Raw genomic sequence first — 144,179 nt, 5'->3', positions numbered from 1 at the left:
TTAAAGCAATCATCAGTAAACCCCCAGGCTTATTAAAAATAAGCTTATCCTATGCTTATCCTCCCAAGTGCCTAGGAGTCTTAATCTCAGAGGAGAGTCCTAACCTGGTGCCAGAATGATGTTGGTGCCAGACAGGCCTCGCTGGGGAGAGCTCCATAGTTGCGAGGCGACCATTGAGAAGGCCCCGTCCTTGCTGCCACCTTCCAAGCCTCCCTCAGAGGAACACCTGGGGGAAGGCCTCAGGTGATGTGGATGGCATACCGGTAGGTTCATTCAGGGAGAGGTGCTACATCAGGTAAAAATGGTGAGAGTGCCTGGGCATTTTCTTTCACTCTCACTTTAGAGTTGATGCACGATGCCCTTTGAGGGGAAGATGAGGAGTCAGGACTGTCCAGGCTGACTGGTCCATGACTCTCTTCTGCCATGATTAGGTGATGTCTGGGGTGGGGCCAAAACCCAATCGTGAAATGCATGCTTTGCACGAGAAAGATGGCAGCTGTGATCTCTGGGCTGGCATCTTCAGGAAGGGCTGGGAAAGGCTTCTGTCTGGAGCCCCGGAAGCTGCAGTCAGTTGTGTGTAGACCAGCTTTTCCCAATCTGGTACCCTTCAGATGAATTGGGCTACAGCTCCATTATCTCCAGTCAACATAGCTAGAAACGTTGGGGCTATAACCCAATATCTGGAGGGCACTGGCTTGGGAAAGGCTGGCCTAAATTCTTAAACCAGTTCTGGAATACTGGTTAAAAACACCCTTATGGAATGAAATTGTTGATCAGCACTCTGTTAGCTGGATGAGTTTCTCCATTCCTAACTCCCGGGTTGTCCATATTTCTTTAAAATAACCTTTTGCCATCTAAGTAAAGCTGCCAACAGTAAGTAGCATTGGACCTTTGGTTCTGAGGGTACAAGTACTGAGTAAACCCACTTAGGATTGCACTGTGAGCGTGCAATCCAATGGGACGACTGCAGCCCTCCTAACCCGGAGGATTGCAGGGTTAGGGTGGGCAGGAGCGCAGAGGTGAAGGGCACCTCCTGGCTGCTTTGCAAGGCACTTAGACTGCCACTTTGGGCAAAGAGGAGAGGGAAGGGGGCTCAAGAGCTGCCAGGATGCCTTACACTTTCTGAGTTTGCTGTTGTAGCCCCCAAGAAACACCTCACATGGTTCTTTCCCTTCCAGCTGCAAGGTGGGAGGCAGATCTGAGCACAGACCTCAGCTCCAATTACAGGGTCCGACCTTTTTTCCAATCTTGGCTCAGGAATCTGAAAAATCCTGTGGCTCTCCCAATGCATTCTAGGGGCCGCAGGATTGCTCTGTCCATCACTAATGCTGCATCAGCAGCTGATTAAGGACTCCCTGAGGCAAGAAGACCTGACCCGTAGTCATACCTTGCTAGCTATGGATCAGCAGTTGTGGACGCCTGCGCACTCACTTGCCTGCCTACATTTCTCTGGGTACGTCCCTCTCGGTTTCTTGAAGCTCACTTGAAAACTGATAGCATCTAAAAGTGTCTTGGTGAGGCTACTATTTTTAACAACTTTCCCCTCTAGTCCCTCCCCACCTAGACCAGTTTTCATAACAACCCATGTAAACAAGATGGAACTACAGGACATGTGGGGGGGGGCAGGGAGTCTTCCGGGGTGTGTTTGGAGCGGGGCGGGTGGCAGCTTCTCCTGCTACAGACCACAGAATGCAAAGCAACTCCTGTGAAGGCGCAAAGACATGCGATTCTGCAAGTGAGCTGAAATTTAAAACTAGCAGGCTTAAAAAAATGACGCCCTGAAATAATGCACAGTTCCATAGCAGCTGCAGGGTTTTGTTACTGACGCTTGCAAGATTTTGCAACTGTTTTGGGGCTGTGCTGACGAAGATTTGATCCCTTACAGGACCTTGCACAGGACCATTTAAGAAACATTTCGCCTACCAGCCTCACCTTCTGAACCGGGCTCCTTTCTGGCTGCAATCTTGAGGTAATGGCTTGAAATCTTTGAAGAACACAATACATTTTGCATGAGTATGGTTGAAATTATCTTTCAGTTATGTTTTTTGTGCTTATGTGTTGTGATTAGTGTGTGAGTGGGTTGGTGGGTGCACACATAGACACAAACTCTCACAAAATTAGTAATAATGGAACAATTATTACTAATTGTATGTGCCCCTTTTAACCAAAGGAAATGTAAATGAGCAAGCATTATTATTTTTATTATTACATTGAATTTATACCCCCTTCTTTTTTCCTCTTGCAAGGAATCCAAGGTGGTTTAGATCATTCCACTTTATCTGCACGACACCGGTGCTTTGAGGTAGGTAAGACTGAGCATGAATGACTGGCCCAGAGGCACCCAGTGAGCTTCATGGCCGAGCGGGGACTAGAACCCAGATCCTCCAGATCCCAGTTCAGCACTCGAACCGCTACACAGCCCTGGCTCTCAGGAACTACTTGATCAAGGAAGTTATCTTGTGGAAATGATACATATTTTTCCTGGTTCTAAATATAACAGACCACTCAGAGTACAACTCAAGTGTTTCCTTGCATGCAGAAATAGAGCAGATTCTAGAATTTGGTGTCTTTAGGAAGGTCCTTTTTGTGAAATCCTGCTATTCTTTGAACACACAAGGTGCCTAATAGGACTACAAGAAGAACTAGAATCAGCACAGCTATTACATATTACCATCCATGGCCTCTCTGTACACTAACATGTGTTCCATGGAGGGTGGATAAACATCAAATTTTTAAAAATAAATTTTAAAATTAGATTTTGTTATTTAAATAGATTTTTTAAATAAAAGGTTTTTGAGAACATAGTGTTCTATTTTGATATATTATCATCCAAAGTTATTCATCATGAAATAAGGATTCATTTTTAATTATGTAGCATGAGGCTGTATATTCATGCAATTTTTAAATTTTTTGGAAAATTTTTTTGGTAAATGAATTCCATTAATCCATTCACACTGTCGTGCTCTTCTAGTAGTTTTTGTAAGATTATTGGGTAGTTTTCTACCTAGAAGATATTGTCCCAGATACTTGGTTTTACAGTGAATGTGTGTCTACAGAGATCACATACGTCATCTTCACAGCAAAAATATAAAATAAACATAAAGAGTTCAGAAAAAGACACTCTCATTGTTCCAGAAGATTTAAGTTGACAGAATCAACCCCTTACCTCTTTTTCGTTAACCGTCGCTTCTTTGTTTTTTGTTTTTTTATATATAATTTTATGGATTTTTGTTATTTTTTTATTGTTTTTAATTGTACATTGTGAGTCGTCCTGAGAAGCCAAGGCGTGTGGTGACGGCACATAAAAGTTTTAAATAAATAAAATAAATAAACGCTAAGTTTCAAAAAATTCGATGAATAGAAGAAGATTGTTGGGAGTGGAATAGATCTGCACAAGAAGCTAAGTGTAAGGAGGGAGGGACAAGCAGTAAAAATGAAAGTGAAACCTTATGAGCCAAATACTGCACAAGTCTTTGGCTGGGCTTGTTTATAGCCTGACATTTCTATTATTCTTTCCTGAAGGAGAAAACCTATAATGGCAGGAGGCTATAAAAGATCTCCAGTTTGGGAATATTTTAAGGAAGTTCTTCTACCATCAAGTAAAGCAGGCATGCAAGCAGAAACCCATGATTTAAATCTAGTCTTACTGAAGGTGATTTAAATAAAATCTACCCTGGTTCCATGACAGAAAAAGGGTTAGAGATCAATGAACTTGTAAAAATCTAGTGTAACACTAACATATGCATTCAACAAATGTATTTATATTGTTTGTATAAGTTTGGTCAGTTCAGCATGGGCTATTTTGTTTTCCTGATTTTCTAACACACATAATTGTGGGACCCAGAGCTGTGTTTCTGTGATGGCGGGGGGAATAATTGTGGGTTCGTATCCCTAACCCCAGTTTTTACCAAATAATGCCCTGCTCCATTCTGAAAAAAAATAGTTCACAAAAATTAAAGGGCAGCATCAACTTCTGGTTCCCCTGTAATTTAGGCACTGACTCAGAGTACTCTGCTGGATAAGTAAGCAAGAATTGGGAGCATATATAAGGAACAGGGAGACGTAACTGGCGGATGTGAAACATAGAAACAGAGTGAGTCAGAAGGGGCCTCCCGGGCCATCTAGTCTGACCTCCGGCACCAGCCGGCTCCGCTCATGACATGCCCACCATGTGCACGTCCAGTCTATCCCTGGACACCCGCACCGATGTGAGTAACCAGTAAGGCTATAGATGCAATTTCCACAGAATAAAATATATTCTGCAGAGACACTGACTCAAGCTGCACCCACAAGGCCATTCAATGTAAAACATCTGAGCAATCCCTACTTATGCGAGAAAGCATGCCTTGAAGCTGCTGGATCTAGGCAAAAGCCTCAATTTCCCCTATTCTTCTTATGTCAGTTGTATCTTATGCTGTACCAACCACAGCAAACACCCTGGGGAAATACAGAATAGTAACACACTATGTGTGTGTGCAGGAGTGTGACATTTCCCTTTCAGGTTGGAGACGTCTGATTTTCAATTTTCCCTTGTTTTCTTGCAAATGGGTGCAATCCTGCAACATCCTTTCTTTTTAATGTTGCACATTTCAGCAGTGCAAACGGTGCATTACTCTGCTGGCAGCTTTCCTCATCCCTAGCACTATTGCACAGGTATCATGCAAACCTCCTTTGATCCAGATTGTAGCAGACTGGGAGTGACTGGGCTACTTATAGGCCATCGCAGTTATAGTTATACACACAGTCAGGGCCAGCCCAAGACATCTTGCTGCCGGAGAGGAAGGACCACCTGACTCACCTGTTGTGTGAGGGGAGATCCAGAACTCTTAGAAACAAGAATCCAGATGCAGGCTACACTTAAGAGATGTGGAATTCTATTCAGTTGTCCTTCCTTGCATACAGATACAAGCAGGCTTCTGTTTGTCCTCCCAGCCCTGACAGTTTAGCAAAAGTCCTCTGGGATTAACCTGGGGCATTCTGGAATCCTGGCATGGATCAAGGAATGGATTTGCCACAAACATCAAGGCCTGGATGCCACAGATACTCTCATCCAGTCTACAGAAGCCAGCCAGACTGGTGGTTAAATTTTGCTGCAAGGCCTGACATGAGACATTATCTTACCAGCATCTGAGGGTGGCAGGACAGCCAAGGGGCACACCCATGTCTGTCATCCAAGTCTTCACCATCATTCACCCGTCACGCTGCCTGCGCGTTGCCGATGCAGATATGCTATTATTACAGTCATTCTCTCTTTCCACTTCTTGCAAGGAGCTCAAAGTGGCTTACAAGGTTTTCTTTGTCTCTGTTTTATCCTCACAACAACCCTGTGAGGTAGGTTTGGCTGAGAGTCTCCTGACTGGTCTGAAGTCACAGCAGAGCAGTGAATGAGCACATGCTGTGTCCACTCAAGTGCATGTTCTGAGCCATCCTTCCCCAACCCGATGTCCTCCCGATGCATTTTCCCGCAACATTCAGCATGCTGGAAGTCGTAACGCAACACATCTGGAGGGGATCAGGGTGGGCTGGGCTGGGTGCCCTTCTGCCTGCTTGCTCATGAGGCCTCTCCTAATGGCACTGCCCATGATGCACTGGGAGGAGTCTAGGCAAGCCAGCATGCCAGCCCAGGCCAGTAATCATGGCTACCAGCGGCTCAGAAAGAAAACATAGTCAGGTGTTCGGGGGAATTGGAAGGCTGCTGCCACCACCCCTCCGCATCCTCCGCCTAAAGCTGCTCTCTCACCCTGCCTCTTCCAATAGGGGTGTTGCAATGGAGAGAGGTGGTGGTCCAGGAGGCCCCAGCAGTGCTGCTGACAGGGTTTCCGTCTAATGCGCATACAGATGGCCAGCTTAGCAGTCAGCTGATGGCCACAGGCCACGGACCAGCAGGAAAAGGGAACAGTGTGCTCTCTGAAGAAGGGCAAGGTAAAACTGCAATTAATAAATAACAAGCTTGGATGCTTACCTATGTTTAGCAGAGATCTAGAGATAGGATGTGGCAGCTGTAAGAAAACACACGTAAGATAAGGAAGCAATATTCATAAAGTACGCTTCATATGGGACAATCATTTAGGAATCTTTATGCTTCTAGTACCCTCACGTCAGCACACGTTGCAGATGAGGAAGAATTGCCAGGTCAGCACCTGGCACACCAAGATGAATGTAGCACACCAGCCCATCTGCAGTGGCTTGCCAGGGGGCCACATGCTGCTGGAAGGCTTATTTATTTATTTTATTTATTAAAACATTTTTATGCCGCCCCATTCGCCGAAGCCTCGGGGCGGCTTACATGTTGGGACGGCCCAGTGAGCCCTCTCAAGCAGCTCCCAAGATGCCAGAATCCTAGGATGGGTCAGTGGTGCTGACACCTATCCTGGATCTCCAAGGGTTCGGCCACGGTGGTCGTTGCCGCTGCAGGGAAACTGCTATGAACTGCTATTTAAATTTCCTCCAGCGAGCTCCAGGGCACTGTAGAAAATTTAGAGTCTTGTTTGTAGCTGTCTACCCCTGCTGTCAGGCTGAGTGGCCTCCATTGGAGAAGGGGGGTCCCAGCTATGAGTTTGCTCAATTGCCCCTCTGAGCAAGAACCTGCCCTGTTTAAATGGCTGATTTGGTAAAGCATCTTGAATGGATAGCTGCCAGTGTTGTTTTTACAATTAAAATCCTTTTTACAAAAACAGCAGCAGAAGAGGGTGACTTAACATTTACATAAACTGTGCACAGGACTTTCTAACCACTGAATTTTGACTGATCCCCTGGCTTGAAGGCATGACTTACAGCCAGTTAAAGATTCATGGAGAAAACTAATGTAGAAAAGAAATGGACCATCAGGCATCCCCAGTATTTATAATGGCTTGTTAAGTAAGAGCTCAAGAACAGAAGTTATTAATGAAGTGGGAGTTAAGTCTGTAATCAAATCCTCTTTTTACAAAAATATAGGCATCCTTTTTGACTTTCCCTTCTGTGTTTTTTAAAAATTTGGCCTCTAAATTCTGGGCTAGCATGGATGGAACATAATGCTAATAATTCCGAAGAGATTATGTTTCAGTCTTTAAAATCTATTACTGTTCTGTTTATTAATCCCATACGGTTCACAATACAGGATTTATTTGGAAATTCCACTCCTCCCCAATCTTAAGCCAAAAGCATCGGGAAATAAATACGTAAAATAAAAAACAAAAGGTTATTATTTCAAGAAAGATAGACCACAAGTCAGGATTTCTTTTTGCAGGTCAATAAAGTCTGTATTTGGCAGATCCTTCAGAACTGGCCCTCAACCAATATTTCAAGCATTATAAATATAGCTCCCAAATATGTGCTGTGCAGCTGAGCAGAGACACCGAAATAAAGAATGTTTGCCCACAAGTGTCAGTAATGCTATTATCTCTGCCTTCCCAACCTGGTGCCCTCCATAGGTTCTCAGAACAAGTTCCAGCATTCCTAACCATAGAATGTGCTGGCTGGGGCTGATGGGAGTTAAAGTCTAAAACCTCTGGAGGCCAGCATGGTGGGAAAGACTTCTCTGTCTAAAGAAACAATGGAGGTTTTGAGCTATTCTGTGAACTGAGACAATGTGGCTTAGACCTATGGGAAGGAAGGACCTATGTGCAGAGCCCCACCTTTCTGAGCAACCAGTGCTCCTTACATTACCTCCTTACATTAATGTATATATTTCAGCTTACTTATATTAATGTGTATATTTGAAATGTACGTCTTAAATCCTCCCCCACCACCTGTCTTCATATACGTGTTATTTTCTTCAAAAATCAAGGCAGATGTTAAGAATAACTGTTTCCTGGTATGTTGTACGATATGATCTTCCTTTGCTTTTAGTTGCTGTTGTTATTGTTGTATTGCAGATAAAGTATTTAAAATATAAATTGGTGCTCTCCAGATGCGTTGAGACTACAACTCCCATAATTCCCAGGGACCTGCAGCCTTCCCCCGCCTGGTGCGTTGGCTATGCTGGTTTGGATTTTGGGAACTGAAGTCCAACACATCTGCAGAAAAGCTACCCCAAGACCTCCCCGGCTTAGGACTGAGGAAAAGCTCCCCGGAACGGATCGGAGCCTTTCTGGAAAGTTTTTTGTTTTCGTTTTAATCACCAAGCAGCGCCGCGTTAGCATCCGCTGTAGGAAGGCGGCCGCTCGCTCTTTGTGACACGCGCCACCCCGGCCGCGGGGTCAGCCCAGCCGGCGCCCGGGAGGCGGGGCCCTCCGTCCGCGCGTCTTCTCTGCGCGGGCTTCCCCGGCGCTGCGAGACGCCTCCTTTTCCGCTTGCGCGGGCCACGGAGGCCGCCGCGCAAACCGCGCTGAGTGGCTCCCCTCCCTCCACAACAGCCCACGGAAGCGGCACCCCGCGCCTCCCGCGCTCGGGAAAAAGCAGGCCGTTCCAGATGTGGACAAGACCGCGCCCCCTTCATTTGCATGCCGCTCGCCCTCATTTGCATGCGTCCCAGATGTGCACGGTGCCCCCGATGGGTCCCAGGGAACGATAAAGCCTGGCAAGGAAGGCGACTGTGGGCGCCGGGTAAGTGCAAGGGTGTGCCTCGACTTAAGCTCCCAGTTTTGGACGGGAGACGGAGGAGCCCTCTAAAATCGAAGCTTGAGTATCTATTGTTTCTAACCGAGCTTTTTCATGCCGTCGTGCGCGCTCTTTCTCCATTTTCCATGCTCTTCTCGTCACCTGGATGAATGCATTTATTATTTGGAGATACAAGCTTTTGCAAAATTACAGAGGAATTAGGATAGCTGTTGTTCTTTTCATTTTAATATTTATAAATAACTTTCCATTCTGGAAGCTTTTATTATCGGGAACTGAGGCTAAGAGATAATGCCTCAACATGATCTCCTCCAGACAACCATGGGGGATGCTGGGAGTTGTAGTCCCAACAGTTCTGGAAGAGCATCAGGTTGGGAAAGGCTGTGCTTTAATGATGGGAAATACTCATTCCCATGCAGTCTTCAGGCCACTGGTTCTCAGCCTTTCATATTTTGTATCCCACCGATAACTCTACCAAAGAACTTGGGTCCCAGTATGATAGAAAGAAAAGAAACCCTCTTTTTTCTCCAAGAAAGACATGTATAAGTTTGCAGGCATTCAGTTAGTTGTATTCTGTCATTACAATAAGCTTTAAGGGCATAACATTTACAGCAGTATTGCTAAGAATAAATATTATTGATATGCCTTTAAAAACAAAATTAGTAATTCCATTAGTAGTTAAAAAGGTTACTACTAAGATGTCCATAGGTCACAAACAGTTACTCTAAGGCAGCTGGGGTCATTAGGGGACAGTATGTCACACTTGCAGGTAGATATGGGAATTGGGGAAGAGTGAATTCTTAGTTACTGTTGTTAAGAAAATCCAGTGTCCAACCTGGATTTTGCTTCCACAGGAAGCAGTGGAAAAACACAGGATAGATAGTTACAAATGGAAGACATTGCTTGGACTGAACGCTTTGTAAATTTCAAAAGAGTGGTTGCACACTCTTTCAAGCCTTGTCTGAAAGAAGTGAACCCCACTCTTTACCATAGTAAGAAATGAATCAGCCCTGTGAATCTGCAGTGGTCTTGAACCCAGGTCAAAGTTCAGTCCTGCCCATGGTTCCCTCTTGTGCTCATGCACACAACCACTACTGGCACTGAGGGAATGACAGCAGCTGCTCTGCATATAGAAGGCCCCAAGTTCAGTGCCCAGCATCTCCAGAGGGGGCTGAAAAGACTCCTGCTTGAAATCCTTGAGAGACACTGCCAGTTAGAGTCAACATTATTGGGCTAGATGGACCCTGGTATGACTCAGTGGAAGGCAGCTTCCTATGTTTTGGTCAGAAGAAACACTTGCATCAAATATTTGAATGTCAGACATCTGTCATTTAAGGAACATTGACATTTCAGAACACAGAGTCAAGTTCAAAACAGAATTCTACAGCATATAATGGGTTTCCCATCCCATTTCGAAACACTACAGTTCTCTTTAGAACTTCACCACACAGATACTCAGTGTAAGTACTGCAAAGGCAAATAAAGCATCCACCATCTTGAAGCCACCTTGAATTCTGCAATGAGAGAAAGGCAGGATAGAAATATTCATTTATATACTGCCTTTCTCTCATTGTAAAATTAAATGTCCTGTGCAGTTTTTAATAGGAGAAGGAAGCATGAAAGTACAGTAAAGGTAAAGGTTTTCCCTTGACGGTAAGTCCAGTCTCCGTTTCCTAGCTGAGGAAGCCAGCGTTTGTCCGCAGACAGTCTCCGTGGTCATGTGGCCGGCATGATTAAACACCGAAGTACATGGAACGCTGTTACCTGCCCACCAACGGGGTACCTTTTTATCTACTTGCATTTGCATGCTTTCGAACTGCAAGGTTGGCAGGAGCTGGGACGGAGCAACGGGAGCTCACCCCGTTGTGCAGATTCAAACCAGCGACCTTTTGATCAACCAGCCCAGCAGCACAGCGGTTTAAACCACTGCGCCACCTGCAGTCTGAAAGTACAGTACAGTAGAACACAGCTACAAGACATAACATTAGCATACTTTTAATTGGGTGGTCACCTGAATTAATTAAAACTTGTCATCAGGTAAGGGGTGCATGTCTTACCTGTCCTGCCTCATATTTACCACTTTTGAATTTAATATCAGCAATCTAAAAGAAAGGAATGAGCATCTGCCTGAAATCTGGATTTTTCTCATTGCTGAGGATAAGAGGAAGTCGGATTAAGGGTATCTGGAAATGGTGAAGCCGCAAGCAGTGTGACTTAACCAGAGGGTAGGCGCACAACTATTGAGATATATTTTCAAGGCCGAGAGAAGTGTTCTTTATGAATAAAGGTTCATTTCTATGCATGTTTTGATAGAAAAATGTTTTACAGCTAGCATTCTCTGGCCAGCCCTAGGGGGAATACTGGGAGTTGCAGGCCTTTTTTTGCCTCCAAAATATATAGGATTGCACAGTAAATGAATAAAAGAAAATTGCGATCTGACATTTGCACATCCAGAATGGCTTTGATTCCCACAGATGCGCACACTTAACTGAAGGCACAATTTTCTTATGCAAGTTTAGACAGCAAAGAGGCCTGCAACTTATAATAGGCCTGCTCTCAGTAGAAACTTGCATTCTTGGATATCTGTGGGCTGCACAGAAGTACCCTTGGATTTATTGTATTGGTTCACTTGTATGTCACTTATCCTATGGGGAACTCAGGCCAGCTTTAAGCTGTTGACAGCAACATGTTTCCTGAGACTGGACTTCTGAAGATGATCTGTGTACATGTTGTACGAATGGCCATCTCTGGGGAAATGTGTGCGAATGGGAATCACTCCCAGGGCCAGCATGGTAAACTAAGCACCGGATTAGGAATTAGCATTATGCAGGAGAAGGAAAAGAATGTCAGGCTGCTTTACTTCTCAAAGGCACCACAGAAGACTCTCTCTTATCAGCTCCCCTCTCTTTTCCTCTCTTCCCCACGCTGCATGGTGCAATCTGGTCCTCAACTTGGTGCTGCCCCAAAGGGTCTCCTGAACCATAGGAGCCATCATGAAAGGTGAAGAAACTCGGCAGAGACGGAAGGAAGGCAGAGCTAGAAATGGAGAGCGATCGAGGCACAAGGCAAAGAGCAAGAGTAAACATAAAGAGGGCAGACTTGGCAGCCAGGGGACAGAGGATGGTCCTTTGCTCCTGCCTCGGAAGCAGCCCGCTGAAGCAAAAGTGGCAATGGCAAAGCTTCAGGAGGAATCTGCCCTTGCCATTGGCCTACAGGTGCTCCTGCCGTACATGCTGGCCGGCATGGGAATGGTCCTTGCAGGGATGGTCTTGGATTACGTTCAGGTAAGAAGAACAGGACATTCAGTGTCTTTGCTTGAGTGGGTTGAGCTGTAGGCTAAGGGAGTCTCTGTCATGTTGCTCTTTTTGGTATCTATTAGGGCAGGTAAACAGCAAGAATTCATTTTACTTTTGACTGGTTAAAAGTTGCCCCCTCCCCACATAGGATGAGCTTCAGAAAGGTCTGTAGCACAAAATGCTTTTACCTGCATTTCCATCAAGACTAAAGCTCCAATTTTATGCATAATTGTTGAGGAGTGAAATTTAGCTAAGTGAATAGCTAAATTGTGAGTAGACATCCATAGGGTCAGGCTGCAAGGCTGCAATCCTGTGCACACTATTGAGGATAAGCCCCATTGAACTTAGTAAATTTGCATAGGGTTGGAAATCTAAGCATTTTTCTTGAGTTTCCAAGCATCTCACCAAGATGGGATTAGAATATTCTTGTGTTAAAACCTCGTGTGACTTTGTGTGATACAGATTGACCATAATGCCCCTTTCTAAGCTAGGGCCATTTACTGATACCTTTTAGAGGGTGATTTTGCTCTGCTCTGTATTTAACTCTGCTAGTATCTGGTACTTCGTTCTGTTTTGTTTTTATTGCTTGACTCTTACTTTGTGAGCTGTCTCAAATGCACAAGCTGCAGAAAGTGGAATGGAAATACATGCAGGAATGTGCGCATCAAATTATACCCTCAGATAAACAAGATTTAAGAAGTGCATAGGCAAAGTGTGAAATCAACAAAATATTTGGTGAACCCTTTTCCAGATTGTTATATTCTGATAGAAGCTGTCTGCCTGTTTGGTAACTTAAGCATTTTCTGATAGGCTGCTTTTTCATCCCCACTCTCCCATCCCCACCATTGGATTTATTTAACTAGTAAGGTAACGGGTCAGGTTGCCCCTTATCTGTATGACAGGCCCTGTCTCTAGTTCTGACAGCTTTCACAGAGCTGGAGTTAATATTTCTCCCTGGCATTGACCTTATGCTCTTCCGCATTAAGGAAATCAATTAAGTTCCCTCAGATTAGGGGTCCCACCTATTTCAGATGGACACTCTGTTCTATAACTCACTTTATTGTACTAGAGAATGAAGGACATGCTGTCCATGCTGTTAGAAATGCCTGTATGAGTTCACATGTTATGCTGCAGTCCGATTCCCCGACCTGTTGTTTCTCAGATGAGTTGAACTACAACTCCTGTCCTTAGCAAGCACATCTGGGAAGTATGAGTGTTGCAGTCTAACATCTGCCTGGACCAGGTTGGTGAAGGCTGCTATGTTGCCTACTAATAAGCAGGCACAATGCTTTTAATCATTAAATTAGTATTATTGAGTTGATGTATTACTTCGGCCAATGACTGGTCATAAGAGTAGTAAGATGTTTTCTGCCTTTTTGTAATCCTTGTTGCTTTGTTAACAGTCCATTGTACTTCTTTTTCTTTTTCCATTTTATCTAGATGGTGGAATGTTGTTGTTATTTATATAGGGCTTTTAGTGTATGAGGTACTGTACAAAAGACAGGTCCTTGCCCCCAGGAGCTTACAATTTAAAGTTTGCCATAGGGGAAACAAGTGAGGAAGCACAGGAGGCATGGTGGACTGGGAGACTAGAGGACTAGTTCCAAGATTAGTAACAAAAAGTAATTGTAACTAGCAGGTGGTGCTAAAGGTGTCCTGGATAATAAAGTGGGATATGAGGAGGGGTTTGAAGAAAGATAGAGCAGATGCAAAGGGAAAGTTCCAAGCATCTGTGTCAGAATTGGGTACGTATTTTGCCAGTGCTAAAGTAGCTCCATTGGCTCCTGGTTGATTTCAAAGCACACTTAAAAATGGCTATAAGGACTTGAATCAGAGAATGTTAGCTTCCCCAAATCTTTGGAGATCTTTGGATAACATGTTGGTGTTATTTAGCTTTTCAGTTTTGTTCAGTAAGTGTACATTATGTTACTTCTGTGAGCTAAATAAACAGCCAGAAATAGCTGAATGGAAATATTTGATTAGGGCAAAAACTCAGTAAAAGTAAACTTAAGGGGCAGGGAATCTTTTCCCCCTAGAAGGATATGTATGAGTGATGAATGGGGTCAAAATAAAAGTGAAGGGAGTAGAACACCTGTATACTACACACACATAAATAGTCTCTTTCTCTTTCACACACCTCATATTCGGTATCTTTCTGTTGCACACACATGAAGGAGCGCTTACATCCATATATGCCCGACCGCCCCTTGAGATCTGCGGGAGAGGCCCTTCTCCGGGAACCCTCCGTGAAAGAAATTAGGGGGGTAGGTACTCGGAAGAGGGCTTTCTCTGCAGTGGCGCCCAATCTATGGAATGTGCTCCCCAGAGAGGTCTGCCTGGCGCCGTCGTTATTTGTTTTTCGGCGCCAGGTGAAGACCTTTTTATTATTTAAACGTCATTTTAATTGTTAACAATATTTACTTATTTATCTGGCCAGGGCGATTTCTTTTCTTTCATAACTTTTCTTTTATAACTTCTTTTATATCTTTTATATTTTTTATTTATTTTATATTGTTAACTTTAATTTTATATTGTTATTTTTGTATTGTATTGTATTTTATTGTGTTGTAAGCCGCCCCGAGGCTTCGGCAAGGGGCGGCATAGAAATGTTCTAATAAATAAATAAATAAATAAATAAATAAATAAAATGCACAAAACTTGGTTTTGTGTGCTGGACTGGGAACCTGGGAGATCTGGGTTCTAGTCCCTACTTGGCCATGAAGCTAGTTGGGTGACTTGGGGTCCGTTACTTACACTCAGCCTAACCCACCTCACAGGGTAGTTGTTGTGAGGATAAAATGGAGCAGAGGAGGATTATATAGGCCACCTTGGGCTTCTCAGAAGAGGAGAAAAGGTGGGATATCAATGCAATGTAAGAATTTACCTGAAGAGCAGTGTGCATAGATACTTTTGTTTCCTAGGAATACCAGAAACAAAATAAATTCTAAGGTTGATTTTAGATTTGTCTAGGATTTTATCAGTTCCTGCTACCCAATTTATGTTACATTTTGTTCTGTCTTTATTTTTCTAATTAATTTCATAGAAATGCAGCCCCAAAAGCAGAAAGTTTCCCTCAGAAAGGTAGAGCAATGGAAAATCACTGCTTCAAAGGTTTGTTTTTAATTTTAAAGCCAAACACAGCTTGAGACTCAGATCCTTTAGAGAACGTCTCCCACATCATCACCACATCAACTGGTGCTACAACTCCCACAGTCCCCAATAATTCCAGCCCTTGGACATGTTGGCTGGGGAATGATGGGCATTGTAGTCCAGCATAACTGGTAGCAGGTTTAAGAAGGCTGTCCTATATCAGCCTGCCCAGATGCTATCTACTTAGGCTAGAGGATGATCTAGAAATAAAATTATTATTAATAATAAAACTGAGATAGAGGGCCTTCTCCATTAATGACTAGTCTAGCCCTCTAAGTGCAGCTTAAGGCAAGTTACTTTATTTATATTTTATCAGATTTATATCCTGCCTTTTTGTTAATGTGAACCTAAAGCAGCTTACACAATTCTCCCCCTGCTTTTCTCAATCTTATCCCCACAACAGCCCTGTGAGGTGGGTTGGGCTGAGGGTCTGTGACTGGCCCAAAGTCACCCATTGGCTCCATGGCTGAGCCCAGATCTCCTGAGTCCCAGACCCATGCTCTTAACTACTGCAACACACTGGTTTTCATGGCAAATATAGGCAAGATAAATTCTTCTCTCTTTTCTCTCTCTCGGAGTTGCCTATTTGTAAAATGGATTATTAATGCTTACTGCACAATGGTTATAAAGTGTTTTGGATCAGTAGAACATATGACAGAAATGACAAGGAAATAATGCATACATTGGTATGGGTTGTTCTATAGAGACTGAAATTCTATATACTGTAGGGATTTGGAAACATGTACTTCTTCATTAAGTATTACCTGGGTTTTTATTTTGTTTTCAGTAGCAGTATTTATTTGTCCTGTGTAGGTGTCTTGTTTACCTTTTTTGTTGTGCAGGGTGCTGGGTACTGTAGATGGCTGCTATAATTAGAAGAAACTTCCTGTTCCAGAGTATTTACAGATGCGTACTCTTCTTTTCCCCATGTTGGTGTATTTCTGTAGCATTACCAAAAACACCTTAACTGGATGATAATAATAATAAAAGAATCATACGCTCTTATGACTCCTGACTTAACTGCTGTTTTCTGAATGCTAATCCATTGGCAGCACACCAATGTTTTATGGTGTTTACTGAATTATGGTGGGAGGCAGAGAGCAATGAACTCATTCACCCCAGGCCTCTGAACCTTAAGAGAGGCCATGCTTGCTGCTGCATCCCTTCATGGCAACCAGCTTTAACAGCCTCCTGCGCTACCGAAACTCCGGGAGAGGGAAAGAGCAGAGATCAAACTGATCAGATAGCCGAATGTCATGTCTGCCCTTCCTAAGAGCTGGGTTGCAAGGAAACCTTGTAATGTCAGCTGACAGGGAGGCAGTATTCAGAACACGGGTCTGGGGCCTTGGGCTGATAAAGTTGAAGAGCAGCAGAAACATTTGGGAGCTGGAGTTGTAACCTGCCTGAGATGCTTTTGTAACATGTCTCCCCCCTGATATGTTTTCACATACATGTTTATATATGTGCAACCTGAAGGGAAGCACACTGTGGCCCGGTCCACCTGCCAGTGTCTAAGGCCCCCTCAGCCTCCCAGGCAGGACAGCGCCACAAGGAGCACCCCGTCTGGCCCGTTCCTCCCTCCCTCCCTGGCAGAAAGAACCCTCGGCTCCAACAGCCGGCCGCCATTTGAAGGGACACACGCCGTGGCCCATCCCACGGCTGGAGGAATAAGGGGCGTGTGTGCCCTGGGGGGGGTGAAGTGAGGAGGGATCCCACCTGCCCCTTCATCCCACCACTTGTGAAAGGGCATCAGAGATGTGAGCACGGCTTATTTGGGCACTGTAATGTGATGTTTCATGGGAACAGGAAGTCTGGGGGGGGGTACTTCCTGTCCCTGGGCAGCAGGGTAATCTGGTGCCTAGCACTGGATTTCTGTCTCGGCTGATAAAGTGTCACAGGTTTGGGCCCACCACTCTTCTAAGGGTGTTCTCTTTGGGGAAGAAAACTGTGTGAAAGAATTTATGCTCTCATTAATCTTGAGACAGATACTATCACAGAAAGCTGTCATTAGACCATGCAGCCTGCATTTGGAAGATAGCGGTTAGTATCTGACCATATTATGACTGGCCTGTTTTTAATAATCATCAATCAAATTGATTGGTGAAGTGGGGATTAACTTGTCATACTGTTTCAATTGTTGCACTTAGACAATGTAGACCTGGTTCAAATTGCTTCTCAGCTTTCATCATCATCATCATCAACATCTCTGTCTCTGTCTATACCACCCAATAACTAAAATTCTGTAGGGGGTTTACAGAGGTTCCTGATACAACTCTGTAAACATTTTCCATAAGTAAAAACAAACAAACAAAACAAAACAAATTTAAAACCGCTAAAACAATATATGACATAGGGTAGGCATGTTGAACACCTGAGATGGGTGGTCACCTTAAGCCCCTAAGTACATTTTTTAATTCTTTAGCATGGGCTGCTGTCTACATCTGGTGTCTAGAGGATGATAAGGTTGGCACCTGGTGGACCTTAGTGTGGAGGTAAATACATAATTGGGGGCCACCAATGACAAGTCCTCCCCCCCCCCCCCCCGTTGCTGCCCTCCAAGCCTCCCTTGGAGCCAGCACTCAAAGGAAGGCCTTGGATGTTGACTGCAGTGCCCAAGCAAAGTGTGGGTGGGAGATGCACTCGATCAACTATTGTTATCCCAAGCAGCGTAAGGCTTTATATGTTAAAACCAGCACCCTGAATGGGGCTTGGAAGTGTTTAGGTAGCCAATGCAAGTGGGCCAGAACTGGCCTTAAATGTTCAGATTTACTGATCCGGTTGTTAGTCTGACTGCTGCATTTTGCGCAAGCTGCAGTTTCTGAACAGTATACAAATGTGTCGTAATCTAATTTAGAGATTGCAAAAGTGCTGACTCCTGAAGCACTCTGTGTGGCCTGTACTAGGAACAGTCTACCTCACAATACTGTGAGGATAAAAGGATGGGATCATGTGTGGATAGGATAGGAAACCGCCACCCCCTTGCCAACCTAGTGCTCTCTAAATTTTTTGAGCTAGAACTCCCTTCAGCCCCAGGGTCAATGAAGGTCATAGTCTAAAATGTATCAAGGGGTTGGGGAAGCTGATATTTTCCAGTCTAAACTATTTTTTAAAGGAAGTACAGATAGTGAAAAAGGAATTAATTTGAGTCCTCTAAATGCTAATACAACCTTTGTATGTCTCTGTATCAATGAAAAAGTTCCATTAAAGGGAAAGTTGGCTGACACCATCTTTAATTTGTAGCCCTATTGTCAATTACCTTTATATTTTTTTAATCCAAAAAATAGGCTGTCGAAATGGCTTCCTGCCCTTGAAAGGGAAACTGCACCATCCAAGATTTGCCATGCAGTTTAATGACAGTCCCTTTCCATGTCACCAAGCTCCTCACCCATCATAAAGGGTATGCAGAGAGATGTTGCTCTTAAAGTAGTAAAGAAATATCTCAGGTGGAAAAGTCCTGCATCTAAACTCTCACACACCTGACTTATGTTTGAACTGTTTGGGCCAGAACTGTCTCTTCCAATTTCATCGAAGGCTTAGCCTAATATCGTTACACTGACCATTTTTAAGCTCACATTCGCAATGCCCAAACCCATGGATTATTAATTCACCACAGTATTGCCATTTTTGTGTGTTTTTGAATAACAGTGCCTTGCAGGCTTTTGCAACAGGAAGTAAAAAAAAACCACACACACAGAAGCCACTGGAAACTTTTCCATTGCTGATAGAACTACCTTAAAAAAAACTCACAGAGAGACTCTTATCAAAGCCTTTGCCTAGTAGCTGAAAGCTGAAGTGATGACAGCAGATAAGGGTGTTAGCCTTTGAAGCTCATTGGCTTTGATTGTGGTTTTTTTCCTTCTGCAAGTCAGTCATTTGGAGATAGAGACCACATATTTCTTGAACTCGGACACCCTTAGTGAGGCTGGGGAAACAGAAGAAAAGGATTTAGAGGGCTAAAAAATGTCCTTCCGGCCGAAACATCTTCCAGGCTATTCCTGTTGACCTCTTCTATCGTATCCGTACCATTGTAGGATTAGGCTCATATTCCTGGCGACCTTTCTTCACCTTGAGGAAAAGCGAGGCAAAACAAAAGAAAACTTGAAGCATTAACTTGCCCCTGCCCCCTCGACGCGTTGGGATGGCAAGAAAAATGCACCGTCACGCATGGTGAGCTTCAAGCAGTTATGGCTGATTCGGCAGTGCAGGATTATATTGTAAACCATTGTATTTGTAACTTGAGGAGAAAGGACATCTGTGGCTGAAGGAGGGATTCCTGTTCAAGCTGCCACTCATCGTGCTGGTACACCTTAATGCCATAGCTTAGGCAGATCTTTCTTGTTTCCAGCCAGGTGGGAATAGCTGAAGAAGTGAGTGTGTGTGTATTTTTCCACAACACCTTAGGCAGCAGATCTCTGGATTCCGTTTCCTCTCTGGGGTACATTGTGAAGAAGGAGCTGCCTTGAAGCTTAGTGCACGCTGAGCTCAACTGAGCCAAATGCAATTTGGAAAGCAGCCGTTTTGCACTTCAGAAGAAGAGAAGGACCTGAAACTTAATAAATGTGATAACATAGCTGTAATTTAGAAGCACTTTCAACTCTGGAATTTGCAGCGAAGAGTAGCGAGGACCATCTCCAGTTTTTTATTTCCTCTTGCCCTCTGGCTTCTTGAATATGGGTTAATGACAGTCAGTCATGGTGGTCACCCAGCTGAAATTGAAGTTGCGCTTCCAGGGAAAGAAACTGAGAGGTTTCACCTGTAAGTTCATCAGATCAGCCAGCGGATTCCCTCCAGAATCATCTTTCTCCATTGCATCAGAAATTGTTGGGCCGTTTGCCATGGCAGGTACAGGCCTGGTGGCTGCTGGCATGTTGATGAATATTGTTCAAGTATGTATGTTCTTTCAAGTAGCTTGGTAACAAGAGGGGTAGATGGCTAGTCTGCCAGGGTGCCTTTGAGTGTCCTTTTTTAAAATGGCCATCCCCTAGCTGGGAGTAGGATGTTTCCTGCCCGTGGGGAAGATGTCTTCTGTGAGTTGGGCCAAGCCATGCAGAGGGTCCACTGGACAGACTGTCCTAGAGAAAAGAGTTCACATTCTTTTTCAAGGCATGCTGTTGTGTCTAACTGCCCTGAAGCCCAGACACCGCATAGGAGAGCACCCTAAGGATTTGTAGAAGAGTAGCTGGCTGGGGCCCACAGGAATCTGTGGGAGAAGGAGATCAAGTTTTTGGGGAAATGTCACAGTAACCTAAGACTACTGCACGCTGAGATGACCAAGAGGCTACACAGCTGACCGTAAACCTGAGAGTTGTTTTTACTTCTCCCCTTCACTGTGTTTGGGAGACTTGGGGAAGCATCCAAACCCTGTCCCTCTTTCCTTCCATCCTTCTTTTAGGGGCACAAGCTGGCTAATAGTCCACTTTTGTTTCTGTTTTATGTTTTTCCAACTGACATTCAAATGACCTTAAACCTTTCATGATTCCTACACAGTATTGAACTTCACTGTCCTCCCTCCCTCCCTCATTTTCTCTGTCTCTCTCTCACACACACACTAATGTAGTAATATTTCCCCCAGTGTGTCTGGGGAGTCTCCTGAGTAGGGAGAAGTTCATGTGTTCACTGCTCTATCATGTCCCATGGCAATCCTTCCCATGTATATAGCTGTATTCACACCAGGCAAGATCACTCCCTTTCCACCCAGCCTCATGCTTAAGCACCTGGGAGTAAGTCCCGCTGATCACAAAGGGACTTTCTTCATAGGTTTGTACTGTTGAACTTGAAAATCACTCTTTTCCTTGCAGCACCAGACTAGAAAGTGGGACTAATTCCAGTAATTTCAACTCCTCATATATATATGTATTCATTTGGGATGCACATTTTTCCCTCTCTCTGTCATTATCTGATCCTGATAGGAATGGATCCAAGTGGAGTTTTCAGTTGTGGCATAATACTAATGAAAATCCTGAAGAAAATCTCGGTTAACTAAGAATACTCAAATAAGGAATGGAAAGAAAGTGTGCCCCATTTATCTCTGGCAGCTGGGTCCTCACCACTTTTCCTGCCATGCTTTCCCTCTTCTCCCTTGGATGTTTCAAACTGTATGCCACAAAAACTACATCACACTTCTGTGCTCCATGTTAATTAATCTAGAATAATCATGTCCTGCATGAAAAAAATCCCAAGATTGTCATAACTGACCAGAAGGCAGTGCAAGCAAAATCTGTGACAATGCAAGGTGTGTGTCATGTCCATTCAACAAAAGTGCAGCCTGTGTGTGTCACCACTTTTATGACAAAAACAGTGTCACGAGGAAAGCAAAATTATGAGGTGCAGACAAAGAAGGAATGAGTAACTCTTGGCTCGAGGTTGAAATGAAAGCAGAGGTCACTGAGCTGACTTGTGCAAGTTGGTAACGCTATTGTAAATTCAGAATTCATTTTTAAAATTTGTGCTATCAACTTTATGGCTGAATTTTATTCAATAAAAAAAACCTGGAGGATGGTTACATTACCTGTTGTGTTGTCCCTACAACCCTTTCTAATCTAGTTTATGCAGTTAGCAACATGATTTTCAAAGCACCATTTCTCAGCCTCAGTTGCAAGCCATCCAGCTCATTCTGAACATCTGCAGTAAGAATAAGCCACTGCAAGAGGTCTGGGGGTCATTTTCACCACCATCTCCTTGCACATTGCACTGGGAAGGAAAACAAAACAAAAATTAGAATAAAAATTGCTGATTTGCTGCAAAGAATATTGCACTATAAAAATTAAATTTAGCTTGTCTGCAGACTCAACATTGGAGCACTTTTAGTGTGGCACAGCTGCTATAAAGATGTTTTCCTTCTTTAAAAGTTTTTTTCTAAAAGGAATTGTGATAGCAGAGACCACAGGTGGCTGCAGGCCATGGGTGGCTCACCCACGATCCAGAAAGTTGGAGCTGAGCTTTGACTACCACTGCAAATATCCATTCACTCAGAGTATGTTGTATCTTTACTATGTCCCTTTCTTTCACATTCTACTACTTTGTAGTAATGTATCATTCTTCAATTCTTCCACTTGTTTCTTTCAGCATATCTCTTGCCCTTTTAGATTATAAATAGCTTAATGTTCAGAAGCTGTAGTAGTCAATAGATCTTAATGATTCATGGCAAAATTTGGGCAAATGTTGGTCATGTGGATGCCAGGCAGAAACTCAACATGGTTGAATCAGGTTGGAGAAAAAGACCTAGGTCACCATAAACATGCTCTTTCTTTTGCAGCAGAGCTTGGCTTCTTTCTGAATTTTGTGAACATGTTTTGTTTTAATCAGATTGTGCTTTCTCATTTCTTTTCAGGATATACTAAAACATACCTTGTTTAATATTATGAAGTATCATTCCTCTCTTGCTCATGTTAATTTCTTTAGGGTACAATCTTAGACATATTGAGACTAGGAAAAGAGCCTACCCCCCCCCAAAAAAAACAGGGATTGAGGCAGGGCAATCAGGATAATTTGGACAGAAAAGTATACATATGCAATCTATATACTTGTCTCTCCAAACTTTTTTTACCCTTCCTAAATCCCTGTTTTCAAGAAAAGACCAACTTCTGACAGTTGTCAAAGACTTTTCCACTTTCCTGAGCACCTACAGTCTTAGCAGTGAGTAGAAAAGTTTGGGTCTCTAGGAGCTATGGGGGTGAGAAGCATTCAGAACCCTGAGGATCTCACTGTGAGGAGGAGGGGGAGTGCCTGACTCCTTTCATGAGTAAAGATCACTAGCATCTTTGCTCTGAAGACAGATCACTCTTTTACAGCTGTCAAGACAAAGCTGTTTGGCCCCTCCTTGGATCAATGTCCAGGATTGTCATGTGGGTTTGCCAGAAAAAGTAGAACTGGAAAAATTTCCAATGCTCTAAATAATTTTAGCTGATTTTACATGTTTTTTTGACTCTTTTTACTCCCCAGTACCCATTCTCCCATTCTCCCACAATGACTACACAGAATATCTCATATTTAGTAAACAGGACTAAACATGGTAGGCATGTCATAAGCGGAGCCGGCTGGAGCCAGGGGTCAGACTAGATTGTCCAGGAGACCCCTTCTGATTCGTTCTGTTTCTATGTCAATTTTGTGTGCACTATAAATATATCAGACTTTTCCCAATAGTGGCAAAATAGTTAAACTGAAGTATTACTTAAGGGGAAATTAAATTATTTATACAGTATAGTTTAAATGTTCTATTCAATCACATGTTAAGCTTTATGCAGAAATTATTTTACTGGAATACATGAAGAAATGTTATGACAAAAGTATACGCTTCCTTATGGTGTTTGATGATATTTAACAAAAAAAGTGTATACCGGAAAGGACACCCCATTTTTACTCAAAGAGAGCTCATATATCCTGATTTTCTTTTGCTGTAGCACCTCCAACTTCCCTCACTCTCTGTGCTGCTTATCAGTCCCATTTCAAGTTTATTATTCATTCATTCATTATATTTATATTCCACCTTTTGTCCTAAGCAACTCAAGGTGGCGTACATAGTTCTCCTTCTCCTTGACTTATCCTCACAACAACAACAACACTTTGAGGTAGGTTGAGCTGGGAGTCTGTGCCTGGCACAAAGTGAGCTCCATGGCTGAGTGAGGATAGAACCCAGACTGCCTGAGTTCCAGTGCTGTGCTCTGAACCACTGCACCACGCTGGCTCTCAGTTGAGAAAATCTGTGTCCGAACTACTAGCTGAATGTCCTGTTTCACCAAAGGATGGATGTGGGGGTGTGAGCACAGGCTGGGGGAGTTGGACCGGGGATGCTGTTGCACCCTTGTCCCACTTGTGGGATCCTGTGGACAACTGGAACAACTTGCTGGACTGGGTCTGGCACGGCTCTGACATTCTCCAGTGAAACACGCAGTAGTCCGTTTCCGTTTGTAATGGGAGAACGTGCGCAACGGAGGGCAAATACTCCGTGCGTAAGTCTCGCCCAGAGCCAGCCAGGAGCCAGCTGCATTGTGCCCAGGAAGGGGTGGCCTTACCTGGTTTGCCAGTTCCCTCCTGGGCAGCCAGGCACTGGGGTTTGCCCGCACTTGCCTTGGAAGAATAACTTACAGAAGTCCGTATGCTAAATTTAGCCCATGGAATGCATTTGATTACTGTGCAACAGCCCAGCAACTATGGATAACTGCAGACATATATGGTGTGGAAATTTTTGCGTGGAAAATATAACATAAGAAAAGTTTCCACTTTGGAAGTTTTTCTTCTGCCTCGCGTCAGTGTTGCTACCTGCTGCACTTTGAGAGCAAGTTCTTCCAAGGACTTTGCCCAGGTGAAGTTTCCATTTTGGGTCTATGGAAGTGTGTACCTCCATACTTGTGAAAGCCTGACTAGATTATTTTTTAATGTGCACATTTTGAATACTTTTTTTAAAAGGCAGGTGGCCAGCAGTGTGCTGCCTGGGCACTTTGGAGGGGCTGAATCTGGCCATGGTGCAGGTGAGATCGCCAGGTGTGGAAAGGAGATTTTTGACACTCTTGCCAAGCGCCTCATTTGCAGCTTCCCTTTATTCACTTACAGGGTTAGTTAGTCAGGTTCAGACAACACAACAACCCATCAAGGGCAAAGCGACCCCTAGAACAGCCCATAGACTCCCAGAGTGCCTTGCTGCAGGGTGGGAAGGGGCAGGCTATGGAAAGCAGGCTGGGTGTGGCCACCATGGTTAGTCTCCCATGATGGGTCGGTCAGTCATGTGAATGTCACTGAAGTCTGGGGCTGGTTCTGCGCTGCGGGGTAGGAGCCCCATGCAGGAGCCCCCCCTTCTCAACGGAAGGGACTGGGGGTGGCATCACATGCCTGCTTCTGCGGAATCCTCCGAGTGTATCAGCAGGCTGATCTCTTCCACAGCAGAACACCAGCATATGTTGTGGCAGCCTGGTCACGTTGCGCGTTCCCAAGAGCGACCAGCCAGACCTCCCGGAGGCGTCTGCTGTGCTCTTGCTTGCTGGCAGCCTGCGGGAGCCAGGCTGGTCTTCCCCTTAAGTCCCTACAGAGAGAAGGGGGAAAGTCCGTGTGTGTGTCTGCGGGATGGGGGTAGGTGGAAAATTGCCCTCAGACCTTTAGGTGAACTAGAAATAAGAAGAACTGGAGAAGAGAAATAGGGAGAAGGAAGATGGATGAGCATGGGATGGGGAGGGGAAGGAAGAGAAGGAAGAAAGGTAAGTGTGGGGTACTTGGAGGGAGAATGGTTAGCAGAGGGATAAATTGAAGGGAGGAAAGTAGACAAATGGGAGGGGATAGATAAATTAGCAAGAAGAAACCCAGTGACCGAAGACGAACATTAGGGAGGAAGGCAAGTACAAATCACAAGAGGATGAGTGCAGGAGACCAGAAATGAGCGTGGGGTTATAAGTATAAGAAAGGAAAAGGCTTTTCTTCCTCTGCTCTTGCTGCAGGCACTCGCAAATGTACATATTTGTAAACCTCTAATTCTAAATTTGCTTCGCTTTATATTGTCATCTGATATATTTCCAAGGGCCATTCTCTAGAACCAGGAGAAGGCAACCCAGATATTTTAGACTAGAACTCCCTTCATCCCTGGTCATTGGCCTTGTTGAGGCTGATGGGAGTTGAGGTCCAAAATATTGGAGGGCATCAGGTTACGTTGAGTGGAGCTAGAGCAGCCTTCCCCCACCTGGTGCCTCTCAGATGTTTTGGACTACAGCTCCCAGCATTCCTGACCATTGTTCATGTTTCCTAGAGCTGATGGGAGCTGAAATCCAGAATACCTGATGGGTTGGAGTTGCAGAAGGCATATGCAGACTGGCATATTTCAGTGCTGTTAGCAATGTGCAAAATTTTCATCATTCCATTTCTGTTCCAAACTGCAAGTCCACTGCCCAAGTGACCTCCAGTATAACTCCCAGGTACCTTTTGAAACTTAGGACTACTTCTTCAATAAGTTTGGGCAGCTGGTTTTAAATGCAGACATGAACCTTGGTCTAGTAGTCATTCTCACCTGAAATATGTCCCCCTAGAACAATTTCTTAAGTTGGGTGGGAATATGTGAACAGTAAGGGATGTCTTTCATGGGAGCATATGAAAGTAAAGGTTATATTATAAAAGAAAGGATAGAATAAATTATATTTGAAATACCTTTAGTTCATTACTATCACTTTCTTCAAAGTTGAATACCAAGGACCTTCACAATCCTTCTCCTTTAATTCCTGAAAACTTCTGAAGAACTTTCTGCATAAAAACACACTTATATGGACTCAGATGAACCCTTTCTGTTTGGACTGGCAAAGGATCTCATGGGTCCAAGGAGAAAATCTTTGACTCTTACTTTCTTTAGTCAAACAGAGATTGTTCTCACTCCTTTAAGGTGCACAATGAAGGAGCATTAGGAACTTCTAATTACTTTTGTTTCCCACGACAATTTTTCCAAAGGGTTACTAAATAGTAAACGGGAAGGTGGAGTGCATAATGTTGTTGGCACTATCCAGTAGGTTCCCATGGCCCAAATACAACTTCATGCCATAATGGAGAATTCTGTGCTAACAGGTAAATCTGTGTGCCTCTGAACCAAGAAGCGGCAGCAGGTTCTGGTCAGTTAGACCATGGATTGACATTCTCTCTCATTTCCTCTCAGCACTGGAAAGTGTTTCAGACAATCACAGAAATATTCATCTTGATTCCAGCCCTGGTTGGCTTGAAGGGCAATCTGGAAATGACCTTGGCATCCAGACTTTCGACTGCTGTAAGTCTCATCCTTGTGTTTTTAGTATGTTGTGATGTTTTGCAGCTTGTATTCAGCAAGGAAAGTTCTGAGATTTAATCAAGAGTCTTCTCAATTGCCCATGAAAATAGATTGCATTTACTTGTTATTTATATCAAGTAAACAAATTACTTGATATAAATTTTGTTAGATCATATCAACATAATGAGTAGAATAGTGCTTATCTCCATGTTTACACAGGTGGATATGAGCCCTTGCTACAAAGAGGGTTTATCCCCTGTTAGTCTAGTCAGCTGTTTATTTATATTTACAGGGTGTTGGACTCAATAGATCTTTTGATCCGGTCCAGCAGAGCTGGTGTTTCATTTTTCTCAAATACCTGCTATTGCAAGCGCTTTTTTAGGCCTACCAAAACACCCAAATACTGCATATTTCTGGATACTCCAGTGTTGTTGATATATAAAAGAAAGATGGTTTTCTTCTAGGAGCAGCTCAGATGTCCTGACAGCAAATAGATCCATGTTTTGAAGGCAAGAGTGTGGAATTTGCACAGGCTGCGGTTTGTAGCTGCAGTTTGTCTATGCCAGGGTGTACATGGTCTGGGCCATGGTCCTCGGCAGTCTGGCTCCATTTATCTATTTGTATCCTGTCCATGAATCTGACAAGAGGAAAAGAAGAACTATACCCTGCAGGGATGAATACAGGAAATCCCAGTGAATCAGAAGGGTTGGGAACAGTGAGCAGCACCCACCGTATCGCTGGCAAAGTGCAGGTGTATCCCTGCTGTGGCAGGTGCTTTTTCTTCCCATACCTGTCACTTAAGTTTAAACGTCGTGTAAATTTAAATCTTCTGCCTTCTAGGCTAATACTGGACGGATGGATGATACGCAGGAACAGTGGAAAATGGTTACCTGTAATTTGGCCTTGATTCAGGTGAGCAAACCTAGACTTTTGCTTGAGGATTCTTGAGATGATTAATGAGATTATCCCCAAAGTAATTCCCATGGATGGTTTAGCCAGAGTAACCTCAAGGCTAAGAGTACTTACTAATTGTTTCCTTTTAGAAGTATATTTTATATTCATTGCTTGAAGCCTCATTTTTCCTGCATAAAAGTTCTTCAACAAAATTCAAGAACTACAGGAAGAAGTCTTTATAGCTAGGCTTGTGTCAGGGTTTCCCTCTAACTATGCATCTCACAGTTTACTGAGAACTAATTCCCAGCAAACTGAATAGGCCTTACCCCTAAAATGAATGCCTCTGATGGCTCAAATACCATCACATTTTGTTTAGTTTGGAATTTCAGCATTTGTTGGATGTTTTCCGTATTATCTGAGATTTTTGAAATGTCTTCGATAGCTGGCTATGCCCCTGTAGGAACTCATTGGCATCCCTATTCTGTATGCTACAGGCAGTCAGCATGTATCTAGAAAGAGAGTTTGGATTTTACCTCTCCAAAAAGCAAATGCCCATTTAATTAGGTTGTTGACTACAAGGGTTTACCAATTACAATGTTAACTGTCCTTGTTCAGTTATGTCTGCCGATTTTCATATGCACAGTTGTAAAACAGTTAAGATTCCAGTCCTAAACATATTGCAAGATGTCCTGTTGGATTTTGGAAGCATCCTTGCACAAACCATGCTCGGCACTGATTTGGTCATGTTCCTATCGCTTAAAGAAATGTCTTTACGGTGCTTGTTTAAAGGACAAATTGTTCTGAGTTTTTTCCCTCAAGAAAAGCTGTCACCTGTACTTAACTGTTTTAAAATCGGCTGAACAGAGCTATTAGTTAGTCAGGAAATGGGGTGAGCTGTTTAAAGAAGGCAAGTCATTACCTCAAATAAAGTTAGAATGCGACTAATTTTATAGGAGCAATCTCTACTGGTAAAGAAAAATCCAAACATTTGTTACTCAAAACTTTTAATCGGACAGAGTTGTACCCTACCTGTGTAAGCAGCTGGTTTGGGGTGTTTCTTTAACAAAGAAATGCCTGTACTAAGACATTCCAAGCCCCTTAAACAGCCCCAATAAAACGGGCATATCTTCAGTGCAAGTTTAAGCTAGTTCAACAGTTATCTTCTCGTCTCATGAAAACGTGAGCGTTGTAGTTCTGTGAAGAGGGACAGAAATCTCCAACAGAGAAAGCACCTTACCCAGTTGCAGTTCCCCAGATTCTTTCTTGGGGAGGGGAGGGGTCACAACACTTAATGCGCTATAAAATGGAAGTGTTTGTTCAGCAGATAAATCACATAGTGCAGCTCATGTCGTACAATAACGTGGAGTGTCTGTTTCCAACCAGCAGAGGGCAGCAGTGTGCTTTTGTGGACAACCGCATGGAACCTGACTTTTAATAGCACCCTGAATGCTACTGAGGCGACGTATTATAGTCTGGGAGTTTTCATGGCTCAGTCCTTGCTCATTGTTTGAAACCCCGCAAGGAGAAAAGTAGCTTTGTGTATGTCAGGGACAAAGAGATTGAGTCGGAGTGGGAAAACAGTTCTCGGTCTGGGTTGCGCACACAGCTGCACAGACACTGCTGCTCCTGTACTCAGCAGGCCTCATTTTACTTGAAACTGCCTTTTTTTTTCTTTTAAAAGCCCCCCTGGGGCATCCTGACATTCTGTGGAAAGCGTTGCTTATCTCTGTGCGCCTACCTAGACCAGGATTGCTTGCAGGCTGATGCCAGCCTATGATCCCCTGCAGCTTTCTGACCTCCTCCCCTGTTCTTGCTCCACAGGCACAGGCCACGGTGATGGGGCTCCTGGCGGCAGTAGTGGCAATCCTTCTAGGCGCCTTGTCCAAGGGCTACGTGGAGCTGAACGAAGCGGCCGTCTTGTGTGCCAGCAGCTTGACAACGGCGTTCGTCGCTGCTCTCTCACTTGGTGAGTCTTTCCAAGCTCCCTTCACTTCCCAGACCCAGCTGGGCCCAGTCTGTCAGTGCTTCCGAAAGTGCGCTTCTCTTCCTTTATGCAAACACCTCTCTCCTTCCCTCTGGTAGTTATGCGGCCACGAATGTCAAAATCCACCTGCAGGTCCTTTGGCTGCTCTAAGAAGGAAGGGTCCTGGAACTTGGATCGCATCTTCAGCTACCAGAAGGCACCACAACACACCCCTGTGCACACATATGTACTGAAACACCCCCAGTTGTGTCAGACCATCTAGCCCGTGGGCGCAGAACCTCAGACCTGGAGCCAGATGTGGCCCTCTGTAGGTCCACAAATGGCCACGCTCCCTTTCACTGAATTTCCTGTTCTGCCCATTGTTTGGTGCTTTCCTGGCTTCTGGGCAGTTTGTCTCCCATTCTGAAAGCTGGAAATGCCATGAAGTGCTGCTTAGTTACTAGGAGAAAGAGCTTTAAGCTGAAATATGCTGGCATTTCCCCCCACACCTCTTCCCTTTGGGCTCATCCATCACTGGAATGCAGCCCTTGTAAGCTTTGCTGAAACTGAATTTGGCCCTCGGGTTTAGCTCAATATTGTCTTCATGGACCATCAGTGGCTCCCTAGGGTTTTAGGCAGGGGTCTTTCCCAGTTCTGCCTGGAGATGCTGGGTGTTGTACTTGCAATCTTTTCCATGCCAACAGGTCCTCTCAGCTGCAGCCCTTTCCCTTGGTGTGAATGTTAACTGTACACCACTTTGGGAAGCAGTTTTGGCTGAAAAATGGGATATCAATCAATCCATCAATTGATCAATCAATTGTTCGATGGAATATCTTGGAAGCTTTGGGCTGTGACTTTAAGTTCCCCAGGCCAGGGTCTCTCTAAAAGAGACACAGCTGTGTTTGGTGGTGCTGGAACATCCATTTCAACTTTGGCTGTGAGAAACAAAGTACAACCTCTGAAAGCATATGCAGGTATTTTTAGAATGCCTGTTACTGTTCTGGTATTGTTAATGCAACTATATAGGTTAAAATGGTCACAAAATAATAGGAAAGAAGACACAAGTTGAAGAGGCAAATTCTAAAAGAATGCTGGGTTTCTGTGGGAGACTGTCTATAATGGCACTCGACTCCGATGAGCTTTTGCTCTCTTTGCAAAACCAGTGAGCTCAGATGTTGCTTTAACCACATGTTTTAAGACATTTGTAGACCTCTATGGTTAAAAACAATAAACACAGAGACACAAACTTTTGCTTCAAGTCCCTTAGGTTTAAGGCTCCTAGCTTTGGGTGAGAACTCTCTTTTGTAGTTCCATCCCCTCAAAGGCTTACAATCCCCTTCATCCCCTTACAATCCCTTTGAGAGATTTGTGAGTGCCCAGGGAGACAAGAACCTGCACCGGCATCAACCTTGCAGCTCCACTTGCGCTTCACTTTCTACTTCATAGAGTCCTTTCCTGGTATTCTCCAGATTACAGTCTCCACCATCTCCAGTCAGCGTGGCCACTGAGAGTTGTAGTCCAACAAAGCTGGTGGTCACCAGGTTATCAGGACAACTAATGTCAAGCAAAGGCCCATTCAGATAAAATTACAAATTCCTCTCTTAGGCCAAGTGGGCTGATTCCCATGCTCAGGTAGTTGCTAGTAGCTTCCTTATGGCTGCCTACCTGCCCACCTGGAGTTAGAGCCAGATTTATGAACTTTTAGAAAAGCAAGAGCATCTTGTTTTTCCTGGACTTCATCCAGACTTCATGACCCACCTTCTACTGATCCTCCTGGGATCCACCTGTCCCACTTGGAGAACATTCCGTCATAACTACTGCATTCATCTTTCAGTCCTGAAATAGCTTCACTAGCTTCTTTTGAAAACAAGATGTTCTTCTTCTCTATGCAACGTGGATTGTAATTTTATTCCTGAAAGACTCGTTCATAGTGCAGTCACAAACCAAGCATCTCTGCTGTTTCAAGCAGAAGTTTCCAGATTTTCCACAAGGGAGCACTGTAAGTTCTCCGAAAAGAGGGAATGCTTTGCAGTTGGAAATGTGGCTGCAGAGACTCAGGGAGGAATGATGGCAGAGTTTCGGGGCAGCATTCCCAATCAGATGCCCTCCAAACAGCTTAGATACAACTCCCAGCATCGCCTAGCCAGCTGCGCAGCCCATGGAGTCGCAGTCCAGTGCCAGAGGGCAGCAGATTGAGCAAGCCTGCCTTGAGATGATAGACGGCTTCTTTCTCTGCTAGCAAGACAGGATGGTTTTAGAGACCAAGTAATTCCTACCATTTGTATCCTTCAAAGACATGAGTAGATGTGAAAGGGAGAGAGAGTACTGCCCCATTTCTTCAAGGAACATCTGTTTGCTGGGAAGGCAGGTAGGCATCTCTGTGTGCTTCTGAATACCAGGTGCTGGAGATGGATGGCAGGGAATGGCACTTCCACCCATAGCTCACCTCTCAGTGTCAGATATTCCTGGAAGCAGAGCAGTCTTACTATCCCAGCCCTTCTGCACTGCACCGTCAGCAAGGCTCCTTGCTGGCCTTCATCAAGCCTTTATCATAACCCAGTACTGGAGAGGGAGACACTAGAGCAGTAGGCAACATGTTGACCTCAGGTTGTCCTGGACTCCCATCAACTCCAGCCAGCATGACCAGTGGTTAGGGTTATGGGAGCTGTAGTCCAAAACATGTTGGAATCCAGGCAGCCCACCCCTGCTCTAAAGAGAACCATCTGCGTTGGAGAAGTGGTTAAGCTGAAGCCACAGTACGTAAAAGATTCTGCAGTATTGGAAAGCTGCATGGACTCTTCTGTTCATCAAGGCACTGACTACAAACTTGAGGCCTAATGCGGAATGTCATCATCAGGTGACGGCCAGTCTCTTTTGATGGCATGTGTGGATATTTATTTATTTATTTATTTATTTATTTATTTATTTATTTATTTATTTATTTGGGGGACTTCTATGCCGCCCCATTTGCTGAAGCCTCGGGGCGGCTCTTATTTATTTGTTTGTTTGTTTGTTTGTTTGGGGGACTTCTATGCCGCCCCATTTGCTGAAGCCTCGGGGCGGCTCACAACCATTTATCTGTGTCAGTTTACCTTGGCAGACGCAGGCCTGCTGCATTCTTCCCCAGGGAGCATGGAGACCTCTCCCTCCAGAGCCCTTGCATGCTTTGTCAGCCAATTTATCCTCCCACTCCCTTCCTGGTATATGTACCTGACTGGTGTAGTGATTATGTTTTGGAAAGCAGGAACGAGGGTGAGGCAACACACGGATGCATACAGAAATGTTCACAGCCTCCCCTGCTTCTTCCCAGTCACCAGGAGGGCCTCCCTTGCTACTCTTTTCTTTCATCTTTTCCGAGTAGCCATTGCTTCTCTCCCAGAGCATCCCAGTTTCCAGCAAATCAAATGCTCCTCTTTTCCATCTCTCTTTCCATGCCAGGTTAAATGCAAGTTGTAGTTAAACCAAACTTCTCACTCTTGTCTGTGTGAGCTTTGGGACAGCAGGGGAAAATGTTCCTCATCCTGAACTATTTCAGGAGTAGCAGTTGAACTTGTCTCAATATTTGGAGAACATACTGTGGACTTCTGCCAGGCTGCTTTTTGTCTGATTCTCTCCCCTGTTCCTCTCTCTCCCAGGTCTGGTGATGATTGGTGTCATCCTCAGTGCGAGAAAGGTGGGGATAAACCCAGATAATGTTGCCACTCCTATCGCTGCGAGCCTCGGAGACCTGATCACTCTCTCCCTGCTGGCTGGCATCAGCAGCACCCTCTTCAAATACATGGGTATGATACTGGGAGAAGCTGCAGAGATGGTATCTTCAAAACTGCCCAGACAAGTTTTTCTTAAGATAGTCAAGATGTTGGGCGGGAGACACACTGCTCAGTGGGAATGGGGGGGCCATCTGTTTTCAAGCTGAGGCTCAAATGCACATTTATTTTCCAGCTGTGTGTGCATTTGAAATGGACTCAAAATCACCTTGAAGCCCTTTTTGGCTCCCTTCCATTTTCCTTTTCAGCCTGCTTTTCAGCTCATTTGAAACAGAACAATCTGCATTTATGCGTGTATGTTTTCAGTATGTTTAAATTCATTGAGTAAACTGTGAACGTGTATATTTTTTTAAAAAATGCATATTTAAAAATAGATCTTTTCCAGACATGATAGTAAATTCAGGAATTTGGGAGCATCTCTTTAAAAGGGCTCCTGTACACGTTTGTGTTTGGGATTGTAAACAGGACATGTTTGCATTATCTGCAAACAGAATCAAAATCTCCTTGCCTGGTGAAAAGTGCAGGGGGAACCTTCAGTTGCTCTGAAGCAGCTAATTCACAGAACTTGGCGCAGGGGAATCCATCTCAAGAATCAGCTCTAGGGACCTGAAAATACTCAGACCGATGGCTAGAACAAGCAACTTGGTCTCACAACTCCTGTGCTCCAGGGACTGTGCAAGTGATCTAGATTGGGTGGGGAACCTGTGGTCCTCCAGATCTTTTGTGACTCTAATTCCCATCAGTCTCATCAGCATACAGTGGTCAGGGATTGGGGGGTGGGGTTGTAACCTAGCAACACAAGAAGAGCCATGCTGGGTCAAACAGCTGGACAATTGGGGAAGAGCTGATGTTGTCCTCATCTACAAGGGGGAAAAGCCCAGCCAGAGAACTGTAGACCAGTCAGTCTAACCTCATTCCCTGGGAAAATAGTGGAGCAAATTATTTAAAAAACCAGTCTGCAAGCACCTTGAGGAAAATGCAATGATGAACAGAAGCCTGAATTGATTTAAGAATAAGTCATACCAAGCTAACCTATTCCCATTTTTTGACTGGGTAACCTCCCAGATGGACAGTGGAAATGCTGTGAACATGATTTAGCTATATTTTAACAAAGAATTCAACAAAGTACCCCAGAACATCCTGATAAACTAGAAAAAAGAGGGCTTGACAGATTACTATTAGGTGTATCCTCAGCTGGCTACAAAATCAGTCAGAGAGAGAGCTCATCAATGGCAGCTTCTCAAGCTGGAGAGAGGTAATGAGTGGGGTGCCACAGGGCGCAGTCCTGGGACCAGAGCTCTTCTACATCTTCGTTAATGATCTAGATGAGGAAGTCCAGGGAATGATAATTAAATTTGCAGATTTCCACAAAACGGGTGGAATAGCTAACACCCCAGAAGACAACAAAAAGATCCGGGGTGTCCTAGACAAGCTAGAACACTGGGCAGAAAGCAGCAGAATGAAATTCCACAGGGACAAATGCCAAGTTCTCCACCTAGAGGGAAGAAACCAAGTGCATCCATACAAGATGGGGAATATGTGGCTCAACACCCCTGAAAAAGACCTTGAGTTGTTGCAGACAACAAGCTACACATGAGCCAGCAACATGCTGCAGTCACAAAAGGGGCAAATGCTATTTTGGGATGCATAAACAGAGTCATCACTTCCAAGACAAGAGAGGTACTAGTTCCCCTTTACTCAGCACTTGTCAGACCTCATCTGGAATTCTGCATTTGGTTCTGGGCTACCAGATTTTAAAAAGATGCAGAAAAACTAGAAAAGGTTCAGAGGAGGGCAACTAAGATGGTCCAGGGTCTGGAAACTAAGCCCTATGATGAGAGGCTGAGAGAGCTGGGCATGTTCAGCCTTGAGAAGAGTGCAGGGAGATATGATAACATTCTACAAGTACCTCAGAGGCAGTCACAAAGAGGAAGGAAAGACTTCTTTCTACTCATCCCCGAGTGCTGAACACGGAACAGCAGATTTAAACTGCAGCACACCAGATTCAGGCTAGGCATCAGGAAAAACTTCGGCACTGTCAGAGCAATACGACAGTGGAACCAGCTGCCAGGAGAGGTGGTGGGCTCTCCCACACCAGACACAATCAAGTTGAAACTGGACAGTCACCTGAGTGGGATGGTGTGACTTGGCGTCCTGCACCTGCTGGGGATTGGACCGGATGGCCTCCTTGACTTCTTCCGACCCTACTATTTTATCATTCTATGCAAACAAGGGCTCATTTGGTCCAGTATTCTGTTCACATCACGGCCAGCCAGCTGCCCACAAGAATCTCACAATCAGGACATGATGCAACAGTTCCCTCCTGCTCATTCTCCCCACTGTCTCTGGACCTGGAGGAAACACGTACCTGGAGGGCCCCCTGATCTAGACTCCAGGCCATTCCTGTGCCCAAAGCAGGCTGGCTAGATAGAAGTAGAGCTTCCTGTGCCTTATGAGTTGTTAGGACAAGGGGATTTTGGCAGGTTTGGGCAGAGGGGTGCAGGGGGAAGCTGCACCTTGGCCAACTTTCCTCTCCTCCCAAGTGCTATTAAAGGTACAGGAGCCCAGGCCTCTTTGCTTTGGATTCTGTATGGCAGAATAACTGGTATCCAAATTATGCCTTGTCTTTTGCTTCCTCCACATGGAAGCTTCCAATCTAAGAAATAATTTGCCTGCATGATTGAAGTGACGTGTTACAAGCCAGTGCAAAAGTCACTTTTTATGAGGCAGGTTTAATCTGATGCACATCTTCACTGAAGCTTGGAAATTGTGAAGAAAATTATCCCAGTGATGACCTAAAAGAGCTTGGGAATGGAACTAGATTTTGGCTTGCATTTTATTTTCAATCTCTTAAGCATGTTTCCCTTGGAGATAAATAGCAATAGCAGTCCAAGCAAAAGTGGCAAATTAAGAGCAGATCATGCAGACTGTTGACTGGTTTTCTGCATTCTGCTAATTTCCTGAGACAGCAAACTTGCCACATCCCTGTCAGGCAGGGTGACATCATTTTACCTTTCCAGTTCTTCTGTTTTTCACATCAGAAACCAACGAACCTGATGTGGTATAGTAGAGATGATACTTGAATAGGACCAGGGAAACTCAGGTGTGAAGGTGATGATGGTGGGCCCTTCATTTTTTCCAACCTTACAGGGCTGTTGTGAGGGAAATAGGGAGCAGGCTGAGTTCTTGTGCAGTAGACTTATGTATTATGTGAAAATGTAAAATAATGAAGGCGAAAGATCAAGGATTTCCCTGGGACTCTAATAATGCAGGAGAGGGTGTCCTACTTGTGGTGTAAAAAGTAGCATCTGGTGAATCCCCAAGCAATCCCTATTCCCTGTTAGAGTCTGACGCTGGACGCCTAAATAATTCTGGCCCTCTGTGAGCAAAGAAACTGCTGGTGTTGATCTGGATCAAACGTTTCCCTTTCCTGACCTCCAGGTACTAAATCAAGCTGAGAGCAAAGAGACATTCATCTCCTCCTGATGTTGCCATTGTGTTGACAGCACACTCCCCACCCTGCATCACCTGAGGTGCGATTGTGCAGGCTGCTGCAGTTCCATCCTGCCTCCCCCAGAGGAGGCCGTATTCCTTTTTTGGTTGACATCCTTGTGATTAATGCCACTTTTGTGACTCGAGGCTTTGATAACTTCAGACTTCTAGCCCAAGGCTTCTGCAGCATCTTCTCTGGAAGGAGAAAGAAATAAATGAAAGGCACATTTCAAGAATGCGTCATCTGCCCCATTACCTGCAAAATGTGTCGTGACTGGCCCAGCTTTGGTCTCCTTACAAAGAGCAGATGGAAAGCCCTCTGAGAAAGATTGCTTGGCATATCAAAAGGCCTGGCACCCTCCCCATTGCTCAAAGGTGTTTCTGAAGCTTGCTTCCTTCTGCTTCTGACTCATCCTTGTTTTCACTTAGCACAGCATTCTCTCTCCCTCTTTTCTAAAGTTCCCAGTCCTTCTAGGAGTCAATTCAAGGTTATAGATTTTCAGAAAGAAGGAAGGAAGGAAGGAAGGAAGGAAGGAAGGAAGGAAGGAAGGAAGGAAGGAAGGGGAAGGGGAAGGGGAGGAAGGAAGGAAGGAAGGAAGGAAGGAAGGAAGGAAGGAAGGAAGGAAGAAAAGAACAGAAGGCACTTGTTCATGCTAAGGGGAAATGGGATCCCTTTAGTTCCCTTGACATGGCCTCAAATACAGTCTGGATCCTTTGATGGCTGGAACCACACAACATGAGACAAAAGAGCAATCCTCATTCCAGAAAGGATTAAATTATTTATATTACTACAGTCAATATCACAAAGTAAAAGAAAGAGAATGGCCATAATGCAATTTAACAGTAACACTGTTGACACTTACAGACTATTGTATATGCTAGATAAATTCTAGATTCCTTCAGGCTAGATCTAGACCAGGGATGGGGAAACTTCATAAATTAATATAAACATTAAAAATCCAATATAAATTATATTAAAATTTCAATAAAACATATATAAAAATCTGTTGTTAGGGCTCCACATCTGTAAAAGTCATTTTCCAATGGTTCGATTATCATTCAGATTGAAAATCCCACAAAGAGACATTTATGAAGCCCAGATCACTCCTCCTAAAACCCTTTTTTAAATTCCAGAATAGGTCAAGATGGGTAAGAAAACTTATGTGTGCTGAAATATCCAGACAGTGTCAGGAATGCTTGGCCATCAAGGTCCTCTCCCTGGACTGACCCCGATTTTACAGGAGGGGCCTGGAGGCAGTTTTCTGGCCTCACTTCCTGCCTTGCCTAATGGCTGTAGTCGAGGTGAAGGAGGCCATCACATTTTCCTTAGTTGCTCTCTGGAGATGTTCCAACATGAACCCCAGGGTTGCCTTTTTTCAACACTACTGCTTAGTTAGGAGTTATTGGTTATTGAAAGAGGCTCTAGTTTTGTTATGGGCAACTAATCTACTGTTTCCTCCAGCACAGAAACCTTGGGCGTTCAGCTCGTTGCTCTCCTCTGTCCCGCTTTTCAAACATGAGACTGTGTGCATTCCTCTTTTTGCAGCCCCTTGGCTTCCTTCAGTTGTATCAAGTTTCCTCTCCACCAATTAATAAGCTGCTTTTAGATGCTGGGCCCTTGACGATCACACAATTACCGCTCAGATGGAGTAATGAGCTTGTCCCATTATCCCCTAAGAGCATGCTCTGTTCATTTACAGTTTTTTAATTTTCCACCTTCAGGTAATTCTACTTTAGCCAACTCTCTCTTGCCAGCCTGATAAAGGAGCTTCTATTTAAAGATTAGTTGCAAATCCGATTAATATACTCTGGGGTGTTATTTGTATAAAAATGGAGCAAGAAAACATACTGACCCTAATCCTAGTAAAGTTGGTCATGCTTAAGTGCCATTGAAAACATTGGGCCAGAAAGACCACCTTTTACCACATGAATCCATGCATTTGGGATAACAGATAGCTAACGGTGGTCTTTTTGGCCTTATTCAGCTCTGTTGCTTTATAGCTGCCTGTGCTATAATCGAATTGGCTACTTTGGGGTAAAATCTTAGGCATGTTTAGCCAGAAAAACTGACTTATAACTCCTGTCATTCCCCAAGCTGTGCGGGGCCTAATGGAGTTACAGGACTTTTTTCTGGCTAAATATGCATAGGATTTCACCTTTATGCTTCTATATGCCTTGCCATCATATTGATGCTTGCACTGACCGCATAGATCCTCCTGAATGGAAAAGAATATGAATCTTGTAGTGAATACAGTCCATTCATTCTGGGCTAAATCCAGCCTCCTGGAGTGCTTGGTCTGGCCCCCAGGTTTCCCTGGACTGCTGTGCCCCCTTTCCTCCAATGGTTTGACGGCCTCACAGCTTTTGTGCAGTCGTTTCCCCATCTGAAAGTCTGGAATGCCGTGCCCAGTGCTTGCTCATGGCCCCCAAGAGTTGCTCTGACTTGGGATCCAGCCCTCAGGCTGAGAAAGGCTGAGCACCTCTGTCTTCGGCACTTCCCTCCTGCCTCGATCTACCGCAAGAGTTGTTCTTGCTGAAGTCCAGCATCTTCCATTCTAGCACCCAGTACGTCTTCCATATCGTCTGTGCCTGCTAGTTGGTAGCAGATGCTGGTGATGCAAGAAAGGGGCCCATATGGTACCATTCTGAGAGCAAGCAGGCTTGGGGACTCATCATTCCAGTTGTCCTTTCATCTGAGAAAGTGGGATGCTCTGGTCCTCAACGTGGGAACACGATGATTATTCCTACATTTATAGCCTGCCTTTTTTCCTATTGCAAGGAACCAAGGATGGCTTATGCAGTTTTCTGCCCTCTCTCCGTTTTATCTTCACAACAACCCCAACAAGTAGGACAGGTTGAGTGTCAGCAACTGTCCCAATGAGCTTCATGACTGAGTGGTGACTAGAACCTGGATCCCCTGGGTCCCGCTGTGCTGTGCCACACCAGATCTTGCCTTCTGTAGTCTCACGGAGTTGAAGGTTCATTGTCAAACTGCGTTCTCCTTTTCCTCGGCAGATATGCACTACCTTTCACCCTTGATCTGTGCCACCTTCATCCTTATGATTCCTCTGTGGATAGCGATTGCCAGACAGAGCCCTCCCATTGCTGAAGTCTTGAAGTCTGGATGGCAACCAGTCATCATCGCAATGGCCATTAGCAGGTGATTCCCTTTGCATGGGGTGGTGCACCCTCCAGGGGAGATTTGGATGGCGGGCGGGGGGGGGAGGCCACAAGAGGAGCCGTGATGCTCGGTCCAACCCAATGTGTGTGCGTGCAAGTTTATGACAGGCACACACGGAGAGAGACGCACATAAGTATATGATTCTCTTGCACCTGGCAACATCAGGTTTGTGTGCATGCCTATCACGGCCGGTGGTTTTACTTGTTCTTTATTTTACTCTGAGAGCACCCTCCAAAGTCTCAGTTCTTACTGTACTGAAATTTGGTCTGATGAAATATATTCAAGCTTTTAAATGTCCTCCAGCTTTTTAAACTTCATTTCATTTTAAAGATCCACTTCATAAAAGCAGGCAACGGATTTAATCCCTCCAGAATATTTTGAGCCCTTGAATAAACAGGGCCCCTGGAATAATTGAAGCAGATGGCTGTGTATATTCCACATCACTGAAAATAAGAGGCTGTGAAACAGAATCGCAGCCGTGTTTGTTCTGTCATCCTTGTGAAATGTTTCCAGTGTTCCTCAAGTGCTCAATCCCTTGCCCATGCACACCACATCTTGCTGCACCTCAGGTTGCAGCGCTGGCTGCTGACGTGAATGGCTTCCGAAAGGGACTGGCCACGTTTGTAGAGAAGGCAGCTGCCCAAGACTACTAGCCACAGCGGCTAGCTGTTCGCTCCAGCAGCATCGGCGGTGGCAGCATGCCCTCGGTACCAGTTCCTTGTGGTACCTGTGAGGGTGCACCTGCCTCCATGTCCTTCTGGTGGACTTTGAATGGGCGTCTGCTTGGCCACTGTGGGGACAGACTGTTGGACCAGACAAGTCCTTGGGCTGATCCAATCAAGCTCTTCTTTTATTTTGTTCTCAGTATTAAATCCCTCTCAATATGCAATTTCACGTATTTCCCTTCCAATTTTCCCTCTCTGGGGACAGAACTGAACTCTTGGCTTGCTTGGTAAATCTGCCTGCACCGGTGATGCCAGAATTTCCATTTACAATACAGGTCGGAATGAGAAGCAGATATGATTGCAGATAGACTTGTGAGCAGAAGAGACTGGAACTTAGCGATGCTTTCAGTGCGTTGGCAAAAAGGACGAATGGATGGGCAATAAGCTTACACTGTAAATGCTTGTTTTCTTTTCTGAAACAGCCTTGGGGGGCTTATCTTGGACAAAACCATCACGAACCCAAACTTTGAAGGCATGGCTGTTTTCACCCCCGTGATCAATGGTAGGCTGATCTTTCTTTTTTCTTTGGACTTCCATGTTCATAGAGGAGTTTGGAGGCTACAAATGAGATATGTTTTCTCCCTCCTTGCTGAGGACTCAGGAAGGGATCCCCATTTTGTAGGTCATTTTGTAAGGGAAATGAGCCCTGATTCAAAAAGCTGTGGCATGTAATTCAGCCGTTGAGGGTTCAAGAAATTGGCAGATTTAATCATTAGGTCTCTTCCCAATGTCTTTCATTTGCCATGGGGAGGGAGGGGGGCGTCGCTCAATGCTTTGTATGCAGAAGGGCCCAGGTCAGGGCCCTCTTCTCTCACAAGGCCTGGAGAGCTGCTGCCAGAGAGGAGCACGATACTAAGTGGGCCACCTTTCTGTTCCTAAAAGGACGATTCCCAACAGAAAACTGCACATTCCTGAACAATTGTGTACAGGCTCTGGAAATGGGCACGAGCAACTCCAAGTGTCACTGCACATGGGATTTCTGGTGTTTTAAACTGTGGCACACTGTGCACTGGTTTGTACATATGGCTGGCCCATGGTTTATTTATCCTATGCTCAACCCAAGGATTGTTGCCCTACTCAGGTTAGTCTGGCAGATGATCCAAGAAACCACCCTTTATTTTTTCAGTTGCAGGGTTGTGTCCCTCCTTTGTCCACTTCCAACTTTTGCCTCAAATACCTTTGCTGCACTGTAGTTCTCGCATGTAGAGTGCGTGGGTTTTTTAAGCATTCCTGTCTACCTTCTTTAACCTGTTGAAACAACACACAAGCAACTCGCCATTCTGGTTTGATACATAATGAGAACCCATGATTTAACTAACTCAAGAGTTTAAGACACAAGAGCAGACCTCGGGTTCTCTTTCTGGATAGTTCATGATTAAGAAACCATGGTACGTTAGCATGGTTGTGTTCACACATCACAATAGCTCAGAATTCAGCCATCCATGGAATTAAACAAACCATGGACTAGCATTATATGCAAACTAGTCAGGATCTCAAAATGTAGGGATTAAACAAAAAAGGTTGATGCAAATAATTGTGGGTATAAGGTATGATTTTTTTAAAAGTAAATAAATATGTACACACATACATACAAGAATAAAGACTTAACCCCGTTTTAGCTTAGCACCCACATAAAGAGAACATCCCAAAGATGCTTAATAGAGGCTTCTCTCCACCCATGTTGACGTGGTCAACACAAGGGAGCACTTAAAGGAACGCGGGAGCCACGTATATGTCATGCAGTAACATCCATAGAGCTAATTTGTTGGTTGCATGTGAGAGGCGATTCCTCTGCTTGGCCAAAAATAAATCATGTTTAGAAGACTGCAACTGCCTCCTACGTGTGCCCAACATGGACAGAGCTGATTCCGCCTGTGTTGCCTTCATCTTTAAAATTTGGTAATAATGAAAGAGTCTCCCAGCTTTGTTTATTTCTGAGAAACAGAATTGAAAGCAGCTGTTGGATCTGCAGCGAAGGGCCTAAGCCCAAGCCTTCCTGGAGAAGAGATCCGTTCTTGCCAGAGGTTATATGGCAGCTAATTTATGTCAGGGATAGAAGAAGACTAATGCTGTTATCAGATGCCAAAACAGAGGCGTTCACTGGGGGACCTCTTTGCTCTGTCCTGTTATGAGACTTCTCATGCTCTTCAGCAGTGTTCCAAAAAGTGGTGCAGTGTAATGCAAATGTGGTGGGAAGGGAGATTGAAGTAGGCCCAAAGCAAGAAAGAATGCCTGGGGCTGCTATAGGCATGCGTGCGAGAAAGGCCGAGAGATGTGTTCAGCACACAAGTAGAAGTGGTGTAAGTGAGAGTGTGGTCTTAAGATTAGTTCTTTCAGGGAGTGTGGGACCTGCCTGCGGCTGTCCTAGAAGATCACTCAGAAGGTTGCTGCCCAAATCATAACCGGTGCCAAGGACTGGGACCATGTGCCCTCTTCACTGAATCATCTCACTCGTTGTGCAGTGACCTCTTTCCTCCCAGTGGTCCCTGGACAAAGCCATCAGAAGCCTCGCCATTCTTGGCTCCAAAGGCTAATGTCTGTGTGTTTTGCGCTTGGGCTTTGCAGGGGTCGGTGGCAATTTGGTGGCCATCCAAGCTAGTCGCATCTCCACATTTCTGCACTTCTGGAGCATGCCTGGAGTCCTGCCACACAAGCTGAGGCAGCACTGGCCTAATCCATGCACCACCTTCTTCACTTCAGGTAGGAAACTGCTCTTGGGCACTGGCCTTGGTCATTCTTACATTTAAATACCAGCTAGGCAGCACTTTACTGAATAGAGTTTGGGGACTGGCCTTCCCACAGGGGAGGAGTATTGATGAAGGACAGGGCTAAACAAGAAGTTACAGTGAGAAATCCATATGAAACCTGTATGTTTTTCTCCAGCAACTGAAGGACACAATACAATTTCAAACTAATAGCACTCATTCTCTTGGGTGTGAATTCTTATGGAGCCAAAATGTTGCTATTTGTGAAGTACAAGAGAGAAGAATCTGCAGGCTTAAGGAAACTCCAAAGACTGCAGAAGTACGAAGAGTCTTTAGGACAAAAGCAAAACCGAGCTCAGCAATATGGCAGGCTTAAGGAGGGGGAAAGCCCCCAGGCAGGCCCGTGACAATGGGCGTGTGCAACGGGGATGGCGTGTTTCAGGACGAAATGAAAAAATGGGGCAGAGGGGTGGGCAGGGGCATCCTGCACTGGAGTGCTTCGTGCTGCGCCATTCAGGTGCATGTTGCACTTGTAAATAAATAAGCATCCTTCTGTTGGCTTCCGGGGGGTTAGGACAACGCAAGTGAAATCCAAATCCCATCCCATCTGTGCCTCCCTTTTTTCGTTTGTTTTATTGCAAAAGCATCTCCTCAGATGCTTAATTAAGCACAGATCAGTGTTGGCTAATTTTTGCAAGGGGAGAGAAGCCCCAGTTAGCTCTCACACACGGACACAGACACACACACACCAGGGTGGGTGGCAGGGAAGGAATTTCATGCGTGGTGGTCTAAAGCAGGTGACGGGGTGGATGTGACTCTCTTCCTGTCCTCTTCAGAAAGAGTTCCTCCGGGAGAACATAATTCCAAGTCCACATGGTTGGGAATGCATCGTAAAAGTTGGTTTCCATGCAACCTTCTCTGCTGGCGTGTGTGTGTAGAGAGGGTAGCCATTTGCTTGAGCTATAACATCATAGTCCCATATCTGGACTTGTGCTTCTTTGCAAAAGCTCCTTTCTCAGATCCTTTCCGAATTTTAGCGGAGATGGGCCATTTGAGGAATGGTGCAAAGAAAGCTCAAGGAGCGTTCACAAACAGGAATGCGTCCGAGTGATCTTAATCCTTCAAGATAAGGAAGACATCTGGGCTTTGAAGCCTGCAGATGTCATCTTGGGCCTTTGAGTAGCAGCATGGGTGAGACCTGTACAGTGCTTATCGGAACGGTAAGAATGCCATTTTCCTCGGACAGTGAGCTCCAGAATGCCATGATTCACGTGTCACTTTCAGCTGTGTCTGTCCGTCTATGTATTTTCATGAACAATGGGATGATCTGGGCATCCACAGATTTTAGCCGCAGCAACTTCCACAGTCTTAAAAGTTGATATGATCAAAATCCACAGTGTCCCGGCTCAGGCCTGGTTCTGGCTTTGACAGAGTCCTTGGCAAAGTGCCCTCTGGGTTGCCCTGTCACCCTTTGGTGTGCCCAGGCAGCCTTACTTGACAGAGGCCTCCAGGTAGGTTCAGTCACCATTTTAAATTCCCACAGTTCCCCAGAGCTGCATCAGAGTCACTGTGAGAAAGTTTAAAACCTGATGCCAAACTCAGTCATGCGAACCTCCTCACTTTAGTGGATGGATGCATGAAGGAAGAATGCTCTTTAAACCAGGGCAAGAATTAGCTGTTAAATGCTTCACACATAATATATTTTCCCTTGGATAACCAAGCAAGATTATTTGTCACTCTGATTGACTTACCAGAATTAACTATGAAGTTAATTAAGTTAAGGAAGTTATGTGACTGAACATGGAGAGGTACAGCAGGTGGCGGTAGCCTTTGTGGTTGCATCTCAATGTATCGAGAGAAGCTCATGTAGAGCAAAAGCGTCCCTCAGCCCCCCGTGCTGCACCTGGTTTTGATGCTTCCAGTCCCGACAGCTTGTATAGGGCAGCTTTCCATGTAAGGAAAGGCCTCATGGGAAACTGCTCCAAGTGGCCATGATGATCCAGGGGTCCTCTACAAGGCCCTGACCCAGGCACCCTACGGGAAGTGGCTGAGTAAGTCACTCGGCCGACCCCCTGAACCCCGCAGATTCCCATGCCCTCCTGTCCCAGGACGACGCCCGAAGACTCGTGACCTTAGCCAGACTGAGCTACTGCCACTCCCCTGCAGCGGCCGAGTGACGGAGCGCAGCAAGACTCTTCTCTGTCCCTTCAAATGTGCCGGGCTGCATCTCTCAACTCTGATGGGATTTGCACTCCAGTTATCAAAGGTAGCACCTGGGCAACCACAAGACAACACAGATTAAGATTTATTGACACAGCTACTAATTGATGGAAAATGACTTCCAGAAAACATAATCCTTCAGTGCAGATAAGAAGTCATAGCTCCAATGCCCTCATGTGCTTCCCAGTTCAACAGCTGCCCCCCATAGCCCCTCCTCCCTCTCCCTCTCTACTTGTCTCTCCCCTTTCTTCCCTCACTTCCCTCCCTGTCGCTTTCCATCTCCGCTTCTGTCACTCACTGACTCCCCCGCCTGTCACACGCCCTCACCCTGCCCACCTTTCCCTCTTGCACCCCACCTGTCGCTCCTGCCTCTCATTCCTTCTGTTAGAGCATTCTGTATTCAGCAGCAGGTCCTTCGGACGCCTTGCAACCTCCCAGGATTTAATTGGCAGCCAAAGTCACTAAACATGTAATTGCCACCCATCGATGCTGGGGCATTTCGAGACGACTCGTGTCTTGCTCCCGCCAGCGTGCACCACGGTGACTCTGTCATCCTTGCTTTTCATCCTCTGCAGGGGTAAATTCAAAGTCCGCTCGCGTCCTCATCCTGCTGGTGGTGCCAGGACACCTGCTGTTCCTCTGCACCATTCATCTCCTTCAGGGTGGCCACACAGTCCTCACCTTCACTTTTGTGGCATTTTACCTGATGGCTGCTCTCATGCAGGTAACCAGAAGCTGATTCTTCCGTGGGAAATGGGTCTCTGGGACGTGATCAGCCACTGGTCGGAGCGGTGCCGGTGTTGTGCCATTATTTCTACCAACATGGGGCCACCATTCCGATGCCGGTCTCATTCGGCTTTCTGAACTGGCAACATTCACTTGCAGTCTTAATACTTTTATACATATTTCAAATGAAAGCTGATGCAGAGCTGTAAAACGCTACAGAACATTGCCTTTTCCACCTGGAACACAAGATCCATTTCATCCTCTGCAGGGCACCATCAGTCCTTTCTCCTATGTCATAAAAAACACAGTTGATTACCTTACTTTGGCTATAATATTTTTAGCGCTGAGCCAAATGGTGGTGGTGGTGTTTTTGTTTCAGTGTTAATGGAGCTTCGAACTGAAGAGAGGTTGGGGGTGGGGTGCAAGGTTTCCTGGTCTCCCTCCACATCGCTTTTCTTCGATGCTGGTGGAGGCTGCACTGGTCCCCAGCGTTGTGGGGGCTGCTGGCCACCGTCTTCCCCCTTCCTCTGCTCCCAGCAGCAACCGGAGCTGCACCCTCAGGCCGCCTTCAGGGTTTGTTGCACCGTCCAGACGGGTTGAAGGCAGCACTTTCTGTCCTCAGTCCGGCTGCCTTTAATTGCAGCAGAGAGAGAGAGAGAGAGAGAGTGTGTGTGTGTGTGTGCGCGCGCGCGCACACGTGCGTGCACTGGGGACGGATGAGGGTGGCGGCCAAAATGCTGGGGAGCCTCAGAATCGCAGGTTCATCCATTTGCCCTCCTTCTCTCTCGCACACACACGCACCCGGTCACCGAAATGAACCCCCTCCACGCTCGCTGCCCTGTCGTCCGCAAATGCCCCGCGGCTGTTTTGCACGCTGGTGATGCCGTGCCTTTCTTTGCTCCTAGGTGGGGATCCTGCTGTACATGGCTGACCTTATCGTGCGGCTGATGTGGAGAAAGGGCCTGGATCCTGACAATTATTCCATCCCCTACCTCACTGCTCTGGGGGACCTCCTGGGCACGGGGTTCCTGGCACTCTGCTTCCACTTTGTTTGGCTGCTCAACGGGTTGAAATTGAAGGCAGGCAACTGAAGCTGGCAGCTGCTTCAACCTCGACCCACCTGCTGCTCTGACAAGCAAACTCACTATGGTGCTTTTGACACGGTCCAACAGGGTACTGAAAGGACATCCAGTTCCTTAAACTGGAATGGATTGGATAGCCCTCCCCTTTGATCTCAACACTGCATTGCTGTGAAGTTTGAAAGATAGCTATCGATGAAACCACATCCACACGGGCTGCAGCTTTTGAAGTGTCCACAGTGCAAGGGGTTGCAAAACACTCTGCTCCGTGTTGCCTTTCCATTGGTTAGGAAGTGTTATTGCCACAGCCTGATCTGAAAAGAGTCCATTGGTGTTAATGGGAGGTTATTCACTGATCCCAGTGGGGTTTAGATTATGTCCTAGATGAGGATGTTGCACTGTCTCTGCCAGGCATCTGCTGGCAATCAAAGAATGCATTTTATTGTCTGTCTGTCTTCTATATGCCCCCACGGAGAAGGAGAGGGAGAGAATTATGTCCAGAGCTATTCACACTGTATACCAAAAACATCTGTGAACAAGGGAAACCAAAACTTCGCACTACAATAGCGTATATTCTGCTTCATGATGTCTCATGCAGGGTACTGGCATGGAGAGCAATTCATGTGCTTTGTATTAAGATTCTCAGCCCTCAATTGCTTATCCTTAATTTGTGGGGTTGGGGGTTTAGTTTGGTTTGGTTTGGTTTTGTTTGCAGAATTCTCAAACTGTTGAGATAGCAACCATTTTGTAGTAGCAGAAATGAAGTGTACATTAGGAATGGGTGGAAGGACAAGGGAATGCTATTGGAAGCCAAGGAGGAAACATAGAAGAGGCAAAACTGGATTTTCTGGCTAGTCTGTCATTGGCCACTTGCATGTTTGCAAACATATTTACCCATTTGTAAAACCTTGGAAAAGCAGAGTGCCATGTCGTGTGTGTGATGGAGGGGAAAGAGCAAAGCAAGTATCTCCTTTGTCCTGTTCCTCACCATCTCTGACTGATCCACAATAGGAATTCCCCACCACCGCCTCCTGCCCTGAGATAGCCAAACTGACCCTGCACCAGTGCTTACACACGCCTCCCTGGTGTGGCAGTGAAATGGCAACACTCTACTCTGAACAGAACTGATGCAGAGAAAGATCTGAGTGCTGTGCAGGAAGGCTAAGTTGACTGTGGCCTTCGTCAGCCTCGCCATCACCCCATGCCAGCACCCTGTTCAAAGCCACGTGCAGAATACGAGCGTGTTTGCGCTTGAACACCCAGTGATAATGACCAGCCCCAATTGCGGGCATCATGAACGCTTCCTTTAAAATGAAGACAATCAGCTTAATACAGCAAATACTGAAATTTTAGCCAGCGCTAAGGACGGGTTTTCCCTATTCCTGATGCCACTCGGTGTCCATCGGAACGATGTGCAGGGAAGAGCGGATCTGCCCTGCTTTCAGAATTCCACACCAGGGGAAGCCCATGCCATGGCCTTCCCTGCTCTCTGGGGAGCAAGGGGATCTGCTGAGGCTCTTCCTGGCACAGAGAGGGAGCTTTGCTTAAGGGGGCCCCATGCAGGGAAAGACCAGGGAGATCCGAGTTTCCCTTTCCACCATGCCCTCGGCTTCGGGGTCAAGGTGGGCTGAACTTTCTTTCTCTCCCTCATGTTTTGTTTTACAGTTTCAAATAGGATGACTGTTTGTATGGTTTACAGAAACATACACCCACAAAATAAAATGTAAAAATTGTTAGCACTTCTACAGTTTTGTGTCCTTGCCCTATATTAGTGAGATAATCAAGACTTGGCACACAGCATTTTATGTTATCTTATCACTTTTGTTTCTCAATAAAAGATCAAGAAAGGTAAGACTCCGTCTCATTCAGGCACATCAGCAGCTTGAGGTGAGGGAGGTGTCCCTTCCTAAAAAGGCGTATAATTTTGGCTCCCACATTTTTAATCTTGTCATCAAAGAAATGGCAAGATTGCTTTGGAGCAGAAGAGGCACAATGAAAATACACAAGTAAACCCCTTGTGTATATATTTGAAAGCCTTGTAAATGTTTTGTTTGGGGTGTGGTTTTTACTGGCCCTTCCCAAAGACTCGGTAAGGAGCAACCTGCAGTCAGACTACATCTTGGGTTGGATCCAGCTTTGACATCTGCAGCTTGGCCAACAGAAGCAGACTTTCTTGCCCCATCCTTCCCTCCACAGTCTCTCCAGACCTCTGACGAGGCTCCAAAGTGGCTTTGGGTCCCTTTGGAGTAAGATGAGCTGTGCTGTATGTGGCGTGGCTGAAAGTAAAGTGGAAGCAGCTCCCATGAGGAAGGCCCTTCCCGTCATGGAGGGCAGATCCTGCATCCAGCACCTACAGCTGAAACACAGATGAAATGGATGCAAAGCCAGAGTTGAGATGAGTGCAGTGCAAAGGCTGGCATGTTGGGAAGGGGCAGAGGAAGCAGTCAGTACCTCTAATGGGATGTTTACAGTCCAGCACTACAGTGGTGTAATACCAGTGTAGCTGTCATGACTCCTTCCAAGGAATCCTGGGAGTTGCTCTGTGGGGAAAGAATGCTGGGAGTTCTCTTCCTAGGCTCCTTCAGAGTACTTCCCTGGAAGAGAGAATGGCTGCTGAAGCGGTGGCTGTGGGGGGGGGGGGGGGCCTGGAGAAGCCGGAACTCTTCTAGGAATTTCCAGGATTCCTGAAATGGCACTGCCATCAGGCACGGCATGTTAATTTGGGGGAGGGAGGGAGGAACCTTCCAGATGTCAGAAACCCTCAGCTGAAGCATCCCACAAGTCTACCACAATCTCTCCTGTGAACACTTGACTTCTTCCCCATCTTACTGCCATAACAAATATCCTGAATGACTATATTAGGCTAGAAAATCTCTGTGTGTTTTTTTTTTCTTTCTTTCATGGTCAAACATCTGCATATAGTTGAGGATGGAAGCAGAACTGCCTGGTTCCAGCTGCATTTAAATGCAAAAACGTGTGTTGCAACTCCCATGATCCACTTCGGAAGAACAATTCCTACTATAAACAAGTGGAAAGTGGCTACTCCAATGAAGTCAAATGGGGCAGTGGGGGAGCTTGGTAAATTGCACAGTCTTTCCGAGAATAATTTTACTGCATATTGTAAAATACAAATACATCTTGATAAATACAATAACATGTTACAATTCCAATAGAAAAAATGTCTTAATACTCAACAAATTCTTTTTAAAATAATTCCAGGACAGTTAATATCAATACATACGTGCTTTATTGTGCCATCTGATCTTTAAATCCTACAATTGATTTGATTTGTGTTTGCCAATATCCAAGTTGTATTTCTGACTTGTAAACACTAAGAATTCAATAGCTGGTCCAGATTTAGTCAAACTTAGAAGCCCCATTTAAATAAACAGGACAAATAAGTCATGGCTGACTAAAGTCTCACCAATTCCAGTGGATCCACTCCAAATATGACAAAATTTGGATCCAACTGTTAATCAAAACGAGTTAGGAACTGAATGTTTGGTGAGGGAGAGAAAGCGGTGTTTGTACAGCTGACCCAGGAGGAGGACTGGTGGCACAGTGTGCCTGGACAGCTGCCCGAGAGCCCTGTGCAGACTGGCGGGGCCCAACAGGCCCACTTGTGGGATTCTGTCTTTTTGACAGCGTTGCGGGAACTTCAAGGCCTGCTTTTAATTACACTAGTCCCATCTGTTGCGACTGACACAGCCCTTTCCTCTGGAATCCTAACAAGAAATTGTCCTCTTTGTAATGGACAAAACTGAGAGTTTTCTTCTCATCCAAACCTACTGCAGGGTTTGTCTCTGGCTTGGGCACAGGACAGGGACATGTCCAAGAGGAAATTCGTTCATTTGAATGGCGCACAGGCAGGGAACAACTAGTGCAAAACATAACGTGACACATATCTGAAAGCAACTCAGAGAGTGCCCTGCTTTAGGCCCAGCTTGGCCACTGTGTTAAGCTGCAGGTTTCTATCAAGAAAAGGATCTTGTGTGAAAGCTTTGTGCTTCTATACAAGGCACAAGATTTGGTTGAACCCCCATTCAGCAAACAGCTTGGCTTTGAGACCAGTTTCACTTCAACCAGTTCAACTTGCTCTTCAGCTTGGATCCAAATCTGAATTTCAGTTTGGAAAACCAAATCTTCACACCTCCCACTGACTCTCATTAAAAACCAATGTCTCTGGATCCAACTCCCTGGGGGCTACAGTAGTGTGGGCCAACGTAGCAGCATCTACCTTAAAAATAAATATTTCCCCAGCGTTCACTTTAATACATGGCATCAACTCTGAGCAAGTAGAAATTATTAATTAATGCTGGTTGTTGGCCTATTTATGTAAAGTAGGCAAGACTTTACTTTTATTTATGTAAAATAGGCAAGATATATGTGATTTTTAAATGTCTATGAGCGTTTCTACAATATTGTCTACATCTGCTTTTAGTTTCATCAAAGAACTGAGATCCAAGCACTGTTTCATTTCCTGTTCTTCTGCTACATAACCTGTAGGTGTCACTGTAGCACAGTGCAATACCACCAATGTACAAGAGGAAATGACTCTTTCTTTCACAATCACAGGCTGCATTTTTCCCTGACCTGAAAAACCTTGCTGAGAGGGCTAGTTTTGAAAATTGAGTGGCATTACTTCATCTACAGAACCCCTCAACAGCCATGAGCAGAGAATGACAAGAGCATAATAAATGCCTTGTGTAGAAAAGTCCTTTGTCAAGGTGTGCAATGTTGCTAGTGTTGAATAACATTCTCTGGAACTCAAGTTGAAAATGTCTGATGGATTGTCAAGTTGCAGGACATCTTTGCTATGTATAATAAGGGCAACAAAGATTTCAGGCATACACTAACTTCACGAATATGATGTAAGAAAAGGAAATGGTTTCAATAAAAAGGGATTTTAAGGTACATATTAAAGATTGTTCAGTAGGCCCTGTCTACTTTTTATCAGAGTATATTGCCAAAGGGACCAGATGGTTTAATTCCTATAATCCACTGAGAATCTTGAAAAACACCCAATCAATCAACTGGTGAAGACATGGGAATGGTTTATGCATGAATGCAGACTGGGACTGCCTTCAGATTAAGCTACATCCCAAATTAAATCTGATTCAGGCAGATTTGGGAAATGTCCAGACTGAAGTGGACCCCCTCTGAGCAGACCAAATCAGAGACTCAACACTGCTGAAGAGACAGGATTCACACAGACACTGGGAGACAGACAATGCTTCTCCAAAACTGCATTTCTCACCAACCTGCCCATGTAAGGAGGGATGGGGAGAGGGGAAAATGTTTCTAATCACCATGAATGGTTTTATCAGGACTGTATGCCACACATATATCATCCACCCTATCATACTGCACTTTCTATGACTTGTCTTTATCAATTGAGCAAAAGACAGCAAAATCTTAAACTGTCTTTCATTCATTGGAACTTCCTAGCTTGGGGTAGGCAACATGGTCCCCGGATACAATTCTTGGTGGCCGCACAAGTCTCTGGATCCTTCCACCTTCTTTGCTGAGAATAAGGCGGACACGGGAATGGGGAGAAAGGAAAAAGCAGATGGACAATGGGAGAACTTGTGTGTAAATGGGTGAGAGAGGGAGAGGGAAGAGCGAGGGAACAGATGGGGTAATGAGTTGGCTGACAGAAGGGGAGAAAAAAGTGTTTTCTATAGAATGGGTTTCTCTGTGTCAATGTATCCAAATAAGTTTTAAAGCTTTCGATTCAGGTTCCCTGGAGGTTACTCTTCCTTTATGATGTGTCCAGGACAGTGCCTCAAATCGCCAGGTGCTCCCGCAGCCCCAAGGCTGCCTTCCTTGGTCCAGCCCCTGCACCTCTCCTAACATTCTGAATGGTTCTGATCTGTAACCCTCTGTGATATATATTATTTATATTCAAGTGATCAAGAAACAACAAGCACGATCACTTGCCACTCCCCCCACCCCCGGAAGTTTAACGATGTTCTCCCACAAAACACACTGTACCTAACCTTCTGAAATTTCACAGGTCTCTTAACTAGGACCATGCCTATGTTGTGCTGTGTGCATGACTGCCCTTCCTACCCCGCTCCCAAAAGGTAGGGAAATATGTACATTTTTTCAAACCCACCAAACTGTAAAGGCTGTTGAGCTCCCTGCACCTATTCATCTGAAACAAGGCAGGTTTGATCCCCTCAAAAGGGGCAGGAATCCCTGCACATTTCGTCTAGTTCTGCACAGAAATTAAAATATTATTGGAAGTTGGTTTTTGTAAGAATAATAATTTGAAGGTGTGTAGAACACAATCCCCCAGCACCTATTTTCCTGAGTTTTGAAAGGCATCATCTCCTTATAAGGGACCACTTGGACTGTAGATTTCTTCTAATTCTGGCCCAAAAGAGAGGCATTGATTTTTAATGAAAGTCAGCGGGAGGCATGAAGATTTGGTTTTCCAAACTGAGATTCAAAGTTGGACCCAAGTTTTAGAGGCAAGTTGAACTTGTCAAAGTGAAACTGGTCTCAGAGCCAAACTGTTTGCTGAATGGGGGTTAAATCCACGAATAGATTAATTCCAGTGTAAAATCTCTTTTCTAGATGCTGCAAAAATCCAGGTGATCCACCACATCCCATCTTCCCAGTATCTCTTGTGATCATTAATGTGATTGCTGGTCTCACATGTGCATGTTTTGCTGATAGTTTGCGCCACTTCATGGTCTCTGCAGTCCAGGTGGGGAAATTCCACAGCGCAGGTTAGGGAGACCAAACCTTCCACGGGCCTGCCATAGTACAACTGGGATCAAACAGTGAGAGGCATTATTTGGGAATTCCTCCTTTTTTCCTGGGGATTTCCCTTTTTCTTTATAGAAACCACTTTCTGTCTCCAGCCCATAAAATTAATTTTCACTATGGTCTGACATCCTGCTTGAGAAATAAAGGGAGGTAGAGGGGTGATGCATTATTCTTTATTTTCAACATCTTTTACGCAAAGAACAGAGTGGCAAAATCTCTTTCTACCCCTGGCAAAGGTAGAGTGATTTCTCCTGCAATAAAACAACACAAAAGGCTCTTCACCTGTAGGTATAAAATAGCCCATTCATTTCAGAAAGCAATTCTTTCTATGACACCAGACGGTTGAAGAGAAAAAGAACGCTGAAATCAATAGCGGAAATCCTGAAAGTGTGCTGTAAAAATAACAATATTTAGCACTTGAAGGATCCGTTGCTGTGCCTTGTGTCGCCTAGCGAGCAAAATGAATGATGGTTCTCCTCCTGCAAAGATTGATTTGGAAAGAGCCTCAAAGAAATGGGATCTTGAGGTTCATGCAGAAGCTTGCTAATAGCTGCAGGCAACCTGATTAAAATCCAGAGATTTTGGGCACCATCAGAATCAATGTATTTGTGGAATTGCAAGGGCCTTTGAATATTTTGGACTATAACTCTCACGGCCCCAGTACAAGGGCCATGCTGCCTGGAGCTGCAGAAAGTTGTCATCCAGAATATACAGAATCCCACTAAATAAATCACAAGCAACTTTTTGCCACTTGGACATTACAGCTCCTAGTTCTTTAATGTCCTTCCACTGAACTTGGCTTTTAATGTCTGTGTACTTTTAACAGATCCTGTAATGCACACTCCTGTCCTTCTTTAGGGGTCAAACAAGATGCAGTGGAGGGCAGCCCCATGGGCTTAATCACATATGTGCTTGACTCACAGATAAAGGAAAGCGAAAGACCTTAGAGCAAGGTGAACCGAAGTCCACCAGCAGCACCAGCAGTTCCCACCGCAGGCCCTCAGATCAGAAGGTGGATCCTTGGCCTGTGCAGATCAATGCAGCTTGCAGGGGGCTCACTAATGATAGGTGGAAAGGATGATTTGAAACAAGGGAGTAAAGAGATTTTAAAAGGTAACAAAGAAAATGACTTAGCCCAAAGGAGGGGAGGGGCCAAAATCAGATAGCACAAGGTATGGGGAAACAGGCACGTAGGCAGGAGGGCCAAATACTTCCTGATTGTTTATTGACAAGCTGGGCAGAACAAAATGAGCCTATTGTAGCCCACCGGGGGCCGGGCTGGATTGGGAAGAAGGGCCGGTGTTGGGGCAGCGCGGAGTAGGCGGGCGGAAAGAATGTAACTCTCAGTACCCTATTAGCCAGTTAGGGGAAAGGAGAACAAGCGGCCAGGAGCAGGGTTCAAAAGGGGTGTGTGAACATGTGCTCAGGTGAACAGAAGAATGGGAAGGAAACCATTCCTTTCTGTTCCCTTCATTGCAATAAAGTTTTAAAAAGAACTCTCGGAATGCCTGGAATATTTTTCTCTTCCTACGGAAAGGAAAGAGTGTTCATGACACTATCATATGGAGGACCCAGCCAAAGGGCACTTTGCCTGGGCTCCCCCACAAAACCCAGCGTGTGCAGCTGAGCATCCTGGGGGCCCCCTCCCCACAGCATTCTGCTGCTTCAGACATTCCCACACCGTCTGAGCTGCTGGAGCCACACTGGGAGGCAGCACCTCCAGGAACAGAGCACAGCACCGGGAACGGTTCAGCTCCCCTCCTTGCTTGCCGTCGTTAAAGTTAGGGGCACCCGCACTCATTTTCCTCCTCCTGCTATTTTCGATACAAATGGGATGAACAAATGAACTTCAAAATGGTTGCTCCTGACAGAGCCTCTTTAGTAATGGCAAGAATGAATTACCAGGAGTCGCAGGGAAGACTGAATTGCCTCGAACCCCAGCGTTTTCATTGGTGGGATTACTTACAACAGCATGCTACTAGGTAGTGGTCTGTACCACCAACTACAAGCTTTTAGAACATATACAGAGTATGTTAAAGTTTGAGTCACATGGACCCAGCAGTTGATGATGAAATAAGGTGAACACAGTCAGAGGAAGGTGAGAGGTCTGCAGAGGGGGCTCAGTACAATGGCATTTCATTGCAGGATATTAACATAACAATCATGGGATTATTGTGAGTCCTCGTGCAAATGAGTGTGATTGCAATGCTGTTAACCGGGCAGCCTGACCAGTTCCTATTGATCAGCAAAGCAATAGCCCGGGCAGCTCCTTGGGGAAGCCATCAAGTCCCACTTCTTAAAGTATCAGCAAATGCCAAACAGGAACCTGGCTTGGAATTTTGGGGTGCTTCCTGAGAAAGGGGCGCAGGCATTTTATAACACAAAGGCACATAAGCAACCCTTTTCTGCCAGGATTTATCTGGATTTTCCCAACACTCCCAGCATGTCTGGTTTGGCTTCTCATCCAATACGGTTGTCATTTCCAGCCCAGCCGGACTTCCTGGCTGTTAACAGTGGCACAAATGGAATTCCACTGCTGAACCATTTCCTGACTGCGATTGATTTTAAAGTCACTGACGTTATGGTATGGAAGCTACAGGAACTGTGGGACCAGGTGAGGAGCTATTATTTTAACCTTTAATTTGTCTCATGGGCAAACTCTAACTCCCTGCTCGGTCTGCCACACTATATGTGGCATGCTGTTGGACTGAGCAGGTGCCTGCCGCCCCCTGCCCTTTGCTGGGGGATTTCCCCCCTTTCCCCACACTGTGGCTTAGCTCTGTCAGCAGGGTGCCCTAATTTTCCAGGGGGCTGGACAGGGAGGGAGCAGAGAAGTCCACCTCCACCAGAACAGTTAGAGCTCTGAAAAGCGGGATCCGGCACCTTGCATCAGTGGGATGTGTTTGTTCCCTGAATGGGGCAGGTAAGCAGGGCAAAAACGTCCGAAAACACCAATTAAGCATGGCAAAACCGGTGCTCCCCAGAGAGGTCTGCCTGGCACCAACATTATATGCTTTTCAGCACCAGGCCAAGACCTTTTTATTTTCCCGTAATTTCAGTGTTTAAATATTTTAACTATGTTTCATGCTCAGTCATGGATTATTATGGATTATTTGGGTTTATATGTATTTATTGGATGTTGATTTGCAAGCCATCCAGAGACACGCAATGCAAGTGGATGGGATAAACCAACCAACCAACCAACCAACCAACCAAATAAATCAATGTGAAGGAGGTGGGACCAAAAGTATCTGGTGCCTCTAACGTCCACCAAACCCTGCCTGAAGAATTTGAAAGGGCCAGCAGTTCCCAGAGCCAAGGCAGCCTCTCTTGCCCCAGCAGTGGATGGGGGAGAAGGTGGGTCACACCTCAGGCAGAACGCCACCCTCCATGGACAGCCACAGGACATGCTCAGACCCCTCTCCCTGACTCCGTGCTCGCGGCCCAGGGTGGAGCAGTGAGCAGAGCACCATCGGTGCCTGGCTGACTGAGGCAGCACAAACCTTGGGACATTCAGCTTTATTTTCTGCCTACCACAAAGCTGCCAGCAGCGTTCCTAGAGTGCCCTCTGAGGCCCTCCCTGCAGGTAGCCCGTGCCTCTCTCGGTGGAGCAGCCCACAGGCTGGTGCCCCACAGGGCAGCAGGGAGGCAAGCAGGAAGAAAGTTAGCCACACGGGTTCTGGACTTCAACTCCCAGAAGGCATTGGGATGCTGGGCACTGAAGTTCAGAATACCTCACTCTTCTTCCCCTGCCCCAGGCTGCTGATGAGGAGCCAGGCAGTGGGAGCTGCTGCACTGGGGCTGGCAGAATGGCCTTGTCTGGCTGTGGCTGTCAGGCTTCATCTCCGTGGAGACAGACAGGGCAGGCACAGAATTTACCCCTCGCTGGACAGGGCCAGGCTTGAGCATTCGCCAGCTGTTTTCCAGCGGGAACAACTTAATGGAGATGCAGTGTCTTTTAACAGGGAGCAAAGTGCAAGGCCCACAAGTAAACACTGCCGGAGCTGAATAGCCTCTTTTAGGAAATTCCCAGGGTGCCCAGCACAGTATTTTCCTCTTGCAGGGAAGGCTGTCTCACCTCTCTGCTTGGTGAACACTTAAATCTGTGTAACAAAACATAGCAAGCACTGAAAGAAGACCTTGGTATGAGGGCATTTCATTCACCCACACCATCCCTACCCGTCCTCCTGCAAGTCCACTTAGCACCAGTAAGGAATAAACACGTCAGGATGGCGTCCTCCTCACATTTGAGGAAATACCAAGCAATACGAATATACCTGATGGGTGAAAAGTGATCAAGCAGTTGCTTATTCTGATTAAAATGGAGGCCTGCCATCTTGCAGAGGGGCAAGAGAACTGTATGTTGTCACTGAAGGTGGAGTTAGTCTACCTCAGTTACATTTATCACCATTTGCACTGCTACAGGTTCCACTGGCTCTGTGGCTGGAGGCACCAAGTCAACAGCTTTCTCATGTGTAAGGCCTCTGGGTCCATGGCCAAATTTGGCCATCTGGGACTGTCCAGAAAGCTCTATCCCTTTTCCCAGGCACCTCCCCTTTCCCCAACCACCCTCTGTTTAGTGGTTTCCCGGCTTCTGTGAAGTTTTTGTGCCCAAGGCTTCATTTCTGGCAGCAAGAGCTTTAAGTTGAAATAAAATGGTGTTCTGGGCCCCTTTATGCCTTCAGCCTCATGCACCACTGAAATCTGGTGTAACAGGGAACCGGCCATGGGCTCCTGGGGGATGGAAGCGTTAACCCCAAGCATGAAGGCCCAGCAGCCTCAGCCAGGTGGCAATTCAAGGAAAACCAGGTGCCAAGGCAGGAGACTTGATAGCAAGGGGAGTGCAAAAAGCCCTAAATTACTTCCAAGGAGAGAGCCATTCAAAAGGTGGGAGATCATTGGCCTGAAGGGTACATGATTCTCACCTGGGTACTATCAGGAGATGTCACTCCATGAGTCACCTGTTTGATCTAGCAGGATAAAAGCAGGAAGCTGGGACTGATTGGGGTCCTATTTGAGGAGAGGGTCCTTTACCCCCCCCCCCACAACTGTGCTATTCTACAAGGAAGAAGGCTATGTTGGGTATTGTACCTTGGGTTAGTGATAGGACCGGCTCACTTTGTTATTTTTCGTCCAGGGTGGCCAACCAGCCTGAGAGTCTTCAGGGAAGCCAAACGGTGTGAGTCCAGAGGAACTGCTGCTCTCCAGTCCCCGTTCCCTTCCCTGCCCTCGCTGTTGCACGTGTTCCATGTTGTAGGTTTTAGACCCTCCACCCTTGCATTGTTTACCCTGCCTCTTAATACATCTGCTTTTCCCCAACCCTTGGGCTGTCGTGTGCGGAATCCAGTGTCTGGCCCTGGGATTCTGGGGTCCAGGGAAGCAGGGTGGGAATGTGAACCCTGCCAGCCAGTGGGAGGTGGGGACTCGAGTGGCTGGTCATTACATGCAACCCCCAAGGACTTCTCCAAAATTGAATTTGGACCTCAGGTGCAGCCTGAGACTGGATAGCTCTGCACCCCTGTAAATGCATGGAGCCATGGCTTCCAGACCGTGAAAGCATGGTGAGGAAGAAGACCTCTAGGCAGCAGTGAAAAGAATAATTAACTGCAGTTCGGAGGCAGACGGAAAAAGATGCCAAGAGTTGAGTCTTGGAGCCTGCAAGCATCTCAGTGGCTGGCCAAGTGTGGGGGAAGTGTGGCAGGGCACCTGCCCGGGGCCCACTGCCAGGATGGTCCCACTGAAGGAGCTCCTTGGAGTTGCTCCTCCTCTTCACTTTCACGGCAACCTGCTTGCTTCTCAGCCTCTTGCTCTGGCCCACACCGTGGTGGGGAGGGGGAGGAAGAGGAGCAGGAGGCACCCCTGCCTGTGAGGCAAGCAATGGGCAGCCATGAAGCGTGACAGTGACGGTGGAGTACAGACTCACTACAGAAGGAGGTGCAGAGAAGACGCCTTGGCCATGGGCCTTCCAAAGCCTGGAAGCTGGAAGTGCCTGGGGGCTCCCTGAAGCACTGGCGTGGGACCAGCACCTTCTCATCATCTGCTGAAGTGTCTGAGCTGCGTGCCTCCACCAGTGCTCAACCTGTGCAGCTGTAATAAATGCATGAACAAACAAATGTAAATGTTGCAAGACTCCAGTAAGGCTCCCGTGACCTCCTTCCAAACAGAACTAACCCCAGGCAGGCGCTGGATCCCTGGAACTTCGCACTGTGACAGAAGTGGGGAACACAAAATCATACATATTATTTCAAAAGGGAAGGTGGGAGCAGTGGGCCTTTCTGCATCTCACAACAATTAGGGCAATTTTAAAAATATGCTATGGGTGAAACAAAGATGTATTCCTAAGCCAAACCCTTTGGAATTAGGCTGAAGCAAACTGATTAAAGTTTCATTAAAGGTGTCTTTTGTAGAGCAAGTCTGCAAACTCCTGTTGAGAGAGAGAAGGAAATGTGGCCATTTGGTGGCAGCTTATTGATTAATTCAGCCAGAGAGAGGGCAGATTAAATCCATTTTACTCAATGTACTCTAATCTAATTGACAAAGATTGAAACCACACGAGATTCTTCAGACCTTTTCAGCGGACAAGGGATGATAAATGGTTTCACCGGTGCTGCTCCAGAAGCAAGAGAAAACAGAGAATTAGTGTCATTCTGATTGGGAGCAGGGGGAAGGGATTCTGCGGAGCTGCAACAGCAGGGCAGGCAGCTTCAGGAGAGCAAACGTGTAAAAATGGCCCTAATTAATTCCTAAGATCCACTCAAGGCTTTGGCTCACAGCTACTAAAACAAGTTCCCTTCTGCTCCCTTGCAGGCTATGCGGGAGAGCCAGCTGTTCCCACCCACCCCGTGGAATGCAGCACAAACTTGGGTCTCGCGCATCCGTTCTTTGGAACCACTGCTGCAGGCCGCCTGGCCCTCTGCTCACCCCGATCGCGGTGCTTCCATGCTGGGGAGGGGGAAGCTGTGGCCCCTGCTTTCAGCTGCAGGTTCTTGAGGGCCCTTGGGCAGAACAGCCTCAGTGCCCCCCTCCAGGGAGCTTTCCTTCTCACCACCAGTGCCAGGAGCTGCCCTCGCGGCTCGCCCGCTTGCTCAGCATGGCTGCGACTTACTTAGGCAGGTGGCGGGCCAAGGTGCAAGCAGGCTGTGGCGGCAGCGGCTCCTCCTCCTCCTCCCTGCCATGACCACCTGAGCCAAAGTGAGAGGCTGGCCAAGCAAGCATGGGAAGAAAGGAGCGCCTGCAGGGAGCTTGCCCGGGGGATGCCTTATATTTTAAATGCATTCATTACTCAAACTTATATAGCCCTTTCCAGTGAGGCATCAAAGCAGTGAACAAAAATACGATGGAATCAGAAATTGAATAGAAGAATAAACTGGCCCAATCCAAAACTAAGGGGTGGTAGAACGGCAGACTCTGGGGTGTGCTATGTAGAGACCATGGCTGGCTGAAGAGAAAGTTTGTGTGAAGAGACAGGTCTTAAGACCTCCAAAGGCTTTTCTACATGAGACATTTATTGTATATTCATAATCTCTTTCTCACAGCTCTTCCAGGGCTTCTCCCATGTTTTTTGGCCATTTTTGTGGCTTTTTAGAGTAAGGATAATGCTGCCTTTTCCTGGATTTAATACCAATGTATTTGTTACTGAAATTTTGTGTGGCGTCTAATTCCCCTTCCCCATCACAGCACCACTTCGTGTTATGTAATGGAACATATCAGAAAATACAGAAAGCTGCAGAGGAAACTCCCCGGGGCAGGCAAAAGGATGTTCCTCCTGCAACAAGGAAAACGGAAGCAGCCGCCTCAATAAAGCACTGGGCTCTGGGCTAAAGGCCTCGTTCAAGGGGCCCAAAATGTCAACACTGTGAGGCCCAGTAGATGCTAAAGCGGCTCAGCTTGGGTGCTGCAACCTCTGCAAAAACGCTGTCCTGCAAGTGCTCGTGAGGTTCACGTGGCAGGCGCAGGAGTGCCTCCGCCGATGATCACAGAGGCCCCTGCGCCAGACCTGCGCATGTCAAGAGCACGGGAATCCTGCTCGGGGTGGGGAAGGGATCCTGCCGGGGCCGTGCAGCTTCCGTGCATCTGTGCAGCGGTACATTTTGGAGTGCAGACACTCAGCGCCACATTCCACGGATTCAGGCAGCTGTGCTAATCCGTAACAACATGCCAGTTCTAGCCGCTTTCATCTCTTTGTTAGGCTAAGCCGCTCTGAAATACAACCGAGAACAATAAGCGGTTGCTAGAAAACCATTCCTTCGCAGCTGCTGTGCGGAAGGCAGCTCAAGTCAGAGAGAGGAGGGCATGCTCAGGTGGAGCACGGGATGTCGGCAGCATTGCTGCCAGTTGGCCAAAAGCGTCCACACTGAGGCTCCACTAAGCTGCTCCTTCCCTGCCATAGCCTGACTAGAAGCTGGGACTGGGCCAGGAACACCAGCAGTGGCCAACGCAGACTCTTGAAAGAGCTGTGCGATTTATGCAAAGCAGACTGCAAGTTCCTCCAGGTATTCCTAGCTCTGGTACAGCACTTTTTCCAGTCCCCATATCACAGGGTAGGAAGAAGCAGGTTGGCCATCTAGTCCCCCCACCCACCCTGCTGGATGCAAGAGGTCTGAAGCTTGAGCACCCCCAACAGTTTCTGTCTGAGGGCCTCCAGCAAGGCTGCGCTCAAGAACACTTTAGGGAACTGGTTCCCTTGTTAAACGGCTATTACCACAAAAATCCCTGATAATCTTAATAGGAGCCCTGGAATTCTGTGGCTCTTTGGCCCACATGTGCATGCCAAAGAATAACTCTGCATGCCTCTGATGCAGATAACACATCCTTTCAAAGCTGCCCCCAGGCATTTGGAAGCCTGAGGTGAACAACATATAGAAGTAAACCAGAAGGATGCACAATTCTTTAGAAGTAGCAATGGGAGCATGTCTTTCAACACACCTCAAGATAGAAAGGTAGGTTTGGGTGCAGGACATACTACGCAGCATTCCTAGCTCTCTCCTACAACATTTCCCTGCTGCCACTTCATTCTGCCTAATAGTTGGACTGGCCCGGAATTATTTTAGTCTTTAAGGTGCCCAAGACTATAATGTAAGTTATTATCACTAATCCTTTTATCTTCTTATTTGTTTAAACTTACACAGAACATATCATAAGGAAAGCTGGATTAGAATCAGGAAGGAGTGAAAATTGCCAGAAGCATCACTAATTCAGGATATGCGGATGATATCTCTCTATGGGCAGAAAGCAGCAATGACTTGAAAAGACTCCTGATAAAGGCAAAAGAAGAAAGTGCACAAGCAGGACTGCAGCTAAATATTAAGAAAACAAAGATCATGTCCATAGAAAAATTACAGGACTTTACTGTTAATAATGAAGAAATCAAAATAGTGAAAGTTTTCAAAAGGGAGACTGCAACCAAGAAATTCAGACTGAGACTTGAAAGGGCAGCAATGAAGGAACTAGGAAAGATGTAAGGATGTTTCGCTGGAGACCAAGGCCAAGAGCATTCAGACTATCATGTTCTCAATCACAGTGAATGGGCGTGAAAGCTGGACAGTGAGGAAAGCTGACAGGAAGAGAATGGGCGCATTCAAAACATGGTGCTGGAGGAGCGCTTTGCAAATACCTGGACAGACAGAAAGTCAAACAAGTGGTTCCTAGATCATCAAATCAAGCCAGAGCTTTTCCTAGAAGCAAAAATGACAAAACTGAAGCTGCTGTACATTGGGCACATCAGGAGAAAGCAAGACTCACTGGAGAAGACCAGCATGTTAGAGAAAGTTGAAGGCAGAAGGAAACACAAAATATGAGAAGGATTGACTCCATAAAGGAAGCCAGAGCCTCAGACTTAGAAGAACTTGGAATTGCTGTCATGCACGGGACATTTTGGAGGGCTTTCTTTCATAGGGTTACCATAAGTCATAAGTCAGAGATGGTTTGAGAGCACATAACAATATAACAATTTTATTATTAAAGGTTTGTATATGAAACAGGTATTTTAATAGCTATGTAAAATAGGGCAATTCATCATGTGTGGCTTTCATAATTCTTCAAGAGTAAAAAAAGCCAATACCTGCTAAACGTTCCCCCACCCCCCTTCTATGCACAGTTTCTGAGACTGAAGCCTTCCTTCCCAACCTGGTGTCTTCCAGAAATTTTGGACTACATTTTCAGTTTCTACTCCTGGTGGAAGTTGAATTCCCAAATATTAGGAGGAACCTGGGTTAGGGAAGGCTGCTCTGTTGCAGAGGAGATAGATCTGTGGATGTTTGGGATTCCAGCTCCCAGAAATCTGTCAGCATGTCAAGTACTCAGGAATTCTTGGAGCTGGCCCAGAACACCTGGAGGACTGTCTTTTGCCTGTCCTTGTTCTACAGCACGTTGCTGGGACATGTCGCCAAGCCTTCTCTGACTCATGGCAACCCTCCAAAATGCCCCGTCCTTGACAACCTTGCTCAGGTTTTGTAAGCACTGCATCTGCCAGCTCAGCCTTATTCTGCTGCAGATGTTTTCCAGCCAACGTGAAAACCTGTGCAAATCAGGAATGCATGGTGCTACCAGTACCAGTCATTATGGTTGGCCCGGAGTGCCAGAACATACTGACTTGATCTTAGCCACTCACAAAAGACAGAAACCTCCCTTCGCAATCAGTTGCATGTCTCTGCCAGGCCATCTGGAGGTTGTCATTGCAGTAAAGATACCCTGGCTGAGGCCATGTTAAAACCAAGCACCCCCACTTGACTAGTAAACTGCTCAGGTACTCAAACAATGAGGAGTCTCCTAGATTCCATCTGGGACCTGGGAATGAGCCATTACTCAGAAGACATAAAACTGGAGAGTCTTCTGGCATCTCCACCCAGGCAAATGGGGAGGGAGCAGAAGAGACACACTCCACTTGAAAAGGAAGTTGGAGCGCTTTCTCTTTCAGAGCAGGTGCCTTGAGCAACTCTACCATGGTGCGCATAGTCACCAGGGGAGAGAGCACTAAGGATTCTCCAGCGCAAGTGCGCAGGTGCAGTTTTTTGTCAAAGAGGGAGACCCAGCACAGACATCAGGATAATGTTACTGTGTATATAGTGGGTCCTCAAGAAACCAGGTAGTCATCTTGCATTTTCCCTTTTCTCCCACTGAGTTTGCACTTGACTTACTGTTGTGCACTCAGAATCCGACATTTTCCCCATTCTATACTTTTTTCCTGAATCCTTAATGAAACTTTTAGCCTATGAGCACCGAACCTGAGACTGTGTTCTTTGGTGGTGAAAGTGGGGCAGCTCACAAGGGGGTGTGCCATTCTGGGATAAAGCGACACCAGTTCACATCGTGATTGCACAAGACATGCTAAACAAAAACTGCAGCTTGGTGTGCTTCCCCAAGGAGCCAAGGGGGCTGCAAAGAGACCCTACACAAAAGACCCAGTAGAATTCTTGGCAAGTCCTCCCAAGGAGCCGAGAGTACCTGGGAGCTGGGTAGGCTGGAACTTCTACCTGGTATGCTTGAATTCACTTTCTAGGGTCGAAGTGGCCAGGAGGTTGATCTCCAGATATTTTTGCCTTAAAACCCTACAAGCCCTGGCCAACATGGCCAAGGGTGGGTTCTACTTTCCACCCACCCCCATCTGGGGGACAGGAGATGGACAAAGGGGTGAAGTAGACAGAGAACGACCAATACTTAGCTTAGAAACAAATTGGGAGTTCAAGTACTATAACACAGAGATTTCCATGTATTAGCAGAGCTTTGAGAGAAACTGAGCAATAGTCAAAAGCCCATCATTGCTCCCTCCATCTGCAACTGTGGAAGGAGGGTCCATCGTGCCAGTCACGCAAGCCCCCTGCCCTATTCTTCAACAGCTTTCTCACATCTTCTCTAAAAAGACAGCAAGCGTCCGATACTTTCCAAGATGCCGCATTGGAGTTGGCTGCGATGCCATCGCGGTTAGTCAACTGCCTGAGCAGAACGAGGGTCTGGATCCTTGTCTACTTGCGATGACATCAGAACTACCCTGACATCTTAAGCAGCAGGAGGAACGTGGCAGAGAACAGACCTGTGATTACGACATAGAAGGCGAGCGTGGCGCTTGCCATTCACCCCAGTGGCCTCGAGGTGTCCCCATAGCTCCAGGTATTGCGGGCCAAGGGGCGGGGGAGCACCAGGCGCCTTGGCGAGCAGGCTGAGAGCAGCCAAATGAGATTCCCCCTACCAGTTGCAGGTGTGAGAACGGCGGTGCCTCGCTCTCCGCAGATCGGAAGCAATTTGGGAGCCCAGGCACTGCGGCACATTCGAGAGCATACATTATCAGCACCTTCAGAGAGACTAATTGATGCTCGGCAGCTGTCTGAGGCTCCTGTCGGTGTCCCAGCCTTTCTTCCCAGCTCTTTATGCACTTGCTCCTTTGGTGTGGTGTGAGCGGCACCTGCCGCGTGCGCCCAAACATCCTCCGACCCCTTCCCGATGTCCTCGTAAAAGCTCTCTCTAGGGAACGCGCGAAAGCACCGCTCCCTCTCATGTCCCTCCTCGCCAGCATGGGACGGAAGAGGATGGAGGCTGCCTTCCTGCCCGAGGCTTAGCTCAGCTGCAAAGGGGTGCCCAGATCACGCTGCTGTTTTGCAGAGGGCGGGGGAGCTTTGAGCAGGGAAAGCAGCCGCTGCTTAGCAGCAGAAGGGAGCATGGCGTTGGCCAGAGATGGTTTGGGCAAGAGCCACGGCCAGTGGTGCAGCCAAGTAATCGTACACCCTGCGCTTAACTGTCTGATGGGGCGGGCAGTGCCTGAAACATGCCAGCGCAATGCACACCGTTATCCTTGTTCTTCCTTGTTCTCCCCCTGCAGCCTCCATTCCACACTTCACAACTACTTCTATATCCCTTTATGTTAGAAAACTGTTTTGTTGCCGTAAAAAGAGACAAGAATAGGGTTTTGCTTCTGGATTCCCTGAAGAATTAAGATTGGCTTTTTTTTACACATGCCCCCCCCCGAGGGGGGGAGTTCATTATCTAACTTTCTATGTGTTTCATTACACAATCAGAAGATGATGCTGCAGTACAGTTGTTGTTCAGTCACAAAGAAAGACTCTTTGTGACCCCATGGACAACATTCCTCCAGGCCTTCCTGTCCTCCACCATCTCCCGGAGTCCACTTAGGCTCACACCAACTGCTTCAGTGACTCCATCCAGCCACCTCATTCTCTGCCGTCTCCTTCTTTTGCCCTCTATTGTTCCCAGCATTAGGCTCTTCTCCAGGGAGTCCTTCCTTCTCATTAGGTGGCCAAAGCATTTGAGCTTCATCTTCAGTATCTGGCCTTCTAAAGAGCAGTCAGGGTTGATCTCCTCTGCAGTACAGTGGAATAGTGCAAATATGAGGGTCTCATTCTGGTTCATTCTTTGCTCTTAAAAAGGCTACAGAAATGGTTACATAGAACAGGAGGGACTCTGGAGGATGAGGGCATCAGGCAGAGAACCAGAAAGCACCACGAGGAATCACGAGCACTCGGTCAATGGCTCTCATCACCCGTCTCTGATTCTGCTTTGCACTCCTTGCCTTCTTACGGAGGATGAGTGGCAGAAAAGGGAGTCCCACTGTTATCTCCAGAGGCAGCGTGGGCATCTCTCCCTGCACCCCCAGGGAGAGCGCGGAGTGGGGCTCACGGAGGGGTTGTGCCCCAGTCTAGGCCGGATTAGGCCAGCTGGCAAAGGTTTGTCCCCTGGTAGATGACATTCAAATTCCTGCTTGGCTGCTAGAGAACTGGGTTTAAATTCTGGCTTGGTCAGTAAGCTTATTTGGGTTAACACAAGCCCAGTTACTGCCTCTCCATCGAGGCTGCCAGGATAAAATGGGCCAGCACTCGGCCCCTGCTTTTTGAGACCTGTACCAGAGGCTTTGCCCTGCCCACTGCCATCATTCCCTTGGCAGGTGCTGGAAGAGATGGAGCTGTTTTTATAATGGTGTCGAGACACTGGGCAAGAGTCACCTGGCCTACTATTTACGGGCTGCTTTTTGCAGTCACTTATTCCAACAGATGTTTTTGCTGTTGAATCAGTTATGATTTGATTCGCCAGGAGCTAATTGTTCTTACAAGCTGCTCATTTCTGTACATTTGAATATGTTGTTTTTATACTGTTTTATGACAACTTGTAAGCCACTTTAATTATCACCAATAGAAAGGTAGGATACAATTATTGGATTTTTTTTAAAGGAAAGGAAGTACATACAGCTCTTTGAAGGAAGCAGGGATTAAAAGGTTAAAAACATCTGGCTCTTGTTAATTTCATGTACCTAGCAATATGATTCTACTCATTATCTACTGAGTTGTAAGTTTCAATGAATTCAATAAGACTTGTGGGTATAGGGTTGCAACATAACTCTCTGGGTATGGGAGGAGGGTGTTTGAAAATGGGAGGAGGGTGTTTGAAAATGTTTAGTTTTGGTGAGATCTGTTAGTATAAGCTTCCTTCCACAATAGGAACATATATATTTAGACTGCCATCTTGAGCTCATTTACTAGAAGTAAATATTTCAATGGAACTTTTATTTAAGTAAACATAGACATAGGAATGTGTGATTGTGTTTTAAGAGAGCAGTTTGAGAAGTAGAGGACATAATTTCTCTTCCTACACTGGATTTCTCCCCAGATTTCTAATCATCTGTGTTTTGCTTGTGGAAATGACCGGAAGACCGCTGCAATCACACATCTTGTGCTTCCAAACAATGTGGATTCAAGATCATGGGTGTGTCCCCTTGAGAGCAACCAGTTAATTTTATCACAGGAAGGTCTCTAAGATTACAGTCTGCAGGGGAATAAAAGCATCATGAATGGCATGTTGGCAGTAAAGCAACACACAGGGGGAATGTAAAGGAAAGGTATATGCAAAGCAGTGTAGGAGAGCGTCCTGGAATTCAACTGAGCAGAATAAACCCGGAGACTGCACACGTGCAAAATCATCAGAAGCGCAAACTTAAGCATTCATGCCACGCCCTTGTATTTGCAAGGCAGGTCCCTGCCTCTTCTAGCTGCTCCACCAATGGCTATTGCTGGGAGGGGATTCCTATGCAATAGAATCCATTGATTAGGGGATGGTCAGTTGTTTAGCTTTCTGGTGTTCAGTAACTGTGCACTGCACTGTCTCTTGCCTAGAACTCATTAATATTATCATCATCACATTGCATCTATGTCCAGTCACTTTTCTCCCTGCAAGGAACCCGAGGCAGCTTGCATAGCTCAATTTTATCATGGAGACAGGTGACAGGGGAGACTTGCCAGGAAAAGGGCAAGTGAGAAGGCACAGGGGTACTTTGTCCTGCTGTAATTATTTGCAAGGATCTTTCCATTTACTTATACATGCAATTAAGTAGTTTTGAGGAGTGGCTACTGGGGGCAGGAGGGCCAAGGAAGAGTCCTAAGAGGAATGTGGGACTATGAAAGGTGTCAAATTTGGATGGGGATTCAGGTGCAAATTCCTGATCAATGGGGAAAAAACCCTCCTTGGATGACATTGGGCCAGCCACCATCTTTCAGAAGTAACCTACCTTGCAGGGCTGTTGTGGGGACTGGGGTACAACATGCTTAGTTCCTCAGAAGAAAGGCAAAATGCCTACATGGGGTTCTGTGTGGTATCGACTGTGGGTAGAATTGGACTTCCCTACCCACTCCTCCTCACAGCCACCCCTCCAGGTCCCCCGAAAGGCTATACAGAGAGCCAGGAGGCCCTCCAGAATGAGGTGAGCTCTAGCTTGGGGAGGGGGAAGACTTCCAGACATGGATGGGGCCTTCTTTGAGCACAGCGATTCCTCGCGCAAAAGGCACATTCTGGATCCAGTGTCGTCTCTGAGCTGCTGGTCAGGAAACCCTTTTGCAGAATATACTGACTCTGCTTTGGAGATAAAACTGGAAACTGGCACTCGGTGCCACTGCAAGTGAGCTGATGCTTCTGAACTGTTTTTTACTTGCTCACAACCTCCTGTAAGGCCATTTTGGTCTAATAGGAAATGGTCACCCACAGGAGAGAGAATGGCAGCAATGTCCAAAAAGCCTGCATCATAATGCTTTCAATATATACACTCTGTCAACCTCAAGTAGCCTGTTGGAGTACACTCAGTATTGCACAGCTGACAAGCACTCACACCAAAATCAGGACTGCTCTACAGTAATCCGATTATTAGCACATTTACACAATAACAAAAACAATCCCTGGAGTACATAGAAAAAGAGGAATATAATGAAGTAGAGACAAAAAGGCTGTTTTATTTAAGCAAAACTGCGCATGTGGACTGAATCAAATTTACAATGCAGAGATTGTCTTTTCAAGTACAGATGCTCCAAAGCTAAGAAGACTGACAATGGCAATGGCTTATCAGTTATACATGCCCCCTCTTGCTTTTCCATACCCAGGCTAACACACAGACACACACACACACACCCCTCCACAGGCCCACTCCCTGAAGGAATAAGGCTTCCTACCCACTCATTTCAGGAGTGTTCCTCAAGTTTTCAAGGGCGTTGCAGTAACATAAATGGACTCTCCAGGGCTGAACTTGCCCCATGAAAAGCAGGCAGCTCTTTTGCACAGGAAAAGATGACCAAGGGGCTCTGCTGCAAATGCTATGCCCCATGCTTAATGTGAGGCAGGGCTGGCAACTCGTGGCCCTCCAGATGTTGGGTTCACAGTTCCCATCATCCCTTATCATTGACTGTGCTGGTTAGGGCTAACGGGAGCTGCAGGCTGGAGCATCTGGCAGGCCACATGCTACAGCAGACCCCTGGGCCGGAGGACAATGCGGAGATACAAAATCTCGTGCAGCTGACTTTTCCTCATGGGGCGACAGCAAACCATTTCTGGCCTTTTCTTGCCACGTGCCTTTCAAGTTGGCCCCCCTTCAATGGTTTAACCCATAGGCCTGGTTCTGGAGCCTCAGCTGAGCTGGGACCATGTTTTGCAGGACACATAAAAAGCTGAGCAACCTCCATAAAATACTTTTGAGGAGGGGTTTCTTTTTTATGGGTTGGGGGAAATAATTAAATATTACATGAGGTTGGGACACTCACGCACACAAGTCACACACGCATGCAATGCCCAGAGGACAATGTACGAAGGAAGCACTGCTCCAGTGCAATTTCTACTCGTGCCAATGGAATTCGCATGGGAGTAGAAGGGGTGGGCCGCTCCAAAGAAAATGCCTGCATCCGTCAAGTGCCAGCTGAAGGGGGGTTGGGAAGGAGAGTGGAGATGGGATGGGTTTTGTCTCACAGAACATACAGTAGGACACGGTTCGCAATAAAAAGCACTGTGGGGTCACAATTCTCCCTTCTTCAATCTATGAGGAGAGCAGTTCAAGGGAATTTTTTATTACACATGTTTTTTAAAGCACTTAAGAATCCGTTCTTTTTATTGCTTCTCCAATTGTTCCAGGCTGAGTCCCCTGACAAAATGTCGCAATTTCCGTGATTCCTAGAAACAGTACTCTTTGGTTGAGGGATAGGAAGAAGTGCAGCTAGAGAAGAATAGGTGCCTTCCCTTGGGAGAGGGAGAGGGAAGAGAGGCCTGTGACTGCAGGAGTAAGAGACTGGTACCATGCTACCTTGCCCATCACAGCAGGGGTGGAAAAGGGAAGTGTGACGCGTGCCCTCCCTACTGGTTCACCGGCCGACAGCAGAAAGCAGAAATGAAGCGTGGAGGGAGAGGCCTCTTGTCGCCAGCCTCACCGGATGCGTAAGTAAGAAGGGACAGTGTAGTTGAAGAGCAAGTAATCCATTTTATATAAATTAAATAACCTCCTTTGGTAGAAGGGGCTGATGTTCTGGAAGAATTTAGCGGTCATGTCGTCATTGGTCCTCGTGGTCTTGGATGAGGAGGGGAACTTGATGCCTGCATCTGCCCCGACCAATCGCAGGATGTAGCTGGCATCCCTGGCCAGTGTCTCGTACTTGCCCACAACGTCATAGTGGATGATGCAGGGGTGGCACAGGGAGTGCACCCGCTCCCAGTGCTCATTGAAAGGCTCCTCGTGTTGGGTCTGTGGGTCCAGCAAGTAGTACACAAACTCCTCAAAACGAACATCATGGCCCTGTTCCAGGGCCTCGTCACTCGGGTCCTGGCGGTGCCGGCGAATGATCTTGGTCCCGTAGCGTTTGTGGAAGGCTGTGTTGTAGCTACGGGTGAACTTGTTGCGGTAGGCCGAGACCAGCCGCTCAAAGGGTTCCCGCACAAAGATGAACTTGAGGTAGTTACGCAAACGGTAGTTGATCTCAGGAATGCTGTACTCAGATAGTGTGCGCAGGTTGGACGAGACGTGAGCCTCATTGGCTGGGATTTCCAGCGGGTCCTGGTACTTGCCTTGTCCTGTCAAGACCATCAGGACTCGCTTCCAGTTCGTGCAAGCTACCTTGGGGACGTAGCAGTACAGCAGCCCATGGACATCATCAACCACCAGGTGGCGCAAGTCATCAGGGGTCAGGAGGCGCCGCTTGCGTGTGTACCGATTGCACATGCTGCTCAGCAGTTCCCGCCTGCGTTGGTGAATCGCCTGCAGAGAGGACTGCTCAAACTGAGGAGACAGAAGGCAGAGAAGAGAGTCACTGCACAGGGCTTTTAAGTTCCGTGGGACTAGAGCCCAGTCATTTTCCTGCTCAGTGCTGCAAACAACTACCTGTAGGGAGATAAATATATTTACAGTATTTGCATACAGCTCCTTATCTAGAAAGATTTGGAGTGGTGAACGATAAAAAGATTAAACAGGTAAATGAATGAAAACAATGCACTAAAAACAGGATAATATTAAAACTGTAGCTGGGCAGCAAAGAAGCCTTCCTCAAACACAGGTGTCTCTAGCAGCACCAGAAACAACTTGGAGTGGGAGCTTGCCTGGCCTCCAGAGGCAGGGAGTTCCAGAGAAGGCTCTTTCCTAGTGGATTCCAGTCAGGCCACGGGTCCATGTGCAATCCTGGGAGCATGCTCACCGGTGCCCTCCATGACCAGGCAGGTTGGCAAAGGAAAAGGTGCTCTCAGAGGTTGGTGGCATTCCCAGGTGGTGCTCAAGATCACCTGCCACAGGCTGGAATTGCCCTTCGACATAGTGTTTGTACATTTCTACAAACGGATTTGTAGAAGAATGTACCCCACTGTGTTACCTGAGAGCTGATTTTAGTTCAACGGTTGAGGGAGCGGCAGGGGACTGAGGAAGGGACCACCGCACGCACGCTGCTCCCCCGCGCTGCAGGAAGGAAGGACCTTCGCGCGCAAGCAGCCGCACGCTGCCGCGACGCGCCGTGCCGCCGACGGAGGCCAGTACCACCAGCCAGCACGCAGGTCCAGTTCGGGTTGCCCCGCCCCCCCCCCGCACAGCTGAGCGCTTGCGGGACCAGGCGGGGCCTCGGAAGCGCCCGAAGGGCGACGGCCGAAGGGCGGTCGCCGCCGTTTGGGAGCTGTTTGGGGGCTGAGCGGGGGGCTGGGCTGGCCAGGGGCTTTGGTTGGAATTGACCCGCCTGCCGTTGTATATTAGGGAAGGGGGGATTTTTTTTTTCTTTTCTCTCTTTCTTCTCTTCTTTTCTTTAACTGCTTTTATAGTTTTATCCTGTTTAATCTGTTTTTATGGAGTCGTCCCTGGCCATGTCGACGTTTATGTTTCCTGGGGAACGCGCGGGCGCTGCCATTGGCGTGGTCATGGGCAATGGACGTAACAGCAGTGGGGGCTTAACGTGTCCGCGTAGAAGAAGGAGGGACAGATGGCTGACACCTGTCCCTCTTTCTAGTTCTTCCCCCACCCAGAGAGTGCCAGGTAGCCTTGTCAACCGCCCCTCGGGCCTGACGGTGCTGCTGCTCCATGCCAGGTCGGTCAATAATAAATCTTCCCTCATCCATGACTTGATTGTGGATGAGGGGGCTGACCTGGCTTGCATAACGGAGACCTGGGCGGGAGAGCGGGGGGATGTTACCCTCTCTCAACGGTGCCTGCCCGGGTATCTGGTTCAGCACTGCTCACGCCCAGAGGGGAGGGGAGGGGGGGTCGCTTTGGTTTACCGAGCCTCCATCTCTCTCACGGGACTTCCGGTCTCTTCGAGGCCAGGGCTGGAGTGCCTCTACTTGGAGTTGGGTGAACGAGACAGATTGGGGATTCTGTTGGTGTACCGTGCACCCTTCTGCCCAACAGTCTCCCTATCTGAGCTGACGGAGACCGTCTCGGACCTGGTGTTGAAGACCCCTAGGATGTTGGTCCTGGGGGACTTCAATCTCCATGCTGAGTCTGGTCTAACCGGGGCGGCTCAGGACTTCATGGCCTCCATGACGGCCATGGGGCTGTCTCAACATGTCTCCGGCCCGACCCATGAACGTGGACACACTCTGGACCTGGTTTTCTCGACGGGGCAGGAAGAGGGTGACCTGAGGGTGAGAAATTTATGTTTGACTCCCCTGTCATGGTCAGATCACTTCCTGGTGAGGTTTGTGCTCGAGAGTGACCTCTCCTTCTGTAAGGGTGCGGATCCGATGGTGTGGGTCCGCCCCCGGAGCCGGATGGACCCGGATGGATTCCTGAAAGCCCTGGGGGAATTTCCGGCTGACAAGACTGGTGCTCCTGTCGAGGCTCTGGTCGATCTGTGGAACAGGGAGATGACCAGGGCTGTGGACACGATCGCTCCTAAGCGTCCTCTCCCACCGGGCAGAGCTCGCTCTTCCCCTTGGTATACACCTGAATTGAGGGCGATGAAGCAGGTGGGGAGACGGCTGGAGCATAGGTGGAGGAAATCACGGGATGAATCTGACCGAACACACTTGAGAGCCCACTATCGGGCCTATGCTGTGGTGGTGAAGGCGGCGAAAAAGAAGTTTTTTTCCGCTTCCATTGCCTCCTCACAATGCCGTCCGGCGGAGCTATTTCGAGTAGTGCAAGGCCTGGTTCGCCCGGGTCCTAAGGATTCCACCCTCAAAGGCCCGCTGTGACGACTTTGCCAGGCATTTCAGGGAGAAAATCGCTCAGATTCGTCACGAGCTGGACTCCACTAATGAATCAGAGGTTTCTGGGGAGACGCCAATGCTGCCGTCTGGTCCAGCATTATTGGATGAATTTCAGTTATTGCGGCCCGATGATGTGGACAAGGTGCTTGGACGAGTACATCCCACCACTTGCCTATTGGACCCTTGCCCGTCTTGGTTAATAAATAATTCCAAGCACGGGATTGGGACATGGATCTTGGAAGTGGTTAACGCTTCTCTGAGGGAGGGTTGGGTGCCTGCCCCTTTAAAGGAGGCGGTAATACGACTGGTCCTGAAGAAAGCGTCACTGGATCCAGAGATGGCCACTAACTATAGACCAGCGGCCAACATCCCATTTCTGGGCAAGGTATTGGAGCGGGTGGTGGCGGGACAACTCCAAGCACTCCTGGATGAAACTGATTATCTGGACCCATTTCAGTCCGGCTTCAGACGCGGGTACGGTACTGAATCTGCCTTGGTCGCCTTGTACGATGACCTGTGCAGGGAGAAGGACAGGGGGAGTGCGTCCCTGTTGGTTCTTCTGGACCTCTCAGCGGCTTTCGATACCATCGACCATGGTATCCTTCTGGATAGGCTAGCGGGATTGGGGGTCAGAGGCACTGCTTTGCAGTGGTTCCGCTCCTATCTCAATGGCCGATTCCAGAAGGTAGTGCTGGGGGACTATGGCTCTGCACCATGGCAGCTATGCCATGGAGTACCACAGGGCTCCATTTTGTCCCCTTTGCTGTTTAACATCTATATGAAACCGCTGGGAGAGGTCATCAGGAGGTGTGGGCTACGGAATCATCAGTACGCTGATGATACCCAGCTCTACCTCTCATTTTCCACTAATCCAGGTGAGGCAGTGGCTGTGCTGAACCGGTGCTTGGCCGAGGTAATGGGCTGGATGAGGGCCAATAAACTGAAGCTCAATCCAGACAAGACGGAGGTCCTGTTGATTGGCGGATTGGGCTTCGGAGAGGGTGGATTTGACCTGGCCCTGAATGGGGTTGCACTCCCTCTTAGGGACAAGGTCCGCAGCTTAGGAGTACTCCTCGACCCGGAGCTTTCATTGGAAGCTCAGGTGACAGCGGTGGCGAGGAGCGCTTTCCTTCAGCTTCGGCTGATTAATCAGCTGCGCCCCTACCTGGAGTACAACTGCCTGGCGAGGGTGACACACGCGCTGGTGACTTCCCGCCTTGACTTCTGTAACGCGCTTTACGTGGGGCTTCCCTTGAAGACGGTCCGGATACTTCAATTGGTTCAAAATAGAGCTGCCAGGTTGCTGATGGGGACGGGGCGTTATGTTCACATGACTCCAGTCCTCCGACAGCTTCACTGGCTTCCCATTGAAGTCCGGGCCCAATTCAAGGTGTTGGTTATGACCTATAAAGCCCTAAAAGGCTTGGGACCTGGTTACCTGAAGGAGCGCTTACATCCATATATGCCCGACCACCCCTTGAGATCTGCGGGAGAGGCCCTTCTCCGGGAACCCTCCGTGAAAGAAATTAGGAGGGTATGTACTCGGAGGAGGGCTTTCTCTGCCGTGGTGCCGAATCTATGGAATGTGCTCCCCAGAGAGGTCCGCCTGGCGCCGTCGTTATTTGTTTTTCGGCGCCAGGTGAAGACCTTTTTATTTAAACGTCATTTTAATTGTTAACAATATTTACTTATTTATCTGGCCAGGGCGACTTCTTTTCTAACTTTTCTTTTATAACTTCTTTTATATCGTTTATATTTTTTATTTATATTATTAATTTTAATTTTATATTGTTATTTTTATATTGTATTGTATTTTATTGTGTTGTAAGCCGCCCCGAGGCTTCGGCAAGGGGCGGCATAGAAATGTTCTAATAATAATAATAATAATAATAATAATAATAATAATAATAATAATAATAATTTCTTCCCCGTCTACAGATTTACAGCAGGAGCCTAGAGAAATGAGGAAGGAACATTTCTCTTATGTAACTGAAAATTACCTTGACTTTGATGGTTTTAATTAACTGGTGACCTGTACTGGGATTTAAAGGCCGACAAAAAGCAGAAGTGCAGCAGCAAAGTGCTAATAGCAAAACAGAAGGGGGAAGAGTATCAGCCTCATCAAATTCCCCATCTTGGGGTTCACATCCAGTTCCATGCCTAACTGAAGTTGCTGGCGGAGAAAGGAAACAATTAGGCTTGTCAAACAGGAACTGGGTGACTGAATAAAACAATCTAAAAAGAGGTTCCCAATAACTCACCTCCTCGGCATGCAAGATCAGGCCTCTGACACATTCTGCAAAGAGCAAAGTAGTCACGTGCCATCTGTGTGGACCACGGACTTAAACTGGCTTAACACTCCTTCCTGCATCCATCCATCCATCCTTCCTACACTACAACTCCCAGAATTCTCTGGGCAAAGTCAACCCATACAATAGTCAAAAAAAGTATAAATCCTTCAAGATGTGCTAGTGTTTTAAAAGCATATTTATGTTTTATTGTTAGTGATATGCCTTAATATGTTTATGCATGCAGGGGAGCGAGCAGCCTTGTGAGAAGACTTTCTTAGAGCTGGGACAACAATCCATCAAATCAACTGTGCTACGGATCTGCATGCAGAGATGCCTCCGGGAGATGGAGCTTGTCTGAAATACCAATCTCTTCCCACAAATGACCCTTTGCCTGTGTTCTTTCCCCAGGGATCTGTATTTGTTACATGAATTAACTGTGCTAAGATTTGAAGCATCCGCAGCCTCCTTTGAAAGAGCTGCCTGAACTTGTTTGCACACACGCCAGGGCCACATGGTGGTAAACTGTGCTAAATTATCGGGCCATGTATGCAGACGGCATGAAGACAAGGGGAAAATATCAAAGGCTGACATCAAGTGTCCAGCTGAGTGTTCTCGGCAGAGTGAAGGCAGCTCTGGGACATGGGACAGAACGAGGGGAGAGGCGGCGCTGCCTTCCTTCCCGAACACAGACTGCCTTTGGCTATTCGGCAGTTCCTCTCCCTTCTCTTTATAGCTGGTCCTTTCCTGTGGGAGCCAGCTGTGGGGAAGGGTCATGCCGGGCCACGCAGGGTTCACGACTCTGCCTCGGGCCGGCTGCTCTGAACAAGTTCAAGAACGGAATTTTCTTTGCGGGGCTTCCTCCTCGCTTCTTGTGCCCTCCCTTTATCTTCCCGCCTTCTCGGAAGACACTCAAAGCAGCATTCATTTATGGATGAAGCCGCTTCTTCACCTAATCCTAAGGGTTAAAGAAGATGCTTCTCAGCCGCAGGGCTCAAAACAGAAAGCTCTCATTTCACGCAGGCAGCTCTGCTCTCCCTTCCTCGCTCCCTCTCTGAGTGTAAGCATCCACACATGCCTTCCATTCCACCTTCTGTTCTACCAGGTCTGGTTGTTTGGCTAAGGGCTGACTTTTGAAGATTACGAACTATGAAATATTCCTGATCACGCAGTAAGTTCAGCCATGCCATCCCACAGACATCTTCTAGCTCTATTTTTATCCCTCTTGTACAGTAAGCCATAAGGATCTGCACAGGAGTCAATTTTGCTGTCCCATGAAGCCAATTCTTACTTTTGCAACCAAAACAGCAATACTAACATAACTCATGGAGCATTTATCAGGCAGGATTAATGGAAAGATAAAGATAAAGCTCTGGATACACAAACCAGTCTAGACAACATGAAACCTGGACGGATTTCAAGAAGGCACTCACTGCATGGTCTTCCATGTGGCAAGCCATGTCATAAAGGAAGGCCTTTGCTTTCCTGTTAACGTGGCACTGGAGGATTCCCAGCAGCTGTCAGCTATGCTTAGATCACAGTCAAGGAATTACTTAGTCAGCCTGCCTTGCCCGTCTCGATTGCCCAATTGCCCATTGGCACCTGCCATTCTAAATAAGATTTGTTCACACTCTTCAAAGTAAAAGCACCCTGCAACTCTGTCTGTCTGTCTGTCTGTCTGTCTGTCTGTCTCTCTCTCTCTCTCACACACACACACACACACGCACAACTTGGTCATTCCCGTTTGTGGTCATCCTACACAAAAAGGACCTCATTCTTGTTATTTTCTAAGTGAAGAACTGAGACCACAACTAGGGGGCAGCAACTTGGCAAGCGTATGGAAAAGGAGGGTGCAATCCTATGCAGGTTTAGACGGAAAAAGTCCTACAGCTCCACACATGGCTGGGGCAGGGCTTTTTCCTACCTTAACCACGCACAGGCTTGGCTGCTACTAGCCCTGCAGGTTCAGATGCAGCAGGTTCCTAAACCACCAGTTCAGGGCTGGCTAGAGACTTTTGCTCTGGTCCAGCAGGCCCCTTCTCATGCTTTTGAATCTACAGCTAACACAGAATTTGGGCCTCTGTCTCCCAGAGACAGGCCAACTTTCTACATACCAGGCTGGCTGTGGGATCTCATTTATTTCATGGGCCATTTACTCAGTCTGTTCCCCACCATTTTGCTATTTATTCGCAATATTGGTATTCGATCCCAGAACAAATATTGCTAGGTGGTTAACAATACAAATGTAAAAGCATTTAACACCCATCACCCACTGGCAAGAAGTAATACATAGAATTAAAAACACCATAGAAAACAAAACCAAGTTCAGCAACAGCAAAACGTCAAAACGGCTGAACAATGCCACTAAAAGTTAACATTTTTAGTATCTGGGGAAACAGAAAAATCCTTGCCTGGTGATCACAGGATCACAGAATGACCTGCAAGCAGCACCCTTACAGAACCCTGCTGGGAGAAAGCATTCCATAACCAGGATGCCACTACGGGAAAGGCACCTGCAAGAGGGCCTCTCAAATGACCTGGGTGGGGTCTGGGAAAGTATACATGCAACGGGGTGATCCTGCATCTCCTCCGGCCTCAAGCCACTCAGTGCTCTGAAGATAAAGCCAATGGTGGCGAGAGTGTCAGCCTGAGGACCCGGTTTCTAGTCCTCACTCGGCCATGGAATGAACTGGGTGACTTTGGGCCAGTCACTCACTCTTAGCCCAACCTACATCACAGGGTTGTTGTGAAGATTAAATGTAGCTATGTAAGCCACCCCAGGTTCCTCACAAGAGGAAAGAAGACAGGATATGAATGCACTGTAATGCACTGTAATGCACTGTAATGCAGTGTAATGCAGCGCAGTGTAATGCACTGTAAAATAATAATTATAAGAACAATAGCCGCCACCTGAACTGGGGTCAAAAACAGAGCAAAGGCAACAGAGATGGAAACCAACAACATTTAAATAGGCCCAAATGAGGGGGTTAAGGAGGGTCAAAATGGTCCCCCAAGAGGCATTAAGTCATACACATTCTTTCGTTCCACAGCCTTTCAATCTGCTATATGGTCCCATGGACTTTAATGTTCCTTTACTTCTTTAAATGTCAAAAGTAATGCGAGGACCACAGAGTTTTGAGGCACCTTAAAGAGAGGCACACTTTCCTGGCCACCGCACATGTCATCAGCTGCATGAAGTGTTAACCTCAAAGCTGCAGATCTCTGTACACGTGCGGCATCTGTGCTGTCAGAGGGACCGGAAAAACAAAGGCTGCAGCGTGATGATCACCCGGGGCTGCTAGCTGCAGATTGCTGGGAGACAACAAAGGTTTCATTGTAGAAGGAGCCAATTAAGATATACGGTATGATTTTTTAAAAGTCTTTAGTCAACCCACAGGAAACAGAGCTGCATCACTTGACGTATTGTACTTCAGCCATTCTGATTCGATATCTGCCATTGAAACGGCTTTGTTCATGAACGGTCACATTAAGTTCACAGACAGGCATGTCCTGAGAGGCTCAAATATCCCGCTTCTGGTTTCCGAGCAGGGCTATTCCTGATGTCCATGTTCCTTTACACAGGCAGTGGCCTGTTTGCCCCATGCAAAATGCAGCAGAGCACTCTTGGCAAGTGCTGACATCTATTGTCTGGGGCATGAGCAAGGGTGGGAGCCCCTGATGCTGCGGGTGGCATTGCCAAGTCCTGTAACAGGCCTACGGAGTTGACACGGAACAGAGGTGGAACTGTGCCAGCTGCAGGGTCCAGTTCATCCATCTGTATCTCCATTCAAGGTCTGTTTTTCCTGGTGAGAATCCTTTCTAGGTCAGGCAGCTGACTGTTCTCATTTTCAGACCTACCACCGAAGGGCTTAAAGAGGGAAGAAGTGTCATTGTCCAGGAGGGGTTGCAGATCACTAATGAGATAATTTCCGTGGTCTTAGCTTGGAATTGCAGGTGACAACTAGTGATGTTCTGTTTTCTCTTCTGGGTCTGTCCTGCAACTGATTATTTTTGGGTTATATAAGCCTGGGGCCCTTGAATTGCTGTTTTGTTTTGTTCTGTTCTGTTCTGTTTTGTTGGGTAAGCTCTGTACCCTGCAAAATGTCTGATTTAAATCCTTAAGATGCAAGCCTTTGTCTGCTTGACCATAAACAATGGATTCTAGGTGCACTCTGGTCAGACACAAAATCCACTGCACACAGCCCAGAGCTATGATACAACCACATCTGCTCAGGCTTGTCAGACAGACTCACAGCTTAAGGATCTAAATCAGGCATTTCTCAGATTACGATACTTGCCCAACAAAGGGAAAAGCAAAGCAACAGAACTGGCTTGGTACCTAAGACCTTGCTGAGCCAAGACTACTCAAAAGTTATCACCAGAGGCAGCAGAGGAGGTGGTAAAACCACTTCAGACTCCTAGTGAGCATTCACATAACTCACTGCTCTTCAAGAAATCCTCTCCAGTAGAAAACCAGCATGTCAGGGAAAAGGCTAGGCCAGAACTCTTGTCCCTGACACTGACTGGGTTTCATTTAATGTAGGGAATTGCTGAATCCCATGTGCCCCCTGCCCACAACCTGTGGTGGCACAGACAAGACCCCACGTCATCGGCTGTTGGTAGGAACTGAAGTCTAGAAGAATCAATTTCTGACTGGACCAAATCTCTGAGCAACAGAAAGCTGGCACAGCTATGGCTTTCTGGGGAAGGATAATGGATCAGTGGCGGAGCACCAGCTCTGCATGCTGAAGGGCCCAGACTCCTTCCCCAGCTTGTCAAGGCAGGGCGGGGAAAGACTCTGAGATGCTGCCAGTCAGTGTTGGCAAAACTGAATCAAGATGTACACAAGAGCCAGTGGGGTGTAGTAAAGAGTGCTGGGTGGGGACTCAGGAGATCTGGGTTCCAGTCCCTGCTCAGCCATGGAGCCAGCTTGTGACTTTGGGCCAGTTGCAGAGTCTCTGCCCAACCTACCTCACAGAGTTGTTGTGGTGAGGCTAAGACTGAGAGGAGGCGAATTATGTAAACTGCCCTGAGTTCCTTGATGGGAAAAAAGTTGGGGTACTAATATAATAAATAAGGGTTTGACTCAGTGTTAGTGGCTTCATAGTGTGCTGAATTATCACAGTAATGTAAACTTGTAGAGGTGAAATCTAGAGCTCTCACATGCTACAGGAGTAAAATACAAGTAAGCTGTCCATTATTCACTTGAAATTTTAGGTGCAGCATCAGCAGGATAAGGGAAGAGCAGTTGCTTGTGGAATTGATGGCTGCTGCTGAAGTATAAGTAGGAAAATCAGAAGTGCATTTCAGGGGAACCAACCATCTCAGCCATGATCAGGGACCTCCAACTAGGCCTTCCTTCCCCTCCAGCACAAAGTAACCCTGTGAGCTACAGCAGGACTGCATTTTCTGTGGGGAGGGTTCATATTTCCATAGGAAACTGGGAACATCCTCCAGATGATCAGCCTCTGCAAGAAAACACTATGAAACTCCTTGTATCTATAGGCTGGGCTTCTTTCTGGATGCATTTATTACTCAATACAGACATATCTCTGCAAACATATTCACAATCTCTGTCTGTGCCCTTTGTTTCCTTCCTTGGGAGGTAACAGCCACCCAAGGTAGATTTGATAAACAACCTCCAGGCCATCCCTGTGCAGGAAAGCAGAACAGGTCAGGGAAATTTGAGATTCTAGCTTACACGACTGCTAGATGTATATGGAAGCAAAAACTGAACAGGCCAACAACCCCTCAGCAGGGTTCAGCTGGTTACTTGCTTTAGGGTGGGAGGTAAGCCAAGGTGAGTGGATATTTGGTGGGCTTTACGAAGGTGCCTCAGTAGTTCCCTATCCAAAGGTGCGATACTAGGCAAGTTTAGAAAGCCTGCAATTCCCAGTGAAGAGACCTTTCTCTGCCTAAACTTGCAAAGGATTGCACCCTAGGGATCAGGTGTCAGTTCCCGTAAGAAATGACCTAGATAAACAACTCTATCTTCTCACTTTGAATCCTGGCTTGATTGTCCTTATTTACTTCTTCACACCCCAAGAGCCACAGCAACACAGGGGTCACTGTTACTCACAGGCTCATCATAGGTAGGTAGGGGAAGGGCATGCAGAAGACCCCAGATTCAATCCTCAGCATCTCTAGGTAGGGCTGAGAAAAGGTACACACAGGTTGGCTGCCAGGAACTCCAGGTTGCCCTGAAGCTCCTGCAGATCTTTACAGTCAGGTGAGCTTCTTCTTTTGTCCCCTTAAATCAGATTGGGGGAAAGCTATAGCATGTAAAGCAGAAGTGAGCAGTGGCTCTCCAGATGTTTTGGCCCTCAACACTGACTATGCTGGCTTGCACTGATAGAGAGTCGTGGGCCACAAGCTGCCATAAGGAAACCCACTTGAAATCTCCTGTGGACGCCAAAGTATAAGCAGGCCCTGCCCCATTCTGTCCCACTGAGAGTCCTTTCTGCACACAGAGAGCATTCCCATGCACTGCCTGTCCAATTTTATCCCCTTCCAGTTCCAATCCCACTCACCTCTTCATTGTTGTAAAGGGCCTGGAGTGGACTTCGACCAGACTTCCCATGCCAGATGGTCTTCAAAATCCTGTCTTCTGCAGCTGCAAAGAAATGGAAATGACAGAGTTGAGAACTTGTGCTTGTCTGATAAAAATGAAACAGCACAATATATGGTGAAAAGCATGATGTAATTCAGACACTAGCATCTGAAAGGGGAGTCTGTTGGAAGATAATTTTATACATGTTCTCATCAGTTGGGCTCAAACTAAATTTCTAAGCCCAATCAAGTGCAAATGGCACCAGACTGAAATGATATGCTCTGGTCCTTAAGTCTGAGAGAGCAATCTGGCTACTGCATTTTAGGTCATTTAAAAAGTTTCCAGAGCATCTTGAAAGCAGCCCCATGTAGAAAGCACTGGGACAGGCCAGTCTGGAAGCAATTAAGGCATGCAACTGAGGCCAGGTCTGCCTCCTGCAGAAAAGGCCGCAGCCAAGAGACCCACTGAAGCTGGACAGACAGTCTATGCCATCTCTTGAATAGTCAAGGAAATGCCAAGTCAAGGAGCATTTGCAAACCCACCTAGGTCAGGCTTCAGGACCTCTCAAAAAACTGCCAGAGCTCCTGCCAGAGAAACTGCAACCACTTTCCCTGTGTACGCACGTTTAGATAAACATACTGTATAACAACCACATTCTTATGTTCCACCTTGCTCCCTCCTGCAAACAACCTAAGATGACTTACGTGGTACTACTCCTTGCCATTTGATCGTCACAAGACTCCTGTAATGTAGGTTAGGCTGAGAGTCAGTAACTGACCCACAGTCAACCAGTAAGCTTCATGGCCAAGTGGAGAGTAGAACTCCAAACGCTTTAGTCCTATTCTAAGACACTGCTATGCCTCACTGGCACACACACATGCTTATGAATATACATGCAAGTATACATCAATATGCAGGGGGTGGGTGTCAGATCCTTTCAGAGCATTATGAGTGGGACCTGAGTGTTCAGAGTTCCAGCCACCCAGCTGCCCGCTTCCAGGATATTCCATTTTAGCACCGCTCAGATTTCTGTCCCTTCTACCTATGACAGAGTTGGAGAAAGGGTAGAAAGGAGCAACTAAAATGATCAAGAGACTGGTGCAACTCTCCTGAGAGGAAAGGTAACAAGAACTGAAATGTTTTGACTTAGAAAATAGGCAAGAGCAAGAGGTGAGTGGGAGCAGATCTATGTCTGGCCTGCAGAAGGTAAAGGAGGAGGCATTTCTCTCCCTCTCCCCTAATAGCAGGTCCTGGGCTCCTCCCATGAAGCTGATTAAAGAGATGTCAGGACAGATAAAAGGGGAAAGATGATGTCCTCACACAGCACATAGTTAGACTGTGAAAGCTGCTTCCACAAGATGTGCTGATGGCCACTAATTAGGATAGCTTTAAAAGGGGATGGAATAAATTCATGGGGGAGGCCACTATTCTCGATGGCTATATGCAACCTCCAGTATTGCCTCTGTACACCGGTTACAGGGGACCTTGGGCAGGAGGGGACTGTTGCACAGGTATCCTGCTATTAGGATCCTGTCAGCAGCTGGCCTGCCTCTGTATGAACATAATGCTGGGCTAGATGGACGCTTGGTCTGGTGCAGCTGCAGCCTGCCTCTTCTTCTGGTCTTCTGACAACTGTCAGTCAGCACTCTGTGCACCCTGGGCATGCTCAGTCCTCACGGAACTGTTTCATGGGAGTGTGTGGTGAGGAGGGAGGGACCATTCCTGCTTCAAAGATGTTTTGATCCTTCCGGAAATTTTGGGGTCCCCCAACCTGCTGATACCTCCCTCTTGTGCTTGAATGGAGCTGTTTTGGCTGCCAAAGTATCAGCATTTAGAGAATGAGATTCTTATCAGTATACAGGGCAGGTTAAAAGCAGAACTTTAAGCACTCTGGCAGGTGATGGTGTGGTCAAATATCCAGGTGGTCAGGGCCATGGCTCTGCATTTCTAAACAAATGAGAACACGAGAATTGCTTGCTGGGTAAGAGTGTGCATCTGTGTCCTCCTGCTTCCATGACGGCCTCTGGGAATTTCAAAAGCAGGGCATGAAGGAACAGCCTCATCCTTCGTTTGTCCTCAGGGCCTGCTCTCTGGAGGCAGAGCAGAACATTATAATTAGCTGCCCGACACACTAAGAGCAAGCCACATTCTCTGAGGGTAGATTCTCATGTAGCCAAACTGGGACGTCTGTGATGCACGAGAAGGTGGGATCAGGGGCATGGGGAGCTCCAGATTCTTCAGTGAAATGGAAAGCGAAAGGAGATGGGGGAGAGAAACTAACATATGCCAATGAGGACTGAGCATGCTCGGTGGCAACAGAAGCATAGGCAATGCAGGGGGTGGAGTGGCATGTCCTAGAAGGGGCCATGGCATGCCAAAGCTCAAGCGCTCTACACTGCAATAACCAGAGACAAGGCTTTCTTCCAGGTGCCTTCCAAATGAGTGACTCCTACCTCTTGTTGTAGTGAATGCCACATGTGGCTCATTTATGGGTAGGAACAGTCTGCTGACTGCTCTCAAACTCTAAACCAAGTTTGCTCCTGGGATTTCACGGAACCATTGCAATATGCATGTGTGTATGCACACGCATGAGTCTTATTTCTGGGCAAGTAGTGGGAAGGGTTGCAAACTTGGTCTATTAAAATAAATTAATGGATACTGCACAATCCTTTAATTTTTTCAAGCCACCATTTGTGCCCCTGCTATTTAACACGGTGCTTTTGCAGTATGTAAACTCTTCATGGGTGACTTACTAGACCATGAAGTTGATGCAGTCACAGGAAAACAACCATTTCCTGGTGTGCCAGACTCCCCGGGCAACTATTCAACAAGCAGCAGCCCTCAGCAACAGGTACCCTTGGCCTACAAGGGAGTAAAGCCACCATTATGCAAGGTGGAGCGAAGGGCCTGATCAACATCTGCCCAAACACTCATGCATGAGGCTCTGTGCCACACCTTGAAACTGACTTACTGATTAAAGCTGAAATCTGTCAAGGCAGTTTTTAGTAAGAGTTGTAAACCTGAACTCTCTGCAGTAGCTGAAAACACTTTGTGACAGTAAGTGCTTAAATCAAACTTTTTTTGTACACAAAAAACGGATACTGTAGTGGAGAGAAGCAGCGATGTCAAAATCAAGGCCTAAGCTCAGGACCTGCATTTTGGTAGGGCAGGAAAGTGTCACTGAGCAGAACCAGTCCCCTCATAGCTTCCACCCAGTGTCCTGTTATAGCTGCTGACTCTGTACTTTTAAGCCACAAGGAGGCAAGTTTAAACGGGCAAATCTAGACCTGCCCAACCAAGTTATCTGCGTGGAACATCTGACAGAGCAGGTTGGGGGAGCACAGCTGCCATGGGACGAGCTTCAGCAGTTAGAGGCCTCCAATGCCTATCACATCCATAATTCAAAAGTAACCAAACAGAGATGAAGCATCTTAACATCACTGGCCCTGCCTGGAAATGGGAAGAGAATCAAATGCATCTTTTTATGCTGCTCTGTACCAGGGAAATGTATCTTCCTCTCCAGAGCTTGCTGAAGAAAGGGGAAAAATAAGACTTGCAGTCAGTAAGGAATGGCACAGATGTAACCTGAGGGCTTTCAGCAGCCTCATCTAACGGCCGAAAACAAAGGCAAGCCATCTGTATTTATGAAAGAGTGGCCAGTTCTGCTTGGGATAGGCTGGGGAGGCAGCTTCCCTCGGAAGGAACTACGACTCTCTGTGGGTGGGTGCAGTGGTGACCTGCGAGGCTGGCTGTTGCTACAGGAAAAGTGCCCCTCTGGCTGATGCAATGGGCCTGTGGAAAGAGGAGGCTGGAGGGAAGTGGAGTGAGCTGCCCTCTGCCCCATCTGGCTCTACTGCAGAGGAGGAGACGTGGGGTGTTGCAAGCAAATGCAACCCAATTCCACAGAGTTACCGTTAAGAAGGTAACAGGAAAAGCCTTTCCTTGCCATTCTGCAAGATGTGGACAGTCAAGTGTTGTGTGTGCATTTCAGCCTTGCATCAGCTCTGCCCTGGCCTGGAGATACACAGAGCTAATCCAGCTTAGCAGAATTGGGCTCTGCAGGACTGGGGTGGGGAACCTGCAGAATACGGTCCCAATAAGGAGCTTGGCTCTGTTCTGTTGGATCATGTCATTGTCCCCAACCCACAGCACTGACACCCACACCGTGCTCCCTCCAGCTGTCCTGGCAGTGTCCCCCAGGCCAAGTGGCTCTTATGCGGAGGAGAATAGGACTTTAAGAAGAAGACTCCCCCTTCATCTCACCCCCAACCTCTCCCCTAAAAGTTTCCCTCTATGCCCAGCTTCACACAGCAGGAGTCCCAACATGGTGTATGGGCACCTGTAAAACCTTCCCTCTCTCTTTAAAGCTTCCTTTCATTTTTAAAATATATGTATATAGTTTCATACATATTAACAGCATTAAATAGATATATGAAATGCTTGCAGATTTCTGGCAACTATACCTAGGCTTCAACAAAAGTAGAATGATTATCCAAATAAGTATCCATTTGAATATACTCAAATACAGAATGTGTTACAAGGTCCTGAATCTGCTCCAGTACAGGAGGAGTTTATCCTTCCAGTGTTTAATCAGTCTTTCATCTGCCAAAAGGGTGTAGAGCATCCTTCTATACCAACCATTTCTTAATTTCCATGGAGAAAGCAAATAATATAAAAGAGCATGTACGACAGTGCATATTAAAAGCTGTTTCAGTACAAAATTTATCTGCGTAATAGCCTTCTCTCCAAAAGAGGCAGCTGGAAATTGCCCAAACATTTCATTGCAATGCTAGCAATCAGTCAAAGTAGACAATCCCTTCTTAAAGATAGCGTTCAATAGTTTAGTAAACACAATATTTTGCTGAATAAGATGCAGCCTAAGATCCGGAGACGTGACAAGTAGATACCAAAGCAGCAACACCCTTATTAGGCATCTAGCAGTAGTGCTCGTATCAGTTTCTCAAATTTCCAAATGTATCCATAGACCCAAAAAGTTTGTGAAGACCTGCCACAGGGAGTTCTAGCAAGTGGGGAGGAGGAGATGGGGAGAGGGAGGGGGAGAGGGAGGGGGAGAGGGAGGGAGGGGGGAGCGGGGAGAGAGCAAGAGCGAGAGAGGGCACAGAATCAAGCCAGTAAGTCAAAGCATGGGAGCTCCATGTATTTGCCCAACTCATTCCTTACCTAGTGAGAGAGAGACTGACCTAATGGGAGGTGTGCAGGCAGGCAAATGTGCACAAATGCACCATGGAGGGCGGCACCTAGATTTTTATTTTATGTGAAACACTGCTTTGCTATTTTTCAGGGCAGGAGCTCCAGCCACAATGCTGTATCTTCATGTTTGCCTGTTCCCGTCAGCATCTCTGCTATTCTGGGGGAAGAAGACATACAGAGATACTAACAGGAGGCTAACAAGCTTGGGATGGAAGTATCAGCACTTTTTAAGCTTGCCAACAGTGTTTTGAAACACAGTTTCAAGCTTATTTTGTCTCATTGTCTTATCACATTTTTTGGCTCATTGGAACAGGAAAACTCTACATTTTTGTGCTTCTCCTTCATACTTGCACACTTTCCTCCCATTAACCAAAGCACACAATAAGTATTTTTGAAAAGCAAGCATTTTAAAAAGTACATATTTGGATGCAATCACAATTTGCATTACTTGCCTTTTTTTTTCTTTTTCTGAAAACCAGTATTGCTTCTGCCTGCACCCAGGGCTGTGAACATGACATTACTGCACGATGTGTGAACATAAGCAAATTCTCAAGACCACAGAGCTGCCGCTTTGCCTGTCAAAGTGCGTCCAGGAGGAAGGGCAAGGGGAGAGAAAGGGGCCAGAGGAAGGCATGTGTGCACGCATGAGCCCCACCAATTTGGGCTTGATCTTACCAACAGCTGGAATGTAGACCGATCAAGTTCAGAAGGAGGTGATGTGGTCCTTGGCATGAGAAAGGTTCCCCACCCTTGCATTAGACCAGGGGTGAGCAACTTGCGGCCCTTTAGATCTTTTTCCGACATCCCCCAGCAGCCCTAGTCAATTATTATTTTCATTTCTGTTCCACCCAATAACCCAAGCTCTTTGAGCAGTTTACAAAAGTAAATTGTAGAGCAAATATTTTGGAGGACTATAAGTTGCCTACCCCCGCATTATACTGGTATCTTTAAGCTGAGAATGAGAACCATATTCTTTAAAATTAATTCTGAGATGTAAACCTCAAATGGTATTTCTAATTCAAGCTCACCTAGCCAGGCTTTTGCATTCAGCGCTCCAAGACAAACCATGGAAACCAACCAACTACACTAGCTGCGTCAAAAAACAAGTAAACGTACTTTGCTCTGAAAAATGAAGACATTACTTTGAAGCAGGCTCTGCCCTGGATGATTTTCGGGACACAGGGACAGGAAATGCTAACCAGGTTTCACACGGCCACCCCATTTGGAATGGGTGCTTCTATTTTATCACAAGCCACCTCCAGCTGCATCTGGCAGGCTGTGATCTTGAATGTTCTTCATTCAAATGTAGCTTGAGCTATAGACTCTTGTATGAAATCTCTCCCTTTCTTCCAAAAGCCAAGCTCCTTCATCAATAGGTAACTGCAGACATGTGCTACTAAATTTCCTGTACATTTAAAGTGGTTTCTTAAACTGCCTAGACATGTCCTGCTGCAGTAACACAGACCTGCATTTTAGGCGTTAACTCCACTAACTTCTGGGAACTAATTTGATCCATGCAGTCAAGAGGAAATGCCACTTCCTGCCGTTGGGCTTGATCAAGAGATTTCTCAATAGAACATGAGGAAAGCAGCGGTAATGTCCTCAGACCAACGTGATCATGACTGTATGTGATGATGCAGTTGCATGAACGTTAGGAGGAAAAATCCCACACACTTGCCTTCCTCCACCTAGTGCCTTCCTGATGCTTTGGGCTACAACTCCCAGCATGCCCAGCATATCAGGCCTTGTAGCCCAAAACATCTGGGAGGGACCAGGTAGGGGAAGGCTAAGGCATAGCAGACCAACATTGGAAGAACTACTGAACTGGATTATGACATTATCCCAGGGGCTTAGCAATTTAATTCAAATCTTGGCAACACTTGCTCATTAAAAGTGGGGTGGAAAAAGTCTTCAAAAATACAAATCCCATTTTGCTTTTTAAAATCTGTGAATTTTGCTAGATAAACCGAACTTCAAGATTGTGCATTACTAAGATTCTGGACTGTGCAGAAATGGACAGATTGACTCTATTATTGAAGGAGAAAGAAGATACTGACTTCTATCAAACTTAGTACCTTTTTTTACAAGTGGCTGGAGAAACGGGACTTGGCTTAGATTTAAAGATGTCTTTAAATTTTTATAAATTGATTTGAATATGATTATAGAATGTTTAAAAGGTATGTTATAGGGGGCTGACCAAGTACATCCGATGTATTTGATGATTATTTTTTTAGTTTTTACTTTAAATCTTAATAAAAAATGTGCAAAAGAAGATTGTGCATTACTCCATAGCTGCCATATTCTTTACCACAAGCCAGACACCTAGACATCAGTGATGGGAAGCTATACAAAAGCTTAGATAAATAAATAAAGTTCTCAGGTGTATGTCTTTTGTACCTGGCTCTGTGTGGCGGATCTCAGGGATCTCATAAAACACTAAGTAGGCCACACAAGCCTCAAGTCTGCCAACTCCCCCCTGGTGTAAAGGGTAGGTTGGTTTGCAAACAGCCCAGTCCCTGTCAAATTCTGATTCCATCACCCCAGGCACCATCGTAGCAGCCACTGTGAGCATCTCCTTTGTGTGTGAGAGCACACACAATCTCTGATCTCTATGGAGAGGTTTATCAAAGGTTTATTTCTTGAAAATATGCTTAATTCCTCTTGTCAGGCAGGGAGGGGGCACCTAATTTTATAGTCTGGTGCCTTCCTTGCTCATGCAACAGTTTTGCATAGGTTTTGAGTCTTCTACCACAGATTCACCAACTGGCTTTTGAACTGGAGACTCTCAGCCTTGATGTTTTCTAAAATGTCTTTTAAATACTGGATTTCTTAATAAAATGCTGCACATGTAGCCTGATGTATACACTGTGCTCATCTGCTTGAATTATGCACTTTTGCATTATTGCAATATGCTTCCGACCCAGTTGTGGTATCAACCATATAAAAATAATCTCAGATTCTTGCATGAATGTATTTCTTGATGGCAGGAGATTAAGGTGTGCATCACAACTGAACAGTGTTTTATTTGGGCTCTATCCCTTTTTCAGGGCACTGGCCTGGAAGGCCACCAGGCTGAGATATTCGTAAGTTGTCTTGTAGGAGCCGACAACTGTATAGATGATCCTTCCCTGCACTCTCAATTCAACAAACCTTTGGACTTTTTGGAAAAAGGGAAAAGAATGTAATGGTTATTATTTGAGTGTGTGTGTTGGGGGAGGTGTGAACAGCTGTTAAATTATTGGTGGAAGAGCTCTGAAGTTTTGGCCTGCAAATGGGCAACAGCCAAGCCTTTTCACTTCAGGGAACTTGGCAATTTTAAATATTAAATCCATGATTACACTATCACTTTAACTTTATGCTTTTCAAATTTCATGGCTCAGGTCAAAAGGGAAGACAGATGTCAACAAATGTTTGCAAATTGAGCCATTTGAGCAGTGCTTTAATCCAGAAAACTTATGTTTGCTTTTATACTCAAATTTCTCAGAGTAATATCCAGCTTGTATCTTCTGGAACAGACTTTATCCACAGCCTCCAGAAAATGGCTAAGAGCAAATTTCAAAATGTTACTTCATGACAGATATTTTTCCCAGGAGCATAAAGAATACAGTCAGATATGCTAATTTATTGAAATGTTTCTAGTTATGCTTTTAAACTGATTTTTTATAACTGTGTTTCGAACTTTGGGAGCGATACTTTTAAGCAACAATCTTGTGTCATATGAACCACTTTGGGAAGGCTACAGCCTAAAAGTACTTTTATAAACAAACACTGTTTCTTAGGGTTGTGAGTTTGGTAGAAAAATGGAAGCAATCAGTTTCAAATGAAATGTGAATTTTAGTTGCTGTAGCATTTTTATTTATTTATTTTATTATTTGCATTTATATACCACCCTAGTAGCCCAGAGGGCTCTCTGGGTGGTTCATTTACAGAATGTGGAAAATCCACTGAACTGCACCCCATCCCCTGAAAACGTGGCAACGTACATTTCCTCACTCATGAACAGGGCTCTACATCTGGGGTCATTGCCTGTCAGTCCTGAGGTGACCAAGTCGAATCTGGGACCACTTCACCAACAAAATGCACCCCCCCCCTTTAACAGAAAGATTAGGATGTGTTATTAATTGTCCATAGATGTTGGAATTACACCCACCAGTGCAGAAGGATTCCTCATCCTAGAGGCCTTTCCAAAATCACAATGGAGTGGCTGAAAATCAACCCATTTTATGATTCACCAGGTATCAAATGTAACATACTATATTTGTGAAAAACCTCAAACAAAATGTACAGTTGTTTATCCCAAGAAGAGAAGCACTATTAGGCAAATGCAGCCTGCTCCCTACAAGCACCCTCACTGCTGGTCTGCTCAAACAATCCTCTCCCAAACTGCAAATTTCACTTTGCAAATCAAGTCAGTTTCAGCTAACTGAGAAAGACCTCTGTTTGTATTGCTACTCCATCCTACTTAAGCTTTCCAGCTCAGTCAGCATTTCTGTTATACAAAAGTAGCCTACCTCAACTCAGCACCCTGCATGTGTGCTAGATTACAGCCCCCATCATCCAGCACGCTACCCTTCCTGTCTAACTTTCAAGCAGCAATAAAAAGCAGGATGGCTCAACAATGGAGGAAAAATTAGCAGTAAGGCTGTTTCAGTGATGCCATTCTGGCTGTGGAAAGCTCTTCTCCTGTACAGTAGATCGGGGCTAACATTGGTTAGCTTTTGGTGCCATGTGAAAACAACCCCCTTTCACCTGATATTTTGATTAATGGTTGGACTATGTACGAGCTATGGCAGAATAGCTGAATTATGGCATGCACTGACACCGATTTCTGACACTGGTGTCTGTGTATTTTGGTGTTCTTTATCATGTATTTTATAACAGCTTGGGAACATTTTATGATGAGCTGGGCATGCTTAGCCTCAAGAAAAGAAGACTGAGGGAAGATATGATAGCATTCTACAAGTACTTGAAAGGGGAAGGGGAAGGACAGGATCTCTTCTTGATTATTTATTCATTTAAAACATTTGTATGCTGCCCATTTGTGCCACAGCACCTCTGGGCAGCTCACAACCATAAAAGTACAATAAAAAAAACAATAAAAACCAGTAACACATTAAAAAAATAGCAATAAAATACAATTATCCCAGAGTGTAGGACACGGAATAGTGGGCTCAAGTTACAGGAAGCCAGATTCCAGCTAGATATCAGGAAATATTGCCTGACTGACAGAGCAGTACGACAATGGACCTGATGGCCTAGGGAGGCTGTGGGCTCTTCCACACTAGATTCAAGATGCCACTGGGCAGCCATCTGAGAGGGATGGTTCAACTTGGTGTCCTGCACAGAGCAGGGGATTGGACACAATGACCTTCTGGGCCCCTCCAGCTCTCTATTCTATGGTTCTACATGAAGCACCTTTATGAATAACTTAAATACAATTTCAGTAAGTAGAAATAAACTGAACAATTTAACAACAAAATTGCACCTTGCAATTTTATTTCTACACATACAGAAAACTATGAGTTTACTGTAACGCACGGCACAGCTGCCAAACCAGTAAGGGGTGCATGAAACACGGGAAGCTGATGTTCCCCAAGTCAAAGCACTGGTCCATCTCACTCAGGGTTGTCTATGCCGACTTGCAACATCTCTCCTAGTTTTCAAACAAATGTCTTTCCCAGCTTACCTGGAGATGTCAGGGCCTGAATCTGGGACAATGGGAGCCTATTTCTTGTAAGCACAACCCGAAACTAGCCAAAACTACCACTTCCAGAACAGGGGAAGTCAGCAGAGGTCCTGTGAAGGAGCTCTATTGACTTTTTCCATTCCAAACATGCTAATGCGCAATAGTTTCTTGGTTTGTAGCACTAACAAGTGCTAACTTCCCACTATACTAACCAGCAGTACTGCTGGTGCAACATGGTTACAGTGTTTTGCAAGCGTTGGTTTCTGACCAACATCTGCCAGCTGCAACCAATCCTGGGGATACCTGAATGATATATTTGTTTCTTACATGTACACTTTACATTTTTAGGATGATACATAGCATTTTGTAGGTATCTACTAAAAATTTAGACTGTGAAAAGGCCCCAGACATGCAAAACAGGCTCAACAGACCACTCTTGGGCCATACACCAATCTACTGGCAGGGCTTTCTACAGGAAGTTTAATAAAGTAATTAACCAATACTTGTTAACGTAAGTTGATTCCATTCAGGATTTTCCATGTAGGAAGAATGGCTTTTCTAAGTTAACCAGTATGGTCATCCAACTTGCCTGGGGAACTCAGGAAAAGGAAAGCACCACTCTGAATTGAAGAAATATTCTATTAAATAGTTCTGCTATTATACTCCAGCAGCTTGATCATAATAATAGCTATAAACTGGGGTCCTGAATTGCGCCTGAATAGCTGGATCCTACTGCTCTTTTTCAAAAATTGTGTGAAAATCAATCTGAAGCTAAGCCAGTTGTTTTTATTAATCTCACTGAATTAGTGGAGGATTAAAAGAGAGAGTGTTGTTTGGAACCTTTGGACACATGACAGGTTGCTGCTTTTGACTATCAGAAACCAGGTATTCCTCAGATAGAAGGGCGAAAACAGCATATATCCTTGGCCAGCATATCCTTGGCCTGCTTTCAAGTCAGAGGTTCATTCCTGATACTTGCCCCGAGCTGCCGTGCAGCTGGATCTAACCACCCTCTGAACTTCCACAATGCCCTAGCATTACCCTGGGGCATTATGGGAAATGCAACGGGTGTCTAGACACAGTTGCCCAGCATTGCTTGGAACGGCAGCTGCCACTGTCGGTGGCACTGATAAAGGAGGAGGCCCTCTGAACCTAAGTCCAGCCCTCCTCAGAAGTCCGTCTGAAATTATCTAGCATCTGTGCTTTTGTTCATGCACTCAGTGGCCTGTATGAAGCAACTGAATTTGTCTACCCTCTTCCTTTTTTGTCATGTCTATACAGGATATTAAAAGAGTGGGGAAATGATAGAGTTCTCTTAAAGCTAGAAATTATAGCTATGGACAGTAATTACAGCCACTAGCCTAACTGGAGGCAGAAATCCTGAAAAGTGACCCAAAAGATCTGTTTTATTTTGTGTGTCTCCAATGGCTTTTCAGAGTAGTGCTGCTTTGAAGAGGGCAACTGCCCTCTTCTGCTTACCTTTCTCCCTTAAAGTTAACAATTTAAATGTCCAACAATGACCACAAAGGGGTAATTTGGAGTGGACACAAAAGCTCTGTTCTGTTTTTGTACTAGTGCTGGGTAGTTATAAGAGCACACATCAGAAATGAAACAGGGTGTTGCTGATGATGGCCTATAATAAGCATACTATTTTCCTTGTACTCCAAGCCAACCTACAGTTAGAGGATTTTCACACAGGAAGTGTTCTCTCTCTCTCCCTCCCTCTCTCCCTCATGCACATTCACATACACCTTACTCTCCTGTAAGTAGTGCCACAATTCATGAAGTCAAACGAGGGCCAATATATGTTTGCAGCTGCTTTTTTTTTTTTTTTAAATCATGATTGGTCATTCTTCTCATCCATCCTGTCAGAAAAAATAGTGTTTGCTGACATAATAGATTAAGAGCCTTTCTGTTTGAGGCTCTGTTGGTTGATGTATCTACTTCATTACTTGCAATAGTTTTCAGGTGCTTTACACAACACTGCCATTCCCCAGGGCCTCTCCTATTCTTTGCCATCATATCTGTGGCTTTTTTTTTTAGAGGCAGGAAGGTCTTGTACTATCTGTGAATGGTGGCATGGAGCCGTGGTGTATTTGCACAATTCCACTATGCCAATGGTGCAAAGTTTCCACAGCTGGGGACAGGTGAAAATGGGAAAACTAACTCAGGAACCGCTGAGGTAGAAACAAAAAGCACGATACACCTAATACAGTATTCTGTATATTAGTTTCCAAACACAATATCAAGATAAAAAAAGAGAAAATTCTCCAAAACAACCAGAAACCGAGCAACAAGAAATGCCAACAAAAGAACAAAATACCATAATTGGCACAGTGTGGCCCCCAGTTGGCCCCCACCGAGCTGTTTCTCCTCTACTTGTCCCCCACCGGCAGCACCAGTGCACCCCCCACAAACATGATTCCAACCGAGATGGAGGTGGTGGAGCAGAGCCAGCCCCTGCACCAGGATGCAGCCCCCAGCGGGAAATCTCCCGTGGACCAGCGCCAGTCCATGGACCGGAGGTTGAAAACCACTGCACTATACTACAGCACCAGCTAATGGTTGTGTAATGGAGCATTTTGAAAGGCAGAAAAAGAAAACCCCTGGAAAAGCATGTGAAGAGGGTGATGCTGATCATACAAAACCAAAAAACGCATAGAAGACAGAAGCCCCAGTAAAGCTGGGTTAAAAGGTTAATGTGGAAAAGCCTTGCAGACCACAATTAAAAATTCTAGAATTCATCATCATCATCATCATCATCATCATCATCATCATCATTATTATAACATTTCTATGCCGCCCCTTGCCGAAACCTCGGGGCGGCTTACAACACAATAAAATACATTGAAATACAATAGTACGTAATAAATTACCATTAAATAAAAAATACAAAAAATACATTGACTTACAAATATAAAGTTAAAATTATCAGTATAAAATAAGTAAATAAAAATATAGGAGGAGAAAGAGAAGGAAGAAGAAGTTGCCCTGGCCAGATCATATGTTTTAACAATTAAAATGATGTTTAAATAAAAAGGTCTTTACCTGGCGCCAAAAAACCAGTAACGACGGTGCCAGGCGGACCTCTTTGGGGAGTGAATTCCATAGGTTGGGTGCCACCGCAGAGAAAGCCCTCCTCCGAGTACTTACTCTCCTAATTTCTTTCATGGAGGGTTCCCGGAGAAGGGACTCTCCCGCAGATCTCAAAGGGTGGTCCGGCATATATGGACGTAAGCGCTCGTTCAGGTAGCCAGGACCCAAGCCGTTTAGGGCTTTGTAGGTCATAATCAACACCTTGAATTGGGCCCGGGCTTCAATGGGAAGCCAGTGAAGCTGATGGAGGACTGGAGTCATGTGAGCATAACGCCCCGTCCCCGTCAGCAACCTGGCAGCTCTGTTTTGCACCAATTGAAGTGTTCGGACTGTCTTCAGGGGAAGCCCCATGTAAAGTGCGTTACAGAAGTCTAGGCGGTTCATGGAGTGGGTTGCTGACATTTCAGATGTGATGAAGTAATAGCAGACTGCAGGAGTGTTTCTGTGGCACCCAGTGACAAAAACAAGACCCGGTACCCCTAACCAAAGAGTCTTTCTACATCCTGTGCTGCAGTTGTAAAAGAAAAATATTGAAAAAATGCTGCACTACCAAAATATCCTTTGGACAATGTGTGATTGTGATCCAAGTCTCAGGGAGTAGGTGAAGGTAAAGTATTTGAACATTTTCACTGAAATGCATGGTCAAAATCACTCACTCCGATTCACCTCCAGCCACATTTTAAGGTGTATGTCTACATATCACTCACAGTGTAAAGGATGGATGGAGATGTGAGGTCAAAATGAACATGTGACCCACTGAAAAAATGGAATGACAGAAAGTATACTTGGCTTAATGTGCACTTGCTTTGAAGCCCTGTCTAAGAAACCACTTTTTTCTTGTTCTTTTGCAAACTGTTGAGACTCCATCTCTCTATGAATTAAGAACTGGCCCTAAAATTTCTAGAGAATGATAAAACAACCTTTCAACAGACAGCAGCCTTCTCACTGCTACTTGCCCTTCTCTCATGCCTCGCTGCCACCCTCCCTGTCACTCATGCTGTATTTCCGAACGGATATGTTATCCCTTTCCTGCCTCTTTTGTCTTTAACTATTAACAGAGGTAAACATGGCAAAGGGCAAAGTTATTCAAAGCTATCTCTCCACTGGCTGGTTCTAAGCTTGAAGGCCTCATTAGCCAAAAGTCTCAAAGTTAAAATATCCCTCCCAAATATCCTCCTTGAAAACAAAGACTTTTCCAATAGCAAGGGTCAGAAATTATACCTCTGGGGGGAAAAGCAGCCCTTTCTACTTCTGATCAGGTTGTGAGTATACGTGTGTGTGTGTGTGTGTGTGTGTGTGTGTGTGTGTGTGTTTCCTTCCACTTAGGCTAATAATTGGATAACACTAAGCGCAGTGGTTTAAATACTAAGGGTTAAACCACTGTGCTGCTGGGCTGGTAGATCGAAAGGTTGCCAGTTTGAATCTGCACAACGGGGTGAGTTCCCGTTGCTCCGTCTCAGCTCCTGCCAACCTTGCAGTTCGAAAGCATGCAAATGCAAGTAGATAAAAAGGTACCACTTCGGTGGGCAGGTAACAGCGTTCCGTGCACTTTGGTGTTTAGTCATGCCGGCCCCATGACCATGGAGACTGTCTGCGGACAAACGCTGGCTCTCTCAGCTAGGAAAGGGAGATGAGTACCGCCCCCTAGAGTCAGGCATGACTGGACGTAATGTCAAGAGGAAACCTTTACCTTAATATTCTAGTATTTTGATTTCTTTTCTAAATTGCTGGTATTTTACACCTTTATCAATCTGCCTTTTACAAAATATACAGTTGATTTAAATGGCCTAAACAAATCTCCATGGATAAAGAGTACTATAAACATGATAAAAATCTGTAATCAGATGGGCCATATAGATGAACTTTTTGATGTGACTTGGCAATCCTTTATTTGATTATTGAAATGTACTGTATAAAGCAATGCTCATATTGTTTTGAGGTTCAGTGTGTTAAAGATATATATCAGACTTTATAATGACATTAAAAACTAAAAGTATTAAAAAGAAAAGCAATAGGAAAAAAGACACAGAAAGTCAAATTTCAGCTTTCCTTGGCATTCCTGAAATGTCCAGAAGTTTCAGTCACTTTTCTGGCATGATCAGTCTCTAATTTAAGTGTCTGGATGCACATGAGGTGCTTCAGCCTACAATGGTTCCCTAAGAGTCCAAATACTAAGATGAACAGATACAGATCATGTCATCAGTGTAACAGGATCGCTGCAGAGATCAAGGCTGCATCCCAGAACTGCATTTGCCTTTGTTAACCAACTTTTAATGCTTCTGTTTGCATGCTATTTTGCATAAATGGGGAATTCAACAAGTTGTAGACTTTTGTTCTTTAAGCAGACAGTTACATCACTCTTTTAAAATAGACGGCTAGATCGGCTGATTAAAAACAAAAGCCACGTGGAAAATGTAGGAGATGCATCCAAACTGAGGATGTTTTCTGTCCTTCAGCCCCACAAACCAAAGTGCTTCATGGACCATTTAGCACAGTTCTGAGTGGAGGAAATCCAGCAGCAACTGTGCCTGCCGGGCTTGACCTACATTGCACTTGAATAGCACCTTTATTCGTAATCAGCCATGCTCTCTGCATCCAGATGCATCCCTGATGACTGACTACAGGCATTTTCCAAGGTACACTTGCATACTTGTGGTCTGACAAAGCAACACACAACAGCTGGAACTCTGTTCCAAGTGAGCTTGAGCCATCTACCCAGCACATGTTCCAGATATAGCACCTCGCCTGTGCAATGCAATGGGAGATGGTTGACTGGCAAAGACCTGCGTCCTGGCACAGCTACCCTAAGATTTTCCTTGAGTGGCACAAGAAAATGATGATGGTGGAATAACCCAGCTAGAACACTGCCTCCAGTGATGGGGTGAGGAAGCGGAATCTTGAAACAAGCATAAAGGAACCCCAAGCACCACTTGGGTGCTTCCAGTTTCTGGATGGCCAGAGAAAGAACCAACTCACACACTCAGTAAGCTGTACTTCTCACCCTGGGCACCAGGCCTTCTGGGAATCACAGTGCCCTATGGACTCTGGTACCTGGGACAATGTCCCTGCAGGTAGGGAAGATGAATGGCAAGGTTGACCAAGAGGGGATTGTGGACAGAAGTTCTCAACACCTAATAAGGAGGCTTTCAGTAGTGGCACCCCAACATTGGAATCAGCTCCTCAGAGAGATTTGCCTGGCGCCCTATTTATATTCCTTTTAGTGTCAGGCAAAACCCTTTTTTTATTTTCCCAGTATTTTAATGGTTAGAATGATTTTAATGGTTTTAAATTTCAAATCTGACTATAGACTGTGGTCATGCCTTTTATGTTAATGGGATTTCTGTGAAGCTTAATATTGGTGTGGTTTTGTTAGGTTGCTCAAATTTAATATTGTTGTATTAGTGTTTTATTGTATATTTTTATTTATAAACCACCCAGGGATCCTTAGGGCTAAGGGGGCAGGATAAAAATCTAGTAAGTAAGTAAATAAAGCACCTCAGCAGAGTGAGGTCTCACAAAAGGGTTGACATTCTGGAAGTCCTAGGGGCTTGTCATGTTCATGACATTTTCACTGAGGACGAAATCAGACCTGGAGCTCAAAACAAGTTTGAATTTGGAATGAATTTGGCTTTGATACAAACAGAGCTACCTTTGTCATATTAAAAAAATAATCATGCACTGTACTAATGGGCAGATAAGAAATGGCCATCAGCAAAGTAGTCAAATCACTGGCTTTAAAAGGAAGGAGTGGTTGCCATGTAAGGAAGCTCCATATAAAGACAAAACAAGAAGGAATGATATGGGGTGAGTGTCTTAATAGCTTCTCTACATAAGGCTTTTTACCTACAGCCTTACCAAGGATTCTGGATTCTTTGCAGGATTAAAATCATCTCCTCTTCCATCTTCCCCCGACCCACCTGCATTTTATTTTCTCTGCCTCTCTACATGTCCCATTACCCAGGTACAAGGTGATGCAGTGGTCTAGCAGAACTGTGAAAATGCTTCTCATTCTGTCATTTCCAGATCATGCTGCACTTTCTTTGATTAAAAAGGAAGGCTGAGGAAATGCTAAAAAGCATGACTGAGTCCCTGGAGGATGACAGCATGTGTAACCACTGGGAACCCACCTTGAGAGAACAAGTGTGAGTGTACAATAAATAGCTTGTGCAGAGAAGCCCCAAGTCAGGCTCTCTTGCTTTCTGTCGAGGTTTATGCTTGTCCGGCGGAATGCTGAGGAACATGAAGCTGGTTTGAGCTTGAAAAGCACAGACTCCATACCTAGAAGCCTCTTAAGCATTTGGCATCATCACTGATAGGAAAAACACACACACACCCTAGGAATAACAACTGAATTCCCTGTCTCTGGTCTACTCTTTCATAAATCCCCAACACATTTTTGCCAAATACATTTTATGAGCCACCAGCTCCTTAAAAATTAATTCCTATTACCTTTCCCCATTGCTGAAGCATTGCCTTAAAGCAGCCCAACTGCAAGTATTCCTGAAAGTACAAAGCTGGGGGGAAAAGTGCCCTGGAGACTAACCGTGAACAAGGTCAGGAGCCACAAGCGGTATACGGACTGTAGTAACATAAAGCGGAAGCTGCAGCATGCTCTTCAGATATCAGCTGCCTGTCAAAGCAGATGGGAACAGTACAGCTGTTTCCTAGTACAGCTAACTCAAACTGTTGAAAAATCATGCTATTTTAATGATAATTTAAAAACTGGGATGTTTATAAACTGTCACAACATGTTGAACTTTTATGAATGCTCAGGATCACAGTAGTTTTTATTAGACAAGATCTTCTGGAAAGGTTTAGCACTGTCTGAGCATAACATTACCTGAAGGGCCATTTTCCCCCACATACACCTGTCCAGGCGTTACGATCTTTGCTGGTGGCCCTACTCTGAGCACCCCTCGTCTTCTGATGTAAGGCAAATGGAAACTGTAGACAAGGCGTTCTGCGATGCCGCCACCGTTTTTCTAGTGTGCTCTTCCCATGGAAACTTGCAGGGCCTCTCTCCTTGCGCTTCTTCAGATCTTTGCCTTTTTTATAACAAAACTGAACTATTTCTGTTTGGTCCTTTTGTGGTATTTTATTCTGCAGTTATTATTTATTATTTTAATAACATATTTATTTGCAAAATTAACAGAGGAGGGAAATAAAAGAACATCAGTTCACAATACCATTAGTTAAACTTATACTGTTAAATTGTCCGTTGTTGTTTGCTGATTTTAAGTATACTGTTTTATAGCTTAAGGGTGGTATCCTAGGTTGGCTTGATGCTGTCTAGATGGTCATAAGGCCTGTAGTTCTAGCTCCGAGCTCAGAAGCACCTTCCAGAGTCAGAACTGGAACCCTGACCTTGGAGTATCCTCCTTCCCCCTTTGCAGTCTGCATGAAAATAAGTGTACAAGCTGCAGTTTCAAGGTCAGAAGATCAACCTTGGAGCTGGAGGTCTGTGGACATTTTGGGCAGGGAGGGGAAGCATAAATGTGGCTTCAACTGCTCTTCCTTCCAAGCAGGCACAGAAGACTTAGATGGCCAAAATCAACAGTCTAAGCTGTTGGTGGGGTGGGAGGAGGAGGAAAGTGACTTTTGCCTCCATGTGTGTTCTGTCCTTGCGAAGATGCCTATAATCCTGCAAGTTTGGAAATTGCAGGCAGCCATATCTGACCATGCCCAAATCTATTTTAATAGACTATAAGTATGCACTGAGGAGGTATTTTTTACGTAAGGTGCAAAGGTTTTATTATCACTATTAGAAATGTAAGTATTCCCTGGGGAGCCACCTTACACATTCAGCTGCTGGTCAGCCAGCATATAGTAATTAAGTGCATTAACGAGCAAACCAGCCTCCTCGACCAAATTGGTAAGAAACATAAAGGTTCTCACCAGGTCTTCTGAAGTGAAAAACTCTCATATTAACCCCTGTTGCATTTGCCACCTGCCAGCAGCAAATTAGTGGACCATGTGCTACTGTGTCTGTGACAGGAGCCACCAGTATCCCTACTGTATCGATTCTTCTGCAGGAGAATGAGAACAGCAGCAATCTGGCCAGCGCTGCACAGCTGCTTTTTCGGAAGCAGCCTTCTCACCGTGGGGTGGATTCCAGCAGAGTTCCAGACAGAACTCTTGCCAGGCCTGGCTGGCAAACAACACTGGCACTTTCCTCGCACCTTTGAGACAAATGCCTTTTTGAAGGCAGATGGATGAGCAACTCTCCCTTGTGACGCGGTTGTGATTCAGGAAATTCTCTGTTCCTGCTTCAAGGCACCTGTGATACCCAATCTGTGCTGAAAACCTCTGCAAAACATTGTGGTGGGGGGGTTGCTGCTGCCTCAGACCAACAAAGTCTTAAAAAGGGGCATCATTTTCTAGTTTGAACTACTCCACAAAAATGTGAGTGGATGGAAACCTGTCAACAGGATGCCATGTCCATTTCACACCCATCTCCTTCTACCTGGCATTTACCACTTTCTGTTTCTCAGAAGAGCAATATTGCTTCGCACATCTGGGTAATTCTTGGTATTCGCACTAGGAGTGCCAAATGGGTTGGCAAGAACGTACTAAATGGTTCAGACAGTCACTGAGATAGTGCAATCTTTGTTATGCCAGCCACACTGATTATGCCAGTCCACCACAATGAGTGCAGTCAAGATACTTCCGATGTATAGAGTGTGTCCAGCACTGACACCTTGATCTGGAAGCACCCATTCAAACCCAGCTTCCACATGGGGGATCGTGGTCTCGTCACTCTCTCAACTTTGCCAAAGAAAACTAAAAGGACAGTGTGGCAATATTCCATTGTGCTGAGGATCACACAATGGGTAATTCAGCTAAGATGGGGTTGGAGGGGAACACAGATAGACCCAGGATTATGAACGGCATCATATGCCAAAAATATGGAGGCACCACAGTCTTTCCACTTCACAGTCTTCTGTGTGCTCACTCAAATGCGACAATCTATTTGGGCTTCTGCTTCCAACATAATCCTTTCCTTCATAGGCCCCACATTTTTGTTTAGTCACAAAGTCATGTCTAGCCCCTCCTGTCCCCATGGACAACATTCCTCCAGGCCTTCCTGTCCTCCATTATCCCTCAGAGTCCACTTAAGCTCACGCTGACTACTTCAGTGACTCCATCCAGCCACCTCATTCTCTGCTGTCCCCTTCTCCTTTTGCCTTCAATCGTTCTCAGCATCAGGGTCTTCTCCAGTGAGTCCTTCTTTCTCATTAGTGGCCAAAGTATTTGAGTTTCATAATTGCATTTAAAATTAAAAAAGAAAAGAAAGCACAATTCTGTCAGTTGAACTAATGTGCAAAAAAAAGTTACTATGGAATTGGGAAGGTATCGCTCTACTGCTTAGTCCCACTGCTTTTATGTTATAAGGTTCACTTGAAATATCTAGCATATTTGCATGAAATTGCTGTGTGAGGTCATCATCTTGTTCAGGTGAGGCAGTGGCAGCAGAAAGAAAAGTCAGGTACAGAATCCTGCCGAACCCTAACATTCCATTCATTGAAAATCTCTTATGAATGTTTAGGTTCAATATACCCTAATGGTACATTCAACATGGTCGCAGAAGTTTTCCAGAGCCTGAAGGCCTGCATGGTGCAGGAGTTAGGAAATTGGACTGGGACTCAAGAGTTCCAGGCTTTAGCCCCCACTGGGCCATGAAATTCACTGGGAGATTCTGGGCCAGTCATTTACTTGGGTTGTTATGAGGACAGAAGGGAGAGGAGGAGGATTACATATGAAGCCACCTTAGGTTCCTTGCAAGAGAAAAAAAGGTGGGTTAAAATGTAAATAAATAGGCTTCCAAATGAACGATTCTGCCACATCCAAAGCAACTTACACCCCAGTGCACTGGCAATGCCACTAACACTCTGCAGTCCATTTTGCCCAGCACAATAGATGAGCATAAGCCCATTTTGTGAATGGTTCATTGCTGACTCTTCAGAGTACAAAACTTCCTTCTCAGACTGTATAACTGAACTGCTTAGTTACAGCAGGAAGCATATAATGGCTGAACGGTATGAGGGCAAGAGACAAAGAAATCTTCCTCTGTGCCTGAGATAAACCTTTCTGGAATGAGACAACTCCTGGGACATAAACACAGAATTTACTCCTATTTCAGGAGGAGCAGAAGATATTGACAGTGGACTGGTTCACACAGAATATGTGAATTACTGTGATTGTTGAATTCTGGTTTGTTGTAATGTTCAAATGTAGCCAAATGCAGGAACACACTGTCATTTCTAAGCCATAACAAAACAAAACAAAAAGAGAGCACATGGTTTGTTGTTGCATTGTCAACTGTGGGTTGTTTAAACCATGGCATAGTGTGCTATGTGAACCACAACTTATAGGTTTTTTCGCCAGGCTACAAAGGCACTCAGCTCGCATGGTCAAAAACTCCAGCAGTTCTAGATGCTGGTACTATAGCACTACAAAGGCATTTAAGATACAAAGAGGGTAAACAGAAAACAATCTATGGATTGATGAAAATTACCATGGTTTTTCAATCACCTACCAGACAAACTCTGAGTAGGACAACAAACCCTGGGTTAAACAAACCAGGGGCTAGCATTATGCATCTGATCAAAGGCAACAAGAGTCCTCCAAATCAACACCATGCAATTTTGAACGAGAGAAAATTGCACTGTGTATATGGAGCAGGACCGAACTGTGTCACTACATTAGGGAAAATGGCACTGAGTGAGCAGAAACTAGGTTCTGAACAACATGCAAAAGGATAAACCAATTAAAGTTAAGGGGTTGCCATGAGGGTAAATGGAAATAAAAACTAAGCATACCAGCCTGAGCATCTGGGGGAAAGGGACAGGCTAAAAATGAAACAAAGGAGTAACAACCAGCCTGAGACAGGGCAAGCTGAGGGCTGCAGGTCTTTAGAAGTGCCTTAACAGAATCATTTCTTTTATGTGGAAGGTTTATGCACAGGTTTTACTGGGCTACAGAATTTTAGCTGTAATTATACCATGGATTTAAATATTTAACTGGACTGGGCATTTTAATATTGATGCTGCTTTTTATTAAAGGCTGATTTATTTGAAGTTTATTATTATCTGTATTTTTGTTGCTGTTGTTAACTATGAAAAGCCACCTTGCAGGGTGTTTTTCTGTTGTTAAAGTCAGCCTATAAGTAGATTAAATAAATGAGATATCCCCTGGTGTAGCTGAACTGCTCTCTGCATTATGATTAGGTGTAGCAGGGAACTGCCTGGAGACAATATAAAGGTAAGAGGGAGGGGCTGTAGGAATTTATCAGCTACTGCAGTGTCCACAACCTTTTTGGCAATTTGGGAAAAGCTGTGGATACCACCAGCTCCCATGCAGGAGGAAGCTAGTTACATTAACAGCAGTTGTTGGGACCAGACTAGTCAAAAATAAGCTACAAAAGGTTGGGCGAGGCTGTGAGGGAGAAGGAGCAGGGAAGAGGTGGGAAGAGAGAGAGCAAAACTAGAGCCTGAGAGGGAGGGAAAGCAGCAAGGCAAGGAGAGAAAGGGCAAGGCTAGTGGACAGAAAGTGAGAGGAAGAAGATTGCCCTAACAGTTCCCAAGGTTCTTCTTAAAAAGCGGTGGGAGGGGAGAGATTTGGGTGCTCCAGGAGCAGCGTGTCCACAGGAGGCACACTGGTGACCCTTGACTTAGTGCAGTGGTTTTCAACCTTTCCACAGCTGGGGACCAGCAGAAACAGGAAAACTGCCTCGGGGACCACTGAGGCAGAAACAAAAAGCACCATACAGTATTCTGTGTATTAGTTTCCAAACACAATACCAAAAAAATGAAAATTTTCCAAAACAACCAGAAAACAAGCTACAATAAATGCCAACAAAAGAACAAAATACCAAAATCAGTGCAGCATGGCTCCCAGCTGGCTCCCACCCAGCTCTCCCTGCCCCCCCACTGGCACCCCCCCCCCACAAACACGATGCCAAACGAGGAAGAGTTGGTGGAGCACAGCAAGCAGGATACAGCCCCCACAGACCAGCAGGAAATCTCCCACGGACCAGCACCTGTCCATGGACCGGCAGCTGAAAACCACTGACTTCATGGGTCTGGGAATGTAGGAGAAGATGAATGGGCTTCTTCAGTTAGGAAGGGGCTGGGGCAGTTTCCCCCAAACTTAGGGTCTTCCAGACATGCTGAATATAATGCCCACCATCCCCAAGTTAGGACTGGAATAATCATCTAACACATCTGCATGGCCCCAAGTTTGGGGAAGGCTACTGCTAAGTCCTACAAAGAGATACCTTTTGTTTTGAAAGTTTCTGTACAGAAAGAGTTACAGAACAAACTGCCTGACATTTCATAACATAATAATTCAATCACCAACTAACTTAGCCTCATATTTCTTTTTTCCATTATTTCATGAATAAAATCTGTTACATAGTTCATTGAAGCTTGTTCACCAAGGAGCTCACTTTTTTAGGCATTTAAACACCCAGCCTGAAGCAAAGTACTCATACTAGGATATAGTGCGGCAGGTGCAACAAGAAAAAGAAGCTTTCTTGGCATTCAGGGTTCCTGTTGATCCTGCAAATGGCAGAAATCCAGCTGAATTTCTATACACTCCAAAAGGTCACTATTTGCTCATACCTGGCCCTGGTCCATGGGTCCCCTCACCCCTCTGCTGATGCTTTAAGATAACTCCTAGCATGATCTGCTGGTGTTGATTCCTTGGGTCTTGAGGAGTGCAGATCCTTAGACCGCAAAACACTACCAGCTACAGAGAAGGGGGAAACATCAGCAGGCTTGAGGGAACCCGCAAACATTGCAGAAACAGAGGCATTGGGGAGGGGAGTTGAAGAAATGTCAAAGCAAAGGACCCCAAAACAGCTCAGTGAGAACTGAGAGTGCTCAGCTGGCCTCAAATGCTGGCTGACTGTTGGGGGAAAATGGGAAAAAAGCAGGGGGGACAGAGGACCCTGGAAAATAGCTTGGCTGGCTGGCTCATATTCTGCACTGCAGCATTTTCTTAGGAGGCCCCACTTGGAAATAATGACCTTGAATGGAACTGAAATGAATTACCTTCTTCCAGTAGATGGAGCAGAGCTTTCTCTGTGACTTTGGAGTGAGAGTTCTGACACCATCATCCTTGGTTTGAAAAAAGGGATGTTAAATACCTACTCCTATTTCCCTCTATAGGTGTCAGGCACAAAAGAGTAGATTTTTTTCTTACAAGGAGAGAAAGCACACAGTAATGTATGGAAAAATGAGTACCTATGACCGAAGTGGGCTTTTCTTTCCTCCATAAAAGAACAGTGAAAAAAGGAAAAAACAAGGAAAAAAACACAATAATTTAAGGCGGGGGGGGGGGGGCGTTTGTCAGCATTCAAGGCTGCATGGTAGAAAGCCTCCAGAAGCAGGAGACTTGATTGCTAGAAATTAATTTTACACTTTATGTGAACATTTGTCACGCTATCCTTCAGAGAGACCTTTCAAAAAGGAAAAACGTTCTGCCCAGGGCCGATTCTGATGTATAGGCAGTTATTCCTGGCAGCCAGCGCTGTGGAGACTGCAGTCAACAGCTATATGAGGTGTCCCTACTAGGAAACATAGTGCCTGTTATATTTGTTAACAGACACTCAGACATAAGAAAGTTAAATGCCAGCAACCACAGTTAAGTCATCTGAAGGCTTTGGGTTCCAAAGTTTTTGTGCTTTTCTTTTAATGTGACTGCTAAGTCAAAACTTTCCTTCTTTTCCACTGCTCTTAAGACCAGGAAACAGACTGGATGAAGCTCATTACAGCATCAAATGTCTGCTCTTAATTTTTAATTTTCTTGCATCAGAATCTCAACCACTTTTTTCCATATTCACTATATTTCATAGGCATATACTGAAACTGATATATTCAAATTTTTATGGTTTCATTTTGCTGAAATTTTATAATAAAATATCATAGCCATATGCACATATGCAAACCACATGTGATGAAAATATCAAGGCATCTTTTCCACAGATGTCAAAAAGTAATATTTAAAAGCAATGAGTGAAGTAAAAGTCAATCTACCATTTCCAAATTTGTCTTATCTGAGCATAATCCAAGGTGTCTCATTATTCTCAATACAAAGAAAGGAACTAATAAATACACCATTCCACTTTTTCTTGAAATGAAAGAACCCACTTACTTTTTTTTTTAAAAAGCGAACAGTTTGCAAAAAATAAAATAAAATTCCAAAGCACTTTAAGTGACATTTCCTGTTGCTCATTTTATCTTTTTCAGGTATCTGCACGTGTTCCAAGGTTCAAATGGAATTAGCAGAATCCTCTGACCATTAGTAACTTACCACTTGATCTTGACCCTCCGAGATGAATTAGCAAGCAAGCGTGAACTTCTCTAGTACCACAAAGACTTGTTTATATCATCTGGACAAACATATCATATTTTAAGTATCTTACATTAGGTGGGCAGAACTTCTTTGTCCAAGGGCTGAATTCCAGTTTGGAAAAGCACTGCAGGCCACTTGGCAGTGGAGGGCAGGCTGAAGGCAAAAGGCACAGGGCCAAGAAAACAACAAAATGCCAGCATTATCTCTCCTTCAGGAGATTTAGGGTAGACTCTGATGCTTATTTTGAGAAAAATAATGGCTGAGGATTGCTAAGAGTTGTAGACTTATTTCTGTGGAAGTATGCATAGGATAACTTAGTCCTTTAATCAAGAACTGGGAGGTGGACTGGAAGGCCTACCTGCCATCTCTTCACCTCTGCATGAAATAGCAACTCTTGTTTTTACCTTTGTAACACCATTTCGACTGTCAGGAGTGGCAGTGAAACTTCCTGTCCCTCATATTTGCTTGTACCTTAGAGGCTGGGACACTGCAAAACTAAATGCTTCTTTCCAGTGCCATCTTTATCTGGGTGTGAAAGAACAGTTTTGTAGTTCAGGTCCGACCTCAGCCTTTGTGATTGGCCACACCCACCATGGCAGTCATTCTGTGAAGGCCCATGAACTTCCTCAGCTTTCCAAAAGTGCCCACTGACTTGAAGTGGTTGCAAGCTCCAGCAGTAAGATAGGCACATGTTAACATTTGACATTATGTCTCTGTGGCTGAAGCCAACCAAATGCCTTCACACCACATTCTCATTACAGAACATAGGACTAATTCACACATCTCTGCAGTGACCCCCCCCCCTCAGCATTTGGAACTTGAAACATGCGAGGGGAGGCGACTGTTGTGTTCACACTCAAGCAGTATTTGTCTGCTTATGCCATGACATGCACTGACACCTCCACGTACATGGTCTCCAAGTACTGGATGTTGTGAATGCTCCTTTAATCTCCTTTTATCAGTTATGCACACATTTCCAACACACCCTCTCTCCCATCAGCGTCTATTCTGTAAAATGGGTAAAGTAGGCTGACCCCCCCCCCCAAATCTCCATTCTGAGCAGACTCGCTGAGAATTCTGTTGCAATTATTCAGGGGTAGCATTCTGCACCTGCACACAGTTGTAGAACCCTCTTCTAGTTTGACCCACACATACACTGGTGCACGATGTGGGCACTGCCATGGTTATAAACTACTTGGGGACCCACATGGCTTGGGCTGGCTTTCAACAGAAAAATATTTTGTTGGCATGGTTCACACTGCCTCAAACTATGCAATCCGAGGACGGTGTTGTTATTTCCCTTCACTGAGTTTCATGTCTTCTGAGGGCTAAGGGCAATTTCCATTTTTTCCTGGGTATTTAGTAGGCAGAAAATAAGTCTTAGCAGCAGTTTTTATCCAAGGTCAAATGCGAGGTGTTATCAGTAAACGTCCTTCCTACCGTTAAACTTTTAAGTCTCATTTATTTCGAGGAGGAGACAAGCACATGTCGAACAGAGACAGCCTGACTAGATTACAAGGACAAGCAGAAGGCAGGGTAGGATCCCTTTGGGTGAGCTGCAGGACATCTCCAAGCATTTCTGAACTGCAGTAGCTGAACAACAGCAAGTAAACAGGAAAGGCTTTAAAAAAGAACAATCTGCCAACACAGCCCTGTGAAATATCGGTTCAGCCCAAAGGGGTGAGACTAAGAGCAGGTATGCGAGTAAGAGAGAGGAATCAGAAAGGGCAGGGAAGCTGAAGAAGCCAGAGCTGCTGTTGTCACGTAGACAGTTAAGGCTCTTGCCAACTTAGTCTAGGTAGAATTCCTATATGTTCGTGTTAGACAGGTGAATCCACTTAGTTAATGCGTATATGTGCAATTGAGTTGGTATTTTATTCCAGGGTTCTGAAGATTCTGTGGGTGGAGTTGATTCTTCTATGTTAATGGATACTCAAACCAGTTGAGGAAGATACCTTGGTTTTTCTTGTTTGAATTTGAATTCAAATTCAAAATTTTCCCTACAAAGAACCCTCCTCTCCATTTTATCTTATCGCAACCCTGTGAAGTAGGTTAGACTGAGAGTCCGTGACTGGACCAAAGTCATCCAGTGAGGGACTTTGAACTTTGCAATTCCATAAGCAACTTCCGTATAGTGCTGTTGCCAAGGCTTTTTGCTGGTGTTATAATTGGTCATGTTGTGTGTTATATAATTGTCAATGAGAAGTGATTTATTTTGTGAAATTTTCTTTGTAAAGTCCATTAGTAAATCACTAAGCAAACAAATACCCCATAGAACCTACAACTGTTACACCATGATCAGCCTTGTGCTAATGAGACTGCACCATGCACCAGAGGAACCCCAGAAGCTTCACAAGATGGAATTGGTGTGCCTAGATTAGCATTTCTATAACCCTATTCTAAATGCATTTCTTAGCCAGTATTTATTACCCATAAAAAGCTTGCTTATACACATAGAATCCAGGATGGCCTAGTGGTTAGAGTCTTGGACTCAGGAGATCCGTGTTCTACTTCCCACTGAGCTATGAACCTCACTAGGTGACTTTGGGCCAGTTAGGGACACTCAGTCTAACCTACCTCACAGTGTTGTGGTAGAATAAAATGGAGAGGATACAGGATATAATAAATAAAAAAATAAAATGGCCTTTGACCACTCTACTGGCCACTTTGAGAATTCTGAATGCAATCCCTCATGTACACTATTGCAGATGCAGATTTCTATCTGTATATATAGTGTGTGGTTCATGGGCTGCCATAAGCAGCGGATTCTCCAGATCCTTCCCTCACCGCCCCCCCCCCCCCTCCAATAATTTTGCCCCGGGTTTGGTTCAGTGTATTTTAAGGAGTGTTTGCAAAAAAAAAAAAAAAAAAAAAACCAAAAGAAAACAAAACGCAAAATAGACCCCCAAGTCCAAGCTCTGTTCACTCCTGCACATATTCTAGGAGAAAGTAGATCTATTTTGCTGTTTGCACATGGCTCTGATGACGTTCTGAAGAAAGATGGAAACGAAAGCAGTAATGTCAGGCCAGACTGAGAAAACATACTTCTGTCAAGGTACACTGCAACTACACGAAACAAAAAAGAAGTGTCCTCAGTTGAACTTGCACTAGAACCAAAATAAAAATCAGAATGTTTTGTGTCACTTAATTCAAAGTTAATTCGAAATAAAACTTTGAGTGGAATGTTTCAAAGACCCTGCTGAAATCCAACTTTTCCTCCCCACACAATGCAAAAAACTGTACTATAACTTATTTAAGAATTCACATTGGGTGTTTATCAAAATATCCCTGAAACAGCAACTTGTACAAGCCAGTATTCCAGACCAAGGTAGGAATGTGGGGCAAAGATTCAGGGCTCTGCTGCCCAGGGGTCCTGAAATGACCCCCAAGAGAGCAGCAAGTGAAGGGGAGTGGCAAACAAGCTGCTATCATGACACCCAACATATTGGAATAATCACCCTTTTGTTGAAGAGATCATACCTAATTTAAAGCCAACATAAGAAAATTAACACCTACAAGTCTACTTTTTGTGAGGGGACCACCTGCCTTCTACCCACTGCTGGAAAGAACTTCTCAGAAACGTCATTCAGCCCTTGGTTGGTGCCTCAATCTGGGAGAGTTTCAACTGCCCTGACCGACATTATTTTCACTGAGGTATTACGTGAAAACATGCGTGCACTTACTAAGGCTTTAACAAAAGCACTGGATGCCTTTTATTGGAACAATGCTTCCACTAACTGCTTTTTGCCCTTTGAACAGCTTCTCCTGATAGATGCGCGAAGAGGTGATGCATTGTACATCATACTCTCTGCTGGCAGCTAAAATTTGCTTCCAAGCTGGAAAATGGATCACATCTCATAGCATCTTCCACCACACCCGAGGGCAGCAGGCGAGCCTGAGGCCTGGATGCCAGGAAGGTTGCATATCGCACACAACTCTGTCCTCCAAGACCTTTCTGCTGTTCCCTGCTCTCCAGCACCTGCTATCGAAGCAGCTATCTCATTCTGCTGGCTCTGGGAGACATGTAGAGATTTATTTACTTTTATTTATTTATTAGGATATTTTTCTCCCATCCATTACGGTTCATCTCTGGATGGCTTACAATATAAAACACCTAATAAATGCATCAATCAACAACAAAATAACACACAGCTGAGGATATCAATAAAATCATAATTAAAATATTTAAACCTTAAAATATTGGGTAAATAAAAAGGTCTTGACCCAGCACCAAAAAGCACATAACACTGGTGCCAGGCGAACCTCTCTGGGGAGCACATTCCACAGCGATGGGCTTCAGAGGAAGGCTTCCAGTGATCAGGCAGGCTCTTGCAAGAGAGGGTGGTCTTTTAATAGGGCAATCCTATCCAGTCTACTCTGAAATAAAATTCATTGAGTTCAGTGGGGCTTACTCCCAAAAAGTGGCTGCAGGATAGCAGCGTAACTCTCCTACCAGTATTCTACTGCTTTGCACGTATACAACACCAAGGCATGCTGGCTGAGAGAATGTATCTCGGATGATTGATACTTAAGAAATGCTGAAAATGTACTGTTTGGTTCTCTTTTGTAGTCCCGTAATTGGATTTTGCTGGGCAGAAAAACTGGAGAAACGTCATAGGCGTGGGCAGCACAACATGTCTGGTGATGACAGACAATACTAAGTGTGAAAAGTCTGGTCCATATCAGAATTAATGGGGCTCTGAGCACTTGCTCTGAACTTGACCCCTCAAAAATCCTAACTAAATCAGACAGTTTCCTTATTTTAATCCTATTCAAAGGGATTAAGGAAGAACAACATTAAAAGCAGTCTGTGTTACACAATAAAAAGGGTGACTGAGCAGGAAAACTGAGCTGCCACTTTGTATTTTCTAATGGCTTGGAAACTCCATGCCAGGTAGACATCTCAGTAGGGTAGAGAGGGCAAAAAATAGGAAATTCCAGCTGTTTTTTCATTTGTATGCCCCATTTGGAAACATTTTGTTTTGGTTTGTTATGGCTGGTTATAGGCCACAATCCATAAGAGAGACGGGCTCCTTTGAGGTGCTTAAGCACAACTAAGTCTGCGTTAAGTGCATCTAAGGAAGCAATCCTGTCCATGATTAGCCAGAAGTCCTCCAGCTCCCAGCTTTCCAGCTCCAGTTCAGATGCTGGCCAGGGCATGCTGGGAGTTTGAGGACTTTTTCTGCTGAAACATGTGCTAGATTGCACCCTAACTCTGTCTTAAAATAAAGTTTGACCATGGGTGTGTAAAGGAGCTATAGAGCACTTCTGTACACAAAGCTGTTAATGTGCTGTTATTTACTTTTGCTTTTGTATCAGAATGGAGACCTGAGCACTAGCTTTTTCTTTACAGCTTTCAGCTGCTTAACCTCTAGGTGGCCATGGATACGAGTATAGCACCAATACACAAGTGAAAATGTCCTTTGCTTTCACAATTAAAAACACAATTAAAAAAAGCCCACTTTAAAAACAGAACTGAAACCGAAGGGACAGAACATTGCCTAAAGAAACTTTAAGGAACCATGAACAGGAAATGAGGAACGGATGCTAAATGTCTCATGAAGAAAGGCCCCCAACGCAATGGCAAAATACCCCAAAGATTAGAAACTGAAGCAGAAAAATGTACCCTAAAATATTTGGTATTTTTCTGTTCATGATTTCTTCAAGCTGGCCTACCATCCATTTGCAGAGCATTTTGATTAACCCAGTTCAGTTCTACTGAAGTCCAGCTGTTTCTTTCTCATTTCCCTTCCACTTTTAGTTAACAAGAATAAGAATCTGAATTAATGGTTTGCTACAGGGACCCAAAATGCACCACCAAACCCTACTGGCTCCTTCCCCTTCCACCACACTGCTCCATGTGCCCAGCAACATCTCCTTTACTAGCTGATCAGATGCCTTGTCTTACTTTAAGTTAAAGAGGCACTTCTATAAAGCCATTTTTCCTGAACAAATCAGAAATTGCTGGCAGCTGTGGGCTAGGAAAGCTTTGTAAACATTTTCTGGGTGGTTTCTATGTAAACAAGCATAGGACAGGGCCCTAAAACACCCAGACATACAGTCAGAGATAGTCTATTCCTTTCACCCTGACATGCTAAAACTTCACTTGCAGGAAGATCTTTATGAAGAAAGTTAAAAAGGGGAAAAATATTTGCAATCTAAAATGTGCAACACATTCTGCCTCCTCATTCTGCTACGTGTGTCAAATCCTGGGCCTTTTAAGCCTGTAAGTAGTGGCATCAGAGCAGCGCTACTAAACCCGACTCATAAAGGGTTTTTCATACCTGAGCTCCTCTACTTATTTGTCCACTTGGCTTACGTCTAAACACTGAGTTCTCAGTGTGTCTGGGCACTATACTTCAAATGCAAGCTTGCATGCATAATAGAATGTCCCTCTATAAATAATTATAACAACAACATTTGTGTGAACACAGAAAATTAGTATATGGAGAACAGATTTATGCTGCAGCCTTTCCCCTTGAGATCTATACTTTCTATGAGCAAGGATAGTTTTCTGTATGGAGAAATAGTCATATGAGCCCACCCCCCCACACAAGCTGAAGTGGTACAGTCCAGACAAAAACTGGTGGCTTCCCTAAGAACTAAACCTGTGGCAGGGTTCCAAAGCATCAGTACCAGTTACTTGAATGTCTGCACACCTGGCCCCAAAAGGGAGTCCTAAAGAAGTGTGCAGAGCCAGTATTTGTGATGGCAGTGCTCAAAATCATTTTTCATTTTTACTCATTGTGGGATATGTCTGTAAACCTCTAGCCAAATGGACTGAAAAAAGGCGGTGAGAGGGAGATATAGCATTTGAAGGTTTAACCTGATATAAATCATGCAATGAAAAATCCAGACACCCATAACAAACATTTGCCAAGTTCCACAACAGAAGATGCAAGACCAGACCAAATATAACCCACTTAACTGAGCCTAGATTATGTCATCTTTGCTCGCAGCAGGGATAGGTGATGGACCACCAGGCACAGACATTAAAGAACTTGTTTTCATTTTGCTCACCTAGCAATAACTTTTGCAGAAGGAGAAAAAAAAACCTTTGGAAAAAAACCCCTGCCCCACAATAAGGAGCTGGTTTGCATTTCTCAGTCCATCCTGTGCTTTTCAAAGGCTTCATCCTATCTGCAGAGCCAACTCGCAATTTTCTGAAGATGAGTCCCCCACCCTGGGTGCCCAAAATGCCTCTTGGCTCTGGATGGGATCAGCAGCACATGGAGAGAACGATGGCGTAAGTTCAACATGAATTAGGCTGAGGTATGATGGGTTCACCTGCCAGCAGGTTTCCCTGTTCAATGTCCACATCAAAACCACACCTCTTGGAAGAGTAATACTAAGGGCAGCTACAAATGTGGAGAATGCATTGCTGAGCTACCTGTCATGAAGAAAAACAATGGGATTGGCACTGGGAGAACAAGAAAGGATTACTGCTTGGATGCAGGTGGTTGTGAGAACTCTGCATAAAAAAGAGGCCCAGAGCCCAAATCCAACCCTCTGGGGGTCCCAATCCAGCCCTCTGCAGGTCCCAGGAACCTTGTACCCTGGGCCCTTCTCCCATTCTTCCATCCAAAAATGCTTCAGTGGTTTCTACAGCATCTAAAAGGTCTCCTAGGCTGTTACTCACTACAGGAACTTTAGGCTTAAAAACGCTGGCATCATTGGTGTTTTGATCCGGCATCTTTTCTCTTTGCCCTGCCTGCTACTGGCGTGTGGCTCCCAAGAGCTCCTCTGAAATGAAATTTGCCCCAAGGGAGAAAGAGGTTCTGCACTTCTGCCTTAAAAATGCCTCCTATCACAAAATACTATTCATTGTATACTCACCCAGTGCTCCAAGCAGCAAGATGCAGGCGGCACCCAGCCGCATGCTTTCCCCAGAGTAAGCATGACCACCTGCCCGCCCCCAGACTGTTTCACATTACTGCATTTGTGCATCACCAAATTAGCTCCAGGAGCTCCTGACATCACACAAGAGGGAGAAACAGATTTTCTTGGAGGAGGTTTTGCTCACAGATCGGTGTTCCTCCAAGAGCTTAGCATGCCTGGTCAGCTTGTTTCTAGCTGAGTTGCCAACCCCACATCTGGAACTGATAAAACTCCAGTCCATGATACAGCAACCAGATTATGGAGGAACAAAGATACAGCATATCTGTTCTCAATCTTTCCTGCATATTCTCACTCCCTTTTGCTTGAGCAAGTGACAAATAGTTTACTGTACTTGAAGCAAAGATGAGATGACTTCTTAACAACGGCTAAGCAGTATGACTGTGGCTTCTTCTTCTCCCCAAGGCACTCTGGGAACTATACCTTTCTTATGTGCTATGTGAGGGGAAAGGGCTAGGGAGTGTGGGGAAAAAAGCATTCAGTATCCTTGCCAAACTACAATTCCCAAGATCCTTTGGGGAAGCCATAAAACTTTAAAATAGCCCTTTAAAAGGCTTTTTCTTCTCTCTGCATTTATTATGACAATACAAAGATAGGTAGACAGAAAGACAAGACAGACAGATACACTTAACGACTTCCATAACCTCTCAGGCATCTGACAAAGAGACATTTGGCTTATGAAAGCATATGCTGGAGTAGATTTGATAGTCTTTAAGTGCCCCAAGATTCTCTGCTGAACTTGTTATATAAGGCTTCAAGGCTAATCATGGGGAATATGACATTTAGGCTGGTATGAAACTAATAAAAATTTTGTAATACAGAAATGCATCAGTGTGCCAATCCACACCAGTTGCTGGGCAGGACGGTGCTGTTGCATTCATGTCCTGCCTGTGGGTTTCCTGTGGGGAGCTGGTTAGCCACTGTGTAAACAGAACATTGGACAAGATGGACCTTGATCTGATCCAGCAAGGATCTTAGTCTGCTTACATAATTGCTCATGGATGCATGCAGGAAAAAGCAGGTATAAACCCATAGGATGTACTGAACTTTACAGAAAATATTTATCTTTGACCCCACCTTAGTTCTTTGGGTTTTCAGGACTCATACTTTTGCCCCATGGGAAGAGGATGACAATTGTGGATTGTTTGCTCTGCTTACTGATCTAAAATTAAATGCTCCATGAGAGCCAGTATTATGCATGCTCAGGGGCACTATATATCTTAATGGAGAGGCATTGTACTTACAAAGGCAGTGCCTTTTGCCACTTTGCCTCAGGCAACACAAAGTCTTGGCTTGCCCTGACCTGGCTCCACAACTCAAGACAAGTGGAACAAAGAGGAGGAGGAGCTGCTGCAACAGCACAGATTTCCCCCAAGCAGAAGGCTATCTCCAGCCCCTGGTCCATCCGTCCCAGATGGCTGTCCAGGGTTTCAGGCGGATCCTTTCCTAGACCTGCCTAGAAATGCCAGGGGTTGAACACTGGGCTTTCTGCACACAAAGCAGGGGTTCTGCCCCTAAGCTACAACCCTTCTTCTCTTCAAAGAAGTAGCAGTTCTTAAGAACAGCCTCAGAGGGAGAGGCAGTGTGGTACAGCCCAACCTACCTCACAAGTTTGTTGTTGAGGGGATAAGATTGAGAGCAAGAGGAGAATTATATAAGCCACTTTGAATTCATAAGAAAAAAGTGGGATATAAATCTAATAAATAAATAAATTACCCAGCAGGGAGCAACCAGCAGCTGCTGAAGCCAAGAAAATACTGAGGGCAGATGGAGCTTCTTGGGATGGTATTTGGAAATATGGCTGCAGCAACTGAGGTGCCACTCTACCTTTCTGTGCATTTTTCCAAAGCTGAATAACCTGGGCTGATTTAGTTAGGTAAATTGGCAGCAGTCAGAAATGCAAAGGAAGGACCTAATCAATGGATAAAGAAGATTTCTGTACATCCTCAACCCTCTTCTAAATTCTGGCTGGCTGGCTCACAAGGCTCTCCAAGTCAGAGATGCAAAAATTATTAAAAGAGGGGAAGCTTTAATCCAGCCAAACATGGCAACAAAACAACACAGTTCTAACAGCCATAGCCAATGGAACATGTCAAGAGAGAAAAACGCACAAGGAAAAGCAAACCAGTTTGCTAGCTTCAATATTTGCAATGCTAAAATAGAAAGACTAACAGAAAACTAAGGGCCTGTGCCAAGTGATCTTCCAAGCGAACTCTAATTAAAAAGTTGCTTCTGCCTTTATATTCTGATAGGCAGAACAACAAGGTGGCGGCGCGGGGAGGAGGGGAGAGTATAAATTCTGGGCTGTGCAAGAGCTTCGGGGCCAGCAGGTTTCACACTGCCCACTGCCCAGCTCCACCAGCTTACTCTCATAACTCAAACTACTTTAACTTTCTCCCTGCCGTGAACAGCAAGTTTTAACGGAGCTTTCCCGAGTTTTATGATATCAACAGCCCACACTTCTTCAGAAGCTACTATAAATGGAGAAGGAAATCAGCTAGAGCGCAGAGCCAGCTTAATACTTTTTGCTGACTGACAAACGCAAGACGGCGTCCCCACCCAAAAGCTGACAGGCCTGGCAGGTGAATCCATCTTTGATGCTGGCAATGGGGCAGCATCCTTCACTGTGCTTGAAGGCAGCGGGCTAGTTTTGGGGTGCCCCGCAGGCCACGTGGGTCACTTATCTTTCCTTTAATACTTTGCTGCCATCTCTGAGATGCTGCCACCTGAGGGAACGGCCTCATTCTGACAAATGGCAGGGCTGGTCCTGCTAAGGCAAATACAGGAAGGATTCTGCCAACACCTCCGTTCCTTTCAGGGGAAGAGGCAGTTAAAGATCCCTTGGCTTAATCTGCATGTAAGAAAATGGCTGAAGCTGAATTGGGAAAGAGTCTTGTGGACTGTTTAGGGCTAGATGGAGCCCCAGGCCACACAGCAGCCCTATAGTTGCCCTTCCTCTAATTCTGGCACACTTTGTAAAGAGTCCAGTTGTTCCTTAATTTACATTAAGACTCACCAAGTAATAGAAACAGCTGTTGTGGTTTGGTTAGAATAATGGCTATAACCAACCAAATTCATTGCCAGCAAGAACTCTGGAATCGTAGTGCATAGAGATGACGATCAGAGTGACTCTGTCCTTGTTTCTCCCAGAAAAAGAGAGAGATGAAATCTGCTTTGCAGGGCAGGCTGTGGTGGGGAATGAAAGCTTTTAGATTTTGCAGGGCAGTTCCACTTTTCCCCTACAGAAACGTTCTGTACAGGATGAAAAACTATTTTGTCCAATGGAAAGTGATCAATTGAGCAGTTGCAGCTGAAAACAGAAAAGAGATGTCATGAGAGAAACTGAACCTTTTATTCCAGAAGTAAGTTATAATGAATTCACCAGAGCTTGTGCCACAGTCAGTGTGACAGAATTGGAAGCCTGGCATACAGGAGTCAAATGCTCATTCGGTTTGACCTAGCAACAAAAATCCTGTCTCAGTTCCAGAAACTGTACTTGGGTTGCCATCCAGTGATCCATATACTCAAGTTCTTGTCCATTAGGAGACTGGCGCACCTGAGGCAAGATGGCCTAGGAGATACACCCTCCCCCTCGCTTCCAAGTGCTCTTCTTTCTCCCTCCAGCATACCGAATACTTCCAAGTTCATTTACTGTCTCCATTAGGTTTCTCTGAATGATTGATGAGAGCACTCCTGAGAAGGCTGGAAATGTTCACAGATCTGCAAGAGCTGAAATATGGCACATTTATTGTGCAGAATAATTTGATATAATGTTCTTTGTGTAAATTTTGCTATGGATATCATCCTAAAACATCAACTGAAATGGGGATTAACTGGTGTGCTTTGAAGACTGGAAACTGACAGCTATAACTTGACCTCCACCAGTGCGTGGTTGAAAAAAAAATCCAACAATGTCATTTGTATCATTAGATTAAATCTCTCTCTCTCTCTCTCTCTCTTCTCCACAAGATTGATAGTTATATGATGCATCATCTCCCATTTATGTCAAGATGGGGGAAAATCAGTTTGAGAAAATAAACATTCCTTTCAGAGGTTCTGAACAAGGCATGTTTTATACTCCGCAGCAGGAAGGAGAACCAGTGGTTTGCGACCCTTTCCCATAGCAGTTATGGCTTGAAAAAATACCTCCCATTGGAGCCAAACCTAATTGCAGCACAGAGGGCTCTTTGGGTGGGTCACAGCTGGGGAGGGAAGGGTGAACCTTCTTCACAAGCTGCAATACCCCCGGGAAAATTATCCCCCCCATGTGGCAATTACTTTTGCTGTTGTTAAAGCATGTGCTTGGCTTCAAAGGGGGCTTTCTTCTCAACCCAGCTGTCGCCTGGGTGGGGGCAGTGTCAAGATCTTCATGTGGGCGGCTTTGATCCCATCTGCTACTGGCATGTACCCCCGCAGGTAGATACTTCCTTACATGCCATCAAGTCATCTCCTTCTTATGATGACCCTCTGAAAGAACGTCCTGCAAAATGTCTTGTCATCTCCTTCTAGCTGTATTTCGCATCTGAAAATTGCCCTGTGAGGAGCTTGGGCAACTGCCAGTTACGGTCACTCACTATCTTTTAAAGGCAGATCTCTCCACCAAAAATCTCAGAGGGCACGACGATGAAGATCAACATCATACTCAGCCAGTAATAATAGAACCCTGACATCTACTAAGGGAGATTTTGGGAGGGCCACAAGACATTGCCTGTATCATCTTCTTCCCCATCCAACAGGAGACTTATGTCTCGCAATGAGACTGCTAATACAGAAGAGAGAATGAACCTTAGCCACACTGCACAGACTGCAGTAAGAAAGGCCAAAGGTATTCGAAGTTGCATCTCCTCATGCGCTGCAGGTCCCTGGAAAATGCAGAGGGTGGGGAAAGGCAAGGAAGAAGTGAACACCCACAAGAGACACTGCAGAGCAGCCTTCTTCAACCTGGTGCCCTCCTGATATCTTGGATTACAACACCCATCTGCAGCCAGCATAGGCATGATGCTGTAGTCCAAGATACCTGGTTGGGAAAAGCTGCACTAGAGGCATCGCCATGGCTCGTTTTGCTGCATGTGAGCCATGAATTTTGGAACCTCAAGCTTGTTGCAAAGACAAACTATCTATACAGTTTCAGAGCAGTTTCTGACTCCTGCTTCCCCTTCAAATTTCTCCTCTCAAGAGACAAAGGAGGTCTTTACTATCATGACGCCAGCCATGTGTGCACAACTGGTGAGCAGGAGGGGAGGTGCTGTAAAATGGTTTAGGAAACACTGGATCACCCTGATGCTCTCATTAGCCTAAATCAAAATATTTGATTCAAGCAGAAGATAACGATTTTTAAAATGACTATGACTATTAAATACAGCAGCTTCTCTGTGCTATTGGAACAGAAATGAAGGTTAGACCCGCCCCCCTCCCCCCCCAGGTTGTGTTCCTAACCCAGGATTCCTCTTGAACACATGAAAGGTCATTCTGGGGATGAGGGCAAATACAGAAATGGACACATCCTGCAATGTACTGAAGATCCCTAAATGAAGGATATCCTGGTGAAATGAGTTTGCTCAAATTATTCTGCTTTGTAACCCACCAAGAAGCATGCAACTGAGCTAAATACATTTGTTTTTCCATCCTGTATCAAGGGAACATAAGAAAAGCTATGCTGGATGAGACCAAAGCCAACTCTAGTCAAGCCTTCCATTTCCAAAGCGGTCAACCCAGTGTCTAGGAGATGCCCACACACGGGATGTTAAGGGGAAGACTACCTCTGACAACAGAGGCAGCACACAACCAACAAGGCTAGAGGCCACCAACAGCCTTCTCCCCCACGAACTTGTCTGATCTTCTTTTAAAGCCCTCTGAACTGGTGGCCACCACCACATCTCATGCCACAGTTAACTATGAGCACTTCTTTTATATGCCCTGAAAATCTCACTAGTCAGTTTCACTGGCAACAACAGAAAATGGGAAAGATTAGTTGTCACTGAAGGATAAATTCTTCTCCCCAAATTTTTCTTTCTTAAGCTTATCTTTTAAATAAATTTGCCTTTAAAAGTGGGCCTGATATTTGAACTGTACAGCCCTGGTGAGTACAAAGAACTGAAATGGAGATTTCTCTCTTTTCTCCAGTGCTCAATCATAGCCCAGCATTTCACCACAACATTACACAGGCCTTCATACTCCAGAAGTAACATAGGGAAAGCCATGCTGGATCAGACCAAAGTCCATCTAGTCCAGCACTCTGTGCACAGAGTAGCAGACCAGCTGCCCGCAGGATCCCTCAAGCAGGATGGGGGCAAGACCTCCTCCTGCCCAGCCCCTCAGCAACTGGCGTGAGCAGGGACCCCAACTCTGGTGAAGGAGGGAGCACATGGCCAGCAGGGCTAGTAGCCACCGAGAGCCTCCTCCATCACAAATCTGTCCAATCCCTTTCTGAAGCCATCCAGATTGGGGGCCATCACCACTTTCTGTGGCAGTGAATTCCATAGTTTAACTATACACTTTGTGAAGGAGGGCTTCCTTTTTATCTGTCCTGAACCTCCCACCAATCAGCCTCATGAGATGACTCTGTGCTCAAGCAGTGTGGAAAAGGGAGAAAAAATTCTTCACTTTTTCCGCATCATGCATTATTTTAAACACCACCATCATGTCTCCCCTTACTTGCCTTTATCTAAGCTGAACAGTCCCAGTTGCCATAGCTGCTCCTCGCAGGAGAGCTGCCGCTGCCCCCAGTCATTTTCTTCGCCCTTCTCTGTACTTTTTCCAACCTCAAATGACCTTTTTCAGGTAAGGTGACCAGAACTGAACACAGTATTCCAGGTGTGATCAAACCAAAGATTTGCATAAGGAAAGTGAGATTTTGGCAGTTCCATTTTCTATTCTGTTCCTAATTATGCCGATCATGGAGTTTGCCTTCCTTGGAGCACCTGAGCACTGGGCCAATATTTTCATTGATTTCCATTACAAATTAGTGAAAGCTGATTTAGAGCATTTTTGACCCAAGTTTAGCCAAAATGGCTCCCAAAGATCTTACTGGCCTGTTAAACCATTCAGCATCTCAACTCCCCAAATACATTAGATTAATTTTGGTCCATTGGTTGTCTAAAAGTAAAAAGATCAACTCTCTTCTAGTTGAGTAAGGTACTTTACTCGGCCAGCTGGGAGAAACATCTTTCTTACTACAGGTATCTGTGCAAACAGCAACTGACATTTTGAATTAACCTTTGCAAATGAACGGTATTTTCAAAAAGCCTTTTCCAAAAAAGATTCAGTTCTAGATGAATACCACGCTTACATCAGTGTCTGCACAGCTAACTTAGAAGCCGAGATGATTTCAAAATCAGAACTGAAAATGAGAAGTCATCTCTGGACCTAGCTCGCTTACAGGAAATGGGCAGGTCCTGCAGCAGATCTGCACTCTTGAACTTTTTTCTTGGTGCTAACAGAATTGAAAAAAACCGTGTGAATTTGAAAGTCAGTCAGTCACATCTCGATTTTAAGAGGACAACAGGCCAGAATCAGGCCAGAGGCCGGGAGTGGAAAGGAACAGCAATATAAAGGTGTGTGGGGGACAGAAAAGGCAACGTGAAGGGGATAGGAAGAGAGAGAAAGAAGCCTATAGACAGGGAAGGAAGCAAGCAACATGGAGAGCAGCTGGAGAAAAGACGGATGGAGTAGAGAAAGAGTCAAGGGGAAGCTTCTGTGAGGACAGAAGAAGAATGGGTAGGCCAGGAAGGAGCTTTTCGATTTTGCCCTCCCTTCGCACCTCCAGCCTTGCGATTTCTCTCCTGCCACCACCTCCAGGTGCCTGTGGCAGCCATCACCGGACTAGCCGCATGCCACAGAACAGCCCTTTTGTGCTGGTGCCCACTGGTCTGAATGGGGGGGGGGGGGCTGCTCTAGAGAGCCAGCTCTGACAGGGCGGTGCAGGTTGCTGCAGCATCCTCTCTTCCCTCTGATTTTTTCCAGAACTGTTTTATAGTCAGGCATGCTCATTTTATTTTTTAAAAAAACTTTTAAAGTATATTAGTATGAAATATAAATCTACACAAGCTTGGAGTCTCTTTAAGGTCAGGGTTGGTTTTGTGTGTGCATGTTTTGATTTTTTTCCCTTTGTTCTATCCCATCAGAACTGTTAAACAGTTGAAAAGTATGCAGTTGCGTGGTAGGTAGGAGAGAAATGTTAGTTGGGTATTTCAGAATGGAAGTGAGGCATGTGGCCATCTAATAACCATAAAACCCCATTAAACCATTATGTTCAAGGTCTAGAATTGTCTAGCTACACTACCATTTCACCTCTCCCAAATACAGATACTTTGGAAGAATATCCAGGCAAAAGTGCCTGCAGTTATTTTATTTATTTATTTTTAAGGAAAAAAGCATACAGGTATGTGAGGGGATGTCGCATGGAGGTGGGTAGAGACCTGTTCTCCCCTGCAGAGGAAGGCAGGACGCACTCCAACGGAGCAAAGCTCAGGGAGCCAAGGTTCCATTTGGATGCCAGGAAGCACTTCCTGACAGTTAGGACCCCGAGGGTGTGGAATGGGCTTCCACAGGAGGTGGTTGAGGCCCCATCGGTGCGGGTGTTCAAGGATAGGCTGGACGTCCACATGGTGGGCATGTCGTGAGCGGAGCCGGCTGGTGCCGGAGGACAGACTAGATGCCCCGGAGTCCCCTTTTGACTCGCTCTGTTTCTGTGTTTCTATGATGTGCATTAGATCTGTTTCAACCGCACCAATACAAATGTGTCAGCCTTTCTCTTCTTTCCCCTTCTGGTGGAAATGCATTTATTTGCACTAATATATAACCTAAATCTATTTCTGTTTAGTTAGAAGTTAAATCCCACTGGCAGCACTGGGACTCCCTGGTAAGCATATGCAAGAAACTACAAATGGTTTAAGTTTTGATCCAAATTCAAGGAGGTTGGGGCAAAGTCTTTTTGTTAACTTCAGTGGGTTCTGGATTGCTTTTCTCTTGCTGTTATTTCTCCACTAAGTGAATAAACTGTAGCTATTTCTTTTAAAAGATGTGACTGGAAAATGGAGATTCCAGTCTTCTCAGAGCTGTAGAACTCATCCACTAAATTTTATATGAAGCTTCCACAGTAAATTTGAATCACATATACCAGTCCTATAATGTCCTAGTCAAACTGTGGATTATACAGTTTCTTCTAGGACAGTAACATGGAAATGGCACCATTCGACCGTAGTGATCTGTATCATATGAAATATTAGTACATCGTTGAATCATAAAAACTGCACAAGCACAGTTCTCTAGAAATGGGACGCAACATACTTATGACTATATTAATTGAAAACAGGTATCAAAGCTTTGATTCTTTTACCCCTGGCATCATTTGGTTGTACAGATGAAAATATTAATGCAATTAATTGGTAGACTGATCTGTTAGCTCACTGACCACAGAACTGGAATAAGTTTTTAATTAAAGTAGAATTGTGTTCACAGCTGGTAGCTTTGTTGTTAAGGCTCTGCATTTCTTGAGTCATGACCTCCCAGGGAAAAAAAAATCCGTTTGCCAGGCAAGAGCAATTGCTGTCTTCAGAAAATAGACTGCTGCCCTTAACTACTGTACACATCAGGGCAGTTAAACTGTAGGGCACATGTAGCTGGGAATGAGCTCTACTAAACATACTGGGACTTACTTCTGGGTGTAATTTACCAAAAGCCTTGCATCTCCGTTTATACACTCTGGTCTTCACACAGAAGGATGGAGAGAATGCAGTCCTTCACACTCACACACTTGCCAGGAAGAAAGCATCACTGATCACAGTAAGACTAACTCCTAAATTGGCATGCCTAAGATATGTGCTCAAGTCTCATGGAAATCAATAAAACAAATGCAGAGTTGAGAGTGTTTAAGTCCTACCAAACAGATATCTAAGGTTCTCTAGGCTGCACACGGAAGAAAAAGGAACAAATTGCAACTGTCATACTTGGTAAGAGATGTGAATTCTAAATTAATCTGCTGATATCAAAGGCCTCCATCCAGTCTGGGTCAAATGTGTGTGAAAGATGCTTCTTTGAATGCATTCCTAGCTCCTGAAGGGAGCAACCTTCCCCATTCAAGGAGAACCTCTGCCTGGGCCCCATCCTGAGATGTGAAGGATCTCAGATGCCTTCACATGTGCACTGCTGTGTCGACATGTGCGGCTCCCCACTAGTGAAAAGCAGCCCCATGATGTGCTATGCAGGCTGATGTGAGTGGACAGAAATAGCTCTGGGATGCCTCCTGGTGTGGGCAATAGACAGGGAGCTTCAGATTTCACCTAGGAGCCACCTGGAGGGCTCAATCTGATCCACAGTAGTCAGAAGCAGGCCCTGCTGTGCTGAATGGGAGCCACTCCCTGGGGGGGCCACTCCCTGGTAAGGGTGTGCCAGGCTTGGATCGGTGCTTCCTTAAAAATAAAACCTACATGGGGCCCAGTGGGCTTGGATCTGGAAGACTTCAGTGCCAGTTCTGCTTCTGCTGCAGTCCTCATTGTGTGACACTGATGCCTGTGAAAAAAATCCGCTTTCAAGTAAAGCTTTGTTTCCAGTGAGCCTATTTTGCATTTCACATCTCTCTGTAAAAATGTGCATTGATAAGATGAGTGATCTTAGCCAGAAAATATGTAATATTCTCAAGAGTTCCCCTGGGGCCATTTTGTTGGTTCAGCTTAAGAGGTTTTTTCTCAGCAAGTTGGTATTTGCTTGTCAAAGTTTTTCAAGTACCTGGACATTAAGATGCAATGGTGCATGCCAAGCTGGCTAACTGGGTGTCTCTGCAGGCAGAAGGCCCAGGATTCCACAGACCCATCCCTCTTACTTGAATTCCGTGGCATCAAAGGCTACATGGACTCAAGCTCTGATTCTCATCAGCCCTCTTGCAGGCAGTGTTGTGTAGTGGTCAGTGGGTGCAGGAGACTCAGGCTCAAGTCCCCACTTAGCCTTGAAGCTCACTGACTTTGGGCAAATCTTTCAGCCTAACCTATTAGTATTATTAAACTGCACTGATATCCCACCTTTTTTCCACTTGTGAGGAGCTCCAGGCAGCTTACACTGTCTTCCTCCATTCTATTTTATCCTCAGAACAACCACCTTGTGAGGTAGGTTAGGCTGAGAGTAACCAACCGTACAGGGTTGTTGTGAGGATAAACTAGAGAAAAGGAAAAGGTCCACTGAAGCCATTCTGGACTCCTTGCAAGAGGAAAAATGTGGGACATCATTGTAATAATAATGAATAAAATAAATAAATCCTTCAAGGGAAGACAAAGTAGGACAGGAGGGGGGACTTCCACAGTGACTCTCACTTTCTACAGCTGTTTGGCAGGCAAACCTGCCCAGAATTCTCTTCACAAATCTCCCATCCACAGGTAAAGAAACCGTGTATCAAAAATCCTGCCCAGATATTGACCGAACGTGACCAAACAAAAATTGCTGCTGTTTCAGGGCCCAACTGAGCCAAAGCTGACTTTTTTTTTTAAAATGCCCTATTGATTTCTTTGTGAAAGCTAAACCAGTTGCATAAAACTTTCCCACTAAATTTTATGGACTGCAAACTGCATAACTACCTGAAAATAGTCAAAGCATGATCCAGAAATTGTGATTTTAATCTACCTCGTGGTCCAGTCCTACATATGTTTTTATCAGGCGTCTCACTGAGCCTAAAGGGACTGAACATATGGAACACTGCTTGAATTATACTATTTTTATAAAACTTTTCAAAATAGACAAGTCACTTTAGAAGTTTCCTTTCAGAAAAGCGAGATGCATTAATTTCAAACAAAAAGAGAAGTCTGTATTTGCTAATCGCGATCCTCCGCTCTTCTTTCTCAGCAGCTCCTGAGAAGGGGTCCGTGCCCATGAAAGCTGTCGCCCCAGTAAGCGTGTGAGGCTTTAAGGTGACACAAGCCGTGGCGTGGTCTAAACTAGCCCGTTTCAAAGAGAAACAGAAGCATTTGAGGGAGAGGGCTGTTTGCTTGGGGCGGGGGGAGCCGCCTTCTTAAGCCTCGGTGTAGCAAACGCCAGCGAAAAGCGTGCCTTGGGGCACCTTGCAAAGCACAAGGCGGCCGCCGCCGAAGCGGCTCGGAAGCCCTCGCACTCAATGAAACAAAAAGTTTAGCAAGAAGCGGAAAGAAGACTCGAAGGCGCAGCCTTTGAGCCCCCAATCTGAACCGTGCCGGTTAATGAGCAAGGGAAGGAGGGCTGCGGGGTGAACATTAACTCACCTGGGTTCAGGCTGCTCTGGAAATAGAAGAACACCAAGAGCAGGGAGCCCAGGCCAGCGGCCAGGACCATCCGGTGCACCCTGCATTTCCTCATGCTCTCTCCTAGCAGGCATCCCCGGCGGCAGGCACGGCAAGGGCGTTTGCGGGGCTCGTAAGGGAGCCGCTGCCGCCAGTCATGGCCCGGCTTGCGCTGCGGGCGCGGCGAGGCAAGTCCGGCCGCCTCGGCTTGGGCTGCTCCTAAACGCGTGAGGAGCGCAGCGGCGGCGGCGGCAAATTTCCTTCTCTCCTCCCCCGGCCTCCGCCTCCGAGGGGCGGCAAAGGAAAACTCTGCACAGGGCAGGGCCCACTAAAGCGGCGGGCCGGGGAAGGAGCGCGCGCCGCGGGAAAAGGTGCCCCCTGGCGAGCGCCTCCTCCGGCCCGCTGCTGCTCGGAGGCTTTGCTCCGCGCAGGCTCCCCGAAGGGAACTGGCGGGGAGAGCCTGTTGCGCGCCTCCCCCCAGACTTCCTGCCCGTGGATCCGTCTGGCTGAAGTGGGGAGCCCGCCGCTCCCTCGGCGCGCTCAAAGCCACCTCGCTCGACCTCGTGTCTTGCAGCAGCTGCCTACTCTGCAGTTGTGCTGCGGGTTGGGTTTCATTTCGACGGCCGGCGTTTAGCCCGCGGATGTGTGTGTCTCAAGTTGTTAGCGCCTCTGAGCATGCGAAGAGTTCCTTGCATCACAACTTAATAACAAAGGCAGCCAATAGCCACGCACATGGGATTTGGCTTGGCGAAGAAAGCCGATCCTGTGGGAAAAGACCCGAGAGCTCCCGTATGTTTGCAGCTGCCCCTCAGTCACCTCCTCCCTTTACCAGCTTAAGCCATGTCTCCTCGCAAGTAAGCCCCACTACCCGCAACATAAGCACAGAAAGCTGCCTTATGGTACGCCAGAGCATTGGTCCATCTAGTATTTTCTGCACCAGCCTTTACCCGGTCCCATCCAGATGTTTTGGACTACAGCTCCCAGCATTCCTGGCCAGAGGCGATGCCAGCTGGGGCTGATGGAAGATGGAGCACAAAACAACTGGAGGGCACCAGGTTGCAAAAGGCTGGTCTGTTCTGTTTTCCACGATTTCAGAAAGGAGCCTTTCTCATTTCTACCCAGAGGTGTCAAAGATTGGACCTGGACCTTTGTGTGTATAAAGCTGGAGCTCTATTAGTGAATCAGAGCCCCTTCCCATTACATTCAATGATGCTGGCTTAAGTATGCCTGCCCTAGACAATGCAAACCTACAGCAGTCACTTTAGCAGAAAGTTCTATTTAATTAGGGATGCAGGTGGCGCGGTGGTTCCCAAGTAAGTAGGTATAGGATTAGCGACGGCAGCTGGACCTGCCATTGAAAGGTGGCGCCCTCTGGTGGCAGATGCAGTGGGAAATGGCCGCAGGGGACTGGAAGACAGCTGATGCCACACAGAGTCTGCCCTGTACCCCCCAAGCTAGCTTGCCACTGCTGCCCCATCATGACTGTTGAAGTATGATTCAACTACGAGTCTGACTGCCCACTGTACTTGGAATGTGGTGGTGGGAAGGTCTTGTTTCAAAAGGCAGTGCATCTAACTTCATAGGACAGTGCTATCACTTGGCTTTGCAAAGGATGAATAGCCATACAACACTTATTATAGAAACAGAGAACATAGAAACAGAGTCAGAAAGGGTCTCCTGGGCCATCTAGTCTGACCCCAGCTCCAGCCAGCTCCCCTCATGACATGCCTACCATGTGCATGTCCAGCCTATCCTTGAACACCCTCACTGATGGGGCTTCAACCACTTCCCATGGAAGCTCATTCCGTACCCTCGAGGTTCTAACTGTCAGGAAGTACTTCCTGGCATCCACCTTGAATCTTAGTTCCCTGAGCTTTGCTTCATTGGAACACTTCCTGCCCTCTTCTGCAGGGAAAAACCGGCCTCCACCCACCTCTGTGTGGCACCCCCTCATGTACCTGTACATTGCCAACAGATCCCCTCAGAGTCTCCTCTTCTCCAGACTGAAAAGACCCAGCTCCCCTCAGTCTCACCTCATATGGCTTTCTCTGCAATCCGGCCACCACCCTTGTGGCCCTACGTTGCACTGACTAACCTGGCTATATCCTTCGTGTAATGTGGAGCCCAGAACTGAACACAATACTCTAGTTGCAGGCACACCGGGGTCATATAGAATGGCAGTAATACCTCTCTCAATCTAGAAGCCACACTTCTGGCTACGCAACCAAGGGTGGCGTTCGCCCTCTTGACCACCGCATCACACTGCTGACTCATGTTTAACCTGCAGTCAACCAGTACCCCGAGGTCCCTTTCACAAGTGCTGCTCTCCAGCCACTTCTCTCCTAACCTGTACTTACGATGCCCATTTCCTATGCCCCAAGTGCAAGACCTTGCACTTATCCACACTGAATGCCATCCTGTGGTCCCTCACCCACTTCCATAGTCTGCCCAGATCCTTCTGGATCTGGAGTACCTGCTCCTCAGCTGTGGTCATCGCCCATTTTAGTATCATCTGCGAATCTGATCAGCAGACTGAGGAATCCCTTTTCCAGGTTATTGATGAAAAGATTGAACAGGATCGGTCCCAGGACAAAGCCGCTGGGGACCCTGCTCATCACCGGCCACCAGCCTGATGATTTCCCACTTACTAACAGAGCCACTTCATAATCGCTTCACATGGCATATGTAGTAACATACACCTATATTCAAGGTGAAAGCTGTTATAATTAAAGGCATCAGAAACAGAAAAGGTCTTAGTTTCCCATCTTCTGGGTCAATATAGACTGCACTTTATAAATGTAACATGCGGTAGTGAGATTGTTGAGACATCTGTTTAAACTGACTGATTCGCTCCTTGGGAAGAGTGGCTAAAGTATCAATCAAGATGTGGTTGATTGTAGTGTGTAGTGGCACTGAAATGGGCATGCTTGCTTACAACATTAAGGGAGACACTGAAATCGTTCTAGGGTGCGTCAAGGCTCTGCAATAGTCTTCCAGCGACTTTGGAGGGTCCAGCGCTGGGTCCTTGCCTTGGTTCTCCGCTTGGCTGGACATCAGTGGAATGGTTTAAAAACCATTTAAAAACATGTGGGGGTCAAAACCAAATGGTTGTGTTCCACTGGACATACTATGTATTTTGGCCTAAATAGTGTTTGAATCTTCTAAGACCTAAGGCAACTTTAGTGACCCTTCTTTCTGTTGCATCACTGCTGGACATGTAATGGGTACAGGCTCTTCCTGGTAACAAGTTCTGTTCCTGAGAAAATGGAAATTTGTCTTAACATCGAATTTGTATGTAAGTCAGATCATGAGTAGTTAGCCCTGCACATTTGGAGGGGTTACGGGTGCAGGACCCCCATGAAAGTGGAAAAACTGTGAATACGTATCTCTGAGGGGCTGCCTGTACTTGGCGACAGTGCAAATCTTCAGTGTTTTGGTGACTTCTGAGATTTGTCTGGTAGATGGAACAGAACCAAACATCAGGGAAACATCCTGACAAAAAGAGCAGCTGAACAATAGAATCAGTTCCCTACAGGGGCGTTGGCCACTTTCAGGCATCCTCCGGCAGAAGTTGGACAGCCATGCTCTGGCTCTGGGTTCTGTGTACCAAGAATGGATTATATGGCCCTCTCCAAGTCTGGGATGCAGTGATCAACAGAGTAGGAGCAAATGACAAAAAGATTTACTGGGAAACTGTTCCTTTGGTCATTTTTGCACCTTCGATGGGAGACCTGGTTAAATCTGAAGACCAGCTCTTAAGAGGTAACTCCAAAGGTGAAAACTTCTCTTTCTCAAACCTATTTAGTTTCTGTTCCCACAGAAGTCACCCATCTGTAGGACATGCCTGGCATCTGGATCCCAGCATCTTGCTGGTTCAGGGTGGCACTGCATTGCTTGTGAATCATGATGTTTCAGGTGTTACATTTCAGACCTATATCACATCACAGTATCTTTGCTGGCAGTGGAAGTAGATTTTCTTCAGCAATAAGTGATGTTGGATTACTGAGAGAAAATAACATCCCACAACAGAAATGCTTCTTTGAGAAGTGATGGCTTGATCTTTTCCAACAATTGAGCCATCTGTACTGCATGATAAATTGATCTTTGCAAAAATATAATTTTGCAGCTTAGAAGGCCCCTCTGAAAACAGCGACAAACTGAGATCAGACAATTGGTGTTAGCAATAAACACACTGCTGTGATTTATTTAAATCACTAGTCAGACTGGATTTAAATCATGGTTTTCTACACAATTTGCATGCATGGATGCAGGTGGTGCAGTGGTTTAAACCGCTGTGCTGCTGGGCTGGTTGATCGAAAGGTCGCCAGTTCGAATCTGCACAACAGGGTGAGTTCCCATTGCTCAGTCCCAGCTCTTGTCAACCTTGCAGTTCGAAAGCATGCAAATGCAAGTAGATAAAAAGGTCCCACTTCGGTGGGCAGGTAACAGCGTTCTGTGCACTTCGGTGTTTAGTCATGCCGGCCACATGACCACGGCGACTGTCTGGGACAAACGCTGCCTCCCTCGGCTAGGAAACGGAGACGAGCACCGCCCCCTAGAGTCAGGCATGACTGGACTTAATATCAAGGGGAAACCTTTACCTTTACTATGCCTTACTCATAGGTAGAGCAATTTCATTAAAATATTCCCACATTGGGTCTCTTTTATGGTTTGCCGCCATTGTAGGTTTTCTCCAGGGAAAGAATCATCTGATAAACCTCAGGCTACACACAAGAAGAGCCAAAGACTTGTGGAGTTTTCTGCTCAAAAGGTTTCAGTTTCATTCTTACTGCTTTCCCCTCCCTCCTCACACTGAGATCTTGAGCAGATCTGGTCCATTCCCAACAATCTTCTTCTATTCATTGAATGTTCTTGAAACTTAGCTCTTAAAAGGTAAGGGATTGATTCTGTAAACATAGATTTGCAAAGCAACAATGGGATTACGGTCTTTTTCTCAACTCGGTATGTTTGTTTTATAACATTTTTGCTGTGAAGAGGCATGTGATACAAACATTCACAGTTTTGAGAAGTGTCAAACCAAGCATCTGTGACACTATCTTTTAGACAGAAAACTACCCAATAATCTTATAGAAATCACTGGAAGAGCCCGGCATTATGAATGGATTAATGGAATTCATTTACCAAAAAAATTTAAACATTGCATGAATATGAAGCCTCATGCTACATAATTAAAAACTATTTCTTATTTCATGATGAATAGCCTTGGACTATAATATATCTTAAATAGAAAACTATCTTTAGATAGATTTTTCCTGAAAAAGCATTTTTTTTAAAAAAAATCTGATTTAAATTTTAAAAGTCCAATTTATATTTAAAAGATCATTGATTTTTATCCACCCTGTTTTGAGTCATGGTGCTATTATAGTCATTATATTTAATTTTAAACCCACTTTTCTTCCTCTTGCAAAGAATTCAAGGCTGCTTGCATAATCCTCTGGCTCCTCTCCCTTCACCTTCACAACAAGCCTGTGAGGGCTGAGTGTCCGTGACTGGCCCAAAGTCACCCAGTGAGCTTCATGGCAAGTGGGGACTGGAACCGGGATCTCCAGAGTCCCAACTCAGTACTCTAACCAGACGCGCTGCTACTATAATGATGGACTATCAGTGTGGCAGACCACCTTATTCCCACCTTTAATGTGGAAGACTGTGAGGCTGATTAGAAGAGCTGGTTAATGAAGAACGCTTTTGGAAAGGTAGTTTTGGCTTGTGTAGTCTGGAGCAAGTCTGGGGTAAAAGTGTGCATAGGATTGCTGTGTTGGGGCAGCTGCTCTTACTTTGGGATTGGAATGACTGACTGTGAACCTGGCAAAGTCTACCTGCATATGCATCTGTTGTGCTCCTCCCTGCTCCCAATACCTGGTCAAACTGTAGGTTGGTCAGGAAATTTTTGTAAAAGGCCAGTGCCCTTCCTCCTCCGACAGGGAACCAACTCTGTGAAAAGCTGCCCCGCTGCTTGGGGACAAGAGAAAGAGGGTGAAACAACATCTTTGTTGACTTTGCCAGTACACTGATGGCATTCTATGTGATGATGGAGAGATTTTGCAAAACAAAGATGCAGATTCTCAGAGGCTATTTACAAGGAGAAAATCAAAACAGGTTACATAAACTGGACAAAAGAATGAGGCTCTGTGGTTTCAGTCTAGAACTATGGCTTTGGTAGCCCCGGGAAAGTTTCTTTCTCACGACATGTTTGAACAAATGAGTGCATGCTTGTAAAACTCATGAAATGTTCACAGGAGCATTATAATGGTATAAAAACAAGTCTATTTTTGGCTTTAAAATGGTGCATAAGGAGGCTGCAATGGATCCATTGCCAAACATCATATTTATATTCAACTATTCTTCCTGTGAATGTGGGGAGAATATAAGAGTTAATTATTCAAGGGAGATAAATTATTTTCAGGCCAAAGACCAGGACAAGTACACAAGTACGTACAGACCGTTTAAACAAAATATATTCATTTCTGTATTATAGTATGCTTGCTTTTTTGAGCCAAAAGAATTTACATGCCAGCTGGAACCAGTTATGAACTAAATATATATATTGACAATGATTTTAAAAATAGCACCCCCCCCCCGCAAAAAGGAAGCAAACAAAAAAAATCAAGTGAAGAAGTTAGGCAGTCATAAACAAAAGAGTTTATGTTTATAGGAGGGCAGTCCAGGAAGGTATTTCTTCCTCTCTCATAGGACACAAAACCTTTCTGACATCAAAAAATGAGGGAGTTTTAGATCTTTGGTGCCAGTGTCCAAGGCCTATCCCTATAATTCCCCACTTTGTGTTAAACAGTTAAACTTCGTGTTAAATTCAGAAATAGGCCTCCAAGCTGGATCTTACAGCAACTGTCCTGGGGAATATAACCCAATTTATCATAGGCTACAGGTTACATCTCTCAGCCCAACGAGAAGGTTGGTTGATTATGGGGATTGTAGTCCAATACATCTGCAGGGGGGAGAGGGTAGAAAAGAAGGCCATTCTTTATGGCATTATCTTTTATATAACCTCATTTTATCCTTGTAGCAATCTTGTGAAATATGTTAAATGAGGATTTCCAAACACTTTCCAGTGACCTTTACAGCAAAATTGGGATTTGAAACCGTCTCTCACACCACACCAGTTCTCATGAATCTGCACAGCTGGGTTCTAAGTCTGCAGCATATGCAGCTTTCATCTTCAGTGTTGCGCCTTCACCTGTTTATACTAACGCAACCTATCAGCTTTGGAGGCAAAATATTGCTCTAATCAAGAGTTATTTCTAAATCCCAATGACACCAATAAAATGGGATGTAAGGTAATTCTTTTCATGGGTTTTAATGGGACATACATTATTCATACATTACCTGAAACCCTGGAATTTGTGTCAAAATTAAGTGTGCATATGCATGCAGTCAAGACTAGCCATAGCCAGGATAGGGTAATGGGATCTGCATAGCCCTGAATGTGCACTGGTAATTAATAAGAGTAATTGGTAGCTTCTTCCAGTATCCATTCAAACAGAATTGTTTGCTTTTCTTGTTCTTATGCCAGTGAATAAATTGAATATGAAACCAGTTTCAGGGGAAAGCAAATTGGAAATTGCTCAGGAAATTGCGAGGAGACAAATATAATTTCCTTTTTTTCAGTGCTGCAGGAAAGAACATTTTATGACAATATTTTGATTTCACACCAGGATGCCAGATTTGAAGGTAAATGAAGGTAAAACATTCAGATTGCTTTCTTTTCATTTACATGTTTAACCCAAAAGCAAATCAAAACCCCAAACCCCAAAAAACAATGTAGTTCATGAGAACGTTTTCTGCGGATTGCCTTTGGGAATCATATTGATACAGTTAATGTTTTATTATCTGGAATAAGAAAAAAAGCCCTGGGATATTGCTTATGAAAATATCTGAAAAAACCTTGATACCTTGTTTTAAAACTGTAACTTGGTTTCAGTAGGACTGAATGAGTCATATTACTAAAGGCCTGGACAGAAGGGTTTTTTTTAATATTAATAACTTCTGTTGCTCATTTTAGGGGCCACATCATGACCTGTTTTCAGCAGACTTTCACATTCTCTTTAGTGAAGGACCTTGAGAGGCTTACCCATCCCAGGTGTTTTCTTCTTTTAGCAGATGTATTTAACTGTTGTTTTTAATTTTAATGTTTTTTGTAAGACTTTATGGCACTGTGTTGCATGTTACTGTTTAATGCACTATTGCAAACTACCTAGAAAACATTGGCTATTATACAATTTAGAAATGAAATAAATAATTATACGTGGTGAAGTCTGTGTAGATGCTTGTTTATGCCAGAGATTCATCTGTATTGCCCTTGGATGAGCAGAGCTGCTCAGCTTACACTGAAGTGAATGGGGAAGCCTGCTAGGATGTGTGTACGGGTGTCTACTGGGACAATCCCACCATAAAATCATCCAACCCTAAAACCATGAGTGTGGAACCAAAGTGTTTCAGGTCTACACTGGGATTGCTATGTTAGTGGTTTTGCCAGCTTTCTTTCCAGTGTTATGTCTTATTCTAGACTCAGATCTTTTTTTGGTAATATTGTAACCTCAATTTTTTATATACATATGCGATTTTATTCTATATTATGCACTTTCCTTAAAAAAAGGAGGGGTCAGTTGTGCTTACTTGAGACCCATAATTTTAACACAAATATCAGTGGCTCCAAATATCCTTAGCCTCATGGGGACCACAACACCATTAAAAGTAGGAATCTAAAAGCAAAGCAACTCTGATCATCTGCTGAATGCATTTCCATTGCAAAATTAATCATCTAGTTTTAAACATGACTTGAAGCACAGGGCCTATAAGAACATGGACAGTGTATTTGACTTGTCTGGGAAGAAGAAACTTTGTTCTTAATCAAGGAAGAGTGCCACAGATCATCATCATCATCATCATCATCATCATCATCATCATGTTGTTCTTAATGTGTGTAAGGAAATAAGGGAATAATAAGGGAGAAAATCCTAAAGACCCTTTTTCTGGCAAATACTGGCATGGAGCCTCCAATAGGAAATTTGGTCCTTGGGGTAAAAGAAGGTTCTCTTACTCCTGCTTTCTTTATTTCCCTTCTGGCTGAAACTCCTCTTCCAGGAGGAGGTTGGAACTGGCAACCAGCTGGCAACCTCAGGCAGCGTGATTGGTAATGCTGCAGAACTGCTGACACATCTGCCTCGGAATAGCAATCATAACCACATACTGTATTGCCAAAAAAATTGGTCTAAATCTCCCAAACCCTTCAGAATCTTGCTTTGGAAAATATCCCTGGAAAGAGTTTGACATGGACTGGAAGCTTAGACTTATTCAGTGACACGTTGATCATTTCCAAAATAGATTTCAGGAAATCAATCATTGCTGCTGGTGCAGTTAAAAATAAAACGCAAGTTTCTTTTACAGAGCAAGGCTATGGATAGGATTGGATGAAACAAAATTATAGGCTACAGAATTCTTCCCTGAATGAGGTGCTCACAAGTGCTTGAAACTTATTTTACAGCACAGAAAGCATCATAACAAAGCTGTTGGCAAAATAATTTTGAAGCATACTGCTCTAAATTTTAAATGCCAGTAATTCCAAGTTGTAGGAAATACAGCACTATCAGCAGAAATTACATCGCTTCAAAATTTTTGTCGGCTATTGCATATCAGCTGGCAAAAACCTTTCTTTAGTTTGATCACAATCCAGCCATGCGGGTTAGCATTATGGCTGCCCACACTGCAACTGTATATGTGAGGGCCTCTTTTCAGAGGTTCCAGTGAATGCACAGAGAACATACTGAGACAGACAAAAGAGGGACAATACTCATCAGAGCCTTTCCTCAGATTGAGAGATTTCTCTGCCCAGCAGATCCATGTTTCTCCTCTCACCCTCTTTTCCCCCTCTTTGGCCCCCTTTGACTTGGAAAGAGGTGCTTCTGTGGAGCTTTACATGAAATCTGGGGCGGGGGGAGTGAGGGGTCCTTCCCATGTTTGTATCTGTGGTTTACTGGAGGTCCATCCTGGGATCCCTGGGTCACCCTCCTGGGACCCTAGGAATGCTTTGTAAATATAATTATTATGAAGAAAACAGCCAAGCAGCCAAAATATAGATAAAAATATTTCTGGAATACTATTAATGGGAGGGAATTAATTAAGCCAACTCTAGGGTTGGTATAGTGAGTAGGCTTAGGCTTCTCTAGAACTATGGCTTCCCTAAGCTGTGATTAGCAGACTACTTGATGGAAATATGGCTGTGTGTGGCTGTGTATCTTTTCCCCATAACTCCCTTATGTGGAAAGGTTACACCTTCTGGAGCTGTTTACAGAAAAGGTGAGAAAGAAGCAGCATAACAGAGATGGGCAAAATTATGCTCATTCACAAGATACAGTGATCCAGTGAAAGAAGATTAGACACATGCAGGAAGATTAAGGCTATCCATGGCTACTAGTTAGGACAGCTGTATGCTAGCTCCACTATACACCAATTGCTTGAGAACGCAAGCATATGGTGCTGTTGCACTCTTGTTCTGCGTGTGTCTTTCCCAGACAACTCTTTGGCCACTGTATGAACAGAATGCTGGAATGAGTAAAAATCCATCAGGGTTCCCACCCTTTCTGCACAGGGGGAATAACACTTTGCTCATAGGTGTAATACATATATGAGCAGAAGGATCTCTCTTTCACCCTAACCCACCTGCACAGGTGCTGTGTTAATATCAAAGCAGCCGAGATGATTTTGAGATCAGCATGCTCAAAGCAATTATGTTGCCTTTCCAGCCCAGGCTAGGTTTGGTCATGCATCCTGTCACTGCTAAAAACAACCCTCTGTGGTTGAATGAGGACATGTGTGGTCTCTGTAAGTGTGCCCCAGAGGAGTCATCTTCGCTATGACTCACTGTGAGAGAGTCGTCCGCACAAGATCAGCCGTTTTATTCATAAGTACCCCCGTCCACAGTGATTAGCAGCAGTTTCATTGTGTGTATTGCATGGGCTTTACTGGAATGGCAAGGAAATGAAGGTTCAACAGTGTCCAAAAGCCAGGGCAATTTCTTGAAGGCATGCCAAGGCCTTAAGGCCATCAGCTTGCTAGGAGGAGCACCAGAAATCATTACCTTGAAGCTGTCTTCCTCAATCATGCTGCATATAAGGGCTGCCTTTGCTGAGAGAACAAAATGGTTTGCCTTGCTGAAACAGCTTTGCTCCCAGGAAGTGGGGTGAGCGCCTGTGTGCAGACTGACAAACTCTGCCATCATGGCGGAGAAACGTCCTAAAATCCACAGCCAGAGGCAGTCTTTCATTCTCTGCCTGGGGAAGAGAATGGCTGTGTCCCACACCCGAGCAACTTTGGCCCATAGAGGATCCCCAGCCCATACAGGGAACCAATGCAGCCAGAGAAATATATATCCATATTCGGTACGCTGCACATCATTCCTGACACAAATATCCTTGAGTCTAAAGTGAGATGGCTTGGCTAGATCAGCCTCAAGAGTTAAAATGTGGCACATAGAATAAATACTTGCAGGACCGCATGAAGTAATTCCAAGCACACAAACTTTTCCCTTCTCCACCCCAAGCCATCAACCAAAGGGCACATGCACACACAAAATGAAATAATACCTAGTGCTTAGTCAGATGATCCTAGAGAAACAAAGCTGAATGCATTTTAGGTAAATTTGTGAACGCCTGGCCTTAGCGGGAGACAATCCTGCTGAAAAGGCAAGGAAATTGTTGTCAATATTTTTAGGAACAATTGCAGGCTGTGTGCTGAAGAAGCAAAACAAGTTCTGGATAAAAGGAAAATAATCCTGAAGATTGGGGATAGTTGGACAAAAGGTATTCAAAGCCTAGGCAGAAGTATGAATACGACTCACGGATTAGAATTTTACAGGGAAAGTGCCCAGTTGGGTTAAGTTTAAAGCCTTGCAATATATATTAAAACACAAAATACATCAGGCATGGGAGAGGCAAAGTCTTTGACTGCTTTTTTCTAACACCTGCATAAGATTCTCTCCTAAATGGTCACCCCTGAGATGGGCTTCTCCAGATACCAATCCCCTCACCACCACTTTGCTTTCCTATCACTGGCAAGACAAGCCTTCAAGTAAGGCTTGGGGGAGGCACTTTGCTTACTTTCCAGCCTCTCTCCTCTGTATGTTGCTCCACTAAGCACTCGTTTTCAGTGAATGGTGGGGAAACCAGGATACTTCACTGTCAGACATCAAGCAGGGAGAAGCCATTGATCTGTGAAGATATTTTGGCTGTTCAGAAGCTTGTCGTTTAGACTGAAATAAAGGCCCAAGTTTTAGCAAAGCTGGACACACTTCAGCTGTTCTTTCCCACTTGATGGAACAAAGAATATATGTGTGTGCCTTCTTTTAACGAAAAGTAATTGGTGTCATGGTAAATACATGTGTGCTCCCGCTCATGCCCACAAAGCAAATTATACCCTCCATGGCTAAGTCTGTGCTTGAAATAGCACAGGATGTAAAACTAAAGTCTGAATGTGCTGCTGTTATGAAAATGAATGCAAGGTTTGGAAAATGACCTGAGAAGAAAATAGTGAGACAAAAGAGAGAAGTACAATGCCAGCCTCCCCTTTAAAATACACTATGGGATAAGTGCACAGGGGAGATACCAGTAGGGATGTGGGGCAGGGTTCAGCAGCAGCAGAAGACTTAACTAGCAGCTTCAATTTTTAACTGAGTTATCAGTCTGGGCTTTTATTACTGAAAGCACTGAGAAATCTTTAAAGGAAATATAAATATAAATTGATAAGAATTTTATAGTTTTGAGATATGTAAGCCTCCTCAAACATTTGTTTAATTCAGGGGTGGGCACTCTGTGGTCTTTGGTCTAATTCTAAGAACCTTCTGCAGATTATCCATCCCTTTCCTGAGAGTCTTCTTCTTGGGAAGGAAGAGTGAGTGGGAGAGAGAATATTCATGTCAGAAACAGAAAATAAGTGATCTACCTGGCTCTGGCACTGTGCACTTCCTGCTGCCAGCTGGCAGCACCCAACAGGAAAAAGGGTGCCCAACAGTTTTAAATCCAGATAGCAACTATGGATATATGAGAATTATCATCACCCCAACAGGTGGGAAGTGGGACTTTAATTCTTCCCTCACTCTGTTATGGTTGAAGAACATTGCTCATCTGAAACTATTTACTTTGCAAAACAATTCCTTTTTAGATGCACATTAAATGCAAGTGCATTTAAATGTCATGTCTTGTTGGCCCTTAGATTAGATGACAACCCAATAAAAACTAAGTGATAGTAGAAAAAATATTGAAGCACTGAAAATATAACTGAACCCAAAATAATGTAAAACATATTGTTAAAACTCACTTAGGATTCCAAGCTACTAAATGCTTGCTCAAGCAAAGAAGGAGAAGAATACCAAGGCTGAGAATAAACCAAACACAGTGCTTCCCAAAACACACTTTAGACATTTTTACACATGAGGGGGAAAAAAAGAAAAATGATCAGAAGTCAATTTTTTAAGGATGTATAAAAACAGAAAGGTTCCTCCTTCTGGAAACTGCTGCCTGAAGCAACTACTTTTTAATTAATTGATTGATTGATTTTTATGCTGCTCAAGGCTCTCTGAGTGGTTAACAAAAATTTGTTTAAAAATTAAAGCATGCACACAAGATAAAATTAACTTAAAACAACAAAACCACATGAGCAA

The 144,179-nt window shown here is 45.4% G+C and overlaps 2 protein-coding genes across 5 annotated transcripts; one reads left to right on the top strand and one right to left on the bottom strand.

Annotated features, from left to right (window-relative positions):
- The first annotated feature begins 8,321 nt into the window (after positions 1 to 8,321).
- SLC41A3 (solute carrier family 41 member 3) lies at positions 8,322 to 49,316 on the top strand. Of its 4 annotated transcripts, XM_044451226.1 has the most exons (11): positions 8,322 to 8,526; positions 11,507 to 11,822; positions 26,605 to 26,712; positions 27,553 to 27,624; positions 29,428 to 29,572; positions 33,205 to 33,351; positions 39,844 to 39,988; positions 41,157 to 41,236; positions 43,300 to 43,434; positions 46,235 to 46,383; positions 47,291 to 49,316. In XM_044451226.1, the coding sequence occupies exons 2-11, from the start codon at positions 11,532 to 11,534 to the stop codon at positions 47,474 to 47,476; spliced, it is 1,458 nt and encodes a 485-aa protein (XP_044307161.1). In that variant the 5' UTR covers positions 8,322 to 8,526; positions 11,507 to 11,531; the 3' UTR covers positions 47,477 to 49,316. The 4 variants fall into 4 exon arrangements, with proteins under 4 accessions (XP_044307161.1, XP_044307163.1, XP_044307162.1 ...); XM_044451228.1 differs by lacking the exons at positions 8,322 to 8,526; positions 11,507 to 11,822 and adding an exon at positions 18,849 to 19,151; XM_044451227.1 differs by lacking the exons at positions 8,322 to 8,526; positions 11,507 to 11,822 and adding an exon at positions 18,850 to 19,870.
- Positions 49,317 to 70,441: 21,125 nt separating this feature from the next.
- On the bottom strand, positions 70,442 to 130,702 carry CHST13 (carbohydrate sulfotransferase 13). Its single transcript, XM_044451372.1, has 3 exons — positions 130,472 to 130,702; positions 83,985 to 84,067; positions 70,442 to 72,761 (listed from the first exon to the last, which is right to left on the bottom strand). Exons 1-3 carry the CDS (start codon positions 130,563 to 130,565, stop codon positions 71,916 to 71,918), a joined length of 1,023 nt encoding a protein of 340 aa, XP_044307307.1. The 5' UTR covers positions 130,566 to 130,702; the 3' UTR covers positions 70,442 to 71,915.
- Positions 130,703 to 144,179: the final 13,477 nt, after the last annotated feature.

This window comes from Varanus komodoensis, unplaced genomic scaffold, assembly GCF_004798865.1.
Source record: "Varanus komodoensis strain SLA01 unplaced genomic scaffold, ASM479886v1 scaffold6_2, whole genome shotgun sequence".
Lineage (NCBI taxonomy): Eukaryota > Metazoa > Chordata > Lepidosauria > Squamata > Varanidae > Varanus > Varanus komodoensis.
The sequence above is the reverse complement of the archived record's forward strand: the minus strand, read 5'-3'. Positions and strand labels throughout refer to the sequence as shown.

Coding starts and splice junctions, on each gene's coding strand:
- SLC41A3 (XM_044451226.1), top strand. CDS start 11,532: ATGAAAGGTGAAGAAACTCGGCAGAGACGGAAGGAAGGCAGAGCTAGA. Junction 26,713..27,552: donor CATCCAGACTTTCGACTGCT/GTAAGTCTCATC, acceptor TCTGCCTTCTAG/GCTAATACTGGACGGATGGA. Junction 46,384..47,290: donor TGATGGCTGCTCTCATGCAG/GTAACCAGAAGC, acceptor CTTTGCTCCTAG/GTGGGGATCCTGCTGTACAT.
- CHST13 (XM_044451372.1), bottom strand. CDS start 130,565: ATGAGGAAATGCAGGGTGCACCGGATGGTCCTGGCCGCTGGCCTGGGC. Junction 84,068..130,471: donor CCAGAGCAGCCTGAACCCAG/GTGAGTTAATGT, acceptor ATTTCTTTGCAG/CTGCAGAAGACAGGATTTTG. Junction 72,762..83,984: donor CCCTTTACAACAATGAAGAG/GTGAGTGGGATT, acceptor CTGTCTCCTCAG/TTTGAGCAGTCCTCTCTGCA.